Source organism: Passer domesticus, chromosome 3, assembly GCF_036417665.1.
Source record: "Passer domesticus isolate bPasDom1 chromosome 3, bPasDom1.hap1, whole genome shotgun sequence".
In the NCBI taxonomy this organism is placed as follows: Eukaryota; Metazoa; Chordata; class Aves; order Passeriformes; family Passeridae; genus Passer; species Passer domesticus.
Genome location: NC_087476.1, coordinates 113,595,605 through 113,732,435, shown reverse-complemented (window position 1 = coordinate 113,732,435; position 136,831 = coordinate 113,595,605). Strand labels below are relative to the sequence as shown.

Genomic DNA, 136,831 nt, shown 5'->3' with positions numbered 1-136,831 from the left:
CTCATATTAGGGACAAGGGGTAACAGGTCTGTAGGTGTGTTTAGGAGTGCTCTTTTTTGTTATCTCTGAAATATGCCAGTGTTTTGGGGTTTTTTTAGCTGGATAGGTTTCTGTGGAGAAAAAGCCATACTGGTTATTATGCAAAAACACAGCTGGAGGTAGGTTTTTATAGATGTGAACTTTTCCTTACGTTTCTATTTCCTTCAGTTAAGCCACTCATTCCTATACTGGAAAAAAAATTCCTTAGTTTTCTTAGCTCATTTATTGTTGGAGCTGCAAAGTCAACTTGCTTGGGAAAGTAAAGTCCTCTTGGTTTTTTTTTTAGCTCCAAGTTATTTTAATTTTTTTTCAGTTCTCCATTGTGGCTCATCATGCAACACTTGAAGGAATTCTGCCAGTTTTCAACCACAAATGCTTTCAGAGAGAAGGGAGGCACTTCCCCAGAGGGAAATCTCAATTAAACTCTGTTCTTTGTGTACAAGAGTAGAGCCCAACCACTCCATTTCTTCCTTGTAAGTTATCTGCACAGAAGTGCCACTTTAGTGATTTATTGAAGAACACATAATTCTTTATTCAGCAGGGCACGAGGGTTCCTTATTTCTTAGCAACCCTAGAACCTCTTTCCTTTTGTAAAACAGGACAGCAGCTGGCAAACTCTTCCTTTCCTGGTGGTTCTGTTCAGACACTGCACAAACATTTCCACTGGAAATTCCACAGGTATATTCCCCAGCACAACAAAGGCTGTTAAATCAAAATTCCTGCTAGTCACTGAAGCACTGTGTTGCACTAAATTTAACTCTGGAGCTCGTAATATTCCATATCTCAATAGCTCCGTGATTCAAAACACTGATTGCTGTAAATTTATTCCTTGGAAGGTGTTGAGGGGGCAGCTTATTACAAGTGAATTTATGCTGAATCGGGCATCCCCTTGCTACCTCCAGTGGCACAAAGCCAGAATAAACTTTTCCTTTTGTGCTGTGGCTTTATGTGACAGAGCCACAGCCACTGGCCCAGCATTTGCTCTGTTCTGATTAGTGCAGGTCCACAGTGACCATTAATGAGCCTGTTAATTATCCTCAAACAGCAGCCTGGCAATACACGAGCTTGGATGCTGCCACACAGGAATATGCTTTTCCTCTTTTATTTGAAATCCCAGCTCTGGCACCTCTAGTCAGAGGTGAGCCCCAGGAGGGAAGGGATCAATTTTCCTGCTCTGCTGAAGGACAGTATTTATGGATCCCCAGCCCAAGGTCTCAGCCTGCTGCTGCCAGGTGCCTTGTTCTAATCAGCTGCCCCGTTTTTGGAAACTCTTGTGTGACAGATGATCAGTTTATATTTTACACTGGACTTTAAAAAAATTTCTTTAAATCTGAAAACACTTGCAGTGCATCTGGTTTCTCTTTGCCTTTTCTAGCTTCAAGTCTCACAATTGTATATACTGCTGCTGTCTGTTTTCTCCTAGTGATACAAAAGAAAGTTGTGGGTTTATACCCTGTAAGGTACCCCACAATCCCCTTAAGTTGGTCATTCTCTATAAGCTTAAGAGTTTTAATACCTCAGAGCAGTGGATTGGCTTCAATGTCCTCTGTGTAGCTTTGATTTCCCGCTCCCCTCTTGGGGGTTGTTTGTGGCAGGTCTGGTTTTTGTGCCTCCTTCCATGGCAGTTCTGATACTGTTGCTGTAGGGATGTCCTGTGATGCAACTTGAGCTCCTTGCAACAAATCTTCAAGTGTTTCAGGTTTCAGATTTGGCAGGCTGTTCTTTTCAGGAGCATTTCCTCTTTTCCTTGTTCATTGTTTTTTTATCTGATTTATCTGAAGAATAAAGGTGATGCAGAGTAAATGAGGACACTTTGGTCATAGCAATTCTTTGCAAGAATAGGATGGTGGCAGAGCTTTATGACTCTGTAAATCACAAATTTCTTTTTCCACAGGAAGAAAAAGATATGGTAACCCACAGACTGTTGTTGACAGAAGGAAGAAAACTCTAACTGCTCACAAACACTTCTTGTCAGGATGCAATTCCTACAGATCCTGTCCAGGAAGCCAGGGAGCCTGGAAGTGCTTTTTCAAATACCATTTTGCCAAAAGCAGTTCCCATACACGTGTCTGTCTACCTCTGCATGTGTTTATAGCAAAAGGAAAAAAGGAAACAGTTATGACCAAGTTGACCAAGAAAAATACAAGAACTTGGTCCACTCTGTTACATCTTACAAAACCAGCGCCCAAACACCAGAGACAATACTTGAGGAAGACAACTTGTTATATGGGCCACCAGCTAAACACACAGCTCCAGTAAAAGCTGGGGCAAGAGCTCCCAAGAACTGGGTTCCTTTAATGAACCCCAGCAAGAGAATTCTTCCTGTCAGCAGTGATCCAAACGTGCCCATGAAAATCGGGTTGCAGAGAACGAAGATGCCCAGTGTCACCCGCATCCTTCAACAAACCCTCTCTCCTCAGCAAGTCTTCTATCTGGAAAGATGGAAGCAGAAAATGATAGAGGAGCTTGGAAAAGAGGGATTTGAAGAGTACACCAAAAGTAAGTCTAGGCACGGTGTGATTGCAGAGTAGAAGCAGTAGTTTGGATTGCTGGCAGGTACAGTGGGCCAAGTGGTTTGGAAATCCATGGAGTTGTTTCCATTTCATGGGAGTGTGTTGTGAGTGTACCTGTTACCAACGAGCCTGAGCTCTGGTCTTTGTTCTGGGACCACAAAAATGGATTTAGAAATTTGTGGGAAATGAGAGACAGACTGTAGGCTTACTTTGCTTAATCCTGTCTGACTTTCCTTTAGTTCTCAATTTGCCAGTATCTAATTAGAAATAGGTATTTTCCAGATGATGTTACTGAGCCTCTTTGCAGTTACAAAGCTACTTTGTAACAAGATGGAAATAGGCATTTTGAACTCACAGTCCTGAGTGTTTAAAAACCAATGTGTCCTGCTGGTTATGGTGAGGTTTTTCAGTAGCTGTTTGGTTTATCCAGTGTATGTATGAGTAATCAGTGAGATTAAAAAAAGTAAAGGAAGCATTAATATAATAAGGGATACCAATTTCACTATTGATTATTTATTTCTGTTTCTTTCCCTTCTCTCCACACCCTCAGACTTTAAGTACAAAAACTGGGACTGGTTTAAGAGTTACATTGTGGAATATGTAGGATACAAATCTAAAGTAGTGTCTAAAATGTGAGGGGGTTTTCCCATTTTTCTTAGATCTTTTTCTCCAAGGAGAGCTCTTCCATTCAGCTTTGGAATCGATACTCCTGTCTGAGGAGACAGCAGCTAGGGACCAGGGTGAAGATGATGTCGTGGCTGGCTACTTATCCAGTGTGGAACATGTCTTGGAAGACATCCATGAGGTGAAGGCTCTGGAGAGTGGAGTTCACCACGAGACCCTGCAGTACCTGGGCCTGGTCGACTGCGTGGCCAAGTATCGGTGAGGTGCCCTTCCCTAAAACTCCAGTCAGGGGATGCTGTGGGGGCCAGGGTGTGGTTGAGTGGCTGGGGGAAGCTGGGCAGAGCTCTAGGCTGGAGGAACTTTCCTGGATGATCCTCATGGCAGAAGTGCTGTTTTTCCTGGTGGGGAGCTCCCTGCTGCAGAAGGGACGGGTTTAAGCAATCGTCAGCATTTCCAGGAACAGTGGCAGGTTTGCCACTAGAACTAGTAAACTAGTTCTAGTTTGGTTTTTGGGATCTAAACTGCCAGTGTGAAAGAGACTTGTTTAGTCGTAATAATGAGCAATGTGACATCAGGGGGAAACAGGCTGAGAGTGAAAAGTCTTTATGTGCTGTCTCCCTTATTTCTTACTTGAGACTAAACTTAAGTTTAAACCATTGTCCTGTCTTGTTCTCCTGTGCAGGGGCCAGCTGTGTGTGATCGACTGGAAAACTTCCGAGAAGCCAAAGCCATCTCTGCAGAATACTTATGACAACCCATTACAGGTTGCAGCATATATTGGAGCCATAAATCATGATGCCAATTATGACTTCCAGGTCAGTAAGCCTGCTGCATGCCAAGACAAGCAGCAATGCCTGTGTGATCTTCATTTCTTCCTGCCTTTAGAACCTGCTGCCCATCGTGGAAGTGTTGGTAGGATTTGTAACAAAGGAGCCCAGTCTGAGATCAGGTTAAGATGCCATACTGTGAAATAATTCCACTACTCCTGCTAATCCTGCTGCCCTTGGCTGCCAGTAGGGAATTTTCAGTGGTTTAAGGAAGTGCTCAGTGGGACCAAGGGATGCTCAGATGAACTCCCAGGTACTTGGCATGTGGGCAATCCCTTGTGCTCAGTCCTGTGTGGTTTTTGCCTGTGTCAAGAGTAGGAAGGGGCAGGAGAGGAAATAAAGCAAAAGAACCTGCAAACAAGAAAGTGGTGTGGGAGGGTCTTGCCTGCATCCTGTCTTGCTGTGTCCCACTGGCAAATGAGGGACTAGGGATGCACTTGGTGTCTGGAAGCTGTACTTCCTCAGGAAAAAGCAATGTGTTGGGAATCACTTTATCAGAAGACTGTGGAATAATGTTTTTGAAGACTCCAAAAGCAATTCTAGCCTGCCTGCTTGGCCTGAAGGATTTTTACCTGAGTACAGATATTGAAGGGGGAAAATAAGCAGAAGAGAGCAGAGTAATTTGTATGCTGTGCATAGGACTTTCTAGGATACTGTAGAGGTCAGGGAGCACAAGCAGTCCACAGACATGATCCTGACAGAGTGAAATATGGGCTGGAATTCTGCTAGTAGCTTCCTGCTGCCCCCACTGCCAGTGGCTGTTTGGGATTTGGGATTTGTCAGGTATGAAAGATGTCAGAACATACCTAAGTAACCATTTCTATCCAGACTGAAGCTGGAGGGTGGCATCAGTCTGGTTGTATGGCCCCAGCCAAAAACTCCTCAGTCTCTGACAATTTTCCTGGCATCTGCAGGGTTTAAATATCACTCATCCTCAGAGTTCATGTCCCCTGGTTTTCACTGGAGTTACCCAGCTTTGGGCTCGGGGATTTTGGAGCATTTGAATGTTAGGTCTCCAAGTATTTTATGGTAAACTATTGTCCCTTTTTATTCCCCGTTTCTTGTGAGATGTGTATGTTAGGAGGACGTTTTGCAGTGGGGTTTAGCCCTTGGGCTTGCACAGCTCTAGGGTTTGTGACAGCCCCGTTTGTGCTGCAGGTTCGCTGTGGGCTCATTGTGGTCGCCTACAAGGACGGCTCTCCGGCACACCCGCATTTCATGGACCCTGACCTGTGCTCTCAGTACTGGAATAAGTGGCTCTTGCGCCTGGAGGAGTACAAGGACAAAAACTGACCCACACTAAGCACAAGCAAGTGGCCAGAGACAAAGGAAGAATCTTTTGTTTAAATGTACCACTTTCATGTTCTTATTTGAGTGACTTTGGCTAATATTTTACTACCAGGGCTCCCCTGTCTCCCCGCCCAAAAAGGTGTGTAACATTCAAATAGGGAATATCTATTTCCTTATATTGTAGGTGACATCAGTGGTCCAGGCAGAAAAAACCCCAACTTATTTGGCCTCTCTTTTTTATCCCACACAGTTTATACAGCCTGGGGTTGGTAGAAGTTTCTACTATCAAGTAAAACTGCTTGATCATCTTTCTTTTGTGATTTTTGAGGAAAAAAAAAGTTGCAGAACTATGTCTTTAAAAATTAAGTTGGTGAACTAAAGCAAAACAATATCTCAGATGTATGAGCTGAGAGAAATGCAAATGTTAAGAAGTGGATATAGTAGACTGGGTTTCAGTCAGTTCTTGCTCATGCCATCATCAGGCTTGTTCTTATTTGTGGTTTTTCTTACAGCTACAACTGGAAAACCTGTGCTGAGAGTTACAATGAAAGTCCTCATTAGTTCTTATTTAGAATAGTACAGCAAAGTGGCCACTTAGGAGAAGTGGCTCAGCAAGAGAGGAGCAGAATTGGAGCCAGCACTCCCAGAAATTTCCAGCAAGTGTTCTGAGAGGTGGGAATGTTGGCTGCTGCTACTGGCTCCTCCTGGAGGCTTTTTAACACCCAGCCCACAGAAGAGGTCTGTGGGATGGGCTGTGTGCCTTGCCTTGGGAGCTCTGTGCTGCCACTGCCTTGGGCTCTCCTGACTCTGCTGTGGGCCTGAGCCAACAAGGAGCCCATCACAGTGTCGAGCAGAGCCTTCTGAGGGATGAAGAGCTGCTGGTTGGGTTTTGGGGTCTGTTTCTTATGGGTTTCTCTTTGTTTTTTATTGTTTTGTTTGGTTGTTTTTTCCAAACAAGTTTGTGAATAAACATTTTGAAACAGAATTTTTACTTTTGAAGCATATAAAATCAAGTCTGTAAAGCAGAGAATAAGCCTTGATCGTGTCAGGCAGTATTGTTCTAGAATTATTTTTTCTTCATTCTCTTTGTCTTCCATGAATTGTATGTGTGAGTTTTCACAATAACACTGCAGCTTACAAATAAAATTATGACCAATGTGTAAGCTTCAAGAAAATCAGCCAGAACCCCGTGCCTGAGGAAGGCTGCCAGTAAATCCAGTTTGTAAACCTAAGTCCCAGCTGAGTCTGTACCTCAGAGAGCCAGGAGGAGGCAGCCAGCCTCCAAAAGACAGCAGTGGTGGGAGTCACTCGGGTCTGGCACTTCTGAAGCCTGGCTGCTGCATCCCTGGCTGAGCTGTGGAGCTCTGCTGGAGCAGCACAAGCTGGTTTGTCCTGTACCAGGACTGGCAGGTGCCTGTCACCAGTGTCACACCAACCCAAAGACACTTTGTCACCAGTTTCAGTTAAGGTGCCAGACTGTTAAAGTGATGCACCCCGGGCACTGCTGCAGGCACTGTCTGTCCTCTGCAGAAAAACTTGCTGGGCAGCCAGGGCAGTTACTTCAGCTCTGACATCCAGCTTCCCAGGGCTTTGCTCTCCATCCAGGATGGCTTTTTCCCTGCTACCTGCTCCCTTTCTTTTTGTTGTGAATCCTTTCTGTGCCCAGCTCACTGTGCCTGTGGTTCTGGCAGCAGGGATGTGCTGTGGCAGTGACACTGGAGGGAGAGCAAAAGCAACACGTGGTGCAGGAGGGATAAAAACCCAACCCGTGCACACAGGTACACACACAAAACTTGTCTCTGGCTGGAGAGGAAGGGCTTCAGCCCCAGCCCTGCTGAGCCAGGGGAAGGGCTGAGGTTTCAGCAAAGCTGAGCACACATCCCATGCAGTCAGGTGAACATTAATCCCATTGCAGAGAGAGCAACCTTCCCTTCACACTGCTCAGTTATAAGACATGGGGGTCAGTGTACAAGCTTTAGCTTTCTGCAAAGTCAGGATCTTCTCATTTACCTCAGATGTTTTTTTTTCTCCCCAGCAACTTCCCATGTATTGAAGTATTCTACAAACTTTCCTGCTAGATAGGATAAGTTTGTTCTTAACACAGTAGCATCACTTTATTATCCTCATTTTCAAGGTCTTGAGCACCAACAGTTGTGCTGAATAAAGCATTAACATCCTTAGGAATCCTTTAAGACCCCTAGAACCTTTTCCCCACAAAAAACCCAAGCAGGTGCCTGTACAAAACTGAAGCAAGTTGAAAAGGTTTTTTTTACATTTCTTGCAAAGTTGCTCAAAATGTCTCATTTTAGCAGCAATGACTGTGAAAATGCTGGCTAAGCCTGACTTGGTGTTTTAGGTGGGAGGAGCCTTCTACACTTGGCATGGTCACAGAGGAGCAGCCAGATTGGTGCCTGCAGTTTTGCACTGATCTCCTGAAGCAGACACAGGCTCAGTCCCCCTTTGCACTGCATTGTTGTATTAATGAACAGGCACTTGAATATAAAAGACAAAAAAAAAAAAAAAACAAACCCAAACATACACACCATAAAATATGCACAAAATTGCATTTCATCATGACAGAAAATACTTAATTTCAAGTAATTACAGTACTTTCTTTGGGTTTCTGGGTTGCGATTGGTGTATGTTAAAAAGATGTAATAATCCTCCAAGTGAGCACAGCAAGTCCAGGAACATCAGAGCTAAGATTTCACTTGTATATCAACATAATAACAGTAACTTCATGGCTTCAAGTACTTAAGACACAACCAAAGTCTGCCCTAGAATAATGCCATTTGCTAGTAGAGAAACTTTGAAAAGAAAATGTTCTGCATCTTTGGGAAGATTTTCTACTCACCTTGGGTCACACTTCCAGAAATTGTTAGCAGACTGCAAAGGGGCAGAGCTGAGGGTATTTGCACTTTGTAACTCATTAGATGATAAAATGCACTCCTGTTATTAAGGCACTTCAATTAATGTTGCATAGAGCCGTGTACCAGCAGCGCTCTTACCCAACACTTTTCACCCAGACCTCTCATAGGTAATTGGCATGGGAGGTAGCAGTTATTAACTTTACAAAACACAAATACACCTGGGGAAAGGTGAACTCATTTGTCAGGTGTGTTCAGACCTGTGGCAGAGCTGAAACAGAAAACAGGCTGCCCAAATGTCAGCTCAGTAAACACTCCATCCGAGAGGTGACAGCCTTTGCAAGCATTCCGTTTTTATTGGCCAGATTAAAAAAAAAAGTCTGATGTTTCCATCACAAATGGGAATATTTCTGTCAAGCTGAGGTTTTACCAAAATCAAGAAAGTCCAGTTAACAGAAAGCATCCCTTTAATTTCAAAGGCGTTTCTTTCAAAATTGTTCTTAAAAAAATAAGATACGTAGTCCTACATGTAAACTTCATTCCCGCTGAGCGCCACCCGAGCGCCGCCCGTGTCACTCGTCCTTGCCGTCCTCTTTGGAGTTCCTCTGCAGGACGGGGCTGAGTTTGGTTTGCAGAACAGCTGCGAGTTTTTTGGAGGTTTTCTTCAGGAAGGCGCTGCCGGGGTGCACGCCGCTGACGTGCAGGTACAGGTCCTCCTGCGTGGGGCCCGTGTAGCCGCAGTCCTCGCACACGTAGAGCTTGTCCCTCCTCTGCTTGTAGGCGTACTGCTGCTGCACGCCGTGGATCTTCTTCAGGTGCGACTCCAGCGAGCAGCGCTGCGTGAAGGCCTTGTTGCACACCTCGCACTTGTAGGGACGGATGCCTGCAGCGGGGAAAGGCAGGGTTACTGTGGCACTGGCACTCTCTGAAAAACCCCTTCGCCCAGGATTTTAATCCTAAGGAGCTAAGAAGCCTCAGAGAAAAAGGAAAACAATGATTATTTAGTTTGATTTTCTTGTGTTTTGCTCACGTGTGGAACGTGTTTGGAGATTTTTTTACCCACAGGTGATTGTTTTGCTGGGTTCTGGTGTGAGTTGTTTTCACTCCTTGGCCAATCAGTGCCAAGCTGTGTCGCGACTCTGGAGTCACAAGTTTTCATTATTAGCTTTTGAACATTCAGTAAACACCCTGTCTGTATTCTTTAGTATAGTTTAATATAGTATTCTTTAATATGATATAGTCTCATAAAGTAATGAATAGCCATTTGAGAACTTGGAGTCGGATGCATCATTCCTCCCTGCCACGAGGGTCCCTGCAAATACAATATGTTACCTGTTGTGTCACCTGTTGTGTCACCTGTGTCTTGTTTCCCACAGCCAACCAAGAGCAAGGCTCTGACACATCAGCTGCTGACATGGTATCCAGCAGCCCAAGGAGCTGCCTCTCTAAACAAAACATCCTCCTTTCAGGCTATGGGTTTATATATTTAGGCATAGAAAACCTAGGAGTGTTATCCTCAGCAGATGCTGAGGATAACAGATGCCCATCAGTGGTTTGGTCCTAAGGCAGACATTAACAACTTCTGCAAAACTTATTTTAGACCCCTGACAATTTGAAATCATCTGATTAGGTAAAACTATCCGTTTCAGCTTTTATAATGAATGAAAACTTCTGTCTTGGTAAGACTTCAATTATTCTCTTTTGGTTTAACGAGGCTTCAGTGAACAGCTGTGAATGTCCAGAGCTCCCAAGTGCTTTCATATCATACAGTTTTGAGGACTGAGACTACAAATTCTAGAGAAACGCAGGAAGATGAAAGAAATAACTCTGTGTGTTTTCAGAGGAGGGAGAAGAAACTGGCTTTTGATTTGAAAGCCCAGACAACCAACACCACAAAAATCAATTTTACCACCAATCAACACTGATTTAACAACAACTCCCCCAGTGCTTAAAGAGCTGAGAATTTAGCAACACTTGAAAGAACCCAAACCAGCAGGAATTCTGCTTACTAGACTAGATCAGTTAGTTTCCAAGCAAAGACCACCCTTAAAACTGATATAAGGAGTCACATAATCCCCTCTTTTCCCCAGGGAAGGTGGAATGCCAGGGTCTGGAAGATCCTATGATGAGCCAGGCAGAAATGTGTAAACCAGATTGGTCTGCTCAGACAGTTGTAATTTTGTGATTGCATTAAGTTACCAGTCAGGACCTGATCCACCTACCAGAAACCCAAGCTAATCAGAAGTTCCAATAAGCAGCATCTCAACTGCATTTTTGTTTAGTTAAAAGAGGTCATCCCAGTGCACCAGATTAAACTATCAAGAAAAAAGTTTCCCAATGCCTGCTGCTGTGAAATTGCTCCATTTCCATTAAACTGCAGTTGGAGAGAAAGCCCAAACCTTCATTAGAATTCACACACAAAAAGCAGTTTCATGCTCATTTGAAGGAAATTTAAACCCCCACCATCCTTGGTGCCTGCTCCAGCACTCCACAGACAGGAACATAAGCACAGAAAGGGCAGTGCCAGGATGGCACAGCCCATTAGGGCTGTGGGAACCTCTTCATCACCTAGGAATCATTTAAAATCATTTAGGAATCATTTTAATTCATTCTGACCAGAGACCCTCTTGGACTTATTTTCTGACTCTCTGATGAGGAGACAACTTGAAAAATCGCTTCTTTTGGAAGCACTGACTCCACACTCCAGCCATACCCCAGTGGCAGCCCTCCTTCCCACACGAAAGCTTTGCAAACAAACCCAGGCAGCCCAAAACATTGGCTCCAGGCAGTGCCTTCCCACCCAAACAGGTGTCATTGCTTTTGGGGGCTTCAATACTAAGATACAGCTCCTACCAACATCCTTGTGTCACTTCTAGCAGTTCACCTGGTTAATGGGGCTCTGCAGAGCAAGCCCAAATAATCTCCAGCTCCCATTGAGTGACCACACATCTGGAAAGATGGGACGTGCCTGTGAGATGTGGTGGATGCACCTTCTGGATGCCCAACAGTGCAAAGCGAAAGCTGCTGAGCCCACCAGGAAGCATTGCCCTTGGAGAGGGTGGGGCTGATGTATATTTAAGGCATTGCTTCCACCAAGGGAAAAAAAAGCCAATCAAACTGGCAGCCTTCTCCCTGCTCCAGGCTGGGGTAAGAACTGGGAAAAGTGAGCTGGATTTGAGGCAACAGAAACACAACCACTGTGATTTGGGATGGACTCAGCAGAGTGGCCATGGACAGCACATCCTGCAGCCTGGGGGAGGCACAGCATGAACCACACTCTCCTTCCTCCAGACATTTCCAAGACCAAGCCAGAATCCCGTCCTGCACAGCAGTCAGCTGGGAAGGCTCTCAACAGCAAAATTCCCAGGAAATTGCTGCTCGTTGCCTCTAGAGGGCAAAGCGTTTTCACGGAGCTCCTGCCTCCACTCCCCGCTGAGCAGGACAACTGCAGGGATTCACTGGTTATCCCAGGCAGGTTATCCGGGGGGTCCCCACTATTTTTGGCACCCCCACTATTTTTGGCAAATGTTCTTAACCAGGGCTTCGTGTTATGATCTCGCCAGGCTGCCCTCACCCTCTCCTCGTCCTTGTTCCATCCCACCCCTTCTCCCTGGAGGTCCCCAGGGAACACATTCTCACCAGTATGGGTCCGGACATGCCTCTTCAGATCAAAGGTGTCGTTGAAGCCTTTTCCACAGAAGGTGCACAAGTGTCTCTTCACCTGGCTGTGGCACTTGATGTGGCGGTTGAGCATCCTCTGCAGGCGAAAGCCTTTGCCACACAGCTCGCAGCTATGCAGGGCAGCGTCGCTGCAGGTGCCAGTGGTGAACTGGGGAGTGGGAGAGCACTGCGTGAGCGTTGGGATGGGCCAACAGAAGGAATAAAGCAAACCAAGCAGGGCTCATTGTGGCATTAAAGATTAAAAAATAAGGGGGGGGAGATATTAGAAATGAAAAGTGAAAGTATCCAAGATTTTCCTGCTGGGTGAAACCTCCACGCTTTCCTTGTAATCAGGTAGGGGAACTTCATGTGCACAGTTTGGGACTGAGGCATCTCTGGCCAGCTTGGATTCAGGGCTTAAAACAAATTCTGTGTAGTGGTTTCCTTCCAGGGGTAGCAACCCTTATCCAGCTACATCCTTGAACACAAGGGCTTAGGCTGTGAGCACCTTGCCTGCTCCTGCACTCAGCTGATAGCCTGGATGGAGAAGGGAAGTAGGGAAGTCCTCTCTGGCGCCGGGGAATTGTTTTATGTGCTGCCCTCACTAGTCACGCCTCCAACTGCTCCGGGTCCCTCAAAAACCAGTCAGCAGTGATAAAAAAGGTGGTTTTGGAGAGATAAACCCAAGGCACGTTGTGCTGACTCAGCAGAGACTGAAACAATGGCCCTAATCTTGCCCCGTAAGTGTCCCAGTCTCGTTAATTAACAGCCTAAATTAACCTCCTAAAGTGACATTAGGGGGTAATCTCATTCCCACTCCTAGCACCAAAAGCAATGTGCCAACACCATGACATAATTTGACTAAAGAAGACACTGATGATTCAGCTCCTGGGAAGATCATTCCTCAGAGGCAAGGCTTAATGTCTGGAAAATGTAAATACTGGGCTGCTGGTTTAATTATTCCTGGTGGAACACAGGGACATGCCCCCTGTTAGATGCCAGGGATGAGGGAAAGCCAGCAGAGCAGACAGGACCACGTGCACACATCCATCGGCTGAAAAACCCAGCTCTGCTGAAAGGTTTTGCTGTGACAGTCACAAACAGCCCAGGTTAAATTATACAAAATAGGTTAAAGTCAAACAGCAGCAGGGCGGGCTTTTCACAAAGACAGGAATACCTCTGGGGTCTCTTTTTCCTGAAGAGCCAGTTATTTTTCCCTGTCCTCCTCCTGTGCTTACTACTGAAGCAACGCTACTCGAAATTGTAAAGAAAGATTAAAAAAACCCGGCAGCTGTGAAACCACGAGGTGTGAAACTGGAGGGGGAGCCATCTGGGAAGAATCTGTTGGGCAACAGGGCTGTGACTCCACCTCAAGCAGCTGCATATAATCGGGGTGAAACCTAATCATGAGACTTCAGAACACGGTGACTGAAAAGCTGTCAGCCCGGCACAGACAATGGTGATTTTTACAGCTCCATCCAGCAAAGCAGCAGCCAGGGTTTAACGAGGTGTTAACTACCAGCGGTAAACACATCTCCTTCTGCCTAGCGCTGGGGTGGCCTGGCTCTGCCTCTGCCGAGGGGACCCTGGATGCTCAGAGGGACGTGGCACTGTCCGGCACTCGCTCGGTGTTGAATTCTCAGGTACCACGAGGCACCGTGAGCAATTCGGCTTCTCAGCCTCGGGAGGGGAATCACTGCGCTGCTCTGCTGGCTGTGCCCAGGGAGCAGCCAGAGCTCCTGCCCTCGCAGCAGAGGCTCCTCAGCAAAGGCGGTGAGCAGGTGATTGCTTCATTTCACCCAAGCCCGCGGCTCCACCTCAAGGTGGCAATGCTCTTTCACAGCTGTGGAGGAGAACCTTTGGCTGCTTTCTTGATGGGTCATGGTGGGAGGGGGACAGCGTGAAGGGTCACCCAGCCCTTCTTGGTGAAGGCTTGAGGACAACCTAGAAGGCAGCTTTTAAGGAGGCCCCACGCTGAGGAACAAGATCCACCCACGCACCGTGGGGCATGACTCCTAGCTGCCAGGGCTGGTCCTTCCTGGCTGGGTGCAGAGCTCCTGCGGGCCCCGAGCCAAGCAGGTCAGGGGCAGCACATCCCAGGCAAGGATAAGAGAAGGCAAAGGGCACTGGAAGATTGTGGCACATCGCTTACGAGGCTTTCCCTGCCGCTGCCATCCTACATGTGGCTGCTCTCGCAGGCTGTCACCACTAGCACAGAGAGCCCAAGGGACTGTTGTCACCCGGCGTCCCCAGGAAGCAGCCAGGCCTTGACCTTGAACAGGGGTCACCCCATTGCCAGAGAAGGATGGTTGGGGTGCGGGCGGTTACCTTGATTTTGGACCTGACCATGGGCCGCTTGACGGCCAGGTCCAGCAGCATCCCCCCGCCCGTGCCCAGCTCGCCGGGGGCAGGCTGGGGCGTCGGGGGGTCGCTGGGCTCGGCGTCCCGGGTCCCGCTGCTGCCGCTGCTCTCCAGGCTGCAGCTGTCCTCGTAGCCCAGCAGCACGCAGCCGATCCCGCCTGCAAGGGGCATGCTTTGATGAAGCGGGGGGACCCCGGAGCCGCGGGCAGGGCCGGGCAGGGGGCGGCGGGCGGCCCCGGTGTTTAACCTGCGGGCGGGCCGCTGGGGCGGGGGAGGATCCCCGGCTCACGCTGCAATCGGAAACTCAAACACGAACGGTCCCAAAGTTCAAACAAGCCAGCTCCGCCGCCTTCCCGTTATACCCCGGGCAAGGGCAGGAGGAGCGGGAGGCGGAGAGGGGGAGGCCAGGAGTACATCACCCCCCTCCCACCCCGCCCTGGGTCCTTCCTTCTCCTCCCCCAGCCACCTTTCTCATGCAAACGAGGTTTCCCACCTTCCCGGAGGGACACACACACACACATTCCCCCCCGGTCCGCTCCCCGCCCCGCCATTCCCGGGGGCTCCCCGGGGTGGGAGACGCTGCCGGGCACGGCGGGGCTGGCACCCCTGCCGCTGCCCGGGCAGGGTTGTCCCTGTCCCCTCCGCCGCGTTTCGCACAGCTCTCTCTAAGCCGCCCGCCCCCTCGGGGCTCCCCCGGCCCCTCCGCGGCCCGCGGGGACCCCGCTCCCTCCGTCCCCGCCGGCGCGGGGCCGTACCTGGGATGTAGGTGTCGGCTCTCTCCTCGTCGGGCAGCCCATCCCAGCTGCGCACCGCCGGCTGCGGGCTGCGGCGCTTCACCAGGAAGGCTCTGGGCATGGCGAGGGCGGGGGGCACGGCTGGGCTCGGGGCGCAGCGGCCGCTTCGCCCGCCCGCAGCCCGACGGGGCGCGGGCGCTGCGCTGCCGTCCGCGGAGCGGGACCGCACGCACCGGGCAGAGCCGCTGAGCAGCGGGGAGGGGAAGGGGAGGGGAGGAGAGGGGAGAGGGTGGGGGGGGGGAGGAAAGTTTCATAAGGTGGAATAGAAAAATGCACCAGGAAACTTGGGAAGGAGCATGCGTGCTGCAAACATAACGGTGTCAACAAGTCTGCTTACCTGTCCGACCGGTTGGAGCAGCTGAGCTTTGTTCCAGCCCTTCCTAAGGCATGAATGTTTGCAAAAGAATTTAACGTCTGAAAATTAAAAAAAAAAAAAAAGAAAACACAAAAAAACACACCAAAAAAAAAAAAAAAAACACAACCAAGAACCAAACCAATCCAAAAACCCAGCCGGGGAGGGAGCCCCGCAGCCCCCGCCGGGCCGGAGCCGCTGCCCCTCTCCGCCGCACCGGGATGCCCTGCCGGGAATGGGGGCCGGGGTTACTCCCTATTTGTGAGTGCGGGTCCCGCCGCCCACGGGGACCGAGCAGAGACCACCCCCCGGGACTGCCCGTCGAGGGGAGGACTTGCCGGGAAAGAGGCCGAGCTGTCCTCGGGGCAGCAGCAGGAAGAGAAAGTTCTTATTACTTTTCTTAATGACTAGCTTTTCTTCTGTTCAGAAAGAAAAAAATAAATTTATTCTTTTTCAGTCATTGATTTAAAATTCAAGACGTGTCACAGCCTTTTCTCTCCCCCCCTCCTTTTTTTTTTTTTTTCTTTTATTTGCCTCTTGTCGTCTTCCCCCTCTTCCCAAAGTGGAAATGAAACAAAGACAAGAGGTTAGGGTATTGGGGAAGGAAGCAAAAGAAACAGAAGAAAACCCACAAGAAGTCTGCGAGCAGAGCAGAGCCTGCGCCTGGCGTGGCCTTGGGTGTTTGACAACAGTCAGGGATTCCTTCTCCCGTCCCCCGTTCAATCTGCTTTTTTATTCAAAGCAGTGGAAACGCACTTGGTGCCTCCGTCCCCAGGCTCATCCCTGCGGCAGAGAATGAGCACCGGGAGCTGCTTCCCCGCTCCTTCCAAGGGGAGCCACTCCTCCCTGGGGGAGCCGCTTTGCTCCGCAGGGCAGAGCACGCCCCGGGGGAATTGATGGGAGTCTCATTGTCGGTTTCACGGAGACCAAGATTTAACTGCAGGGGCTGGAGCCTCTGGAAGGAGCTCGCCTTCAGACATCAGGGCCAGATGAAAGAGCTGCGCTGGCTGCAATGCCCCCGTTAGTCCTGTGCAGCCCCAGGGGCAAAGCTCCAGCCCCACATCAGGCGATGCTCTGCCCGAGAGCTCTTCCAGCAGCCTGCATTTCCACCAGGGTATCCCAGCACACACTCGCTCCCCCTGCTCCTGTGGGGAATTTACAGTTTCCACAGGTACCAGGTGGGAAGCCACCTCAGCATGGCTCCGGGCAATACCTCAGCGAGACCGCACAAAAAACCTTCCCTTTCTCTCTTTCAGGCTATGTAATTTCTCTGTTGTGTCTGAGATTTTGCTCCAGGACAAAATACAGCTATGTGGGGCTTAATTGATTTTTTTTTTCAGTGCTTTCAACTTGAGGTTTCTTTTATTTTAAGGACTCCTTGTCTTTTAAGCCGAAAGAGGTACCAAATGACATTAATCAGAGCGCTCCCAAGCCAAGAGCTCGCTGAGACGACTTCACTGTCATCTGGGCTTTCTCAAACCCTGCTTTGAGGTTCTCATTTAATGAGGTCCTGGAGCACACACTCCACTTCCACTGGGTGCTCTAAGTCAGACGTGCAGTTACAAGCATGGCTGAATCAGGAATAATAACAGTAACAACAACAACAATAATAAAAATAATAATAATATTATTATTATTATTATAATCATGAGCTCTGGAGCCTTGACACGAGTGGTCAGGGCTGAGGTGTGCCCAGCACCACAGAGACACAGAGTGAAGAGAAAGTCCTGCAGCCTCTGGCAAGGCAAGAGGAGCTGCGTGGAGAGGCAGCAGCTCCATGAAGGAGCATTCCAGTGGCAGTGGGCTGCCTACGTGCTGAGCCACCAGGTGGAAATGCAGACTGCTGATGGCTGGCGTTGCTTGGCCAGAGCCCATAGGAAAACCATACTGCCTTTGCTACAAATACCATTCCTTGGTATTTCCTAACCTGGAGGAGCCTGAGGAGCGTGCTCACAGCACGACCCCACCAACAGCACTGCAGGGAGGCACATGCAGCACCAGGAAATGGGGTCTTTGGGGGTCCTTGTTGCCTGCAAGGCAGCCCACAGACACATCACTGGGTGGCCATGTCCTTCTCCATGCTCCCAATGCTGCATCTACTGCTTCAGCACTGTAATTAAACTCGATAAATAATGATGCTAACGAGGTAATGGCACAAACATTTCTGTAGGATCTTGTATAATTTTCAGCATTACTTGGGTGTGGGAGAACATCTAGCACATTAAATTAATATTTCGCGTGTAAATCAAATTAAATGTACAAAATGCCCTGTAGGGTCAAAGCACAGTGGGACCCACCCTTATGGATTTGACTACTAAAATGTGTTTAATTTCACTCAGATCACTTGGGAGTGAGGAGGCAGAGATGGGATCAAAGAAAGAACCAGCCCTGTGTCGCTGTCTCAACCACATCCCGCCCCTTGCCAAAAAAACCCTGGGTGGGGTTGGATTGGTGGCCATGTGAGAGGGGCAGGGGGACTCCGTGTCACTGCCAGCATCACCCTGTGGATGGAGTGGGGACAGCCTGGGGGCAAGCACCTGGCTGTAGGGAGCCAGGGAAGGAGCTGGGCTTGAGAAGAGCCCAGGAAAGGAGGTGTAAGGCAGGCACTGCTCAGGGGACAATGGCTCAGTGTGATCTGTGAACAGGGAATATTTCAGCTGTGATCCCAGGGAGCCCTGGCCGTTCTTCTTCTTGCCTGGGCTACTTTTCACCACGATCAGCACAATGAGGTGCAAAGAGACCTGGCCTGGGCAGGGGTGAGGGTTTGATTGCACAGCCCATCAGAGCTGAGCCTTGTTGAAAGGCACAGTCCCTCAGCAGTGCCAGGGCAATGCCTTCAGCATGGAATCCAGCAAAGGGACCTTCCTGCTCAACCCCCAGCGGCATCCTGTCCCCAGCCATCGCTCCTCTGGCATGGGAATGGAGGGAGTCCAGCAGGTCCACCTGCAGGGGCTGGGGGTGCTCTGCCCTGCAGTCACTTAGAACCTATTTCTGGACATTTCTTATTATTTTGAGCCCAACCAGGCTCAAAATACAGAGATGAGAATGTGTCTGGTACAGCAGCTTGGCCATTCAACCTTTGGTTTCTATCTCCCAGCAGAACTCGGGTGAGGAGATTTATACAAGTTTACTGACCATGCAGGAGGGGCCATAGCTTCATACCTTTGGGAAAATGAACCTTCATCTTCAGGGTCCTTAGTGTTCTTGGCATACCAGGGCTGGGACACCTGGGCTGCTGCAAGTCACCCAAAAACCCAGCTGACACCCCCTTGGCTGGTGAGCCCTCACACTGCTCTCGAGACACATTTTGGGAGAGATGGGGAAGAGTCTGGGTGTGGAAGCACTGCCCAGAGCTCTGCAGGACACCCTGGCGTGACATCAATGCTGAAATGCTGAAATGCATCAATGCTGAAATGCTGAAATGCTCCGAGGCAGGATGGTGAGCACCAAGCCCAGTGCAGCACCCAGGAGTGGGCACTGCCAGCCCACCAGGAGCCCTGGGGTCACAGAGAGAGCTTCACTGAACATTCAGCCGAGAAAAGACTAGAGCAAGGCAGAGAGTATCTCCTGTGCAGCCTTTTCCAACCTCCTGCCTTCCTGGATTACCCAGTGGAGGTCAAGCATGCCATAGGGTCTCTCAGGCAGGACTGTGAGGACCTCTGAGGACTGAAAGCGCACAGAAAAGCACAAATCCCTCTCCTCGGACACGCGTTCCTTCCAGCCCAGGCTCTCCTTCCACCTGGCTGTCTCTGTCTGCGAGGCGCTGCCGGGGATGCTCGGCTGACTCAGCCGGGTTTCGGCAGCGCCTCGCCTCGCCCCAGGGGCTGCTCCTGCCTCCCAGGGCAGCTTCCCGGGCAAAGCTCGGCCTTTGGGTGGACACCGGCCCGCGGAGGGCAGGGGGGTGTGAGCACTGCTGGCACAGCACAGCTACTGCCGCCGTCACCCCGTGCGCTGCCAGCTCCGGGGCACGGCCACTGGAAAGCCCTGCTTCCAAGCCAGGCTTTGGCGGCTCTCCTGCTTGGATGAGGAAACGCTTCACGGCAGCGGCAGGAGCCAGAGTGGCTCGGCGCCAGCATTATCTCGGCAGGAGGGAGCAGCGGCTCTGCAGGCTGCCCCAGTTTGGAGGGCGATCTGCTTCCCTTGACTGAGCAGGGAGGGATGCAGAAGGTGCCAGCTGGGGGGAGATGCCTCCCCAGGCTGCGGCAGAACCTGCCCTGCCTGTGCTTCCCTGCCGCGTTTCAAAGCACCCCACCAGGCTGACTCACCGGGCTCCTGTCTCCCTGCCTCCCACGGCCCCTGCCACTCCCGGCGTCTCCCTGTCTTTCTCGACCTATGGCTCCACTTCCTTCCCACTCTCCCCAGCGGCTCAGCACTGTCTCTCTGGCCGCCCATTCGCTGTGGCTCTGCTTCCTCGGGGCACCCAGCACCACCACAGGCTCCTGCTGAGCCTGCAGGTCCCACTCCCTGTGGAAAAGGCCCCCCTGTGAGGTCTGTGGTGGGTGTTGGACTGCAGCATCCCCTGAGCATCCTCCCCGCTGGTATCCATGGCCCTGTGCCAGGGGGAAGGGGCTGCTGGAGGATCTTGTGTGCCTCACATCCCCTACACATGGTCCAGCACCACTCTGGGAGGACAGTGACGCTCCTGGAGAGATGTCCCCTCTCACAAGGTGATCAGCAGAGCCCTGAGCTCTCAGACTGACATGGAAAGGTGATTGTGTGAGCATCTGTCTCTGGAGCTCTCTGAAGCCCCTTGCCAGCTTTGCCTGCATTGTCTAGCTTGGGCTTTTTTGTTGCTTGGTTTCCTGCAATCCTACTGCCCAGTGTTTCCTCCCTGGGAACTTGAGTGTGTTCCTACCAGCCTGATCCTGCAGCAAGGGTTCCAAAGGCAGTGAAATCCCAGGATTTCACTTGTATCCTGCAAAACAGAGGACAGAAAGCTACTTCCTCTGAATGCTTCTGCGGTGCTTCAAAATACATCACCTTTTTTTAGACACCAGCAAATCCACGTGGGCTCTAACTTCCAAAAACTTCCACTCAAGTCAGAGCCCCTCCACCCTCTTCCAGTAACCAGTCACTGCTGCTGGTGGCCCTCGATGCCCCGTGTTTCTCTGGTGTTTTCACAGGAGACCAAACCCAACAGCTGTGTGAGCAGTGAAGAGATGTGGCAGCAGCCTCTCACCCTTCTTGCCCAGATGTCTGGATGTTGGATTCTCCCTGGCAGGTCACAGCAAGCCTTAGTCAGGTGGGTTTGGCCACTTGAGCAGCTTCCCAGCTTAGTCTCTGGAGGGGGCTGCTGGAATGCAGTGGAAAGGATACCACAGGTGAGAGGCATTTTTCCTCCTTGCATTATGCTCGACTCATCATCACCACATCTCCCTGTTCCCATTTTGCTGCCTAGCCTGAGTCTGCTTCCCATGCAGATGGGAGGTATTGCCCTGGAAAAGACCCGTTTTCCCTGGCACTGGGATGCACAGCACATCGGGATGCACTGCCACCAGGATGCACTGTTGTTGGGATGCACTGCACGCCAGGATGAGCTCAAGGAGGCTGAGAGCTCAAGAAAGGAATGCGAAGCCCATTGGCTGACTGGGATGACAAGCATTTGTCGGGGTTTGGGAAGACAAGGGGAAAGCTCTGGGTGAAAACCTGGTGGAAAAACGCTGGATGAGCCACAACTGGGGGCTGACTCAGTCAGTCTGTTTCCAGGTTCCTGAAAATAATGTGTGCCTTTGAACCCCGTGCTTCCCGCAGCTGGCACGGCGTGATAAGCTGTGCTTCCCCCCTCCCACAAGCCCTGCCATCTCTGCCATGCCCCGCCAAGCTCAAACCTCGGTGGTAGAAAATCCCCTGTCCCCTCCCCAAGGACAAATGGCACCTCTGGGGCCCCCCAAGGCTTCCTCATTCCTGCCGGATGACGGCTGCCATAAATCCCATTGTATGCGGAGGGAGTTCAAGCATTTCTTTACCATTTCAAAAATCTCCAGGAGGGGCTAGGCGCTGTCCCTGCCATCGCTCTCCTTTTTGCAGGATTATAGAGTGAGAAGGAAGTGATAAGGGCAGAGAGGGTCAGCTGGAGCAAGGAATAACTGTCCCCAGCTGGGTGCTCTGGGACAGTCCCATTGCTGCCACCCCGGGCCGAGCACCCTGGCAGTGCAGCTCCCTGGGGTTTGGCAGCAGCAGAAAGAAAAGATGGTTCTGCTGCTCTCCTCCCAGCTCCTCCCCGACAAGGAAGACCACCAGGACAGCCTTGGCCACTGGTAGTGGTGATGCCAGCCCGGGCACAAAATAGCTCCAGGCAGGGCCAGGGGACAGGACAGAACACCCCGAGCCCTGTGTCGGGCACTGCCTTGTTAGGGATGCACCTTTCCTGCTCCTTGTGCTGGCACCACGCATGCAGGGGCAGGGCTGATTCCATTGGGGATCCAGCACTGCTGCTGGAGAGTCCCTGCCTGTCCCGCCTGTGCTACAGCACAGCATGTGCTCCAACACGCCCAGGACGAGCCAAACGCCGGCACACACACACCCTGCTGCTGGGAATGGCCACGGGAGCGCAGGGGTGCTGCTCCCAGCTGGGCCCCTTCCTTCCACCTCTGGTTTGACCTCTGAGGGGGCTCAGAGCTGGCTGCAGCACCCATGGGTGCCTCTGGCCCCTCCACACACACCCAGATGAGCCCTTCTCTCCTGCTGCCCTCATGGCCGCAGCCCAAGAATCTCTCCCCTCCCTGGGAGGGTGTGAGCTGGGGGTGCAGCTCAGCCTGCTTTGGGGGCCAGAATTACCCTGCCAACACTTTGGGGATCCGTGCACAGCGGTTTTTGTCTTCCAGTGCCTTTGACAATGATTTCCAGGAGAGAAGGAGCCCAGCCCTAAGCCAGCAAGCACCCCTGCCCTCAGTTCCCAGCAGCGCCGCCGCCGTTCCCGCCGGCCGCGGGCAAGGGTCTGTGCAATTGCCACCAATATAATTATTACTGCTGGGATTGCATCCTCTCCCTGCCGCTGAGCGGGCAGACTTTGGCCTCTGCCCGCATTTCATCCCCCTCTCAGGGGAAGCACTTGCAGGAGGGAGCCAGGCTGCACTCCCTGGCTCTGGTACCCTCTGCAGCACCCCAAAATGAGGGGATGCCGTGGGGAAGGCGGGGAGGGATTTGATGGGGAAGGGCATCCAGACCCCCCTCCTCACTCCCTCATGCTGGCGATGCCAGGGAAGGAGCGTGGGGTGTCTGGGGGCCCCTTTTCCCCCTCTGGCCAGGGCAATATGAGGTGTTGGCGCCGGGTGGCAGCCCCACACCTTAGCTGATTTATCTGGAGGTGACCCACCCGTGTCCCCAGGGCTGGCTGCCCGACGTGCAGTCGCACCAGCCCGGCTGTAAAAGCAGCAGGGCTCCAGCAGGGCTCCAGCAGCGGCTGCCCGGAGCTCCTGCCCTCCTGGCTGGAAGGAGGAAGTGCACGGGGAATTTAAAATCCCAAGTAACTGTTTCACAGGCTGCCCTGCCAATGGAAGGAAAGTTTCAGTGCTCCTTGCTGGTAAAGGATTCTGTCATCTTCCCCCCTAATTTATCTTTACTCCATCATTCAGATCTCAGGACAATCAGATTTGCTTCCCTCCAGCTCCCTGGGAAGAACTATCAGAGGGCCCTGGGGCTTGTCTGAATGGGAGGAGCAACAAAATTAATCCAAATTCCTGGTGAGAACAGGTTCACAGAGCTTCTTTCTGTACCAGTGCTGAGGGGATGAGTTCCAAGGGCTTTCACTTCATTTATGCCCATCAAAAATAAAACTCACCCAAGCCAGGCACACCTCCACCTGCCTGGAAAGGAGGCTGACCTGGTCAAAATAAAGCATTTTTAATGCATACATTTCATGAATTAAAACTAGTTTTGTGGTTCCTGGGCACAGAGAAGCCCTCAGTCATCCCTCTGAATTACAGAGGAGGGACACAAAAAGTTACACATTACAATTTTTTCCTCTGCGTAATGCACTTTTGATTACAAACAACACGACCCTGCCAGCAAATCCTTCAGGAACATTTCCTGCAGGGCCAGGGTGGCTGCACCTGGACCATCAGTGCCCACACCACCACAGGCAGGTCCATCCCTGTTGCGGAGGGACGGGAATAATTCCGTTTCTCGGAGAGGGAAAAGGTATCACGGTGAGATAAAAGTGCCTACAACACAGCAATTAGACTTTTTGCTGCTATAATTAGCACTGCCATAAGGAGGAAATCAATGCTAACAGCAGCAGGCACAGCCTGCTCCCCTCCTCAGCTCTGCCTCTACCCCGAGCCCTTGGCAAAGCCGTGCAGGCACCCACACCCACACTCGCCAGCCACGCTCGGCTTCACGGGGCAAATGGAAGCTGCGTTAGGCTGAATTCAGGTTTTGGGGTTTTTGTCTTTGTCATTGAGGCAGGTGAGGCCCTGTGTCCCAGTGGAGAGCTCTGGGTGTGTGCAAAGTCCCCCGTGTGAGAACAAACACACACACCGGGAGGGAGGGAGAGCTGCCTCTGCAGGCAGGGAAGGACAGCCAGCAGCCCACCAGAACACGGGGGGCAAACCGAGAAAGCTTTGTGAAAACATGCCTTTAGGACGGTTTCTGAAATTGCTATTATTATTTTTTGTTAGTTTGCAGTTTGATGACCGAGGTTGTTAACTTGATAACTTGAGGTTGGCTCCGCACATGACACAGGACAGACGGAGCAGGAGGGGGCTGTGGTTCAGGACCAAACCTGGAAATGGGCTGTGCTTTTCTCCCTCCCCTTCCACATCTTACAGGATATCTTCCTTAGGCTTCAGTCCTTTTTCTTTTACAGGCTTGAGCTGACACTGCCACCCCTTCTCTCCACAGGAAGCTCCCCAGAGTGACCCAAAGCCTAGCCAGAACTCCTCCTCATCCATCAGAGCGCCTGGAACAGGGAAATAAACATGGGAGTCTTAGTGAGACAGGGTCTACAATGCAGCCTTATCAAAGAGGGTGCCAAATGCCTGTGAAAGAGCGTGGAGGGTGGATGAGGCACACAGGGGTTGCACAAGCTGAATTTTCTTTGAAATCCAGGATAAAAATGCCCCCTAAGGATGGACTGAAGATGTTATCCGAGATCATTACCCAGATCTGAGCTGTTTGCCCAGGGGAAAAATGGCCTTGAGCTTTCCAGTCTCCTTCAGGTGTGACCCAGCCCTTTTCCTCCTGGCGCTTGGCCCCACCTCCATGAGCGGCTGTGCCGCTATTCCCGGGCCAGCAAGGGAGGAACCAGGCACAGGAAAGAGGGCACGGCACGGCTTTCACCAGCAGAGAAACCCTCCTGATCCCTCAGCGTGAGCCCATGCTCTGCCTCTCTCTTTGGGAGTCTCATGGACACAGCCACCAGGCTCGTGTTCGCTGGGCTGAGTTCTTCTCTCGTGTCCTTCTGCCCAGCGGCAGCTGGGGAGGTTTTCCCCAGCAGGAAAACATCCCCCATTCGTGCAGATCCCCTCTGGGCACCCCTGCCCTGCCCACCTCCATCACACCCCTTCCCTGCCCCTGCAGCCGGGCTCCGAGAAAGGAAAACGGGATTTAAACCAGGCCAGCTGCTAAAGTGGGTTTGGGAAAGGTCCCTCTCAGCCCAGGGCACGGAAAGGGGGCAGAGCAGAGGGCAGGGGAGCTGAGCCCTCGAGCAGCCCTTGGGAGAACGGGAGGAGCAGGAGCACCTGAAGCACAGGGCACTGTGCAAGCGCAGCCTGAGCGCTCCCTGCTCCCGGGGATTTCAGCCCCTCCAGGAGCTGCCCCCCTCCCCAGTGCTGTGGTGCTGGGCTGGCTCCCACCAGGCTCCCGGCTCGACCCCGTTCTTGGCACTCCAGGGGCTTTGGATCCCTCACAAGCATTTATGTACAAACCCCAATGAGAATAAACACACCAAGGTGAGCACTGCCACCAGACTCGACTGGAACATCATCATCCCCACTGATTTCATTTTAATCGCGTTCATTCAGCAGAGAGATGAAAAAGATTATCATGAGGAGGGATCAGTGTGTTTGATTTCCCTCTCCCACCGCAGACAGGGCTGGGGATGGAATAATTCTGTCTCCCGAGCACGAAAAACTGGCAAACGCCAGGCCTGAAGGCCACACACTGAACAATGAGAAGAAACCAAACAATTGAAGGGCAGCTTTCTCCAGCTGCTTCTCCCATGCAGCTCGGGATTTCTGGGCGAGGAGAGCGCAGAACTGGAGGTCTCCACTCGACAGAACCAGGAATGTTTCCTGCGCGCCGCACAAACCTCCTTTTGTTCGCCACCTCCGGCAGGAAGCTCCAGGGAACAGCCCCAGGAGACGCGGGCACAGCTGGGCACCCAATCCCCAGGGGCGCTGCGGGAACAAAGGCCGGGTTTTAGCGCCCCGAGGCAGAATTCCCGGCCGGCACCCGGCGAGCTCCCGCTCCCGGGGCGGCCTCTCCGGGAGCCGCTCCCGCCCCGCCCCGCATCGGCGCTCGGCTGCGCGGGCCTGGCTCGCTGCGCTCGGCGCTCGGCCGGGGGCGGGGCGCGCCGCCTCACGCCCTCCCGCGCCCCCGCCGCTTCCCCCGCCGCGGCCCCGCCGGCCATGTCGCGGGGCTCCCGCCTGGCGCTGGCCGTCTCCGCGCTGCTCTCCGCCGCCGTCGTGGCGGCCGTGCACATCCAGCAGCGCCGGGAGCTGGAGGTGAGTGCGCGCCGCGGGCCGCGGGGGGGAGGCGGCGAGCGGGGCCCTGCCCCGGCCCTCAGTGCAGGCCCCGCCCCCCGCGCTCAGGCCACGCCCCCTCACCTGGCGGCCCGGCAGGCCCCGCCCACACCTGCGGGCTCAGCGCGGAGCCCCGCCCACCGCTAAGCCCCGCCCACCGCTAAGCCCCGCCCACCGCTAAGCCCCGCCCCGCGCGCTGTGCGGACCCGCACCTGAGCCCAGGTGTCCGTCCATCCATCCATCCATCCATCCATCCATCCATCCATCCATCCATCCATCCATCCATCCATCCATCCATCCATCCATCCATCCATCCACCCGTCCATCCACCCGTCCATCCATCCATCCATCCATCCATCCACCCACCCATCCACCCACCCATCCATCCACCCATCCATCCATCCATCCATCCATCCATCCATCCATCCATCCATCCATCCATCCATCCATCCATCCATCCATCCATCCATCCATCCATCCATCCATCCATCCATCCATCCATCCATCCATCCACCCATCCATCCCTGCAGCTCCTTGTCCCTGCCCACACCTACTCCGTGCCCCAGCACTGTGTGTGCCCAGCCCAGCTCCCAGAGCCGCTGCCCGCTGCCCCCGATGGTGCTCTCTCCACAGGCCACCCCTTCCCCGCGTTTTCCTGCCTTGGCCCCTGTGCTGTCCACGCTCTTTTAGGTGCACCAGCTCCCTGATGCTGTCCTGTGCGTTTCCCTGGGGAGCTCCAGGTGAGGCTCGGGGGAGGTGTTTCCTCCCTCTCCAGCCTGCAGAGGGGATGTGATCCTGCAGCCCCTAGCCAAGGCCACCCCCCTGGCAGTGTTCCCAGGGCTCTGGCTGTGCTGTCCCACTGGTGTGCCCTGTTTTTCCTCAGCCCCTGGAGATCAGACAGCCCTGTGCCGTGCCATGCCCCTGTCCCTGCTCCCCTCTCGTTCTGCAGGCTGTCAGAAGCACCGTGTGGTAATTGAACGGGGAGGTTCTCTGTGCTATATTTACCAAAAATCAGGGAGTTCCTGGCAGGCAGCCTGCGTGCCAGGGAGCCCACAGCCAAAAGGTGTCAGGTGTGAGCATGGTGAGGCCTGGAGCAGGGCAGTCCTGCCTGGGACTAAAAGCTGTGTCAGGGTTGTGTGAAGCTGTGCTGTGTGGGCAGGGAGTGTGCTGGTTTGGACCCTGCTGATCAGCCCAGGGTTATATGAGGGCACACATCTGATCCTTCTCCACTTACATACAAAAAAATCTGGAAACTGCACACAGAAACAGCCTGTGTTAACTGGCACTGGGGCAGTCAGAAGTTACAGAACACCAGAGCTCAACTTCCCAGTCCACAGCCCAGCTCAGCTGGCTGTTGCTTGGGCTCTGTGATACATTCTGTGATTAGAGGATTACATTTTCTTCCCCTCAAGAGATTGTCAGTGCTTGAGAGGGATGGAATTTGGAGGATGAGACTGGTCTGGGTGAGGAAGGAGGGGGGTTTGTGTGAGCAGGAGTTGGGGAACATTGAATGGCACAGGCAGGGATCGTTGGGGTCCTGGAGTGGCAGAGTAAACATCACCCTTGGGTGTTTCACTGGGACACCTAAACTGCATGGAACTTTTTGACCCAAATCCTGTTACAGGCTAATACCTACTCAGAAGGTCCAAGGCTCAAAGCTTATATTTTGTAAATTAAATCTGAGATTTTATAATTCTTTATGGCCAAGTCAGGCAGTAGTGGCTTCATGTTCAACAGATCCAGTTTTTTAGATAACATAATGGAAATAAATAATTGGATATTTTACAGTCCTGGTGTAGAGATTATTTCAAGTTTATCTTTATGCAGATTAATAAACATTTGACTTTTATAAATTGATGTGCCAGGCCCAGAGTGCTTTGAGCTTGCACATGCTTTTCATGCCTGCAGAAGACAAGCAGGGCTAACTTCCAAGAATAGAGGAAGATGAGAAGGTTAACTTTTTCATTTCAGGTCTTTGTCACTTGTGACACTCAAATTCTAAAGGCAACTTTTGCAAAATGTACATTTTCACAGTAAGTACATCCACCGTCTGAAAGATTGCAGGGTTTTGTGAAGGAAAAAGGGTTACATTCTTGGTGCAATTGATCAGTTACCTTGTATCTCCTCACATCTTTATTTTTATTAACTAATAGTAATGTAATAATAACTGTATGAACTCTGTGTTCAGTTTCAAATTACTGATTTTTAGTAATCAGTAATTACAGTAATTCATAGCCTGAGTTCAGTTGATGGAAGCTGGTGGGAAGGAACTGGTTTTATTAGATTAATTTCTGGAGAGTTTTGATTATTGGCAGATGCATGCGGCTGTGCATTTTCTTAACAAGATAAAATTATTTCTTAAACAGAACCTTTCTGTTTAGACAGAAGAAATCTTCTTGACAGGAGAAATGAGTGCATTTGAAGTGTGCAGTCATTGGCTTGCTAGGTGAGCAATTAAACCCCGTGATAACTTGTTGAATAATAGTCACAGACATCCTCTCAAGTGACTTCAGGGTGAGCTTTCAAATAATTTGCAGGTGCATTTTGGCATCATTCAAACAGGTCAGAAATTATTGGTCTTTCACCTAATTGAGTAGAAATGTCTAGGTAAGAGAGAGAGAAGCATATGGAAGAAGCAGCTGGGATTTTCTTAGGACTTTTTACACCCCTTGAGGGGTGGCACCCCAGGTTGAAAGCTGCTGGTGTTGTGTTGCACGTTATATATTTATTTATATATGTGTTATATGTTTACATGATTTATAACGAACAGTTTAGGTAAAGGGGATATTTGTGAAGCAAGTGCCTTGCTTTTTCAAGAGTTTGGCATAAGCAGGCTGTGGGTGTTTTTTAAGATTAAGACATGAGCAGAAAGAAGCAAGTGAAGACACATGCCAATTTCTCTTAAAATAGTTTCCAATTTGTGACAAAATTGCCTCCAAGTAGAGAAGTTTTGAGGAGCTCATTGTGATTTGGTGAAGATTTAGGTGTGAGATGACAGGATTTTTCATGTCACATCCATCCTGCATGGCATGGGAATTACAGGCTCCGAGCATTTATTTGCTCAATAGCTTTGTCACTTAGCAAACCCAACCTCTGAAGTGAGCGCAAATAAAGCACTTTTTTGGTGTAGTGATTCTGCAGATTGGCTCCTGAAGATTCCAACTACTAAGTTGCTGTGGGAAGACCCCGCAGGAGCAGCAGAGGGAACAGCCTTGCGGGAGGGGTGGAGCCTGGGTGGGGCTGGTGCGGATCAGCATCCCCGGGCTGTGATAAACCCTGTCCTTTGTGTTTGCAGAGGCTGCGAAGTGGCGTTGTCAGAGATCTTGAGCGGCAGAGGCAGAAAAAGGAGAACGTTCGCCTGTTAGAAGAGCAGATTGCTCTGACAAAGCAGCTCACTGAAGAGAGAGACAAGGCGCTGATGGAAAAACGCTCCCAGCAGTCCTAGGCTCGGCCTGCCTCCTCAGAGGTTTGATTAAAGACGTTTGAAGGTCGTTTGCATCTCGCTTCTTGCAGGTGTTTTAACAACGAGAGGTAATCTGTGAAAGACTGGTTATTGTGTATAAGTTATAATCCAGCCTCTGCAGCTTTAGGGCAGACCAAAACCCATTTTGTCTGTGATTGGTACTTGGAGTGCGGAGGCTTGGGCCGCGTGTGAGGCTGGGCAGGAGCAGCTCGTTGTTGGGCAGGCTCCCTGTCCCTCTGGGATGGCCAACAACGTTCACATGAGCGGGCTGCTCAGCCGCCACGACGATGAAGCCACCAGGACCTCCACCTCCGAGGGCCTGGAGGAGGGCGAGGTGGAAGGGGAGACTCTGCTGATCGTGGAGTCCGAGGACCAGGCTTCCGTGGATCTATCGCACGACCAGAGCGGGGACTCCCTGAACAGCGACGAGGGCGAAGCGTCCTGGATGGAGGAGATGTCCTATTACTGTGAGAAGTGCCAGAAGTGGATCCCAGCAAGTAAGGCTGTGTTGTGCTGGCTGTGGTGGCTGTTTGCAAGGTGTTGGTGCTGTCCTGCCTTCCTCTTTGACGGCTTGTTGGGCTGCTGCCTGTCCTGCCTTGGTGGGTGATGCCTGCTGGCAGGGGCTGTGTTAGACACTTCAGTCCAGGAGCTCTGTGTGCCCGGAGCTGGTGCTCTCCTGAGCAAGTCAAACTCTTCTTCAATTATTAGAGAACATCAAAGTTCAGAAACGTGCCCACCCTGACGGTTCTTGCAGCTGTTTAGAGGCTTGGGCCTCTAAACAGACCTGACCTCTCTGCTCACTCAGATAATGACCCTTGCTGTAAAGCTCTGGGGAGAAAAAGGACTTTGTGTGTTGCCATTTTCCCCTCCCTGTTGATTTTGTCACATCTGTGGAGCATATGGCTAAATCTCAACCTTAATGTTTTCCCAATGTGAATTTAAGTTGGCTTAGAAACATGCCCAGCCTTCAGCAGCCAGCTCTGGGGGGTGTTAGGAGCAAGCTGCAGAATTTGGTGCTTCTCCTCTGGCACTTGACATAAGATATATGCTGTTAGCAGTGTAACAGACAGCTTTACATTCTAAATTCTGGATTATCTGATCTGTTACTGCATTCAAGAGCCAGATACTGCTGAACACCTTGGCTTTGGTTTTGGTGGAGGTTTTTTTTTTTTTTTTGCTTGTTTGATTTGATTTGGGGGTTTTGTGGGGTTTGTTTATGGTTAGAAATCAGGATATGTTTAGGTGGCACCTGCCTTGCAGATATGTCAGAGCTGCCCTTTTTACCTTCCTAGGATTTGCCAAAATTTATAGTGTAAAAATCTCTCAAGGCGTGTTAGTGAATGTTTAGGTGTTAATGTAATGAAACCAGCACCAGACTATTTAACTACTATGAAGTAAAGGGAAATATTAACTTGAAATGTGTTAATAAAAAAAATGAAGCAGTTAAAGGTAGCTTGAGCTATCTCATGTGGAGCACTTGATTTAACACTCAACTTGTTTTATTTTACAAGTATGTTCCTCTCTGCAGTTGCTGTGGAACAAATCCAAGGAGCAGAAAAGGCCAGTTGCAAAGCAACGGTAGATACATACAAATGTGCAGAGTAAACGAGCTGCCAAACGGAGATACTGTGCTTTTTCCTGATCATTCAGTTCTAGGGGGTTCAGTTGTCTCATGTGAAAATGGCCAACGTGCTCAGGCAAATAATCACTTTTTTACATTGAGTTGCAGAAATTCTCTCGGTTTACCAAGTGCGAGGGGGTTTCTCCCCATCAGATGCAGTTGCAACTTGAATTCTGCAATTCAGTATGGAAGCAGGGTACCCATATGCTAAAAATTATAAAATGCACAGTAAAAGAGATGACATCCTTGTAGACAAACATCTTTTGAGTGTGACTTCCCAGAAACACTCTTGTCTTAACATTGTTTCCCTGTCCTCCGATGCTATTTTTCAGTTGTGCATGTTTGTGTAAATTAACTCCTGATGAGTTTAGAAGCCCTGATTCATATGATTTTTTTTCCTCTGCTGTAGAAACACGGAATTAGAGCCTGTAACTTTGGGTGCATGGGGGTTTACAGGTGGTTCTGTGGTTTTTGGTCAGACAAACCTGATCTTGGAAGAAATCCAAATTTCCTATGTGGCACTGTTTCCTCTAAAAAGGCAAAAAGATTGATTTTTACCTTTTTATTTTAGGTCAACTGAGAGAACAGCTCAGCTACCTCAAAGGAGATAACTTTTTCAGATTTACTTGCTCTGATTGCTCAGAAGATGGGAAGGAGCAATTTGAACGTCTGAGATTAACATGGCAACAAGTAAGTGAAATGTTTGTGACAGCAGAACAGCTGTGGGACTTTGTGAAATTGTTGGTTGTTGTGTACATGCTACCTGGGAAAGGAGGATCAGGTATTGGTAACAAAGGAGCATTTGCATGAACTTCAGAAATTAATTAGCTGAGGATTGCCTGCACATGAGAACTTCAGCATTTGGCAGGGAAATTGAAAGATAATCATACAAACCACATTCCTTTTTTTTTTCCTTCCCTTCATATTGCTCATGAATTCATGGCTTCAAGCAAGTTTGGAAAAGCAAAATAAATGCAATTTGGCTTCTAGGCACGAACAGTTTTTTGTGTCTAAGAAATGTAAAACTGGTGAGGTGGCAGAATAGAAACAGGAAGCTTGCCAGCTCCTGGGTACAGAGCTCCAACCTGGCCACTTGTGCACTAGCATCAGTCCTTGCTGGATTTCACTGTTCCAGTCATTTGCATACCTGAGCAATCAAAATAACATCTGTTGCATCCTTTGGGCCTGTAATGGTGTGTAGTTTCATGGAATATCACAGGATGAGCTGGGATGGAAAAGACCTTTGAGATCATCAAATCCAGCCCATGACCTAACACCACCATGGCACTGAGTGCACCATTCAGGGTTTCCTTAAACACCTCCAGGGATGGTGACTCCAACCTCAATGCCCAGTCCCTCCTTCTGTGAAGAAATTCTTCCTAATGTCCAGCCTAAACCTACCCTGGTGCAGCTTAAGATGTGTCCTCTCATCCTGTCTCTTGTTGCCTGGGGGAAGAGGCTGAGTCCCCACCTGGCTGCACCCTCCTGTCAGGGAGTTGTAGAGGGTGATAAGGTCTCTTCTGAGACTCCTCCTCTCCAGCCTGAACACCCCCAACTCCCTCAGTGTCTGTTCCTCATAGGATCTGCATTCCAGGTCCTTCACCAGCCTTGTTGCCCTTCTTGGATGTGCCACAGCTCATAAAAGGAGGTCAGGCAGGACCTGCCCCTCCTGAATCCATGCTGTAGGTGCTGATGGCACTCAAGGTGATCTGTTCCATAACCTTGCCAGGCGTTGAGGTCAGGCTGACAGGCCTGGAGCTCCCTGGATCCTCCTTCCAGCCCTTCTTGTGGATGGCTGTCACACTGGCCAACCTTCTGCCATCAGGTACCCTGCTGGTGAGCCAGGACTGGTGGTAAATGGTGGAGAGCAGCTTGGTGAGCTCCTCTGCCAGCTCCCTCAGCACCCTAGGATGGATCCCATCTAGTCCCATAGACTTGTGAGCATCTAAGGAGCTCAGCAGGTCCCCAACTGCTGCCTCCTGAATAACAAGATTATTATTCTGCTCCCTGTCCCCATCTTCCAGCTCAGGAGGCCACTTGTCCTGAGGACAAGCTGTCAGACTGTTGAAAACACCAGCCTTGTTGGCTTTCCCTTGTTTATTACCCATGGCCACTCAGCCTTATCATCATGTAAGGTAATTTGAAACACTGATTGTAACTCCTGCACTGCTTTCTCGTGGTGGCCAGTGCAGGGAAAAGATTGGTTTAGGCAGAGGTCTGTGCTGGCAGACTGGCAGAGTTTCACCAGGTTCCAGACTGGGAAAGCAAAGGCTGCTGGCATTGCCCAGGTCTCTTCAGAGTGCCATGGGAAAGGGACAGACGAAATGAAAATGTGACCACCTCCCTGGGCTTCCAGCAGCCAGAGCTGCTGCTGCTTCTGGGTGGGTGGAATTGAGAGAAAAGGCCAAACTAACTTAACTGAAGCAGGAAGAATGGGGACAGTGATTTCAGGATTTTTTTTTTTCAGAGTATGTAGCCTCAACAGATCTGTATCTTTAACTAGTTGAAAAGACAATTATTTTTGACATCCTGAGACATTGTTCCACGTGACTTTAAAACCCCCAAAATCCTGGTTATCAAACTGAGAGGGGTTGTGGGTAGAAATAGGGTGAAGGGCACATTAAAGCTGTTCATGTTTCCTCATTTTGACATCTTTGACAATACATCCCAGAAAGCCAAGATCCACTGTGAGGAGACCCATCTCCCTGAGAAAAGCAGATTTCAGATTTCTCTGGGGGTGAAATGCAAGTTGTCATTGGAAGTAGTGCCAAACCAAGACTGTGTGATTGTTGAAAGATGATCCCAGCCTAGCTGACTTTAGTTCTATTCTAATAAATTAATTGAAATTAATTAAGTAAATTACAATTAAGTAAGTAATTAACAAGTGGTCACCTAGGATTTACTTAAAGGGGGTGAGATATTTTTCAAAGGTGCCCTTTAGTTTGGGTATGTAACAAGGTAGAGTGAATTTGGTTGTGAAGTGTGTGAAAGACCATTGTCACAGTGTTTATGATGTATTGGGTAGCAGGATTATTTGTGATCCTTTTTTTTATTTATTTGAAAGACTATTTCCCTACCTCCACATTACATTCAGACCTCAGCTGTACTGTAATTCATTTATACAACAGCTGCACAGTTCTTTTTCTCAGCACAAACCTGCATAACTAGGCAGCTTGTTATTCCCCTGGGATGGAGAAATGTCTGGAAGAGTGTGCATCTAACAATAGAAAGACAAGAACAGGCAGCACAAAACCAGGAAGAAGATGGATTGCAGAAGTTGCCTATGAGATGTTGCAAAAATAAGATATTTATGAGGGAGCAAGGATCTGTGTGTGTGTGGCAGCTGTGGGGGTCTGTTCAGCAGAGAAAGCAGAAGGGATTCACTTGTGTCCAACACTTTCTGTTCCAGGTTGTCATGTTGGCAATGTACAACTTGTCTCTGGAAGGAACGGGCCGTCAGGGCTACTTCAGATGGAAAGAAGACATTTGTGCTTTTATTGAAAAACACTGGACTTTCTTATTAGGGAACAGGTAAAGACATGATATTTCCCTGAGGGTCTGGTTGGTGTGCCAAAGGAATTAAAACCTGTTATACAGATGGACAGTTTGGTTAATTTGGTGACATCTCTGTTGAGCCTTACAAGTGATAAAAAACGAGGATTTAATATTGAGAATCTGAATGCAGGCATGGAGGGTACACTTGAGAAAGAATAAGTATTTCTTACTGGGGAAAAACAACCCCAGCAATGTCACAGAAAAGCAATACAAATGCTTCTATTTTGGATTATTTCTTATCTTCCTTTAGGCAGCATGTGGACCTGCAAAGAATTGAGTTTTTCTAAACAGTCACAATGGTCTGATCCTGGTATTGCCAAACTTTAGGGACAGAAATATGATCCAGCTAAGTTCCTTGGCTATAAAGCTTGCCAAAGGACTGAGTTCTTCAAGAAGAACTGAGCCTCACCTTTTAGATCTTAATGTTTCAGATCTTAATGAAAGGGCTCTTACACAGTAGGTGTTAAACAACTGAAACGTTTTTCTCACACTGTCAGAGTGGGAGCCCCTCTCATAGAGGGCAGCCTTTATTTTCCAGGTGAACAGCACATTTCTTCTGAGCATGCTGAAGGTCTCACACCCAAGCATCACTGTTAATGCTCGTGCTGTGGAGGCAGTGAAGGAACTGAGCAATCCTTGGAAGTTGTAGGTTTGATTGACTTCACAGCTTCTTTTCTTCCCCAGGGATTTCCTCTGTCGTAAGATCTGGCCTTTCTTCCTAACCAGATTTGGTCTCTGGCTTTGCTTTCAGTGCTTGTGTGTGCCTCCTTGCTCTGTTCTCAGAAATGTTCGCATTTATCCTCTCTGGAAGCCACAGGGACCCTGACAGGAGGGCAGCTGGTGGCCCATTGTCCCTCATTCAGGGAACCAATGCCTCCCAGGGTTTGCTGCTGCCTTTTGAGACTTGCCCTGGGAACTGGGCACTCCTTGCTCTGATTAAAATTCAGAGAGTGATTCCTGGCCTCAGACTTCCCGCTTGCCTGGACAAGCCACTGAAGGAACAGAGACAGCTGAACCGTGTGTGTAGCAGTACAAACTGTGCAGAGATCTTCTTTGGCGTACTGAAGTGCAGCTTACCCAGATTTACTGTAACACCCCAGACTTTGAGCTGCAGCAGCTGGGTTTGATTTCCCATCTTTGAGGTTCAGTACCTCAAGGTGTGTAAGCCTGGGCAGCAGTGAACACCAACTCAGCCAAGCCTTGGTGAGTACAGAAGTTTCTGCATGTGAGGGTGTGCAAAGGCAAGAAGAAATCCTGAAATTCTGGGCAACTGAGGTTAAACTCTGTTCCATGAACCTGACTCTCCAGAGTCCTAGGGAGTACCTCAGTTATTGGTTACAAGGGCAGTTCTTCAGTATTTCTTCTCACCTCTTCCCTAAGTGACATCTTAGTTAGCCCTGTCCCCAGCTCCTAAAGGAACAAAAAATGCTCAGATGCCCAGTAAGTGTACACTGCCCAGCAGAGGAAAAGGCTTAAATTCAGCTCCCTGCCTCCAAGGGGCCAAAAAAGCGCTTCAGGAGTAGTTCAGTGATTGTGTGTCAGTGACTGGCAGAAACACAGTGTCCAGGATGGAAGCACAGCTGCTGAGTAGGCACCTGACCCTTGTTTTCTTCTCTCCCACCACAGGAAAAAGACCTCAACATGGTGGAGCACAGTTGCTGGCTGTCTGTCTGTGGGGAGCCCCTTGTTTTTCCGCTCGGGGGCACAGGAGTTTGGAGAACCAGGATGGTGGAAGCTGGTTCACAACAAACCTCCAACACTGAAACCTGAAGGAGAGAAGCTGTCAGCATCTGCACTGAAGGCAAAAGGTAACTCTGTCCCCAGCAGTGTGTAGATTCCTCTCTGGAACACGTGAGAAAAGTTCAGTTAAAACCAATTTTAAAACCAGTTAAACCACTGTGCATGGACCGTCCCTTAGTTTTGTTCTGCTGTAATGGTTGACTGATGAGCACTATGGTGCATATACTGTAGTGTGAGAAGCCTGTTATATTTTATTACCTTTTTCCATTGTGCTGACTTTCAGGGTTTTGAGGCTTGTGCAGAGTGGTTTTTGCTGGGGTTTTTTTTAGCTGAAATCCACAATTTTCCCACTTCTCTTTACCCTGGGAACATCTTTTATCTTTTGTCACTAGATGCAAATTCTCCTCTGTGTGGAGGAACAAAATTTGGGCTTTAACGAGGCTTTAGTCATACCCTGGCTTAATGCTGCATGTCCCAGAATGAATTTCTTGGTCACATTGAAAACCCCATCTTTTAAGCTCTGTAGTCAGTGTGGTTTTGACTGCACAGTGTGAACCCAGTGACTGCAGGAGCTCAGAACAAGCAAACTCCTTCTTTAGCAGCTTCCAAGCCCCCGCTGGATCCCATCATTACCGTGGAAGGCCTTCGGAAGCGGGTGAGCCGCAATCCAGTGGAGTCAGCCATGGAGCTGAAGGAGAAGAGGTCCCGCACTCAGGAAGCCAAGGACATTCGGAGAGCCCAGAAGGAGGCGGCCGGGTTCCTGGACCGCAGCACTTCCTCCACGCCCGTGAAGTTCAGCAGCCGCTGCCGCCGGCCCGACATCGTCCTGGAGAAAGGAGAGGTCATCGACTTCTCCTCCCTGAGCTCGTCCGACCGCACGCCTCTGACCAGCCCCTCTCCGTCCCCGTCCCTGGACTTCTCTGCTCCCGGCACTCCCGCCTCGCACTCGGCCACTCCCAGCCTGCTCTCGGAGGCGGATCTCATCCCGGACGTCATGCCGCCACAGGCACTCTTCCATGGTGAGAGCCACCATGGGTTTCCGTTGGGGATGAACTGTGTGCAGTTTTCCAGGAATATATTTTAAAATATAAGCTCCCAGTGAGGTGCAGGATCCTTTCAGGATGAGATGGAAAGTAACTGTCAATATTCTATTGTCTCAGTTGATTGTGAGAATTGACTGGTTTTCCATAGTTTTGTCACCAGCTTCTAAGGCCAGACGAAACCCCCATTGTTGTTTTCTGAGAGATCCTGAATAAACAGTGGGTAGGCTTCACACAGCAACTGCTGGACCACTCATCATAAGCATTTCACTGCAATACAGATAACACTGTTATGTAGCAAGACTAGTTTTGTCTCAAATGTTTTTCATGGGAGAAATTTCATTCCCATGGTAATATCCCAGTATTTTTTAAGTTTGATTGTGCTGATTAATGGATGCTAAATTTCAGTGAGATTACAGAGCAGTGATGCAGGCTGAATTCTCTTAGTTCCTTAAGGAGCCAGTCTTCTGGGTGACAGGAAGAATAGTGAGGGTATGCTAGCTGAAGGTACAGCTCACCAGCTTGTCTTTTTGATTTCCCAGCATTTGGGAATTTTCAGCAGCTTAATGTTCCTCAAAGAACATGTGCTTGCAGCTCAGGAGGGGCGCTGTTTCCAGATGCCAAACTACAAGACACTTTAGGAGCAAGATTGATTCTGTGTCCTGAAATTAGACTCATTTCAGCATCTCCCATCCAAAATCAGGAAAACTGGGAGTACATAGAAAATGAAGTGTGTTGGGTAAACCCACATTGTTGTTCCTTAGCAGGAAAATTCTGTGACAGCCATTTTTGAAACGGGACTTTGATGTTTAAATTATTTTTTCTTTCCCCTGAATTATTTTGATCTGTTCCACAGATGATGAGGAGATGGAAGGAGATGGAGTCATAGACCCAGGAATAGAGTATGTGCCCCCTCCCAGTGGGACAGCTGGTGCTGGCACCATGCTAGCAAGCAGGAAAAAAGTGAAGACAGCCGAGCAGATCAAGCAAGAGGTGGAGAGTGAAGAAGAAAAAACAGAACGGATGGAAGGTGACAGTGAAGATCCTGAAGAGTCAAACACACCTCTGCAGGTGAGAGGACGAGACAAGGGGAAGTCACAGCTGGAGAAGGATGCTAAACCCAGAGTTCCCAAGCACACCTCAGTTAGCATCTATGAGGAAAAGCTGCTGCTGAAGAGGCTGGAAGCCTGTCCCAACGCTTTGAGCATGACGCCAGAGGCCCGGAGGCTGAGGCGCAAGCTGCTGGTCAGGCAGGCCAAGAGGGAGAGAGGACTGCCACTCTTTGACTTGGACCAGGTTGTGAATGCTGCTCTGCTCCTGGTTGATGGGATCTATGGAGCCAAAGAAGGTGGTGTCTCTAGGTCCCCAGTAGGGCAAGCGACATACAGAACTACTAGCCAGGACTTCAGGATCTTGGACAGATACCAGGTGGGTGTTCCCAAATCTAAGTTAGGTTTTGGCACTGGTTATTTTAAAGCTTTTGCTGCAGCCAGCAGTGTCACATTGAGGTTATCTTACCCCTGAAGTGAAAAGAATCATGTGAACAAGTCTCATTTTTGGCTTGGGGCTGTGTCCCCACCAGTGCTCTCCTTAGTCCCTTTCTTCTTGGGACATGCTGGTTCAGCACTGCTATCTGTCAGTGTCAGCACCACAAATGTCACTGTGTTTGTACTCCAGCCCTGCCCAAATGCTGATGGTGGAGGCCTGGAAGCACCCAGACAGGTAGATGCTCTTTCATGTGTGTAGGAGGGAGATGACTTGCAACACTTTTAGATTTGGGCACCAAATTTGGGAGTGCTCAGCAGAGTCCAGAGGTGGGAACGCCGTGGTCCAGTCCACCCTGTCACACTGAGAGGCCCTTCCTCTCCCTCCGTACAATTCCCTTGTTAAATTTCTGCCTGACCTTCCAGCAATTGTTTTGCATTTTTCTGTGCCTGCAGACGATGCTGCCCACCACGAAGGGATACCGCCAGCAGACAACCAAGTTTCTGTACCGCCTGGTAGGCTCGGAAGACCTGCTGACAGACCACAGTATTGTCAGCCCTTACACCTCCCGAGTCCTTAAACCTTACATCAGGTACAGAGGGCCTGAGCTTGCTCTTGGCTTGTGCACCGCCAGCCCACGGAGAGGACACCTTTCTTGGGCAGTGCTCCTCACTCCTCCTCAAAGTACAACCCAGTGCACCATGGTAACCCTGGAGGGATAGCATTTGATTTAGCTGAGTAGTGAAACGGATTGCATTGGGAAGGGGAATCTCCAAGAGGGGGCAAGGGCAGAGAGGGCATTGCTGTAGCCATTCAATGCGAGTTGCACCTGCTCTTGGGTCAGAGCTGTGATTTCCTTGCTCCTGCTCTAAGGAAAGACTGGCTGGACATGCTGTGGGTCTGGAAAGTGTCCTGGCCTCTGGCACAAGGGTATTTTTGCTGAGCTGGGGGCTGTTTCCCCTTGTGAATGCAAGACTGTTCTTTATTTTCCTAAAGTTGAGCATGTCAGAAGATATTTCATGGGCAGTACCCATGTAGCTGCAGCGGCAGTTCTTGTTGCTCACTTGCTTTTTGTGTTTCCTTTTCACATTCCTGGCAGACGTGATTATGAGACAAAGCCTCCAAAACTCAGGCTGCTGGCAGAAATCCGGGCGAATCCACACAGGAATGATCTCAACTGGAAGGCTGAGCCAGAAGCACCCATTGATTACTGCTATGTTCGCCCTAATCACATCCCCACTATAAACTCCATGTGCCACGAATTCTTCTGGCCTGGTAAGATTCCTCCTGTGCTTGGGTTTCCAAGAAAGAAGTGGTATTGTTCAGAAAAAAAAAAACAACGTTCTTGGGCCAAATTTTACTTCAGTTGGTGTTTGGCTGGTTCTTAGAAACCCATTATCTGATGTTACAGGAATGTATTTGAGGTGGAGGCATGGGTTTGGTGTCTTTGTCTTTTGAGATTGCATAAAACTGGGCAATTAGGCTCTAATTAGTGCAGCACTTACAAAAATAGGTGCTAATAGGAGTAGTAGGTAGCTTAGTAGTTAACTAAATTTAAGCATCTCGTGAACTGTTTTGCAAGAATCAGGGGCTGAAATAAACAGTTTTATACCAGAGATTAGTGTTCATTACCTTTGTGAGAAGGTTTCTTCCTAGCAGCCATAAGCTGCCTATGTCAGAGTGAAAGTTGGGAAGTCTATGAGGAGTGGCTGAGGTCACTCGGTCTGTTTGGCCTGGAGAGGAGGAGACCGAGGGGAGACTCCATCATGGGCTGCAGCTCCCTCAGGAGGGGAGGCAGAGGGGCAGGCACACATCTCTTCTCTGGTGACAGCACCCAATAGAATGGCTCTGAAGCTGTGTTAGGAGTGGTAATTTAGGTTGGGGATTAGGAAAAGGTTCTTCACCCACAGGATGGCTGGGCACTGGAACAGGATTCCCAGGGCAGTGGTCACAGCTCCAAGCCTGCCCCAGAGGAGTCTGGACAACACTCTCAGGCACATGGTGTGATTCTTGCAGTTGTCCTGTGCAGGGCCAGGAGCTGGACTCAATGATCATTGAGGGTCCCTTCCAACTCAGCTGATTCTGTGATTCAGTGAATTGCTTTTACAACTGTAGGCTCTGCTGTGATGTCCTTTATTTCTTCAAGCCTCAGTATTTACAAGGTATGGGAAAGATTAGGTTTGTATTTTTAGGTTTGTCCTTTCTGGAACTGCAGGTTCTTTGGGGACAATGGCCACGCTTTCTGGGTGTGGTTATGAGGCTGCACTCTTTAGTTCTTCTGAAATAATAATAGAGATGTTCATCTGCTGCATGCATCAGCTTCTGATCAGCAAACAACACAGCAGACTAATTTAGAAAAGGCTAGTGCAAACAGTACACACCTTTATTCCAGGTAACTGTTGGCTTTGTGTTTTGATTTGCTGGTGGTGATTCAGCAGGGCTGTAGTTCAGCAGTGCCCGCATGCTGCAGTCAGGATGGGAGCTCTTTTTGCTGCTCATTATGCAAATTGCACGGTGTGGGGGGAAATAACCTGGCACGCCTTTCCTTTCACAAGCTGTTTGAGAGCTTGTGAGAGACGCTTGCAATCCCAGCAGAGGCTGAACCACTTTGTCATAGTCTCTCCTCTCCTGATAATGCATTTGAAGTTCTGGCCAAGTTGGGTTGCACGTTCATTAAGTTCTGCAGGACTCACCCTGTTTTATTTAACATAGGGAGCATGGGTGTGTTCCACCCAACTGTGAGCTGACACCCCCATCAATCTTCAAACAGGAATCCAAGTTTTTTTCATGGTGAAAAAATTCTGGTGCTGGGATATGATTCTTGCACCTTGGTTCTGTGTAGCAGGAGGGGGAAGTGAGGAATTGATGCGGGATGTAAAGCCTGGGCTGGAGAGGGTTTAGCTGGTACAGCTTGGGGGTGGGAGGCAGGGATATGCAGCTGGGTGAGCATCATTAAGCCAGCACTTAGTTCTTCTATGCCTCCAAATCCTTCCTTTCAGAGCTGTTCTTGCCTCTCCCAAGGCAGAACTAGATTTCCAGGTAGAGAGATTCCCGGGTGTTGTTTCTCACAGTGCCTCGGTGCCCTAACGGGAAACCTCTCCCTGTCGGGGAGTGTCTCCAGTGGTGAACCATCCTGAGCTAAGCATCTTCCTACAGGAAAAACTGCACCCCTGCAGAGACACCAGTGCCCGGGGCAGTGAGTGTTCTGTCCAGACACGCTGCAAGGCACTCCACAGGCAGCAGCAGCCTTGCCTTAATTAACACAGCTCCAATTTCCAATCGATCCCTCCCACGTCTTGCTCCACCCAGCTTACTCTCCAGCAAGAAAATAACTCACCCACTTCTCGCTGCCTGGTGCCTTCTGAAGTCTTGCATCTCATCAAGAGTGATTACTGGAAAACACACTCTGCTATTTTGTTACCCCGTGTTCCAAATACATTGTAATTGCCAGCTTGAGGCTGAAGCAAACGTTTCTGGCACATTTCCTCTGTGTCTTGCATCTCATTTAGGGTCTGTCCACACAAATTATCAAGCAGTCAGTCTTCAGTGCCTCGAGCTGCACTGCTGGGTGCTGACAGGCTGTGTGGATGCTCTAGGACTGCAGCAGCAGGGTGATTAGGCAAGGTAGCAAACTCCCAGTCTGTTTCTGTGTTCGGCCTCTGACTCACAGAAGCACCACTGCCTGAGAGGCTACTTCATCTCCCAGATCAGAGAATTTGCATGCCAAAAGCAAGTGTTTTGATAGCGTTGGAAGCTGTGGTCAGGCTCACAGTGCAGCTCCACAACCAGCTGAGTGCACAAGAGACGGCAGTAAGGAAGGTGGAGGAAAAAGACAGAAACCACAGCAGGCCATGCTACCAAAGCTGAAGCCTGGTTTTATGTGTGCTGCTTCTGAGGAGAGTTAAGTTTCAGTTTCATCCTTGAGTCATTTGAAAGGAAATCATCTTTGTTAGTATTTCCATGCAAGCTTCCCTGCTGAGCAGGTCTTGTTTGGTCTGTTTGTTGTATCATCTTTTCCCTTGCATACTTACCTGGCAGGGGAGGCACCACGATCAGGCACATCCCCTGCACTCTGGGTGTCCTGACCCCTGGGATTTCCCAAAATGTGGGGAATTTGGCCACATAATGTGTAGTAACAGAGGACTGCTCTAGCAGGGGCCTTGCACTATTCTATGATGCTGTGATCTCTTGCTGTCACAAATTTGAAATAAAGATAAAAAGAAGGAATAAAGATAAAAAGAAGGAATTGGTTTCTAAAATGCCCTGGATTTGAACAACACTTTTCTTTTGGTTTGCAGTGCTTCCAACTGCTGTTTCTCTCTTTCTCCCTAGGAATTGATTTATCAGAGTGCCTGCAGTACCCAGACTTCAGTGTTGTTGTCCTTTACAAGAAAGTTATCATTGCCTTTGGCTTTATGGTGCCAGATGTGAAGTACAACGAAGCTTACATCTCTTTTCTCTTGGTGCACCCTGAGTGGAGAAGAGCTGGGATTGCAACCTTCATGATTTACCATCTTATCCAGGTAATGAAATGAAATCATCCCGTGAATCTGCCAAAGAACCAGCTCTCACTTCTTCCTTGTGTGCACACCTGCAGATATTGGAGAGTAAGAACCCTTTTTGTGAATGTTTATGGGAGGGAATAGCTCCTGCTTTGGAAGTCAAAATGCGTTTAGGAAAACAACCATCCTGGTCATGTCCTCAGAATTAGAGGGATGCTGCACACTTCAGCTGTCTTGGGGTTAACTCTGTTCTTCAGGGGTCAGTAGTTTGTGTACAAGGGATGCTATAAATGGGGTGTTTAAGGAGGAAATGAGGTAAGAGTGGGCAGGGTCACTTAGAATGATTGCAGCTTTCTTGACTACACCTGGAGCTTTGTTCCGTGCAGTAAATCACTTACTGATCTCAATCACTCACTTTCATTTTATCCTCTGGTTCAAATACAGCTGAGTTAATGTTGAAGTGTTTGCAACCTCATTGTTTAAATTGGCTTGTGCTGGGCCTTGTTCCACAGGAATACTGGGGAAAATTAATCTAGCCAACTAAATGGGTGATACTAAAGGAGTTAAACTTCATTAAATCTCTGAATGAATACTGTTATTCAAGTGGCCTTAATTCCACTGACTTTATTGAATTCAATTGCAGGAAAGGCAGCTTAATTGTGAGTAAAGATGAGTAAGATGTATGTCCTTTACAAGAGCCCAGCTCCACAGTTTTACCACTCCCTGAACTCTCTTGGCCGAGCTGCCAGTGGGGAACGTTGTAGTCGAGATGAGCTTCACTAACAAAAACTCACCATTGAAACTGTTTTATCCTCTTTCTTTCTTGGCTAAAGCAAAGTAGGGAGTGCTGGCAGAGCCTTGGGGAAAGTGATCCCTGCTTTGGAAAAGCACTTTGTGCTCCTGGGCTGCCCGAGGGTAACTCTGCTACCTGCACAGCTCTCTGCAGTGCTGACACAGGCCTCTAATCAATATTCTTAAACTCAGCCCTTGCATCTCCCAGGCAGCTCTGTGTCAGGTGTTGAAGGAAATTGCCCTCAGCTCAGTGTGTTGATGTGAGATGTCAACACCTAGTGGGAACAGGCGCCAAGGTTTGCAGGGATCCAGCAGGTGGACTCTCAGACTTCCCTCTCCAGCAGAGCTGGGATGCTGGAGTTGGCAAGTCAGCCACAGAAAATCCTCACACCTTTTTGTAGGATGTATCACATCAATTAACCTAATCCTGCTTGCATGAAATTCCCTGTTGAGAAAAGCCAAGCAGATTTGAGAGATTTGAGTCTGATTAGGCACGCTAGCAATGAGAGATTAGCACTGTATGTTTGGCTCACATGAGGTTTATTTTGCTGTTGCTGACTTTCTGACAGTGGTTTAGTCCTGTGGAATAATGGTGGTTGTGACCTTCTGTTCCTCAGTCTCCATGTTGTAGGTGCTGCTTTGCAGCCTGCTTGGGCTTGGGGTCTCCTCTCAGTAGCTTGAGATACTTTGATGCCCTGCTTGGATTAAGAGTAGGTCGCTGACTTTGGGATCAGTGTGCTGAGTTTGGGGCTGAATTCTTGGGAACAGCATAACTTAATAGGAAAATGGTTTGATGCAAATAGTGATGGCTGGTTTTGCTTCAAAATTTATCCTCTCATGCATCTGTCCCAGAGGAATAAACTGCATTTTCTTAATGATCTCATTCAAATTTTCTTTTCCCCAAAACAGCTTCCAATTATTTCTTTTTCTTTCCTTCCCTCCTTAAATTCGTGAGAGTTTTCCCCTTGAATGTACTATCTTGGAGATTCCTAGAGGGTATTACTGTTCCCACTTTAGAGTTACAATACACTCAATATACATGGAATGCTATTAAATCACTTGATGAAAGCAGAAAATAAATTATTTCAGCATCTTAATCAGACTGTTGCTGGTTAGAATAATTTAGGATCTTCAAGGTAACTTCAGCCATGCTATTATTTGCTGTCTGAACTGAATTTCCTGCCTTCTGAGGAGGCGAGTGCTGTGCCCTGAAGGATGGGAGAGGAGCTGGGTGGGATAGGCAGGAATTCCAGTGTGACAGCACAGAGGTGCTCAGGCAGTCCCACAGAGCTCAGCTCTGTTTGCTGACAGGGAGGAGTGCAGAGCCTGATCCTCTGGCATGTTTTGTCTTTTCTTCAGGCCATTGTATTTAAGATCAGGGCTGTACACCAAGATTATTTTTAATTAACAATTACTTTAGTAATTTACAATGGGCAGATGACAAATTATAATCCCAAACCTTTCATTGTCAGAGAATCCACGTTTCCCAGAAACAAAGGCTTGGAGGAGCAGCAGCAGCGCTCCCTTTGCTGTTGCTATGTGTGGTAACTCCTGTGACTTCTCTCACATTTCCTCAGTACCTTGGATCTCTGAGCTGATGAATCTCCTCACCTCCGCATTCCCCCAGAGGCTGTCTCGTTCTCTTGCAGTGATATCTCCTTTTTTTTTTCCTCTCCCCCTCCCTTTGGCAGACCTGCATGGGCAAGGACGTCACCCTTCACGTCTCTGCAAGCAACCCTGCTATGCTGCTCTACCAGAAGTTTGGATTTAAGACTGAGGAGTACATTTTGGATTTTTATGACAAGTACTACCCCTTGGACAGCAAGGAGTGCAAGCACGCCTTCTTCCTCAGGCTGCGGCGCTGAGCTGCGGGAGGGCTCTGGGGAAAAGCCCAATCCATCCAAAAAACTCCCCAGCTTTTGGTGGAGGATGTTGGCTGCCACAGGAGAGCTGGAACACGCTGGTGTGTTTATCCCTAGGACTTTGGATGTCAACGGTGAGATGATGTGTGTGGAAAACGCAATCCAAAAGGATTGATTCCTGTGCTCCAAGGGGAGAGGCCTGGAAATGCCAACTAGGATACACTGAAACCACTGGAAAATTGAAATTCCTTATGGGGAATTTTCCTGCCACTACTTTGGAGAGCCTCATTAGCAAACAAAAATACCAAACAAAAAAGTGTTTCTCATTTCAGAGGGGCCCCATGGATTTCAAGTTTTGAAACCTGTCCAAAAAAATGTTGCAGGTTTTTTGTCTCTGTTTTTGTTTATTAGCAAAAATGAACACCTAAACTTAAACCATTCAGTGTTTCTGTGGTTTGATTGCTTTGTTAGGAACTGTCTAGAGTCTGTGAAGGGAAGTAAGGTATTGGTGCCTGTAGCTGGATGTTAATGTTAGGAGAGTTCTGCACATGCCAGAATCGTAGTCCTGGAACCATGTTTCGGGACTACTGAAGAGCGTGTGGATTCCCATTATCCCAAGTACAAGGCGCAGAGGAGACACCTTTGTTTGCTCCTTCCCTGCTGCCTTCCCTTCCCTTCCCTTCCCCTGCTTGCCCCGTGCTCAGTGTGACGTTCTCGTGGCGCGCAGTGTTTTGTGTTCAGGAGCGGTGTCAGGTGCGTTTGTGTCTAGGCAAGGTAGGGCACCACAGCTGCCAGATCAGCTCTTTGGAGTCTTTCCACCTCTCTGTGGTTGTTGGTCTGCACATCAGCCCTCTGGGCACTCCTCTAGCCACAGAGCAGCCTCACAGGCTCCAGCACCCACCTCCTCCTGCTGCAGGCGCTCTGGCTGGAAGAAACCCAGAGCAAAAGTCAGCGGGGATGTTTGAAATGCCGGCTCTGATTTGTAGAAGCAGTCTGCTGGCAGCTTGGAGGGAGGAGAGGGCAGAGGTGGCCCGGATCTAGTTCTTGGAAGCATCTAGGCTCACCTGGCAAAGAATAAATAGAAATACCCAAGAATTAAAAAACACAACCCCAAACACTTTCTCTGGTAGTGGCTCGTGTCCTTTTCCACAATGTAGCAGCTTCTCTCTCTGCCTGACCTTCAGTGTGGATGAACAGAAAGCTGCACTGACCAAAGGTCAGGCTGTGCAGTTTAACTATGGATCACATCCATTGGGATGCTCCTTTTACATCAAGCCCACAGGGAGCTACACACCAAATGTGACTTCTCTCCTTAATCTACTGTGTGTATCTGCTGACTATAGCAGTGATTGCCTTAGTGGAGTCTTCATTTTGGTAACAGAAGAGAAAGGGACACAAAGTATGTTTTTGTGTAGCCAGTGTCCATCATCACCAACACAAAACCAGGGGTAGTGGAAAGGAAAACCAGCCCAGCTGAGGGTTGTGCCCCGACATCCATGCACATTTCTGCCTGTTTCATGACTGTGAAAATTTTCAGTGTTCTTAATGTTATGAGTCAGCTGGACTTTGAAAGAAAAGAAATATATGTCTTTATGAATGGAATTAAAGCCCTTCCCTTGGAAAAGCTTGTCTGTAGTCATACTGTTTGTTAAGATGCCTCTCCATCATCTTATTTCATTGGAATCTGGCAAAGTCCAGCATGGCCCTAAGAGGATATGTGTGGGCAGCTGACCAAGGCAAGAAACTCATTTCCCTACGGCCACCCCCACATGCAGGCCTTAGCAAGCTCCTCCTTTCCAGACAGAATTAGGAAATACAAAGTAGTCTGAAGAAGATAGCTGGTTGTGTGCATTGTGTTCTCAAAGGTGACCATGAAGGTCTTGAGGACCATCTTGCTCTGTGGCTTTGTCCCTCAGGGACTGCCAAGTGCCGATTGTGTTATAACAGCCCTGTGTCACCGCTGAGCTGCAGCCAGCTTGTTCTATCCAGGTCCCTCGTTAACCCCCGATCCTCAAAGGCAGTGAAGTGATCCTCGGGGTGGGAGCCATGGCTTTGTAAGGAGTGAGGTTCTTCTAAGGCACGTAGTGAAACAAGCAGCCGAACGGTGTTGCCAGCCCTCTGCTTCCCTCTGGTGCCTCGGGAGCCGGCTGCTGGCTCGCCCGAGCTGTGCTTGAGGAGCCAACACCGCCCTGCTCCCCGGCTCGGCTCCTCCGCGCTTCCCGCCGCCGGGCAGCGGCCGTAGCGCTGAGGAGGAGCCGAGCACAGCCTGACAAAGCACGGCTTATCCCGGAGAATAAAGGCGGAGCCTCAGCCTTTGCTAATAGGGCGGCAAAGCCCAAGCGTTTCCCTGAGCCCAAGCGTTTCCCTGAGCTCCGATTCGCTGCCACAAGGAAAGGCTTCCTTTCGGCTGGCTGCGCGGGCTCCCTGCGGGCTCCGTGAGGGCGGCGGGCCCGCCCCGCTCCCGCCCTGCCCCGCGCGCGCAGCCGTTTGAACGCGGCCATGGCGGGCCGGGAGGGGCTGCCCGAGGTGTGGCGGCTCTACTTCGACTCCGTCCGCGCCGCCACCTTCCACAACTGGCCCTTCACCGAGGGCTGCGCCTGCACGCCCGAGCGGGTGAGCGCGGGGCCGGGGGCGGCGGGGCCGGGGCGGCGGGGCCGGGGCCGGGCGGGCGCTGACGGCCTCCGCTGTGCCCACAGATGGCGGCGGCGGGCTTCGTGCACAGCCCCAGCGAGAACAGCCCCGACGTGGCGCAGTGCTTCTACTGCCTCAAGGAGCTGGAGGGCTGGGAGCCCGACGACGACCCGCTGTGAGTACCGGGGGGATCCCTCGGCCTCCGCCCCGGCCCGGGGGAGCCGCTGGTGGCAGCCGAGGGGCTCGGCAGGGGAGAGCGGCTGCCTCCTCTTTTATTTTCTCTTTCGTTTCGCCTCTTTTCAGGGAGGAGCACAAAAAACACACCGCCGCCTGTGGCTTTCTTTCTCTTCAGAAAGAACCTCCTAAGCTGACGGTGCAGGAGTTCCTGAAGCTGGAAAAAATACGAACGAGAAAGGCACTTGTACGTACACGGCTTCCTGTCTTTGAATTGTTGAGCTGGCCTCGTTCCTTTCCACAAGGCTTTGTGCACAGTGCCTGTTGCATCCAGGCTCGGGCTGGATCAGCCGGTGTCCCCTTTCCCGGTTCTCATCCATGCAGGATGTATCCTGCTTTCTCCTCGAAGCTGAACATACTCCACTTAGTAACATCGTATTGCTTTTACTCTTTGCAGAAAAAAGAGGTTTCTCAGAAGATGACCAAGGTTGAAGATAAAGCCAAGATCCAGCGCTGTAGTATAAAGAATCTGGCCTAGACTGCTGCAGCTTCACAGTTGCCAGTGACATCTGTCTTGTCCACATGCTGTGGCACTGCCCCTGTGACTGAATGGCCGTGTTTCCTGAGGCTGCTTCCAGACTGGCTGTCCCTGAGGAGCAGAGGGAATTCTGCTTCACTCCTCCCATTCTGTCTGGGAAGTACCTGGGGTTTGATGCATTGCGTACAAAATCTTTTTCTACAAAGAGTCTCCTAATTTTCGTGCTGTTTTTTAAAGGATTATTATTTGTGGGTTTACTTGTGTTTTTTCGTTTTGTTTTGTTATGTTTTGTTGTAAATTCACCTGTTTAGAGGTATTGCTGTCTCATAAATATACTGGTAGCTCTGGTGCTAAAACTTAAGTTTCTCATAGGAGTTGACATGCATTTCCATGTTTGTACTGAGTATACCGATGCTTTTAGATACTTTGGGACTTAGAGAGGAGAAGGAGTTTTAAAAATACTTCAGGGATTTAGGATTGTGGCTAATAACACTGAGTTATACCACACCTTAGTGTGCCTGGTATTCTTGTAAACTTCTGTTTGTAGTTGGCTGCTGCCTCGTGTTGATGCATAAATAAAAGTTGAAGGCAGAACAACAAAGCAGTTTTACTCGATTTTCTGGAGGACAAGACTCTGACCTTTACTGCAATGGGCTGCACTGACTGCAGTTTTAACATCAAAAAGGAAATGAAGCTCATGAGTTACAGCTTGCAGTGCTGTTGCTCAAGTGTCAAACTCTCATAAGCAGTGTCCATCAGGCATTACAGACACTTCAGAGACACTGAAATGTATTTGTGCCTGGGAAGGTTTGGTTTGTCCCTCTGTTTGGAAAGGAAATTTGCAGAGTAGAGTGCAGTCAGAGGGGAATTGTGCTCTGAACTGCTGGAAAGGAATGGGGCAGTCTTGGAGAAATATCTGACTGTTACAGGGCCCAAGCTGATCACACAGGGTCAAGGATTCTGCAGACAGAGCTGGACACATGTGATCAGGTGCTCCCAAAGTTAAACAACCTTCAGCTTTATTTGGGGAAAAGGTTTCTTGTAATAACACATTGATGAGAACAATGTTCCTGTGTCACATGAGTTTGCTCAGTGTTCTCTATCCACACTTGCTTGGAACAGTGAAATAGCCTTATTATCTCCAGCTGCAGCAGCCAAATGCAGCACTGAGTGCCCTGCTGCATTCTTCTTTTGCATGCTTGCATTGCAGCTGTAAGTACAGAACACTGGTTTAAACTGCTTAAATTCAGTGCACTCAGTGATGAAGTGGCTTGCAGTGAATGTTGATGTGGAGTAACTTTGGAATTTCTGGATGCTCCTTCCCACAGGGACACGGGGCAGGCTGTGGCCCTCCAGTGGTGGTGCCAGGCTGGGGACAGCCTGCAGCTGGGCTTACCTACCATAGCAGGGCTCGGATGCTCTCCTCTCCCTCCAGTCCCAGCAGAACTGCCTCATGGAGAGCTGTGTTGTTGTGCCTGCACAGGAGGAATGAGCAGTGCACTCAGTACCTAAGGAAACTTAGCAAATAAAACGTAGGAAGTTGAATAGGAGGACACAGAACACACGAGAAGTGTGGTAGGTTTTGGTGATGTTTATCATAATAAGTTGAAGCGGGTGGGGGAAGGAACTGAATAGAACAGCAGCTTTTATAACAGAAGTTATGAGAAATCTTCAGAGCTGGCAACTGGAAGAGGGAGTGTGGATACTGTCCTTGAAAAGACATTTGTGGAGGAGAGATGGGGTTTAGTTCTCTCCGAAACTGGAGCATGTTGATTTCTTTTGGTAAGACCTGGGAAGAGCCGAGGCAGAGGATCGGAACTCACTTACGGCCCTGACTGCTGGTCAATGTCAGCCCCTTTCTGCACCAGAGGGGAGACGGCTCCTGTGTGCTTGTTCAGGACAGCAGCTGAGAGGGCAGGGTGCTCCTCCTCGCTCAGGGAGTTGGGGTCAGCTCCCTGGGACAGAGCAGAGGCAAAGGGGCTGGTAAAACTACAGATTCTTCAGCTGCCACCTCGCTTTTGTGTTATGCCCGTTCAGGTTGGCAAATGGGCTTCGTGCTCAAGACAGAGAGAAGGTCAAAGTGTGTTGTTTTGCTTTCTTCTGAGAATGTTTGTCATCTCCTAGCTCAAAGCCAGAGTTAATGTGTGTAACCGTAGCCAAATGAGATACCAGAGCAGAAACACAGAGATAATGCTTGCTTTTGCTATATAGAGGACTTGATCCTAAATGATAAAACTAATACTTTTTTTTTTTTTTTGTTTGGCTTTGACAAACCCAGAGAAGACTGCCTTATGCATTGATCAAATAGAAATTTGGGGAGATCATCTGTAAATGTAAAATAGGCCTTATCTTCTCTAAAATGCTCTTTCAATCTGAAGACTGGTATTGCAAGGCTGTTGCCTTCTAATTGTCAAGGTGAAGTTGCATTCCAGGCTAATATTCATGCAGTAGACAGCCAAAGAGTTGAAAAAGGAAACTTCAGCAAGTGTTACTTACATCACTGAGCAATTGTTCTATGAAGGTGATTCTTCCTTTCCCAGACTGACCCAGCTCATCCAGCAGCTGTCTGGACTCTGGCTGTGGAGACACACAACAGCCAGGAACATTTCACACAGGGAAAATACAAGTAGGTGGGCCAGATTCTGCATGGAATGAAAGTGCAAAATGCCCACAGTGGCATGAATTTGAGCCTTATTGTTACTAATCCCTGACTTCTTTGGGAATGAGCCTCATTGTTACTAATCCCTGACTTCTTTGGGAATGTCTTTCTGAACCTGACCAAGTGTTGGGTAACCTTGGCTAATATCTCACTACTGAGGTCTCCGTTCAGCAATGTGTCTGCAAATTATTCACTTTATGTCAGTGCAGCTCTCCAGGGCTGTACAAAGATCTGCTCAGCACAGTAAAATTAAACATGACTACATTTTTAGGAGTAAAGTTTGAAGCTTCCAGAACTTGGGGAAGTATTTTGTTTTAAAAATGTGTATGTTTTGCCTCAGTGAAATTAGTTTACTAAATCTTAACAAACAAACAAACCCTAAAACCTTTTCCTTTTATTTCTTCCCAGCTTTCAACCTTTTCTCATTTTTAAAGCTCAGTCACTTGACCAAGCATTTTTATCTCTGGATTCATATCACAGAGCTCTGTATCTTCTCCCACCTGTTGAGTTGTCTGACTGATCCAAGCTTAGATTAATGTACATTCCCCTTTTGAAATTTTCCATGTCATTACTGACAATCCCTTTAGTAGACAGTTCTTTCAGGAAATTTGGTCTCCAGTGAAAGTAAATTCTTGCTTCTTGAATTAAACTAGGCCTCTATGGAGTCAAATGTAAAGTCAAGGAAAGATGACAACACCTCCATATGATGTTGCTTCTGAAAAAAATCTGTAAGAGAATCACTGCAACAGTCCTTAGGCCTAATGCAGTGTCAAAATTGAACGGGTTCAAAATGAGAGAAAAAATCTAATTAAACTCTTTTAGAAAAACAAATTAGTTATTTTCAGTTCTGAACTAAATGTCAGTTACCAATGTCTAGGTTTTGTATTAAGTTGGACTTTTATCTCCTGCCCCCAGTCAGAGTTAAAACCTTTCTACTTTAATGCCTGGATGCCCTCCTTTATGTTAGTGCTGCTCTATAAATCTTTTTTCCTGTCTTTGCAGAGGATACTTACAGAGAGCTTATATTCCTGTCCCATGAGTGTTTTTGACTTGGTTCTCTTTATTTTGCTTCTTGAATGGAGAAGATTGGGATCATCTCTGCCTACCAGAAAGGAAAACAAGTGTTAATTCAAAGCAAAGTCAGTATCCTAACTAGAACTTGGAGCAGAGATCTGGAAATAGTTTATCTAAAATCAAAGCAATATTTATCAGTTTTCCACATGAGAAAGTGATGAAATACTTGTTGCAGTTCAAACTGGTTTTAACAAAAGGTTTGCACAGCTCCCAGTGCAGTGACTGCCTCTTGCCAAGCCTCAGACTGGAAGCACAAAGTAGATGAAACTTACATGTGAATTAAGTATGTCAAATGATGCTATAGGAATTCCTGAATTGCAATGCTGACTTTACAACTGGTTGATTTAATGAGAACCTAAGTCCAAAATGAGATGCCCAAAATGCTCTTACTGACACCAGTGGGAGATTGCAGTTAAACAACATCTCCACATGAATGTATTTCATAATTTCTCATCTCTGCAAAATAGGCCAGAGCTGGCAGTCCATGCAGAGCTCAGGAGTAGAGATAATATTGATATTTATGGTTCCTACTGAAAAGAGTATGTGAAACATCTAAAGTTTGAGTGCTATAATAAAAGCACTGCTGTGACCTGTGGCTGCAGTTCACTGGTCTCCTCAGCTCTCCAGGGATGAAGTTCCCAGGAGTTTTTGAGAGCATCTGTACATTGCTTAAATCTCAACTTGGACACGTTTTGAGACTTAAAAGATCAACTTTAATAGGCACAGAATGTTTGCCTGCCTTGATCTCTAGGCTTCCAAGCTCCACTTCTGTCTTCCTGACTGCTCCATTTATGGTCTACTGTAAAGACAGGGAGGAAAAAATCTCACCAAAATTAGTCTGACTGCCATCCTGTCCATCTGTGAGTTCTGTTCCAGCACTCTGGTAATCATTGCTGAACTTCACTGCTCTGTTAGGATGAATATCCTGTAAAATCATCAAATGCAGGCAGTTACTAAGATTATCATGTAATGCTGCTGTAATCTTAGTGGCACAACACTTGCCTATGAGAAGATACACAGGCTTTGAATATCACTGTCAAGTTACCAGAAGACATTATCATATGTAATTGAACTCTGTTTTGAGGCAAAATTATGTAGCATTTTTTTCTGAACCTTGTGTTAGGTATTTCTTTTGATTTAGAAAAAAAAAAGTGATACAACCTCAATTAATGAAATTAAGATTCTCATCCAAATGAAAATGTTTCTACCACTTGAGAAATTTCACTTCTGAAATGATGTGATACAGTTTTTCAGGCCTCAATAGCAAGGTAAGCTTTCCAAAATTCCACACAAGAGACACAGTCTGAATTTTTGATTTTTGAAATAAGAGATTTTCATCTAGAAAAGCTGGAATTGTGTATGTTGTGATTTTTGGAACATGGTAATTCCTGAGACAGAGATTCCAGATTTTGAATAGAGCTAACAGGAGCTCTGACAAAAGTTATCTCCAAACTATTGAAAATTACTAAGATTAGTTTTTAAGAGCACACTTCACAGGCTGAAGAAAAGCAGGTTCTGAGATCAAAAGCTAAGGGGTGCTAGAATCATCAGACAACATCAGCTGAAAGAACAAATTTAATACTAAGAGCAAACTAACAAAATGTGAGATGATAGCAACATAACCATGAAGCCTGGCTTAATCAGATAAAGATAACTGTTCATCCAGCTCCAACAGAGAAAGAAAAATATTATTTTCTCTGAAGAGGTCAGTTAACAACCTCTGAACAAAAGCATTTCTTGTTTAGACCTGAATTTAAAATACATCAGCATTACACTGCTCTAGTGACAGCTTTAGACCAGCTGCCTCTCAATAGGCCCCATCCCATGAACTGACCTTGTTAACAGCAGCAAAATTCAACGTAATAGTGACTGCACAGTCATCTTCAGAGACAGTGGCATAATTGATCTAAAAGGAAAGAGCAGCCATGAGTTTATCTTAGCAAAAAAACCCAAAAAAACCCAAACAAACAAACAAAAAAAACCCACAGAAGTACTTTAAAGAATAATTCTTGCTGATGGTGTTTCTTGTGCAGCCAATGCACAAAATCACACGTGTGGCCTTTGCCTCCTTGTGATATTGTACCAACACTTCCCATGTCAATGAGAAAGGGGCACGTGTGTTTTGTTTAACTGGAAATTTCACAACAACTGAAACCAAATGGATCTACCAGCCAAATTAATCCAAAACTGTAATGAGGCTGCATTTCATGGAAGTTCAGTCATTCTTCACTGAGATGTTGCAGCTGCACAAAAGGCTGTGTTGTTCCTGGGATTCCCAGATCCAGGAGGCTGCTTTAGTGACACCAGTCTGGAGAAGCACAGTCTGTATTGAAAATTTGGTACTTTTGTGTATCAATTCCTTGAGGCAGTACTGCTGGCAACAAGTCCATGGAAGGCATACAAAAATGAGTGCACAGGTATTTATAAAGAAGTGGAATGAAGATTATATTGCAGTTGGTTGAGAATTTTGAGGTAAGGTTGATTATATTTCTAATCCACGTGAAAAACTGAAAAAGCAGCATTAAACCCAGATAGTTGGCATCTGCTTTGAACCATTTGTTACTTCTGGGGGCACTGCTTTTAAGACAATAAACTGACAAAAGACCAAGAAGCAGCAGGAATAGCCTTCTCTGTGCAATTTTATATTCTTCAGGGTATCCTTTTGAATCCTCTAGCAGAGGAAACAAGTTGCAATGGACTGTACCTCAACTCTGTTAAGCAGATATTCTCTTACAGTTGCACTGCAGCTTCTGAACATCCTGGTGGACAATAGGTCTCAGTGAATATAGAAATCAGGGGTCAAGTATCTACTGGAGGAATCCTAGGTTTCCACTTTCTTACTATATAAAAGCAGCTGAGCAAGGCTTTCTCACTCCCCTTACAGCTCTTAGGTGAGAGAATAGGAATTGCCATTGGAAAAAAAGCAGAAAAAAGTCTTCAGGAGAAGAATGACCAAAAAATGGAACAACCTAACAAGACAAATGACACACACAAGCAGATCAACATCTAAAGAAAAGGGAGACATTTATTTTTCCAGTGTTTATGTAGCAGCCACAATAATCTTTTCATGACTCTTCATAGGAAGATATTACTCACAAGCTCCTTCCTACCTTTCCCATTTGAGGTTCTCCAATCAGTGTTCTGAATTCAAGGTTGTTCTGGGCATAGCTTCGTACATGAGCACAAACATGATCCAGCTGTTTTCTCCAGTAACCTGCCAACAAGGAGTTAAGCAGGAGAAAAGTCCTTAAAATGTGATTAACATTCCTTCTCGTCAAGTGATGGAAGATTTAAAAGATAGCACAGTTTCACTGAGATAAAAAAAAAAATCTGTAGAAAATTCATCTAATCAAGAAAATGAGAAGGAAGTTATAGCCTAAAAAGCCAGGTGAAACACTGTTTCATCTGTAGTGACAATTCATTCTTAGGGCCCTCTATTCATAACAAAGCCATGTCTTAGAATGATCCTTAGTAGTCAAAACTGATTCTGTGTGAAGGGAAAAATCTCAGACCATTCAAGATCATAAGAAAAGAAAAAAGTAAAATACTACAATTAAGCAATTATGTTATTGAACTGATTTTTAGTTGATTTGGGATAACTGACAGGGAAAAATAAGCCAAATCTGAAAACTGCAAACACAGAAACGCAGGATACACAACACTTTGGTCTGTGTAAATTATCCTCCAAATAAATTCCTTTTAATTATATATGTGAGACCATATTAAAAGCTTAAGCATTCCTGCTCTTTTGCCTGTCAGGATTTCTTTGAGAGAGTCAGCATTCCTTTATGCTGATAGAGGGCACAAAACATAAGGGGCTTAATGTGCCTGGATTAAAAACTCATCTTAAGCCATTTAGAGCTTTTGCACCTCCTGTCCAGGCAATTCCAGAGCTACATTTTGTTTTCATCAGAGAAAAAACACAAATGGACTTGTTCTCATTTTTAACTGATTGTTTTCAGGATCTGGCTGATTTTCCTTTTTAGCATCCTCATGGTAAATACAGAGCATGATTCATTTTATTGTAAATAAACTGTGTAGGCTTGGTAACCTCATTTAACTGACACAATGCAGCTGCTCTGACCTTATCCTTTCCTTCATGTTAAGTGAAGCTTAAAACAGTGAAAAGAGACCAAGCCAGAAGGAAAGTGCTGCTCTGGCTTTTACAAGACAAAACAAGGGCACAAGGAGTTTGGGCTTGGAAGACTGAAGGTTGACAAATGATGCTATGGCAAACTAAACCAACCAATCTTACTTGTTAATCAGCTTTAAATGAATAGAAAAAGAAGGATCCACAGAACAACATAAATTGTTCCCTGCTGTAGTCTCATATGAAAAAACTAATACAAACTGAAAGCAGTGTTTAAAACATCTTAAATAAACTACTTGGTGAGTGATCTCTCCATAGAACTCAGTATTATTTGCAATAAAGTGGTTCATAACTAGCCCAGATCCCCAGATTTTATTTGAAAAAATCCAGATGGTCAGGAACATATTCTTGCACGGTTGATGTTCTATTAGATCTTGAAGGATTTTTGGCAGCATTGATGGAATACTTGAATCCATGCTGCCAATAGCAGATTATACCTATATCACACTGATTTAACCTTTGTTACAGTAGAAAAAGGAAGTTCTTTGTGAAGTTTACCTGGTAAATGTCTTGCTTCCTGTTCAAAACAGACTGAAAGTACAGCAAAAAAAGAAATACAGTATACACCAGAGGATTAGTGCTTTGGTACTGCTGTTGTTTGCCCCTTTTTTAACTGTTTAATATTTTTTTTAATCTTCACATATGAAAAGAAGGTTAGTTAACAGTTGATACGGTCAAGAAATAATAACCTCCACCATTTTATTTAATCACTTCTATTAAAAAACTTGAATATCAAATGTCTGATCCTATTCTGAATAAAGAAATAATGGTCATATTTGGCAAACATAAACAAGATTTTCCTGGGTGATATGGCATGGTTTTGTTGATACTGATAGTTTCAAGCCATGTATACAACTCAGCACGAACTGACTGTAAGAGACATTTATTGATTTATGGAATGAAATAAGTTCCTCAGTCCTTGGCAGGATCTAAAGGAGAATACATTACACAGTGCAACTTAACAAAGTTACCTCTGCCAAGTGGACAAAAGTGAAAACAACTCAAAAGCAGCTCAGAATTTCTGCCCAACCTTTCCCAGTGATAGCAGTTCTCACTCACAAGTCAAGAGCTGTACTTCTGACAGAGATATACAAATATTCAGTGTGACTTTGCTTTTTTCTTGGCACTATTAGGGGCCAATCCTTTTTTATCTCTGACTAAATTAAGCTCCCTGACATGTTGAGTCAAGTTCTGTATTTCCTACAGTGATGCCTAAGAGAACATGCCACATTTCAGAGGAAGGGAGAAGAAAAACAGATTTCCCCAGTGATTATTTTAGGAATCAGAGTCCATCTGAATACAGACACACAGAGTTGAAAGAGAAATTTCTAACATTCATTAGCAACTTTTACTACCCAATAGAAAATTAATTCTGGTAACAGCCTGAGGGGTTGATCATCTGATTGCTGAAGAGAGCTAGATGAGAAAGTGGATGCAAAAGAGTAACTGCTCCTCTAAACCCGGTTTTGGTGCTGTAATGATTTAAAATTAACTCATTCTATGGTTTGCCCAGTTGGACTGCCCTGTGAGATTAAAGACAATTTTGCCCACTGAGTCATTTATTAGAACCCTAATTAATACCAATGGACTATCTTCAAGGGTTTGGGATCCAGAAAGCTGAAGATTTCTCAGGATCGTAAAACTAAAACCTCTAAAAATGGCAAGCATTTAATGACAGCAAACAGCCAAGTGATTCCACAAAGAACAAAGTGACCACAAAACTCCCTGTGAAGGAAAGTTTTCTGCACTACTGATACTGCTCCTACTGTAGTCTGTGAGAGGAAAGACTCTTCAATGAGTGATGTTTTCATAATCCTATTAAGAATCCCTTCCTCTAGTTTAGTTTTCTTTGCTTCTGAAGCTTCTATAATTTATTCCACAACAAGTTCCTCATGTAGACAAGCTTCATCATATTTTCAAGATCTCTGATCCCCTGTGTCTCAGAGTTTTGTTTATCAATATCCCTGCAGGTGCCATCACAGCTCCACAAAAGTTCACATGGCAAGGACTGGGGAGGGTGCTGGGAACTGGGAGCTGTTCAGTGGTTTCCAATTCCAGTTCAGGACACCTGCCTCCAGTCTTGTGGGATCTGAAGAAATCAAACTGCTAACAATTTAGTAAGGCTGTACAGGGCTCAGTAACCCAAATTTTGGTATCACTGATAGCTTTATTTTAGCTATTGGTGGAGATTTAAGGCAGTGCTTTTACAAGTGACTGGTGGAAACAGACTTGTAAAGATGTAAATGAGTGTCCTACTGATGCCACATTCCATACACTATAATACTTTCAAGAAAAAGAGTAAGGTCATGAATTGTTTAGAAATCATAAAATCAGAGCTTCTAACCTTTGCCAGGACTAATGGCTGTCAGGAGAGGCTTATGATCACTCATCTTTTCCAACTTTTCTTTTTGTGAAATCAGCTCAAGCTCCTTCTTTTCCAACAGTTTGCTGGATGGGTAAAAAAGTCCAATGGTTTGGGTTCCTTTATCTTCTCTTTCTGTTAGTTCTGCCCTTGATTTGGGCAAGGAAACAGGACAAGTTTGCCAGCCAGCCTGTAATAGTTTTGCCTGTCGGGGGTGGAGGAGAAGGGAAAATGTAAGTAATATAGATATAATTCAATGGCTTACAAGCATAACTACCCAGAACACCAAACTGTAAGAGAATTAAAAAGCTGGCAGGAAGAATAATTACCAATTTTAAAATTTTAATTACCAGTCTGTAACAACAATGCAACTTATCACAAATATTCAAGCAAAATCCAAATTCTTCACGATTGCCAGGGGATGGGTATGCTTTTGTAGGGCAAAAGCTGGCCTTGTTAAGTGTTGGGCTCTTTCTTAAACAGTTTAAAAACAACTACTACTTTTGTGTGAAAGAATACCTTGTATCAGCAGACCACAAATAATTCACAGCCAGTAAGATAAAACTACTTGAAGGGCTAAGACTTTTGAAAGGGTGATTGTTTCTCATTTTGCCATTTACAAAGAGGCTGGATTGAGGCCTTGGGCTGAGGCTGCTTTGCAGCAGAAAGCAAAACAAACATTTTTGTCCTCCTTGTGCTCCCAGCCCACAGCATTGTCCCAAGGAAATGAATGGAGCTGTGCTGATCCATACCCCCAGTGCAGCAGCCTCTCAGCTGAGCTCAAACCTGGCTTTGTAACACTGGGTGTCCTACCTGAGAGGATGCCAGGGAGTCCCCACGGTCCATGGGACTGCCAGGAGAGCTCTGCCTGGATGGGGGCTCTATGTAGACACCACAGAACACGCAGAAGCGAGCATAGGGCTGGTTGCTGGTACCACACTTGGAACAAGTAAAGTAGGATGGAGGAGGTCCAGGCTGGAAAGTTCAATGCAATATTTGTCACTGGAGAAACATAGGATGAATGATTCAGAAATTAAAACAGCAGAGGAATGAATTAAAAGGAAGTAAAGTATCATACTGAGTGCCCTAGTACAGTACAGGACTAATGGTTATTTATGCATATAGGGGAGTGTTTCAAATTTTATGTGCATTCAGTTCACAGAGAATAAATTCTCCTTGAGTGTGATCTTAGATAGAAGCACTGTACAAGGGGAAATTGTTTACATTGATTGTAACTCTACTGAGCAGCAGTTAAGTACTTGTCCTTACTGAAGTTAAGGAGGCCTTCAGTCAAAACAATTGCATGCATCATCTCATATCTGGTAATTGCCTGTGTAGGTGATTATAGCCCAGAGCTGTTATGGGAAAACTTGCATTGGGTCAGCCTGTACTTTAACCTTTGATGGTTAAGCTACTTTGCCTGAGCACAGGGCTGTTACATCTCAGCTGATGCAATGACCTGGTGCTTGTTGACCCATGATAATTTGTTTGCAGCTCTAAACCCTGGGGTCACTGACTGATGTGGGGTCAGGATGTCTCCTAAGCCATTCATTTTTCCACACACAATCCTCTATGCTCTAAGCAAGTATCTCGATGATAACAGTGTTGACTGACTGGCAGGAGCTTTGCAGAGAGCAGTGTGACACTGCTGCAGCCCCGGGTTTGTCCCCACAGCAGCAGGAGCACGTGCCTTGGCCCCACACCAGGCGCAGAAGCGGGCGTCGCTCTGGTTCACACCGCTGCACTTGGAGCACTGAGCTGTCTTCCTTGGCTGGCCCTGCACAGGTGGGCAGGAGTCTCCTCCAAACACGGGCTGATCAAACAAAACAAGCATTAGGGAGGAAATCAGGAAGGAAAGTCCAAAGGCCTAATGAGGGGAAAGAGGAAAGCAAGCTGCTCTGGCAACATAAAGTAATATTCGGCCTAAAGGAATTCTTGCAGCTTACAATGAGCCACAGAGTGACTTGGATCTAACCTATAATTTTCATTACAAAATTCATTACAAATGTAGCATTAATTAATTTGAAAATATTTTTAGCAGAGCTAGCACTAAAAATAACCTTATCAATGGTGTGCTTTTAATCTGAGTATTTATTAGTAGGGCCCTATGTATAAGTACAGATGGAATTAAGATGGAGGTTTCTCTACTGACTTGCATTTTCAAATCCAACACACCATTTTCCTTGTACCTTTCTTTATAGTAGTATGGCAGGGAGAATGTGTTTAGGCAAAGAGTTTCCTCACAGTTTGGAATTTGCCGCATAAATATTTTTTGCACTCTTGTGCAAATTATATATTACTCAACTTTTCTACAATTAACTTATATGAGTAAGCAAAACAGGTTTTTCATCTGAAACTTCTAGAGCTTAAGTACAGATCCCAGTTAGGACAAACAGGACTTAAAAATGTTTTGTTAGGTTTTGCCTTAAGGCTTTTGCAATTTATTTTCTCTACAAGTCAGGAATATGGATAGGGGACAGAACCCATGGAAAATTATTTTGATTACACCATAACAGCAAGTAGGCAAACACAAAATAGCCCTGTTTTAATCTGTGGCCTGCATTGCAATTTGAACAATGTAATTTGGGGGTTCAGTTGGAAAATAAAATTTGGAAAAGCACAAGTCTAAGTATGTTCTAAATATAAATTACTTAATAGCCATTAATAATGAGATCATCATGATTACTATTATTAAAAGTACTCTTGTTATCACTAATTCATCACTATTATTAGCAAATTTTCTGATTACTATTAATAATTCTTGGCATTTAACTTATTCAGCTAATACAGGTCTCACATTCAAGTCACATGCCTAACTACATATGCAGCTACATATTATCTACACACATATCTGCATTCAGTGAAGCAGCCAAACATACATTTATCTTATGTAAGTGCAGAATCCTACTGAAATTCACTTTGAAATGACACTTATGTAGCTATACAAGAGACTTTCGCCTCTAGCTATGGACAGTTTTAGACCTCAGGATGTTAATCATTATAATCTGAAGATTTTAACTTACAAACCATTATTGTTCTATCATTATTATGTTTATGACAACATGGAGAAGTGAAATGTACTAGACATTTTTCATACAAGATTTTTTCAGTACTGAAAATAAAATTCTTCTAAGGAACCAAGCTAAACGGGGAGTTGAAACAGAGCAATTTTAAGGGGTAATATTTCAGTGCTTTTCTCACCTCTGTGCAGTCACAGCCCAATACAAGCATGCTAGCTGTATGCATGTAGGAGAAGCAGCAAGTGGAGATAAGAAAAATAATGTAAAAGTGGAGATATGAAAAATAATGCAAAAGTGTATTCTATTTTCAGAAAATTGAAATCAGTGTGATTGATGTTCCTGATGTATATACTCAACTTTTCTATTGCAATTGAGAGTAATCTGGACACAAACAAGACTCCTTGGAGTCAAGGCTACCCATTTTCTAAGAGCCTTCTGAGCTTTCTCAATGGCATTCACAATCCTGACTTCCATGTGAGAAACTTGAAGATACATGAGACACTTATGTTTAGCTGGACATTTGTGGTGGAGCTCCTGTGGGAGGACTGGGCTTAAATATGACATTGGGGAGAGAATCTCTGCTTTGGTAACACAGGGACACGGGGACACGACTTCAGTTTTCCAGAGATAAAGGATGTTGTGCTGTGGTTTGATTCCCCCAGTGTGATTGAAGTCTTACCAACTGTACTTCAGGCAGCTTGCTCTCACAAGTTGCACAGTGTTTATGGTGCAGAGGATTTCCTGTGCCACACACCTGACAAATGACTTTGCCCTTTTAAACAGAGAGAAAATATATTTTACATAGTATTTCAAAACTGTCAACAAAAAGACAAAGAAGAAGACAATCTTACGAAATGCTGTAGTTATTCAGCCCTGCAGATTAGGATATCCTTCAAGTCTGGGCTGTTTCACACTTTGGTTAGGCCATGTTGCCTCTCATCACATGGGGACTATTCTATTTTAAATTATGGTATAGTTTCCTTAGGACATGCAGTATCAGTATCTCCAGGTCTTTGTATACTCTGGTTTCAGTTTGTTTAGTCACTATACTCACAAAAACCAGACAGCCCAGTATCTGCACAGACAATTATGAGTAATAATATAATACCATAATACTATGAGGTGCCTTAAAAGACTTCTGGTGGTGAGATAACCCTGGCTGAAGACCAGGTGCCCAACAAAGTCATTCTATTACTCCCCTCCTCAGCTGGACAGAGACGAGAAAATATGATGAAAAGCTCATGAGTTTAAGGGCAGGGAGAGATCACTCACTGATTACTGTCAGGGGAAAAACAGACTCATCTTGGGCAAAGTTACTGAATTTATTACCAACCAAATCAGAGTAGAAAAATGAGGAATCAAACCAAATCTCAAAAAACACCTTCCCCTCCTTCTTCCTTCCTTCTTGGACTTAACTTTCCTCCTGATTCTCTGTCTCCTGCCCTCCTCAGGAGCACAGGGAAATGGGGGTTAAGGTCAGCTAATCACACATTGCCTCTGCTGCCCCTTCCTTCTCAAGGGAGGTAGGTCCATGTCTTTCTTGTACTGGGAAATCTTTAATCCCTTTTTCCATTCAAGCTGTTTTAAATCCCACTAACCCTTAAAGCTGTCCATAATATAATTATACAAGGCCAGGTTGGATCAAAATATTTGTAATGAAGTCATCTGTTAGAAAAATGCATGCCACATTTAAATGAGTTAAATGACTATTTTGTTTTACTTATTCTCAATTACCTTTATGCAGATGTTGTTTTGGGGCTGCAGCTGTGGAGCTATTGGTGCCTCACAGATAATGCAAGTGGGTGTATTCATTGGCACAAGATGTCTGCACTCAAGGCACGGTGCCATCTGAAGGAGAAGCCACATCACAGTTATGTTAAGGACCACAATGAGATCATTAAGGTTGTAATGAGATTTCAGTATTTTCCTAGCTGGAGTCTACATCAGCAGCAAGGTCACTGTAAACACAGCAACTGACAGCAACTGGTGCTGATACTGATCCTTAAAGATCAAAGGATCATATTGAGAAAATATTAAGACATCTGGAAAGAGAATGCTAGAAAAGTATTAAGGTAATTTTCAATACAATGAAAATGATAAAGTAGGACTAGCAAGGTGCTGTGGTCCTTGAGGGGACCTGTGACAAGGCTTTCTTTCTCTTTCCAAGACTAAAATTACAATCCTGTTATTCCACTGTCACACAGGTAATTGAAATTCTCCTAATTATGAACCTAATCTAAGGAGGTGGTGAATCTCAGTCATTACTTAAAACTACAGCATTGCCCAGACCAGACAACCCTCTGATGATATAGGAAGGGAAACAACCACTGACTTGTTAGATCAGGTCATGATCTCTTGGGAAGAGCTTAGACAAGACAGTTACACACACCACTCCAAAAACTTGGTGCATTTGCCCACACATGCCACCATTTAAAGTTTCAGGTCTGGTAGTGCTTCCTGACATAGGCAAATAATTTACTTTTTCTTTGTTTTCCTTATTAGAATACATGGCCCTTGAAGAAATCTATGGTCAGTTTCACCCATTGCTGGAGAATTTCATTGGGTCCAGTGCTAAAGGTATTGAGCAGAACAAAGCAATTAGAGCAGAACTTTGAAATGAAAGTGTGAGTAGGTAACAGGTTTGCCAGCATTGACTGTGTAAGTTGCAGAGGCTGCTGTTCTTTGCAAGGATGGTGTGTGGATTGCTGTGATGTTTTGCTGACCTGTGTTCCCTCGGGGACTGGGAAGCGCTGGACTGGCACAGGGGGGACAGGAGATCCACATTTCTGGCAGAAGTGAGCCAAGGGCTCAGACAGGCGAGGGGCAGAGCAATGTGCACATCTGAAAGTAAGAGCAAACTGGCTGAGCTGGGTTTAATATTGCACTGCTGCATAATAATGAATAATCTGGAATTGGTTGTGACAGGACGTAGCCCACTGATTTCTCAGTTGTGGTGGAACACCACACCATGCCCCAACATCCACGATATGGAGTTCTGAACTCTAAACAGCTTTGCAAGGTAGAAAGCTCTCTGGCTACTATGGAGTTTCATACTTTCCTCCTCATCATGGGACATAAACAGGTCTCCAGACAGGCAGTCTGTGTCAGGCCTCACTGCTGCACCATGGGGAGCCACCGATGTAGATCACAGAACTTTTTCAATACTGATAAGCATTAATGCTCTGTGAGACTGCTCCCGTGAGAAGTGTTCCCCTACAGCACTGAGGGTGTACTATAATGTGAAAAGACAGTTTATCCTCTGATCCTATGGGTCTTAGGAGTTTTTTTTAAGGAATGATAAGACAGCTGATAACTGACAGTTGAAAACTACATTTAAGAAACTGAATTTTCAAAGTCCTATCTAGATTATACTCTGCAGCTATGAGCCAGGGTCTGGTCTGTCTTTGCCTTCCTATTTTTTATAGAGGCCCACAATATTATCAGCTTGGTTGCAAAAGGATCAGATATTTTCCAAAGGACAAATATGTCAAAAGGAGAAGCCACTTACTTAAAGAAATCTGTTTCACTCTGGATCCTTGACACCTGTGTGCTTGCTAAGCTTTTCTGGCTAGTCACTGCAGAGGAACTTGCAAACTGAAATAGAGGTAATTCTTTATGTTTTAGTAAGGAAATATTTGCAAAATATATAGAAAGATAGAAAAAGCAATTTGAAATAAACTGCACTGAAATGCACTGCTTTGAGGAGCCTTCCTTCCCCTATTAGCTGCATTAAGGACACATGGCTTCTTGTAACAAAAAAAATAAAATCTATGCCTTGCTACATACTTCCACCACAGTATTACTGAATATTGAGTTTTAAATATTAACTTGCCAACAAACAGCAGTAAGTATTTGCTAACTGCAGACTCAGAAATGTATTAGAAAAGAATTAGTAGGAATGTAGTCAGTATTGATTTCCTTTGCCTGGTTTTATCCACACTGACAACTCTGTCCTGCTTTGGGCATTCCTATTCTCGTGCATCATTACTATTACATTTAAATCAGGACTGTAGAATCCAGGGAAAGGCATTAATAGCTGAGAGATCACAAATCTTCACCTCCTCCTTTTTTAGACCTCTGTCCTGATGACAGCCTTGCAGAGTTTTCTTCAGCCTACCCCTTGGCTCACCTGCAATGACTCCACTGGCTGTGCTGAGGTGGATTCCTCTCTGTGCTCTGTGGCTCCCAAACCACTGGCAAGGAGCTGAGGTCCTTGAGGGGATCTCTGAGTAGCCTTTCTGTCTGTTTCAAAGATTAAAATTACAACCCTGTTATTCCACTGTCACCCACTTCATGCTTTAGTTAATATGTATCTGAACAGGAATGTTACATACTAGTTAAGCATAATTAAAAACAAATTTGGCATCCACATTTTGGGTTCAAATAAACTGCATGGAATTACAGGAAATGAAACTAGAAGAAGCCCCACACCTCTCTGACAGAGCTTACTTTTGTGTTTTAATTTATTTACAGTTTTCTTCCTTCCTGCATGCTAAAAAACCCCAGCTCCTAAGAGTAAATTAATGAGTAAACATTAATATAATTACCTGCTCTAAAACAGTCCCATTGCTGTTGCCATGGAATAAGAGATTTTATCTACAGAGAAAATCTGGGTGAAGCTTTCATTTCTGCTCAGTGTATTTATTTTGGAATCTTGCTGCAAGCAAACATCAGTAAAGAGACTCTGTAAAGGATTTGCAATCCCATCAATTTAGGAGTATCTTCTGGCACAAAGGGAAATACAGACAGGGCATTGTTGTGCTGCTGAATGATGTTTTAATGTGCTTTTAAGAAGTCATGTGAAATGTATGGAAGGTAAATTTTGTTCTCTATTTGCAGTGTTGAGCAATCCAAACTGGAATTTCCAGAGGATGTTCTGTCCTCTGAGAGGGTTTTAAAATTACCCACGTTTTACAAGTGATACAAGAGGGAAACTCTATGCTATTTTCTGCTAGAACAGAAGAGTATCTCAGTTTTATGAAGTGGTGCTTACCTTGAAGGTCTTGGGATGTTTCACCCCAGGCAGGCTTGATTTCCACATTCAGTCTATTCTTCTTAGGTTTTGTAGTAAATGTTCCACCTTCCTTATTCTAAAATGTAATTCCATTTGAATTCCAAATAAAATTTTTGCTTTTGCTCTAATCCTCTCTTGCTATAGTTATTAGTTAAAATTTTAAGAGTACATGCTTAAGGTATTTATTTTCAATGCAAGCATGTGAAAAGCTTAATTTTAACATTACAAAAAGGACTAAGGCAGCAAAGATGGGCAAACAGAGCAAATAAGATATGTGAATAAAACTGGCAGTCAAAGCTTAATCTCTAAATAATATATATATAACATATATCATAATATCACATATCATAAAAATTTTATACTCACACAAGGGGTTACAATTTCCAAAAATTACCTGTGTGGCCATATCTTTCAGGAAATTCTTGTCATCATCTTCAACAGGGAAAACAGAGTTTGGTTGCTGGTACTCTACCACAAACACCTTTGTCACAATTGAACTCTCCCTGTAGTCCCTGAAAATCAATATTCACAAACTAAGAACCTGCCACAGACCTGTGTGCTGCAAAAGAAAATCACTGATGGATGTGGCTTATTAGATGGAACATCCTTTCCAAGCTTGCAGTCATTATTGCAGTAGAATCCTGAGCAATACTTATTTGCTAAAACAACTGTCATTCTCTAATACTTATTAAAATGTAATAGTGGATTGAAATTGCTGTAAATGTCCAAACCACTCTTCCATGATTTATTGTCATTATAGTGAATCTCTGAAAATGTCTTAGTAAAAACAGATTGAAAACAAGTGTTTATCTAGGCAGTGACAGCAAGAAAATAAACATAGGCCTGGGTTTTGTGTGTTATATAATGTTGTATTGCAGTGCAGACACAAGCACAGGCTGGCTGCAGGTAATGCCAACAGGGAACAGCAAACACCAATCTCCAAGTGGAGTGGAAATTCCTGCTCCCTTGGAAATAAAAGATAATAAAGTACAGACAAAGAATCGATGTGTCCTCTCTCTGTTCCTAAGCATGAAGTTAGTTTGGACAAAGTCAGTGGCTGTGCAGCAAAATCCAGTTTTCTTTCAATGTACTGTATTTTTGCTTCACCCAATGTTGTATTTAAGCTGTGAGGTTCAGCATTCTGTGATCCTTTGGGAGAAATGAAGCAAATTCCTGGGAAGACCAGCTTCTATAAACCCACAGAACCACTGGGTGACCCCAGAAACACCAGCCTGGTTTCTCTGGTGTTTCTGATGGTCACACTCCAAAGGATGAGCTCTCAAGACAGTACATCAGCTTCTCACCCACAGTTGGGATCACTGGACACCCAGAGACCAGGGGATAACACCCAAGAGGTTATCCAACCACACAAACACTTGATGGATAAAAATTATCCTGAGAAAGCCAAGTCAGTGCTATTCATGAGGATCAAACTGGCTGGGGAAAGGCTCATCTCTCACCTGCAGGGTTTGGAGTGCTTTAAACAACACAGGCTATGGCAGGGACGTCTGTCCCTTGCCAAAACAGGGCTAAAATAAACCAAAACAGGATACTCACTTTGTAACTGCCAGGGCCTTGACCATTATTTTCCCCTCTGGCAATATGATAGGGCCCTTATACTCCAAAGTGTTGTATGGCCCATGGCCAGGTTTCCTAGTGAGTTCTGGTTTACTTCCATCTAAAGTGTAATAAATAGAGGCCCCAGGTGTATCTGAAAGAAACAGAAAAATTAATTCCTCACACTGTAGGCAACCTTGGGAAAACAAAGTACTCACTACCCTGCTTGATTTTTCTCACATGAAGAAAATAAAGCAGGTCCATAAGTGACTGAATGTTTGGGATCAAAACTGTTTCTCCCATGAAGTATCAGTTACTCAACAAAAGCAGTTTCACTGTAAGCAATATTTCTGACAGCAAAATATGATTTTGCATGCAAACCTTGCAGCAGCTTGTCCATTCCAATGACAGAAAGGGTATTTTCTGTGACAATTCAAAAATTGTAATGACAACACTGGGAGTGAGCCTGGCATATGATTCTTTCAAGCACTGTTTTTGCAGTCAAAGCCAAATGCAACAGCTTAAAAGCTTGGCCTTGGAAGCAATTAAGACTGCTAACACATAATTTTTATGTCAGTAATATTGTTTGGATGCATAAAATTACATGCAAGTATATTTGGTGCATCAATCCTACTGGTTAATTTTATAAATTCCTTAAATGCACACTCCAAAAATCATGATTAAATGTGGAAAAAGTATAAAGGCCAAATATTTCCAATGGACACATAAGTACAGGTTAGAGGTGGAGTTAAAGCTCTTGTTCATACCTGATTTTATTTCTATGAGAGTATTTGTGTCTATTTCCCGTTGAGCTTTCCCTGGAGGTGGGATTCGAAGTGGGATGATCTGGGGAGCTGAGACAGAGCCAGCTGTCATTTTTTCAGCAGTGATCTTTAAAACAGAAAAGTAAAAAGGCAGACAATCATTTTCCTAAAAAGAAGAATGCACTGAGGAATACAGTCTTTTAGCATGACTCTTGTCTTTGTTTCTCTAAAGAGAGAAGACTGGATTCTTTAAACCATCCTGTGACTGTGGTTCTGTGTGGTTGAGATTAACAGCATTAGCACCTCATGTCAGTGATACATGGAAGGAGGAAGGGACAGGAATCTCCACCCTAACCATGGCAGATGTGAAACCATCCTCGTCCCACTATGGCCACCTGCGTAAGTACAAGATGCCCTGGAGAGGACTAAAGAAAACCAGGTATTTCTTAAGCTTATGCCAGTTATCATGTGAATGCAGAATATATCCATGGAACAGGTGCCAAACCTGATGTACATAGCCATTGTCATGTCATGTGATTCAAGAATGGAAAATTTCATTTAGGTATGATGACATTTTACAAAACAAAGAGAATGTACTCCAGATCGTGGGAATTGGTGCTCAGGGCCAGGAAACACGGATTTGGTTCTGCCACCAACCCTGCAGTGCTCCAGAACAGCTCTGATGCTACTCATCACTGCAGGCAGCGGGGGACACTCCCCATCCTCTGTGGCCAAGCTGTCCCAGTGCTCCTTCACAGGATGCTGAACCTTTCCCGTGGAAGCGGGGCACTTCCCATGTCCCACATTCTCTGTCCCATTTCTGGGCACCACCGCGCCGAGCCCGCTCCATCCTCTGACACACACCCACGAACCACGGGCGGATCGGCTCCTTCCCCGACCCGAGGGGCAGGCGTCCATCCCTCCCCGACCCGAGGGGCAGGCGTCCATCCCTCCCGACCCGAGGGGCAGGCGTTCATCCCTCCCCGACCCGAGGGGCAGGCGTTCATCCCTCCCCGACCCGAGGGGCAGGCGTTCATCCCTCCCCTCACGCTCCCCCCGCTCCGGGCACCCCCAAGCTACGCGGGCCCCGCTCCAGCTTTTGGGATCGCATCCCTGGCGGCCCCCCACACCTCGCCCCGCTCCGTGGCTGCTGCCCAGCCGCTGCTCACCCGCCGGATCCCGCTGGATCCCGCCCGGTGCCGCTGGATCCCGCCGGATCCCGCCCCTCCCGCTCCGTTTCCAGGGACGCCGCTCCCGCCGCTCCCGCCGCCCATTGGCCGTTGCGGCGCGCCTCTCTGACGTCATCCGGCCGCGCCGCAGCCCCCCGCTATGGCGGAGGTGAAGGTGAAGCCGGAGGTGCCCGATCCCATGGACATCGAGAGCAGGTGCTGCGGGCGCCGCAGGCGGCCGTGGAGTGGCGGTGTGGAGGCCACGAAGGACGGGTTTTGGGGCGGGGGCAGCGGGCGTGGCGGGGCGTTGCCGTTCAAGGGCTGAGGGGGGTGGTTCGACGGCCGAGTGTTAATGAGGAGATGGGTGCTGAAGGAGAGGGTTGTGGGGACACTGAGGGTTTCGTGCTGGGAGTGGCTTAGCGGGTAGTGAGGGTTGGGTCAGGTCACTTTCGGCTGTCCCGGAGTTTTTGTGGTCTTGGGAAGGGAAATGGGGCACAGGGAGTTGGTGCCGAGCTCCCTGAAGAAGCAATTGATGGATACTTTTCCCCTGGGTTGCTCTTGTCACTCTCGTCCATCCCGACTCCAGTGCTGTTTGGATTTGGGTTTGGATGCAGCAGAACAGGACTTTTAAGGTTGCTTGTCTCCTCCCGCAGGATCCTAGAGCTGTGCCACCAGTTCCCCCATGGCATCACGGACCAGGTGATCCAGAATGACATGCCTCACATGGAAGCCCAGCAGAGAGCTGTGGCCATCAACAGGCTGCTCTCCATGGTAGGGACAGCCCGCCTTCCTCTTCTTCCTCAGCACGTACATGACCACAAGGCCCATTAGGGATGGGAGTTAATTAGCTGTAGAGAAAAGGAGGATGTGAGCCCATGCTTTTCCTTCTCTGAACCCCCCACAAAACCCCAAGCTTGTGGGTTGCTCTGAAGGCACACAGGAACCTGCCAGATCTGTGAGAACCAAGGCTGTAGGAAAGGATCAGCTGGCAGTGAGAGAGTGAATGTTGATTAATGCTGTTTTACACACTTACACCCTTAGGCTTGTCCAACTGCTTTCCTCTTCAGAAGAGGAAAGAAGGACTTTGCCTGGCCACAAGCATGCACAATCTCCTGGTGTGTGTGAGACATGGCAGTAATTTGCTTCTAAGGGTCGCTGCCCATCAAAGTTGGCAGCTTTCCAGTGGTGACCACTTAGTAAAAAGCAGAACTTTGCTGCTGGAACTTGGAATTGTTCCAGAGCTCCGCCGTGATTTCTGGGTTGCCGTGCAAACGAGTGCTTTGGTGGGAGCTGAGAGCAAAGTGTGCAAGAACTGGATGTCCCCTGTAGCCTGTGAAAGTCAGGGGAAATAATAGGAATTGTGTAGATGTTGTGGGAAGGGTCAGGAACTGTTTGTTATTTCTGATAGCTGATGATAAGTGGAAATTTGTCAGGGGAAAAAAATATCCTCAAGGCTGTTATTGTTTCCAGTGGTTAGAAATGTTAGTTTTCATTTTTCTTTATTTAGTTCACATTAAACAAGGTTTTTATTTTAGAATTTCAGAGTGTTCTTCTAAAACACCTTCTGAAACAAGCTGTTTGAAGGAAAGTAAATGCATTGTGCCCATCTCTCCTAGGGGCAGCTGGACCTTCTGAGGAGCAGTGCAGGTCTCCTGTACAGAATCAAAGATTCCCAAAATGCCAGGTAAGCCTGTGTCTGCTGGGTAAGTATGCTGGGAACACAATTCTTGTTTAATCAAACTTCAGTTCTTGTTTAAAACAAATTAAACTTCTTTCAAAGTTTGGACCTTTAAAAAATCCTGATGTCTGTCTTGGTTTACAGTAAAATGAAAGGTTCTGACAATCAGGAGAAGCTGGTTTACCAAATCATAGAGGATGCAGGCAACAAAGGTACTTTAAATTATGATTGTGAATGGTACTAACTCTGCTTATGGGAGCATTCCTGTCCAAAGTCACAAATGCTTGCCCAGAAAATACAAATATAAAATCTAATGCCTCATACCTGCTTGTTTTTTCCCCAATCCTTTCTGTCCATTCCTTCCCTTTTGCTGGGAGTGGCAGGCAGGCAACCCAAGCAGTGTTCTGATGTGACTTTTGGTTGGTATGTATGGAAACAAATGGTGTCTTCTATTTATTTCTGTTCATTTCTCTGTTTTTTAACAGGTATTTGGAGCAGGGACATTAGGTACAAAAGCAATCTGCCTTTAACAGAGATCAACAAGATCCTGAAAAACTTGGAAAGCAAGAAATTAATTAAAGCAGTTAAATCTGTGGCAGTGAGTATTTTGTGACCTTTTTTAAATAATTTCAAACATCTGCTGCATGCTTTGTATGCCTTTAACAGGGGCCTGTGGGCAGAGAAACCTCATTTTGCCTCCAGCTTTCTCTGACTGTGCACCAGTGTTTGACTCTCTGCCTTTAGTGTGCAGGTTTGAGGTGCAGCAGATGCTGGGTCCCCAGGTCAGCTTCTCTGCTGTCTGCTTCCAGTTGTCTGGTTCTCACTGGGTCTGGTAGAGCAGGTGGGGTAGAGAAGTTGGACACAGCAAAGCAGTAGCTCGTTTGTGTTCATGTGAAAGATCTGGTCTTCCAACACCATGCTATAAAATGATCAGGAATCAAAATGGGTTGCTGTGCCTTAGGTGTAGGAGTAATAAACCTCTCTTGCAGATGATCTGCTCACATGTTCCTTCCTGCTGAAGGCTTTCAGCTGTTGAGAGCTGTACGTTTCCCTCCCCAGGCATCCAAGAAGAAGGTCTACATGCTGTACAACCTGCAGCCCGACCGCTCTGTCACTGGAGGGGCCTGGTACAGTGACCAGGACTTCGAGTCCGAGTTTGTGGAGGTGTTAAATCAGCAGTGTTTTAAGTTCCTGCAGAGCAAGGTGAGTGCCAAAGTCACCTGCCATTTGTTGTGTAAACAGGTGCCAGGCTTAGGTTTAAATTCCATAAGTGTTGGCCATTGTTGCAGCTAGATTGGCAAATCCATACTGGACTGTTATTTCTGTCACAGTAGGTGTGATGGTGTTGTATTTAATCATGGATATTTTTACACCCTGGACAAGGAGGGAAGCCTTTTGTCCCCAAGGTCCAATGACTAACTGTCCTAGGTGACCCAAAATTGTGTATTCCTTATCTTCTGTGTCCCAGCCTGCCCAAGAGTATTACCATCCCTAAGAGCCAGCAACCCAGGAAAGAGGAACTTGTGTGTTTTATCCTGGAAGGGGAGGGTGCAGGATCCCCTTACAAACAGAAATGGACATGAGGGGAACACCCTTGTTCTCCCTGGGTGCCTGAGGGGATTGCCTGGGGCGGGTCTTCAAGTCATACCCAATGTGAAAAACGCCAGTCACTTGTTTTTAAAATTTTAAGAGTTTAATAGTAATAAAATGGTTATGAAAAGAGTAATATAATTAGAGAAATAAAAATTTGGACAATTAGGATTTAGGACAATATGAGCTAATAAAGACAAGGAGTTATGGACAGTCCGAGTACCTCTTTCTGGGCAAAATAAGCCTGAAAAAGGACCCGTGTTAACAGAGGATTAACCCTTAAAAGCAATAGCCTGTTGCATATTCATACAATTCATACATGATGTATAAATTCCATTCAAACAAAGGATTCTGTCTGGTCAGTGTCAACTTCTTCCTCTGAGTCCTGACAGCTCTTCAGGGCTGAATGAGGCGGGAAGAAATTAGTTTATTCTGATAAAGGAGCAATAAATTCTCTGAAAGATTTAGGTGTCCTGTGGCTGCTATCTCAGTCAAGTCCTCTCTTTAAAAAAAGTATCTTACATAGCATAGTTTCTATTTTAACACTATGTTGTAACCTAAAACTACATTTAACACACTACTTAAGAAAATTAATACAGCGTAACTTTCTAACATAACACATATAATATTTATTTTAATATTTGTGAAAAGCCAATCATAAAATACGCATTTTTCACACCCGAGAAGCTGCATTTTGCAGTCCAGACCTGCTCCAGAGGGAATTTTGCAATACCTTTTCCAGCCAAGGAGCAGTCAGACACTCTCTCTGCGATTTTCCAGCTGCCTGCCGTTTGTTTGTTGAGGAGGGGGTGGACCTGCAACTTGCTGGGAAGATTTTTCCAGCATTTTTGGCAGCATTGGAGCCTTTTGACCTAAAATTGTTTGTCCAGATTTTGTTTTGTCCCTGTGCCCCTCTGATTGTTGTTTGTGGAAGTTCTGGAACCACCGAGGCTGTTGTCTTTTATTTGACTTTTTTTCCCCTTCTGCCTTGTCCCATTTTGTTTATTTATTGGTGGAAGGAGATTGGTTAAAACTAAAGGGGGGATAACTCATTTTGGAGTCTCCACCCCATATAATTGTCTTAAAATAAGACAAAAACCAGGCAGCAAAGACCACAGGACCAAAAAAATCTAGGAAAAGTCACTGTGGTTTCTGCAGAGCACCTCATTTCTGAGAGGGTGTAAGGCAGCAGTCAGTTGGGTAGCTCTGCCTAGAACACAATTGCCTCTAGGCTAAATTGACCCTGGTTCATTAAATATTTCTGCAGATTCTAGCATTTGTCTGTTGCTTTACAATATATTTTTAATTGGCTCTAGGTACAGCAGAAACTTTTTTTTTCCAACAAAATGTCAAATGCTGGTATTCCTTCATATTAATCTGAATTACAGTGTAAATTCTATCTCATTTATTGTTAAATGATATTTGATTGTGCACTGCATTGTCTCGCATACACCAGTTTTAAGAATGTGGCTTTAAATGCAAAACATGTCCCAGAAATGGAAAACAAGTTTTGTTTTTGAGTCTGCCTGAAACTGAACCACGAAGGAGGCTCTTGGCAGTGAGTGCTGACTCTAACTAACCTTTGCTTTTTCTCAGGCAGAGGCAGCTCGAGACAGCAAACAGAACCCCATGATACAGAGGAACAGCTCGTTTGCCTCATCCCACGAGGTGTGGAAATACATCTGTGAACTGGGCATCAGTAAGGTCAGAACAGATTGATCTCACTGCTGTTCACATTGTCAGGGCGTGATTAGCTCTAGGAGCTGGGTACTGCAAACTTGCTGAAGGTCTCATAAGTGTCTTAGTGCCACACAGCTTGTGTACTGGAGGTGAGCTTTGTGGCTTCATTGCTTTTTGGGGAGGTTATTGATACTGCCTGGCATACCAGGATAGCTTGTGCACGTGGGTTTTCAACAATGTCTAAAAGAATTAGCGTTCACATCCTTGTTAACTATCTCAGCTGGTTTAGATTTCATCATTTCTCTTTAAGTTTACAGATGCACTTCAAGGAATTTTAGGGGAGGGAAAAAAAGAAGGGGAAAAATACCCCACCATTACTGGGTATATCAAAAAGTATATCTTTAGTAGTCTTGTCTTTGTCTTCTTTCATAACTGTTTTCCTGTATTGTGCTAGGCTGATGGAGACATCTCAGGTGCATAGGGAAGTTCTTTTTGGTGAGACCAAGGCTAGTGCAAATCAGAAATGCTCAGGAGGTAGGAAGTATTAGTATTTGCTTTTCTTTTTGCATCTGCACAATTCCATCAAGTTCCCAGTGAGACTGGTGTCTTTTTCTGGACTAGGTTAGAACTCTATGGATTTGTTACCCATGGTGTTTGCTCCTTTCCTCCTTGCAGGACTCACTGGCACACATCTTTCCTAACATCTATTTCACAAATTGTTTCTTAGGTAGAGTTGTCAATGGAAGACATTGAGACCATTTTGAATACTCTGATCTATGATGGCAAAGTGGAGATGACCATTATTGCTGCCAAGGAGGGCACAGTGGGCAGCGTGGATGGGCAGATGAGGCTGTACAGAGCCGTCAGTCCTCTCATCCAGCCCACTGGATTGGTCAGGACACCCTGTGGACTCTGCCCTGTGAGTAACTAATTCTGTGTATCATTAGTGGTGCATGCAGCTCTTGAGCACAGGCCTGCAGTGGCCAGATGGCACATGGCAAGTTCTGCCCATGAGTCAGCATCAGGGCTAAGCCAGCTGTGCTTAAGAGCTGCCTTAGCTGTGGTGTAACAGGTTCTGTATTTGGTCTGAACACCTGCTCTGCCAGGTGTTTCCCACTTCCAGCCTGTCTCTTCACTAGACTCTATGTGAAAGGATGCTGTCAAGTGTAGCCTGTTCCAAATTATGTTATTTCTGACCCCAGGTTTGCCTGTGTTTTTACGAAGCTAAATTATTTCTCTCTAGCTTTTAGTCTCTCCTCTCTGGGCTGTGAATTGGTTTGTAGGTAAAACTTGCCAGCATGTCCCTTTGTGGTGGGATCTGTTTTTCTCTTCTCCCTCAGAGCTGCCATAAATCTTCCTAGGTTTTGGCCTCTGTTAGACTTAATGCTTATCTACTGGGAAAGCAGCAGAAAACATGGGAGCATGTTACACACAGCAAGCACCATCCAACTGGAAGTAATTACTCTGCTGACACAGGGCTTTCTTTTGCAGGTTTTTGATGATTGTCATGAAGGTGGTGAGATTTCTCCATCAAACTGTATTTATATGACAGAATGGTTGGAGTTTTAAAGTGAAAGGAAACTGTAAACTGGATTCATCCTTCACAGCCAAAGTGACAAAGCAGAATGCTTTTTTTTAAAAGCGGACTTCTAAATTTGTAAGCAACTTCAGGACATGGAGTGACAAAGCAGGCATGTATCAGTTGTGTGAACTATCCTGGGAGTGGACTGGAAGTAGAGTCAGTGCTGAAGATCAATGCTGAAGTGGAAATGTAGATCCATTCTTCAATCAAAATTGGAGATGGTAACTAAGGTGGTTAATAAAATAGATTTCTAAGCAACAGTTCAAAATAAAATTCAAACACGGTTGAGACATTTTAGTCTTAACATTTATCAGTCTCTCACAGCTGGTCAGAAAAACTTATAACAAGTGGTACTACCAAGAATGAGATCCCAAATTTTGCTTTCAGATTAATGCTACTGATGGATGCTTAAGTTCTAAAGCTCACACTTTTCTCCCACGATAGATTCCATCTAATTGAAGACTATTAATCTCATGTGGGAAAGATTCTGAATATGTCAAACAGACACTGAATATGTCAAACACTTACTGGTTCTTTGTTATCTTTCTTACCTGCTTATTTATCATTAAACCTCTGATTTTTCTTATGTACATCTGTGCTTCATTTCCTGTATTGCTGCCTGCTGTATTTATTCCTTCATCATCAAATTTCTGGTGGTGTTTTCTGCAGCTGTGTCACATACACAGATGTCTCCACTGAAATTTTGAGTAGAGGTGTTCTGGGAAGAAGGGTTGCTCTGGCCTGATGCTACAGAGAAAAATTTTATAGATTCCAGCATCCAGAGTGGCAGAGGGCTGGAATGACACTAGGAGGCAGGGTGTGGTGCACAGGACCTGTGCACAGACATGCTGGCCCCTGTTCCACTTGCTGCCTGTGGCTTCAGCTGCCTCTGGCCAGGCTGGATCTCTCCACAATTACTCAGTATCTTCACAGTGGTCTTCCAGCACTGGGGGGCAATCAGGGGGTCAAGCACAACACAGGGCTTGTTACATCTGGCTGTTTTCAAGTGTGCCTGGCTCAAAATAAGCCCTCTGGACACTGTGTTGGGAGGGTGATGGGAGAGCACCTCTGTGGCTGTTAGCAGCATCCTGGGTAACCTGACAGAGGGTTAACGTAGGTTTTGGAAGAGTTTACCTCATAAGGGTAAGAGACTTCACATCAGTATTTTCAATACTGTCCAGGAGTTTGCACTTTCTAAAAGCAGTCTGGATCACATAGGAAAGTGTTCAAATCTTGCTTGATTTCCATTTCTCTTCTTAGAGGACAGAGGCTAATGAGGGTGCTGTACAAAGAATAAAGAAACCTCCCATGGTTCCTGTCCCATGCAGGGAGGGTATGGATGCAGAGAGAAAGGCTCCTTGTGTGGGAGCAGTTAGGTGTGTACTGGAGCAAACAATGAGCACTGATAAGCTGGCAAGTCCCTGGAAGGGCTCTGATTGTCCCAGCAAGGTGAGCACTGCCAGCAGGCTCTCCTTTTGCTGCACTGTTGTCTCCAGGGAAAAGGGATGCATATCTCTGCAGAGGCAGAAGGGCTCTTAGGAAAGAGACCTGGGGGTGAAATGATTGGAGCTTTGTTCTTCCTCTGCCCCCTTTAACCACTCAGCACAGAGAAGCCAAGGGTAAAATGCTGCTCTGTTCCCTGGAAGGAGCCTTGAATCAGACATCCTTTATTCCACCCAAGGTAATTTCATTGAGATGTGGGGCTGGGGTTGCCTTTGTCTTCCTGTCTTCAAAGGGGACCTGACACAATGGGGTCCTGAGCCTGCTGCTGCAGAGATAACACAATGTTTATGCTCCACTGCAGCTAGAAGATAACTTCCAGGGAAACAACAAGGCTTTATCATGCAGGTATGTCACTTTATGCTCTATAATCACATTCATTGGCAATAAGAAAAAGGAGAGAAAGCTTCTCCTCAGTGAACAGCTTTAGGAAGTAGATATATGGTTTATTAAGCTCTTTAAATTTCGGGTTTGGGTTTATCTGGCTTAGATGACCTTTGTGGTATCTGAAACTTCTTAACATTGAAGCTGTAACAAGACTTCTCAGATTTGGGGAAAAGTGCCTATAAGGGAAAAGTAATTTCAATTCAGTTTCCTACAGATAGGAATCTGTCTGATCTATTTCTATATGAACCAGAGAAATGATCTTTCTGTCACTCTGGTTCTTCATGAACCTGGCTGATCTATCAGTCTGACATTCTTATCTGAAAAGTGAGTAAATGCTAAAAGGTAGATTAATAGTGTCCTGAGTTTTGTCAATCTCCTTGGCGAAGCTGTCCCTATTCCAAACTGGTATGAAATGTAATGTTTTGAGGAAGATCCTACAGTAGCTCCAGTACTCAATATGAAAACACTTAGGTATAGAAAGCTGAATTATCCCTTAAAACATGCATGACAAATAGGAAGCAGGATCTGCTCATTTATTTTCGTAGGCTTCATGCAAGAGGTGAGTTCATCTGCTGCAGGACCATGAGATCCCTCCTGAGCTGGAGAGAGCTCATCCTTGTTTTCATGAGCCCTGATCCTGCTGTCAACCCATGAGCCTCTTTTGAGTGGTTCAAAGTGTGGTTCAAGAGTGGCTACTACTACACTAGTAGTAGCCAACTGTCCAAAGGCAAGTTGGAGGGTGGGCACACCAGATGCCACAGGGGATCGAGTGAAAAATTGTGTTTTAATTCCAAGATAAACACTGACTACAGTAACTGGCTGCATTGAGAACTGACAGTGTACAGCTGGCAGGTATTGCCTGGCATGTGTAGCCTTTACACTCCAAAGTTTAAAACATGAAGCTCTGGTAGTGAAACCATTTTCCCTGTGGCTGAGTGGCTGTTCAGTTTTTTCCTAGGTTTGGTTGTTTGGCTGCGGGTTTTGTATTTTTACTTTGATGGTAACTGACCCGTTGGAGGTGGGATGGGTAATCGTTGTTCCTCTGGTGCTGTTAGAGCACCATCTCCTGTCTCTTCCTGGGATCGCTCCCCCAGGGCTCCAACATGGAAAAAGCTCTGTCTTAAGCCATACTGGTTTCTTTTTTGCCTCCACATGCAGAGCAGATTTTGGGAAGAAACTGTAGTGAGTGGAGACAACTGGGTCTCCTATTGCTGCTAAACACTTGATGCTTTGAAACAGGGTACAGACACCTCAAACAGAGCTGTCCTCTGCCACACACAGACCACCTTTCCCTCCTCTTGCTCTGCTTGGCTGGGGCTTTCTGTCATTTCACCTGTGAGAAATGCATGGCTAGGCTCTCCTCAGCCACACTGAGCCCATCTCAGCTTGCAGCCTGGAGGAGACTAAAAGGTGTGACAAGCTCCACAGGTGGTGTCCAGGTTCTTGTCAAAAATATTCACTTCCACCATGAGAAAGCTGGTCATTGCATTTTGCTCACTCTTCAGGAAGTCTTCTGGGGAATGGGGAGGACAGGAAGCAGAGCTCAAAGCTCTCTTCTCTTTCAGCTGTTAAATAAAACACAAGTTGGGGTTTGTACAGGCAGCCTGTGGTGTTTTCCTTTCTCCCACTTTCTGAGCAAGCTTGTGCTTCTTTCAGGAAATACTTTTGGGAAAGCTTTTACTTGGGTTATTTGTTCCACGGACACAGGGCTTTAAGATTGTGCTCTTCTTCCAAACTGCCTTGGTTTAACCCAGCAGACAGGTAAACACCACACAGGTGTTCCCTTACTTCCTCCCAGTGGGATGGGAGAGACGATAGTAGAAAAAAACAAAACATGTAGATTCAGATGAAGACAGTTTAACAGGGCAGAAAAGGAAGGGAAAATAATGGTAAGAGATTATAGAAATCATGTGATGAACAATACAGTTGCTCCTCCTCTGCTGACCATTGCCCAAGGAGTGCCAGAGCAGCGGGCTGGAAACCAGCAGCCAGCTCTCCCCAGTTTCATCGTTCAGCATGACACCATATGATAAGGAATGAGGAATATCTCTTGAGCCACTGGGGATCAGTTGTTTTGCCTTTGTCCCCTTCCAAATGATTTTGAAGCCCCAGTTTCCTGGCTGGCCAGAAGAACCTGAAAAATCCTTGATTAAACATAAGAATTGCTCAGCAAGAACTAAATTATCAGGGTGTTATCAACATCTTCCTCATCCTAAATCAAAAAATGCAGCACTAAACCAGCTCTGAGGCAGGAAAATTAACTCTGAAAGTTGAAAGCAAGACACAGACTTACAATAGTTGCTCAATATTTTAGTTAATCTAATGTTTGCAGCGGGGTGCACTGTGGCCTTGAAGCCCTGAGTCTTGGTAAGGCTCTTTGTGTTGAGATGTGGCAGTGGGAGGAAGATGTAAACTGTAAACAGGCAACTTCAGAAGAGCAGATTTGCTTTGCCTCCTACTTGGAGAGCCAGTCCTGGGCTGAGAATGTTAGTTCTACACCTGACAATGATAGCAATACTAGTAATTTGAATTTTACACATTTTATCATACACACATCAGTAGTATGCTTCTACTTTTTTATTCCCACTGTGTTTGGGATGTCAGGAAGCTGGGATGGCAAAAGCAACGTTCACCTCAGACAGCATTTCAATTTGCTTTGTTTTGGACTTGGATTGTACTCTGCACATTCCAAACACAGATTTCTGTTGCATTTAAAATAAAGAAAACAGGAAAAAAAAAGAAACAAAAACAAACTCCAAGGCTGGGCATGGGTGAGTAGAGATGATCACAGGGCAATAATTTCCTTTAAGCAATAGTGGAGCAGTGCCCACACAGAAGCCTGGGGGATATTTGTAAGCTGACCACTGCAAGAATGTAAGGCAAACACTCAAACTATACGAAGCAGATTGAGGTATTTCACTGCAAAGCCTTTGCACCTCGAATATGTGTGAAAGCCTGCAGGATTCAGGAATGGATTTGCATCCATGCATTCAGATGGGACAAATACTACTTGCACGGCATCACACAAAGCTGCAGGGCAGGATTCCTGTCTTGGGCTCACTAGGAAAAGGCTTTACCTCCCTGCCTTGGGAAGAGAGTCTGGGAAGCAACACAAGATGGAAGCAATGAAAGAGGGACACATATTTGCCTAATTTCAAGGCAGAGACAAGTTCCTGGGGCAAGTCAGATGTGCCAAACCTCCACCCACATCCTCAGGCTCCCTGAAAATTGTGTCCATGCCTGGACCTCTCCTCTCCGAGGGTCTGGGCGCTGCAGGGGTCTCCCCAGTTGGTTGGGGTACGGATTTCCTGGCAGAATGGTGAACCACTGTGGCCTCGAGCAGATGTGGGGTAAAGCTTGGTCAGGGAACAGAAGAGGAAGAAAATCTGATGGATTGTCCCTGCCTTGCTGCTGGGATGGAATGGCCTCAGAACCCTCGGCCCGAGAGAGGAGCCGGGAACTGAGACAAAGGTGAGACTGTGTGGGGCTCGCAGTTTATTTATTTAAAAAGTGTCTCGGCGTTATTAGTGGAGTGCTACTTGTAACACCTTCCCAGGAAGTTCTGTGCTCCCTGCTGAGCACGACAGCGCGCTCACAAGCAGCCGAGCCCCTTGAGGGCAGAGCTGCTTCCCTCACGCCGTGCCGGGGTAGGAACGCGGCTCCGCATCCCACACTTAGCAGGGACACACCGTCCGCCGCCATGGCAAGGCGGAACCAAGACGAGCACCCTGCGGCCGCCGCCCCGCCACGTTCGGCCGGGTCACGCCTCTCCCCTCCTTCTGAGGGGCGGCGCGGCGTGCCCTCAGCCAAGATGGCGGCGGGCCCTCAGCGGGCGCGGGGCGGGCGTGCCGCCGCCGCCGCCATCTTGGCCGCGGGCAGCGCGTTCCGCTGAGCTGGCCTTGCCGGGCGCGCGGGGCGTGCCGGGAGGGAGCGGCGCGAGCCGGCGGCGCGGGCAGGTGGGAGCGGCGGGGCTCCGAGGGGATGGGAATGGGAATGGGAATGGGAATGGGGGGGGGTCTGTGTTCCCTGAGGGGACGCGGTGTGAGGCGGTCGGTGATGGCCCCCCTGAGGGGGAAGGGGGCGGTCGGCGGTGTCCCCCGGGGGGTGCTGAGGGTGGCCCGCGGTGTTCCCGGCGCGGTGCTCCCATGGGAGATCCGCGGTGCCGCACGGAGCAGCGCGGGCTCGGCGCTGCTCGCCTCGGCCGGGCTGGCGCTCGGCAGTGTCCCCCAGGGCAGGGCTGGGCTCCGGCGTGTCCCCTGTGGAGGGTCGGCAGCGCTTTGCCCTGTGGCCGCGCCGGGGGTCACTGCTCTGCGGGGCCGAGCTGGCATCTGTGGTGTCCCCTGTAGCAGCAGCTGGAGGATTACACCTGTCCTGACCCCAAAGCAGGGCCACAGACCACGGCAGTCAGGGCTCTGCCTGGGGCAGGGAAGTGATGCTGGTCTACAGCTGGAAAAAACATGGAATAAATTTGCCCTGCGGCTGTGCTGCATGCCTGAGATGTCAGATGTTTGTGTTGTTGTTCTGCTGTGCGGGATCTTTTACAGGCTCTGACTTTCTCATTGACAGACCTGTTTGTGGTGGGGATGTGTTGTGAGCCCTTCTGTTTGTCCATCCAGTGAGGGAGGTGGAAACGTGGGGCAATTCTCCCCTTAAGCTTGATTTACATCATTAATAGCAAGGAAGAGGAAAATGTCAGTGAATTTGGAGTTCTGTAAGAAAGTGTTACACCAAAACTTCCCCTCATTCGAGGGGAGGTGTTGCTTCTGATTTTTCATGTGTGTGGCCCTCCTGAACATCCCACCTGCAGTGAGGACCAGGAGTAAGGTAATCCTGGAGCAGCTGTAGGTGAACCTCTGAGTTTCCTTGTCTGGAGCAGGTTGTGAGCTGCTGCTTCTGGCTCTGTGAGTTGCTGCCAGTGCTGTGTGGTGTTTTTGTGCTCTGGATTTGACAAGTAAGTTTTTTTGGTAAGCTTGTTCTTGCCTTTGTCAGAGAAATCAAAAGTAGTGATAGCCTGGAGGCTCTTTTTTATGCCTTATTTTGGAGAGTTTAGTGAGACAACAGAGATAATGATTTCTCTGTTGTGTTGGGGATATTCCTCCTTGATGTTTTCTGAAGTCTTCTGGACTCTCAGTTCCTTTCTTACTGGCAGTGGGACAATTATGCCGTGCAGAGTGGGTGTCCAAAAGACCTTTTTTGATATTTTGTCATGTGGTCCCTTCCCTTTGTAAGCAGGTCAGGCTGGCAGCTTGGTGACATTTGTGATTGGTTTGGTGTCAGACTTGGCCTCCTTTTCTCCCTGCAGCATTTCAGCTGAAGGCTCCAGGACATGTTGCAAATCTGGCTTGTCTTCCCTTACTGACCCAGTCAGGCAGGATTGCCTTGAGGCCAGCATGAGGCTGATTGGATTTTGAGATGTTAAATGTGAATCATAAGGAAAAAAAAACCCCAACCTCTTGCATTCTGACTTTGAGTGCCGGCTTTCTTGTTTCTTTGTTGGATTTGGTGGTGTTTTAATTGGCTGTAATGCTGATGGGAGCACTGGACAGAAGGGATTAATGGAGTCACATGGTTTGTTTGATAATGGGATTAATTCATTGCACTGTGTTGGCTTTGTGCTGCAGTGTCCTGTGCCCCCACCTGTGGTTGATCTGCTGAGCCCCTTTGCAGCCCTGTTGCCCACACAGGTGCTGCTGCCCGAAGGTGCCTTCTTGTGTCCTTCAGGAGCTTCTGCGGCGCCATGGCGACGTACCTGGAGTTCATCCAGCAGAACGAGGAGCGTGACGGGGTGCGCTTCAGCTGGAACGTGTGGCCCTCCAGCAGGCTGGAGGCCACCAGGATGGTTGTGCCCCTGGCCTGTCTCCTGACGCCGCTGAAGGAGCGTCTGGACCTGCCCCCCGTGCAGTATGAGCCGGTGCTCTGCAGCAGGCCCACCTGCAAAGCTGTGCTCAACCCACTCTGGTAGGAACTGCTGGGCTGGGGATGTTGGAAAGGGCTGGATAGTGCCTAATTGTCATCTGAGCTTCACTGCTTCCTTATTCTCTGCCCTGTGCCTGGCAGCCTCTTTCGTTTTAGATGTGGTGGGATTGTTAAAATCCATACATCAACATGCCTGGTGCTAGAGCTGGCAAGAGCAGAGGACACAGGAGGATCTTTGGGGAGGCTGTTAAGGCAGAGAGTCCTCTCAGCATCCCAGAGAATTTCATGGTGAATGAGGAAACTCGTAATAGACAAAGATGCCCATTATACTGATAATGTGCTCTGGACTCTGATGTTCACTTGTTTTCCTGCTTCCTACACGTCCTGCTGCTTGTAGGTCAGCTCCAGTATGAGCATAATGAAGTAATTTTAGAGGAATATCTCGGTCCCAAAATCATGTGATGATCATGCATACTCAGGGCATGGTGTTGGGCTGAGAAAAAGCAGGGAATGCCAGTAAGAGGAAGTGAAATGAGATCAAAGCCATGGAATGAGAACGTGGCGAGGCATCCTGCACTAGCAGGATGTTGTACTGGGCTGAGGAGAGTAAACTCTGCAGGACAGGGAACAGCCTGTTTGTTCTGTGTTTGCACAAGATCTGGGTGGATGGCTCCTGCTGCTCTGAGACTGGAGCACTTGGTGCTAGAGCTGCACAAACAGTAAGACAATGAGATGAGCCTGAGTGTAGTGAAATTGTTATTAGACCCAAGTCTGCGTCTGCCAAGGGCTGAGCTTCAGAGAGCTGTCAGTGGTTCCTCGTGCTGACAAGCCTGGAAATGGCAGGGCTGGATTAGCTAATGAACTTCCTGGTAATAGAACCAGAGTCTGAGTCCCTAAAACACTTGCTGTTCAAGCTGGAGTGTCTTTTTCTTCCTCAGTGCTGTGAACCAGCATGGATTAATGAATTAATTGTGAAGCTTTGCTGTAAAATTGTTCCTGAAGTCACACCAATGCCTCATCTTTCCCTTGCAGCCAAGTTGACTTTCGGGCCAAGCTTTGGGCTTGTAACTTCTGTTTTCAGAGAAACCAGGTATGTTGGAAAAAGCACTTCCACCTTTTCAGTGAACACTTTATTGATGGCCTTCCCTGGACATTAAACATAAATTCTGCTTCTCTAGATCCCTTCCCTTGGCTTTCTTCTCTTGCTGAGCCCAGGCTAGAGTACAGTCTACTTTATCTGACATATTGTCAGTGATTTTACTGGCATGCAGAGCATGTAAGGAGATAACAATGCTATTTTATTCCATGTGTCCCAGTCTGTTTTTTGTATCTGATATTTAATACTCCTGCAGATTATGGAATTCATTAGATTTGAGTAGACTTTTGCAATCAGAAACTATGGCTAAAAGAATTTAAACTACTACATTGTTGCTGCTGTAGCCTTACTTATTATTTACACTGGATTGAGCAGGTGTCCCTCCTGCTGTCCACTTCTTGTCAGTGCTTAGGAAAAGCACTGTGGGTTTCTTGTAATGAATTAATCAGGTTGGTGCAGTGGCAGTAAATAAAAAGTTGAATAACCACATCATCTACAGGGCAGGCTCTGTGCTGCAGAAGAGAGCCCTACATTTTTGTCCTGCAACTTCCTTGTCCTAATTTTTTGTTCTCTTTTTCAGTTTCCCCCAGCATATGCTGGCATTTCTGAAGTCAATCAGCCAGCAGAGCTTATGCCTCAGTTTTCAACAATTGAATACATAGTGCAGGTAAATGAACCACAGGCAAGGTTGAAGCTCCCAGAATTGTCTTGTTTGTGACAAATGATATATGTGTAAAATTTTCTTAGGATAATGCAAATAAATACCATGTCTGCAAGGTGCTTAAGAAGGGGCTCATTTTATTCCTTGTCTGGAGGCTTTATAAAATGTAATTTCTTCCCACGTCAGCGAGGTCCGCAGACACCGTTGATCTTCCTGTATGTTGTGGACACGTGTTTGGAAGAGGAGGATTTGCAGGCCCTGAAGGAGTCCCTGCAGATGTCCCTGAGCCTGCTGCCTCCCGATGCCCTGGTGGGGCTCATCACTTTTGGCCGCATGGTCCAGGTTCACGAGCTGAGCTGTGAAGGGATTTCCAAGAGCTACGTCTTCCGGGGCACCAAGGACCTGACAGCAAAGCAAATCCAGGTGTGCTCTGCCATCCCTCAGGCCAGGGGCTTGTACCTCTCAGCTCTGCTGGGCTCTCAAGCACAGGGCTCTCTGGGAGAAAGGAGGGCTTGGTGCTCTCAACTGTGAGCCTGTTGCTCTCCCAGTACCTGTCCTGTCTTTTTGCTTTTGTAAATGTCTTGGAAGCTTGTTCAGGACTGAGTTTTTATATCTCACATAATGAACCCATGATCCATTCCTAATGGCAGTGCAAAGATAATAATTTTACAGATTAAAGTGTATTTAGTGCTGCAGTATTGCAGGCATCAGGGTATATTAAGCAGTAATACAAGTAATATGGTTAGTGTTTGAATAGTGCATCTCTGCCTCCTCTTTCCTGTTCTTAGGATATGCTTGGGCTTTCGAGGCCAGCTGTCCCCATGCAACAGGGAAGACCTCTTCAAACTCCAGAGCAGCCTGTTATTTCCAGCAGGTAAGCTTCACCAACACAGCACACAGATGTTTTATGCTCCTTTGTACCCATAGATCACACTTCTAACCCTGGGTTTCCCAGGAGGGGAAAGGAGATTTAAATGGTATTGTCTTGTCACAGTTATTTACCTCCATTGAGCACAGTTTTCTCTTTCTCAGCTTCTCTTTTTCAGTGGTAGCTCTCATGCCTTTCAACAAACTCACTTTTGAACTTCTTTCCTGTTCTTTATGTGACTTTGCCTTCTTGTCAGTTCCTGATGTTTTCCTTTGGTCAAATTTTTTATTTTGCACAGGCTTGTTATCTTGGAAAGTTTGCATGTAAGAAGACAGCCTGCTGCATGTCTCTACTTCTGATTATTGTCTCAGTGAATTTTATGTGTGCCAGAAACAAAGAGGCAGCTTCTTTCTTCTCCAAACTTAGAAGCAGGAAAACACTATTTTGAATTTTTGCAGGTTCCTCCAGCCTGTGCATAAGATTGACATGAATTTAACAGATCTGCTTGGAGAGCTGCAGAGGGACCCGTGGCCAGTGACCCAGGGAAAGAGACCCTTGCGATCTACTGGAGTGGCTCTTTCAATTGCAGTTGGCTTATTGGAGGTACTTCCAATGCTGTGCTTTGAGATGAGAGGCCAAAGTAAGCACATGGCCATACCTGCTGAGATGAGTGCAGCTGGGTTACAGTGGGGTGCAGAGGGGCAATTTGTCTGCTGACATTTGAGCTGTGCTAGCACTGGCTGATGTAGGTGGGCTGGAAGGTTCCATCTAATGGTGTTTAAAGGTCTCTGATTCTTGTGTGTGTTGCCACACAAGAGGTGATACTATGCACTGGATTTATCTAAGTATTATCTAAGATATAAGTAAAGAGAACAGAAACCGCCTGCTTCCTGTTTTGAAGACATGAAGCTTGATATGGTTTGAGTTTAAACTTTATGTGAGTGCTGTGACTGTCAGGAAGTGCATCACTATTTATCAAGGTGGCCTCTAGCAGGGACAGGTCCCCACTGACACTGCAGGATCATGTGCAGACCCTTCTCTAAAGAAAGAATTGTTACTATTTAATCAGTTTCCCTTTTTTCCCCCCTCCTCCCCCTCTCTGATACAAGTCTTTGTTTTTATTTTAGGGCACATTTCCAAACACAGGGGCCAGAATAATGTTGTTCACAGGCGGGCCACCAACGCAAGGGCCAGGCATGGTGGTGGGAGATGAGCTGAAAACACCCATCCGTTCCTGGCATGACATAGAGAAGGATAATGCAAGGTTCATGAAGAAGGCCACCAAAGTAGGTACTAGGGCTTGATGGGTGTGTTTAAAAACTGAAACTGAATGTTTTGTCGGAGCACTACATGGGTTGCATGGTTGTCCTTGAAATAATCTGAGTCTTTGTGTATGCTAAATTATGAGGATGCTTAAGGGGAGAGTAAAAAAGCTTCCTCCTAGTTAGTTCTCCATCATGGCCTTGTGCCTTCTCAGAGAAGAAAGTATTTCAGTGTTTTTTAGTAGCTTATGGTGGGTGGAGAATTTGTTCATCTGCATTATTGTATCTCCTCCTGGAGAGGAACAAATCTCCCAAAAACTGGTTATTTCCAGAAAGCCTCCTTTGTCTTCTTGACATAAAACAACCATTAAAATAGAAAAAATGTCAGATATGAAATGTGCCTGTCAGCTTAGAGAAAGCAGGATGACACTTGTTCTCCTAACTATCTTTGGGTTCCCAGCAAGTCATCACAGACTAGATGATCCCTTGTCATTTATGCACTGTTTATATTTGGGACAATAAACTCAGGCTCATCCAAATGCATCCCTCATCCTAGAAGGGAGCTGTAGCCAACATCTCTTCAGCTACCACAGCACTGGTGGTTTCCCCATCTGTACCTTGTGTTGGCCTGAGGTGGGGAGCAGCAGAAATTGCAGAACTTGCAGCAATTGCAGCCTCCTAACCCCTGTGTGTGTGTTCCCAGCACTACGAGACTCTGGCCAACCGCTCTGCGGCCAACGGGCACTGCATCGACATCTACGCCTGTGCCCTGGACCAGACAGGGCTGCTGGAGATGAAGTGCTGTGCAAACCTCACTGGGTATGTTCACAGCAGGGCAGCACACAGCTGGCACCTGCTTTTTGGGGTGTTTTTGGAGGGGGAGAAGTTCAGGAAGCAATTAGGTGTGCTGTCAAGGCAGAAGGTTTTTTATCGTTCTGTTCTAAACTGTGGTTTGAATTTGCCAGGAATTATATGGCAAGCCTCACCTGATCCCAGTCTACATTTCTGGAGTCTCAAAGCAGCATGTGAATTAGCACTGCTGTTAGAAAACTCAATGGTGGGTAGAAGTTTTCCTTGTGTGGGCCAGATTTTCTCTGCTTAACAGCTCGCTTATGCTTTCTCCAGGGATTCTTGACTTCCCTGGGCTCAGTTTTAAGTGACATGTCTTAAGGGGTAAGGGTTTCTGTCCCATACTGCTAGAACTGGTCTCTGTGAGGAAGGCTGTGTGCTAACCCAGGCCTTTTGAGGACTTGGCATGTCTTACTGCAAGTGCAAGGTGTTTGTAAATAACCCCTCAGTGCTCAGCAAGGAGAAGAGAGACTGGTTGACCCTGTGGATGTGTTACTGAGCTGCATCTGGCAGACCTGGGTTTGCCAGGACACTTAGGGGAGGCCCAGCACCTTCCCTGTGCTGCAGTGGTGCAGCCACCTCTGGTGTGGTGTGGGTGGTTCCAGCCCTGCTCAGGGAAAGCAGGATGAGCAGGGTTGAAACACAAACGTTTTGAAGGCAGCTGAAGCAATGGCAAGAAACAGAGCTGAGAAAGGAAATGACAAAGGTGGAGCACTAACCTGTGTGGCTTTGTAGGAGACACCCATACTCCCTGGTATGAATCCTGCCTATGCAAAGGCATGCTCTAAAGCAGTAACTGCATGTGTTTGCACGTGTCAGAGGCTCAGGGATGTATCCTTTGTACTTCTAGTTCCCAGCTGCTTCAGTTGCCTTGTTTTTTCTTTCCCAGAGGACACATGGTGATGGGAGACTCCTTCAACACTTCTCTCTTCAAGCAGACCTTCCAGAGGGTGTTTAGCAAAGGCTACAATGGGGAATTTAGGATGGCTTTTGGTGCAAATCTGGATGTGAAGGTGAGAGATGAGTTTGACTGCAGTAATGGGGAAATACAAGTGCTGTTGATTAATAAGTCATTTTAAGTCTCTGGGATGTTTGGGGTGCAGGAATGTCTACATATCTGAGGTCAGATGTAGTGCTTCTTTGGGAGAAGTACTGTACTGCAGGGATATTTATTTGGAAGCATAGTAATTTTGTTGTTGTTGTGTGGGTTTTATTGTTTTGTTTGTTTGGTTTGGTTATGTTTTATTTAAAGCAGCCTCTTCTCACTCAACAAGGAACGTTTCATATTGTTTAATACCTGTAAATATGTCTTCATTATTAAAATGTGGTTCTGTAGATTCTCTTATCTTCACTAATTGTAGCAGTGGATGGTCTGGGAAAATACTGTCTCATTAAAGCTGAGCAACTAATTTAGACTGTGTGTATTCTATTTGACTGACTTCATAAAAAAAAAACCAAACTCTTTTTTTTTTTTTTTTACCTTGTTCAAGACCTCCAGGGAGCTGAAAATTGCAGGAGCCATTGGACCATGCATATCTCTGAATGCTAAAGGGCCGTGTGTGTCTGAAAATGTAAGTTTGTGACATGGAAAAATCTTTAACAAAGAAGTAAATATACAATGCAAAGTTTCTGTCTAGACCTACAGTTGAACCAGAATGCCAGTTTTCCAGGAAACATCCCTAGGAAATAACAGTCTTTCTTAGACTAAATTCTTGCTTCCTAAGGGTTTCTTTTAACTGTATGGCCTTCAGTAACTTCATTCACACCCAAAATATGCAGAATCTAGAAGGCCTGCCATTTATTGTACCTCTGATCAGAATTTAACATAAGCTTTCCTTTCCTGCTGCTAGAGGAAAATTGCTGCTTTCTTTTTGATTCTGTGCAGGAACTTGGAATTGGAGGGACATCTCAATGGAAAATCTGTAGTTTGGATCCCAGTACAACTCTGGCTATTTACTTTGAAGTGGTAAATCAGGTCAGTCTTGGCTTTTTTTTTTAATCATCTTTTTTACTCATCAGACTAGTTGTTACAGGTCTAGAAAATGCAATGGCACCCCCTGTGTTGCAGGTGGATGGCTGCAAAGCAGCCAAGTGTTTTGTGATGAGAAAATAATTTCAGATTTTTTTTTTTGCATGTGTCTCTTTCTTTTGTGTGCTGTGGGGGAAGAGTTCTGGAAAAGGCATCGTGTTTTGAAGTCTGCCCTTGTTTCATTTGCAGCACAATGCACCCATCCCTCAGGGGGGCAGAGGGGCAGTGCAGTTTGTCACCCAGTACCAACACTCCAGCACCCAGAAGCGCATCCGTGTCACCACCGTAGCCAGAAAGTGAGTACCCCGTGCCAGTGCTCTGGCACAGTGGCAGCAGCTTCAGCTCCCACCTGTGCTGGGATTCCTGGCTTTTTGCTGGGTGCATTGGCACACGTGGGTGCACGTGGCATTAAACCTTTGCTCGCCCTGCAGCTGGGCAGATGCACAGACTCAGCTGCAGCACATCGAGGCCGCGTTCGACCAGGAGGCAGCTGCCGTGCTCATGGCACGGCTGGGAGTGTACAGGGCTGAGTCTGAGGAGGGCCCTGATGTTCTGCGGTGGCTGGACAGGCAGCTCATCAGGCTGGTAAGACCAACACTGAGCTTGGGGGCATTCTTGATTTCAGTGAAAATGGGAGAGACAACAGCAGTCTTTGTTCAGATTGACTTGCTTTGTTTGTGCTTGGATCATGGTCACAGAGGTGTAGCGTGGAATAACTCAGAACCCAGTGTGATCAGCAAATTTAGGATGGGATAGGTGAGCATCCCATCATGCTGAAAGGGATTGAATAAGGGATAGGGAAACAGAGTAATGCAGGTGGGATGGTCACTGGCTCAATTCTCCTGCTTAAAGTAGGACCAGCTCTGAAGTTAGAGCAGCTTGCTCCAAGTCTTGTTCTGAAGATCTCCAAAGGTGGGATTTCTTATGTTTCTCTTGACAGCCTGTTCCAATGTCTGGTCACAGTCACTGGTTTGTTTTTTTTTTTTTTTTTCTCTTCCCTGCCCCTATCTCTCAATCAGAATTTCCATTTCCCCAGTTACCAGTCAGGTAGACAGCAAGCTTGACTCCCTGATCTCACTCTTCACTAGGCTGAACAAACCCATCTTCTTCAGCTTCATTTTCTTCATAAGACACTCCAACCCCTGACTAACTTGCTGGTCTCTGCTATACCAGTGTGTCCATGTTTGTCTTGCACTGGAGAGCCCAAAGCTGGGCACAGCATTCAGATGTGGGCAAGTTCAGGACAGTAATCTGAAATAATTCTGCAACCTCCTACTGTCTCTTGGTTTCAGTTTCACAAGCCCAAATTGTCTGAATCAGTGCTGGTTGTCCAAACACCCATGTGGGGTTGGTACTAACACAATATGGCACATCAGACTCTAAAAAACCAGGGCCAGTCAAATAGAGATTGGAGCACAAGCACAAACAGGAGCAAACTGTTTGCTGCAGTGACTGTGGGATCATTTACAGTTTAATTTCTAAAACCACTGATACTTAGTTTCAGTGAAAGAGTGAAATACTGATCTGCTATTCTGTAAGAAGTGTTCTATAGGGTACAGAACAGTTTAGGTGTAATAGCCCTGAATGAAAGGAAAAAAAAAGGGTAGTGCTGTAGAGGCACCATTTCTTTCATTCTTTGATAATTTCAAATCTAGACTTTATGGAAAAAAAAATATTAAATCTTCATTCTCATTCCAGAAAAACACTGATTTAAAGAAAAATAACCTGTAAATGCTGTAGTATTTGTTCTTGTTAGGTTCATGCCTTGATTGTTTAAAAATTAGCAGAAGAACACTCTGTAGAAAAAGAGATGTAAATTCTATTAAAAAAGGAAAAAATAGAAAAAAGAGATAATTAAAGTACCCATTTTACTTCCAACAGTGTCAGAAATTTGGACAATACAACAAAGATGATCCCAACTCCTTTAGGCTGTCAGAATCATTTTCTTTGTATCCTCAGGTAAGAATGTCACTTCCCACAGCCATGGGAAAAGTGTGCAGGGGTGAGTGGGAATGATGATAAAACATCTTGCACTATTTATCAGATTCAGGAGGGGAGGAACAGGTGCTTTTTTAATGTAATGGACTGGTCCTGTAGTTCAGCACTGCAAGAGACCAAAAAGAGAAGAAATCTGGGGAGTTATTAAGGGGCACACTTTTCCCAAAGAATTTGCTGTTCAAAAATACTGGAATTGGTTCCAGATGCCTTGGCAACTTTGGCTGACATTTCTTGTGTCACTCCTCTTTGTGGTGCAGTTCATCTTCCACCTACGCCGCTCGCCATTCCTGCAGGTCTTCAACAACAGCCCAGATGAGTCTTCCTATTACCGGCACCACTTTGCCAGGCAGGATCTGACCCAGTCCCTCATTATGATCCAGCCCATCCTTTATGCTTATTCTTTCCATGGGCCTCCTGAGGTGAGTCTGTGTTTTCTAGGAAGAGCTCAATCAACTCAAAATGAGTGTTCAGTTGAAGTAACACTATTTTAGCCAAAAGGCCCATGTAGATTTTAAAAAATTATTAAAAGACAATATACTTTTATTCAAGATTATATCAAATTACACTTTGATGGGCATAGAAGTTGCTCTCTGGCATCCTGAGATCTGAGGGTATAGGGGTGCCTGACTTTGTTCTTTATTTTCCCCAGCCAGTGCTTTTGGACAGCAGCAGTATTCTTCCTGACAGAATCCTGCTGATGGATACTTTCTTCCAGATAGTTATCTACCTTGGTGAGGTATGGTGAAACACATTCTCTTTCTCTCTTTGTGCCCCTTCCCTCCTGCCATGCATGCAGACAGCTTTGCTGCTAGTAGGAAATATGAACAAACTTCTTGCAAAGCTCACACAGCAAAATGATCCTGTCATGTACATGCTGCTTGTTGTAATACAATTCCCACCACTGTCAGAGTAAAAATAATACTGGAACCACTAAGGATATGTTCTGCACTGAGTAGCAGCAGTTGTGGTAGCTTGGCCATGAAAGTTGTCCCTTACCATCCCTGGAAAAGGCCAGAGAAACTGTAAATTAAGCAGGGCAGAGTTGACAAGAGGATACATATTTTGACAGAGTTGCAAGTATTTTCAGAGGAGTGACAGAATTTTGGTTGCAGGGTTTTCATACTTAAGTACTGCGGCTCTTCAAGAAATCAGTTAGGCAGTTTCCCAGTTTTTGCTTTTAAATACTGGATGGGTTTGGAAGCTGATGCTATATTCCTCTCATGACTGAGAGAAGTGCTTAGATACTTTCTAAAAATCTTCAGGAGTTACCTTAAGGAGTTTCTGTCTTCTGTTGCAGAGCAGGACACTCAGTAACTGGGTAAAAACCAGACAAGGGAAGAGCTGAGTGTCTGGCCTGTGTACTTATAGAGGAATTGCTGCAGACATATGGTGCATGCAATGGATACCTTGAAAATACTGTAAGGCCAAGTCAGATTCAAAATGTCAGTGATTTATAAATGCTTCTGTGTTGGCACAGGCTGAAGCATATTGAAGATTTTCAACAAACTGCTCTGGCACTGCACAAATTGCTGCTAGCTTTTGTGTTGGGTTCTTGTGCTTAAATTTGGGGACAGAAAGTAATGTTGTAGGCACAGTGGTGAAGGTGTGTGTTTGCCCCTAAGTGGAAGCACATGCAGCATTCTGCTGCTTTGAGACATGCAGGGTAAAAAGGGGAGGCTTGTAGATATCCCTGCTCCATTTTAATTTTTTTTCCTGTCCCATCAACAGACTATTGCCCAGTGGCAGAAAGCTGGATACCAGGACATGCCTGAATATGAAAACTTTAAGCACCTCCTGCAAGCCCCACTGGATGATGCCCAGGAAATCTTGCAGACCAGATTCCCAATGCCACGTTACATCCACACTGAGCACGGGGGCAGTCAGGTAAGGAAGTTTCTGGAGGAATTCTTTCTGTTGTTACCTAGAGCAAATGGCTCATTCTGCTTTTTTGAAAGGTTCTGGTAGTCAAACACAGTTTAGCTCTTCAAAGTACAGAGCTTGCATATTTTCTTATAAATTTTTACTACAACTCTGTCTTTAATAGATACTGATCACTTGCTGGATATGGTTATAAAATTTGAGGGTGGAAAAAAAAATGGAAAAGCCAACTTAAGTATGTTTTTATTCCCTAGTAAAAAGGTGGGAAATAAATGATTTGGCTTTGTACCTATAGTTAGCTTGCTAGGACAGCAATGCTGAGTGATTGACCATGTGTATCTTCATTCTCAAACGCTGAATGAGGATATAAAATTGTTCTTATTTTCACTCTTCCTGGAATTGCAATGTGCTGCAGTTGTTTGTAGCAGTGAAGAGGCAGGAACTGATGCTCCAAACTAAATATTTGGTGTTGATTTTTGCTGTGACCCTGTTACACTGGTCTGGCACTGAGCCCTTTTTGGAGGAGCAGATGTGGCATAGGGAGAAGAACAGTGCTGGTGTTTCCTGTGCCATGGGTTCCTGTCCCGTGGAATCAGAGCTGCCCTGCCAGGCGAGCACATCCTGCTGTAGCAGGATACTCAGTGCCCCTGGGGACAAGCTGTCTGTGGAGCAGGGATTTCTGGACTTGAAACCTGCTTAAGTTAACTCAGTACCTTGCAAAAGCAGAGGAACATTGCTGGCCATGCATCTCAGGTGAGATGAAGCCTGAGGGAGCAGACAGGTCTCTCATTTTACCAAACTCCTCCTCTTTTTGTCTTTATAGGCCCGGTTCCTCCTGTCTAAAGTGAATCCTTCTCAGACCCACAACAACCTCTATGCCTGGGGCCAGGTAAGCAACGGAGGAGCTGCTCATCTTTGGGAGTGCTGTAAAATACACATGGACACGTTTGTGTGTGCAGTGGCCATCCTGTCTCACCAAGTGGCCACAAACAGTGCTACATTTGTCTTTGGCTCCTTATCATGGCAGCACTGGATGATCAGAATGGAGTTTTCAAGCCTGCATGTCATGCTTTTTCAGTATTCTGGAAAAAGCAACTAGCATATGGATAGATATGGATCTAATTTAGCTGAGAATACTAGACTTTTTATCCTCTTTGCTTACCTTGTTTGTGTAGAGCTTTGGGCAGCAAAATTCCCAGCGCTTTAGGAAGAAGAGACTTCCCTGCAACAGTTCAGATTGTAGGAGAGGATAATGCTGGTGCTGTTGCCAAAGGGCAGCATCTGTCTGCTGCGGGAGAAAAAGGTTTTAGCAGGCAATTAGGTCAGAGTGCTGACATCTGATTTACTTTCAGTTCTTCCCCTGTGTTAGCAACAGTGTTTTAGGCTCGTTGTTTCTTTGTTTCTTCTGCAGGAATCCGGAGCCCCGATCCTGACAGATGATGTGAGTCTCCAGGTGTTCATGGACCACCTCAAAAAGCTGGCGGTTTCAAGTGCATCGTGACTGGTCGGACTGAGCAGCAGGAGCAGAGGATTTACATGGATCTTTACATGGATCGTGTTGATGACAGACGTGGACCAATTTATTTACATTTCCTTTCCTCTCTTTTAAACTAGGGATTTTAACTGTTACACGAAATAAACATTCAGGGAGAGTTTTTTACTTCTCCCTTCTAATTTATTTGTATTGCTGTTGGTCTGTGTTCTGTTCACTCTGCGTTTTCTAATTAGAGTTGAAAGGTGTTTTAGCCAACAGAGATTTCGACAGCCTTTACCTTAACATTTAATGTCCTTAAGAGGTCTCCCAGCAAGCAGGGGGCTGTAATAATGACAAGTAAAGCCGGCTAGGAGCACAGCTCCTCAGTGTTCCCAAATCCCGCTGCCGGTGCCACGGGCGGCTCTTGGCTCCTTTGGCCCCGCCCCCCCGCGCGTGCCCCCTCTGGGGGCGGGGCCTCTCTCGCGTCCGCGCGGGCGGCCATGAAGCCGGCGCGCGCCGCCGTGTGGAACGCCCGGGCCGCGCTGCTCTACTCGCTGGGCGCCTGGACCACGCTGGGCGGCCTCATCTACTACAGCCGCCTGGAGAAAGGCAGCACCGGCACCGGCTCCGGTACCGGCAGCGGGGCCTGCGGTCACCGCCGGGGGGTGGGGAGGTTTCGCTGAGGGACAGCCCGCTCGGCGCGCGTCGCGTCCGGGGCGGGGCTTGCCCGGGGGGCGGGGCTTGCGTGAGGGGGAGCTGGGCCGGGGGCGGTGCCGGGCTCTCCTCGCTGCCCGGGCGGGCACCGGGATCGTCCCGTCCCGCTCCCAGCGCTTCCCGGCCGGGGAAGGTAACGCTGGGTGCTGCCCGCCCGCCCCTAGGGGCACCTGGGGCTGTGCGGCTGCCGGAGCGCTTCGGGCTCCGCTCGGGCTGCGTGAGGCGGGTGTCCGCCCGGGCCGCCCCCGGCAGGCCCTCCTGAAGGGAGGTGAATCCCGTGTCCATGGGAGAAGCTCGTGCTCTGTCTCGAGTCACAGGAGCGGGCACTAGGCTCTTCCCAACCTGTTGCTTTTATCTGCGCTGTGGGAATGGTTCGAAGCTGTGCTGCGGGAGGGTTAGGCTGGACATTAGGAAGGATTTCTTTACCGAGTGCGGTCAGATAATGGAATTAATGGGTGTTTGCACTGGGCTGCTTGGGCTAGCTTTGATGTGGATAGCTTGGGAAACCTGCTGTTACTGCTATTATAGTACTGATAATTGTCCAGTAACCAGTGCAGGTATCTGATTTACCCCATTAAATCCGTTTTTCTGGCTATGGTTAACAGATCTTTCCTATCTGATCCTCAGAATGGAAGAAAAAGCAAAAAGAATACTGAATGCCCATGTGGCTGCAGTGATAAAGGGATAAAACATTTTATTGATGTGCTCTTTTTTGTCTTCCCCCCCTGCCCCCCACTTACCATCCTTTCTATTCCTTAGAGAATGAAAATGATCCTGAGGCAAACCAAGGGCCCCGCAAGGAAGTACACACTAAGGAATATCCTTTTGGATTGACAGTGACAACAGAAATAACATACAAAGAGGTTCAGCCTCCTCTTACTCGGCTGCTCAGGCGTGTGGTATCATTCTTTGTTCCTAATGGTGACCCTCCTTCTGAAAAGTGAGCTGTGCAGAAGCTCGGAACGCTGTGCTGGACCTCTGAGAACATCATCCCAGAGCACTGCTGGAACACTGTCCCTTGCATTGCTGGAGCTGCTTTCCCAGCAGGACAAACCCAGGCCATCCAGGCTGTACCTGGGATGGCTCCTCAGCTCTGAAATGGATACTTCAGGAATGATGAGTAAATGGCGAGGAATGTAGTTTAATGTTTTGGAGCTCTTAATGGTCCTTCAAATAAAAGCTCGAGAGATGAGTTACAAGTGTGGAAATGTTTCTGTAAGCTAAAGTCTTACTGAATGTTCTACTCTAGGCTCTTGTTCTTTAGGGATCTTGTTCTTCAGGGTACTGTCCCTCAGCTCTGTGGCCAGAAACAATGTTCGTTCTGTGGGGTTTTCCCTAGTCCTTATGGACATCCCTTCCCTGTTTCTCTTGGGGCTCTCCCTACAGCCCTTTTAGGACACATCCTGCCCTGCCCCACAAGGGGATCTAAGGTTTCCCGTCTTGCTGTATGGAAAGCTGTCTCCATTTCCTCTGCCCACACACCTCAGCTTCCAGATCCTTCCAGTTGCTGAAGGGGCCCAGCAGGGATGCTGCTGGGAGAGGGACTCTTCATCAGGAACTGTGCTGATACCACAAGGGGGAGTTGGTACAAATAAGGAGAGGGGAAATTTAGTTAGATATTAGGAGAGATTCTCGACAGTGGGAGTGGTGAGGCACTGGAACAGGCTGCCTGGGGAGGTTTGGATGCCCCAGCTGTGGAAGCGTTCAAGGCCAGATTTTGGATAAGACCTAGAGCAACCTGGCCTGGTGCAAAGTGTCCCTGCCCTTCCAGCCCACACCTTTTATTCCATAGGAGCTTTTACAACCCAAACCACACCCCGCCCATGCACCTACAGACCCACCTTTCCTCAGGTCCTTACAGCCACCGCCTCCTTTTCCCGAGCGCTCCCCCAGCCACTCATTTTTATGGACACCCCTCTGTCTCCCTATAGCTGTTCCTATAGCGGATGCCAATCTGCTTACGCTTTTTGGAAGGCACTCCCAAATCCCTACGGGCAATAAGAGGAAGGCCGAGCACCTGCACACACATCCCGTGCGTGTCCAGGTGCTGGGAATGGCACGGAACCCCCGGCGCGGCGGTGCCGGGGCTGCGGCGGCACCTCCGGTGCGCCGGGGGCGCTGTGCGGGGCCTCTGCTGCCGCTGCTGCCGCTGCTGCCGGGCGCCGCCGCTGTCCCCGCTCGGCGCCGGCCGCGCTGCGCTGCGCTGCGCCATGAAGGCCATCGTGCAGCGGGTGGCCCAGGCCAGCGTCACAGGTCAGTGCGTCCCCGCCGCGGAGCTGCTCTGTGGCTGTCTGGGTGCGGGTGCGGGTGCGTGCGGGCGCTCCCCTCCCCTTGTCCCCCCGCCGGGGTTCGCTCCTTCGCGGCTCCCCCGCGGCCCGGCCCCCGCGGGTGCGTGTGTGTGTGTGGAGCTCTGTGTGCAGCCTTGCCTGGCGGACCTGGGCTGGCAGACACGCTGCCATCGCCTCCTCGAGCGCCTTTGTGTTGGCAGCACAGTCGCAGTGGTCTCGCTTCGCTCGTGTTCGCGGAATCACACGGTGTTCCGAGTTGGAAGGGACCCACAGGGATTGTGGAGCCCTGCGCAGGACAGCCCAGGAGTCACACCGTGTGCCGGGCAGCATTGTCCAGGCGCTTGCTGGGCTCCGGCCGGCTCGGTGCCGTGACAGCGCCTGCAGCTGTGCTGGCGGGGCTGCCCTGCACGGCCGTGCATTGCCGTGCGTGTGCTGGCAGTGCCATCCCGGTGTCCCTCTCCCCTTTGCATGAGCCGGCCCTGCAGTCACAGCCACCCCCGTGCATGGCAGGCGTGCTGGCAGTGCAGCCTGGCTCGTCTTTTTGCACTGCCTGTGCGTGTCAGTGCTGCTGTCCCAGCTACCGCCGGGCACTGCTCTGCTGGGTCTAGCCCCGGTTCCGACAGGGACGGTGTGTCCTGGTGGAATGTCCCTGCTATTGCACTGCTTTGGACCCTCTGTGCTCGGGGTGCTTCAAATCGCCCAGAAGTTTGCCCGTGAGGCAGTGAGTGCCTGCTGTGGGAAGTTATTGAAGAGCTTCTGCCTGTTTGTCTGCACGGGCAGGGCGTGTCTGTGAGGGCACAGCTTGTGTGCACAGCTGGCACCGTGGCCACAGCTGGCACACCCTGTCAGCATGGGGGTTCTTGCTGCCTTAGTTCCACTTTTCTGGGGAGAATGTCAGCTGTTGTTCCTGGCTGTTGAAGAGTTTGGTGGACGGTGCTGTACTGAGCAGGAGGACGGTGCTGTACTGAGCAGGAGGACGGTGCTGTACTTAGCAGGACAGATTTATAGACTGGAGGACTCATACCCTGATCCAGCCACCAGTGCACAGGCACTTTCAGCTTTCACTGGAGGCCTGATCTCCTTTCATTTTGTTAGATGTTTGGAGCTTTTTGTCCCAGTCATGAGCCTGGATGCAATTTTATCAGCTGGGCAACTGGTGCTTATCTCAGCAGCAGGCATTTATTCTTACTACAGTCATCTCAGGGTAAACCACGTTAAGATAATTTATTTAAATTAAAATAGTTTAAGACATTTCTTAGGAAAACACCACAGATCTGCTGTAGTTTGTGTTTTATTGTAAATGTCATTAAAGGGGTTGTTTTCCCAATTAGGAGGGTCTAATTTGCAGGTTGTTGAAAGTCATGTTTCAAAAAATCCATGAGGACTCAGGTAGAAATCACCTGTTCAAAAAAAATGGCAAAGATTGAAGGGAATGGTGGAGTAGAGAAATTGAGTGCACTTCGTGGCATCAACCAGGTGGATAATTTTTCGAGGATTGGGGAGAGTTTTACCGCCTTTCTGTTTAGGACAATTGTAGTATAAAAATCTTCATACAGTGTTTTTAAATGCTGGAATAAGTAACCTAATCTGATGAAGTGGTGGCTTGGAAAGCTTTTGAAAGAATGCTTCAGCGTGATCTTTCAAATTTACAAATTTAGGACAGAGGAAACAGGGTTTAGAATGCTGTTTTCTTTAGTGATTGGACTGCTGAAACCAGTCCTAACTTGTGCCATAAAACAAGACAGTGCATTTAGCGTTATTTTTCTTTTCCCTCTCTGCTTTCTCCAGTGGGTGGTGAACAAATCAGTTCAATAGGACGAGGCCTCTGTGTGCTGCTGGGCATTTCTTTGGAGGATACACAAAGAGAGCTGGAGCACATGTAAGTCACTCCCTTCCTTTTGCCTTGTTCCTTTTCCTATTTGTACATTGCTGATACCTGTGCAGTAGCCAAACAAATCAGCTATTCCTATTGGGAAATATAGGTTTGCTTGTTAGTTTCTCTTCAGATTTTACCTTGAATACAGATTTCTTAGAGTTTTCTCTTCATGTTCCATTGAGAAAAATCTGGTCCCAATTTCCTCGATGTGTTTTTTATTGAGAGCAGACTCTTTTAAATCCTTTCTGAGTTCAAAAGAAATCCATCCTTCAATGATGGGATTTATGAGCATCCTCAGACTCTCCTTTTAGCTTGCACATAAGTTCTGTTCTTCCTAAAGGCAGGATAGTCTTGTCAGTTGTTTGTCTGCAAACAGGAATCAGTTTTGGCAGCCTGGAGGACTGGCTCTGGCCATCTGCTCCATGGCCACAGAATATTGGGATTCAGCCAGCAAACACATGCAAGAGAGAGCTCTCCAGGCGCTTCTTCTGTCTCTTTTGGACTGGTTATTGCTCTAGGGCTGACCTTAGTCCTTGCAAAGGCAAAAAAAGAAACAGGTAATGGAGCTGACTGATGTCAAGAAGAAGGGGTTTTTATTCTCACAGGCTCCATTGGTTTACCTTCCTGTTTGCCTCCCCCAGTGTGTAGCATCTGCTCTGCCATCCCTTCCCATCCCTGCCTTGGTGGATGTGGAAGCTGCTTTTGAATTTTTCAGGCAGGAGATCTGTAGCTACCGTGCTCTCAGCACCAGGTTGTTGGGATGGCTGACACAGGAAGGGCAGGAAGCCAGCACCTGGGCAAAAGGAGTGAGAGAAAGCAGCTTAACCAGGCTTTTCAGGTCCTATTAAAGGAAACTTTAGTAATCCTGTAAATGAAACAACGGACACCTCTATGAAGAAAACAGAGCAGTGGTGATGATTTAAGCCTTTTGCTGGGGCCTTCCAGTGGATGCTTTCAACAGTCCACTTCATTCAGGAGTTAATTCTCTTGACACACACAAATTGGCAAGGATGTTCTTGTAAGTGTGCCTTAGTGATGGCAAAACCCTGAAGCTAGACCATAACAAAGTCTCACTCTGTCTTGCACTGCCTGCCTCACCTCTGGTGCAGTGCAAAATGCCTGGCTGATGGCTGCAGTTGAAACCCTTTGTACTTGATAGGCTCCCTTGATATGCTGCAGGGTGGAGAAGCCAGAAGAAGAAACCAAAGATAGGAGAGTGGCTTGGATGCAGTCCTGTTATCAAAGTCCTGACATGGACTGGGTTGCAGGATCCATTGTGATAAGTCCCCTTGTTGTGTTGAGCCAGTCAGTTCTGTCCCCTGTCTCTAGAAAATCGGCCCAAATTCAAACCACTTTGCTGCCAGCTGCAGTTCTGCCCTGTTCCTTGGATTCCTCTTCTCATCCTGATGAAAAAGTGTTGTCATCATCTGGTTTATGGGGCCTGGTCTGGAAATAGTGCTAGGAAGTGACAAAGCAGGAGGAGTGTATGTGAATCATGACTGGAAACAAAAACCCACAGTTTTAAACACAGTTTAGGATGATCTCATTTCCTACTGAATGTGATTTCCTGTGTGGTGGGAGGATTCAAATTCCCAAAGCTGTTCACACATTAAATAATGTTGTGACACATAGAAGCCGATAGTAAAGAGTGAGCTTTCTTACTTCCTGTGCCATCTTTACGTTGCTGTGTAACATGCATTTATTCTGCCCTGGTGCCACACTGTAAAATGATGGTGTGGATTAATGCCATGACACTGTTGTGTAGCTTTGTGAGGGCTCTTTTGGTAAAGGCTCTGCCTAATGTGGTGAGATTCCCATGGCTGGGAGTCAAGGGGCAGAGGGATATCTTGTTATGTGGAGGCAGACTGAGTATGCATCTGTTATCTCATTCTGTATGGTACCTGTTGATCCTACAGGGGACAATTTAGGAATTATCTTCTCCTCCTCCCAGGGTTCGAAAGATCTTGAACTTGCGAGTCTTCGAAGATGAAAGTGGGAAGCACTGGTCCAAAAGTGTGATGGACAAACAGTATGAAGTGTTGTGTGTGAGCCAGTTTACTCTCCAGTGCATCCTGAAGGGAAACAAGCCTGACTATCACATGGCAATGCCCACGGAGCAGGCGGAGTCTTTTTATAACAACTTCCTAGAGCAGCTAAGAAAAGCCTACAAACCAGAGCTTATTAAAGGTAAGGACAGAAGGTTGGTAAGGTCCTTGCTGTGACCAGGGGACACTCCTTGTGTGTGTCCTTTCTGGATTGTTGCTTTCTTTATTCTGTGATTTTTTGTAGCTGAAGGGATGTTAACAATACTTTCACTAGAGCCTGTCAGGGTGATTGCTCCAGTCTTCCTCTAGCCAAGCCATTTCCTGGCCTTCCTCTGGATGACATGTAGATGTTGTTTTCCTTTTGGCTGCACAACATGAGCAGCCCAGAGAGGCTGCAGCCTTGAGAACAAGCTCTGTGCTCAGGCTCCCTCAAAGGCTGCTGGATGTTTTGTGCTGTATAAATAGATTAACCCAAGAGAAGCATTTTTTTCTGAGGAGTGTGTTTAGTGAGGCTCTCAGGTGTCACCAGTGTGTGATGGACAGCACAGTTCCATCTGTCACTTCTACATCCTGTTAAATGGAATTGTGACAGTGGGAGGTGTAATGTGCTACTTGAGAACAGGTTTTGATTTAGAATCTCTTTCCTCAACTCTGTGTCATGTGTGGAGCAGTTTTCTCTTTATCAGAAAATACCTGGCTTTCCTGTTCATTTGTGCTCTGTCCACACTCAATCTTTTCTGTTTGGTTGTCTGACTACTTTCTGTCCATTTTCGTATTCAGATTTGACTTTTTGCTACACTTGACAGGAGACAAGTTTTTTAGACTATTTTTTAAATGGTGTCTGCTAGTAGATAGTGGTTGGCCTTAATTTCCTGATGAGGAAAAAAGTAAAAAAAGCTGAGGAAAGATTTAGAGGCTAATTTTCATATTGACTCTAGTTTAGGATAGTTATTCCAGTGCTTTCCAAGGAGGCACAGTGAAATGCTCACATGTCCAAAAATGTCAATTTTTCAAGCTTTTCTAGCTTGATATGTTCTTCCAACATTTGTTCCTGATAAGGAATGCATTTCTGATACCCCTTCAGTCACTTTGTATTTTGAAAGCAGCTTTTTGAATTCATTCTCTCAGTGAATAGCAGTTGTGTATCTGAATTGAATATTAAGTGCCCTTATTTTGGCACTTTTTTTTTGCCAGTGCTTTCTGCAAAACGAGCTTTCACTTCTGCATTTTTCTTTCTGTGTTAAAAGCACAGATTGGGAAACCCAAGAGTGCTATTGTGTCAGATAACACATGAATTTAAAAACTGCTGGCAGCACTGGAACTACCTGTCAGTTTATGATTTTGCTTTCTTATTAAGCTGTGCCAGTTATGGTGTGTTGCGCCCAAGTCTGTTAAGATTCTCTTAGGTTGAAGTTTCTGCTGTGCCAATTGCTTTGTCAGTGGGTTGGTTTTTTTTTTGTTTTTTTTTTTTTTTTTTTTTTTTTTTGCTTCTTTGCTGTCTGGAAAATCTGTACTCACATTGCCCCTACATACACACAGGCACAAACACAACAGTTGTAGCTGTTGGGAGATTAGAGTTTGATTTTGTGGATTGTTGTAGGTGCCCTTCCCTTTTGATCCTACAAACTGCTTAATGCATTTTAGAGGAGCAATTTAATCACTGAAAGTGGAATTTGTGTAGCTGAGGCAAAGACAGATCAATAAAGGTCTTGTCCTATCTCCTAAGAGCCTTGTGTTTTCTGGTTCCTGGTTCCAGTAGAGAATTTGGCTGTTGGAAGTTGTAGGTGCTGGACAGGCAGCTCCTCTCTGCTCTCTGGTCTAGCTGGAGCTTGCCAGTCAGGAGCTCAGGGTGGGAAGTGTTCCCCAAACAGAGGCACAACCCATTCTTTCACACCAAGAGCAGTGACAAATGAAATCTTGGAGAAGGTTCCTTCAGTTCAGAGCCATGGCTCCTAGGTCAGCACAGTTTAACACATGGGCACCCATATCTAGAAAATAAAAGGATGCATCAGAAGTCCCTGCTTGTTGTGCTTCAGTGCTTTCTTGTGTTCTTAAACATCCCACTCCCCTCTGGGGAGCAGAGCTGGTGTCTGAGGCCTCAGCACTCTTGTTGTGCAAGCTAATATCCAAATATCAGACCTACCAAGGCTCCTCCTTATGTTTCAGGGCCCTTGCTCTCTGTCTTGAATGTGGATTCTTCTGAGGTAGTAAAGGTTAACATGGCAAGGAGTGTGAAATGTCTTACTCCCTTAGTAGTAATATCTAAGTAAATATGAGAAGGTTGTTCCACAAGGAAGAGTTTAACTCAGATTAAGGTTTGGTACAAGTTGAAAGCACAATTATTCTCCCTGATTAATTCCCTTTGTGAGTGTTGTCACTTCAGAATAAGTGCTCTTATCTGGAGCAACAGTATTCACATGAGGTTAATTAAGAATAACTTTCCAAGTAGACAAGCTTAGAAGTATAAAACCAGTGTGAAATTTCTAGGTCATAAGTCTTGAAATACATACAAAAATATTCTGGAAGTAAATGATGCCTCTTTTTCAAGTGTTTATGGCTCAGATGTGGCTTCTCTGACTCATGTCAGGTGCAGGTATTCCATCTGAGGAAGGCATGCCTGCTGGGCTTTTAGAGGCAAGGAATTTGGAGAGGTGGGTGTCCAGTGGAATGAACTTGTCATTTTAATAATACTTCTGTTTAGAAGTATTAAATTAAATTGAAGAAGTATAATACTTCTAGGATCCTATTTTATTGCAGAAGATGTTGCAAGATGAATTGATCAGTCCAGAAGTCTTATAGTGGGGAAAGATGAAGAGCAGTAACTAGAAATTTAAATGTGTGAGGAGAATGGGAGGGAACTGTTACAAGGAGATGTTCCTTGACACTAGTTCTGCTCCCAAAACAAGATAGAAAGTGCTTATGACATGGGAGTACTTTGAGTGTTCTGGTAAAGTTGGATGTTTATTTGACCACTTTATCAGCCTCTGGAAAAAAAGGGCTTGTAGAGTTTACTTTTTTCTAGGTCCATACATATGAATAGGAAATGGAAAAGACCAACCCTTTTTGTAAGTGAAGTACAGCAGAGGGATGTAGAGAGCAATTTGGAAAGTTGTGCTCCCACTAATAAAGTTTAAGATAATAATCATTGTTTATTATTTTGTTAAAGAAAGATGCATTAGTTTTGACTGGGTTTTGTGGTCACAGGGTGTAGGTTACATCTGTGTAACTCTGAAGGACCAGCCTAAGTTACCAGCAGGAATGTAGAAATGGCTGTAGCAGATTGGGACTGAGCTGCACCCCAGTGTCCCTGCTCTACAGTATTCAATTGTCAAATGCTTCAGAGTAGGCTTCAGGTCTTCTTACCTTTTGCCTAGCTATAAAGTTTCTTCAAAATATCAGGTGGTCAGTTGGACTGGATCCCTAGGCTGAGCTGTTACAGCCTTTGAAATGTCATCTCCTGGCAGTGAGAACCATCCTGCCTGTCCTGACTGTGGACACCCTGATTACCTGCAGACTTGGTTTGCTTTGTGCATGTTTCTCTACTTAGCTGTGTATTTATCCTCTCTGAATGTCAAGCTACATACCTGGGTGCACATACACTGGTTTTTTTCTTAGTAGCTTTCTGCAGTTAGCTGCCCTTTTATGTATTTTTTATTTCTTTTTTGTATCACTTTTGGTAAAAACTTTGGTGTGTGTTATCCTCCCAAGGGCTCTGAGCACTTGTCTCTTCCCTTTCCAGATGGCAAGTTTGGTGCCTACATGCAGGTCCACATCCAGAATGATGGTCCTGTAACAATAGAACTGGAGTCCCCAGCAGCCACTGTTGATCCTAAACAAGTAAGTGACTCAAAAGGCTGGAAAGGATGATGTATCCTCTGCAAATCTGTAGCATTCCTGTTGTGAAGCAGTACAGCTTCCATCAGGTACAAGGACCTTGTCCTTCCTGTGCAGCCTCTGAACAGTCAAATAATTGCATTGTTTTCTTCAGTTCCCTGGCCTGTTGGTGACTGCCTGCTGTCCTGGGAAAGGTTGTGTGTGTGTAATGCAGAACAGCTTTTCACAGTTTATTCATCCTCATTAAAGCTGTTGTTTAATCATGACTCATTAACAATGTTTTTAATAAATCTGGACCACCCCCCTGCCTTTAGTGAAGTTTCTTGCCATGTGGGAGCTTTGGCATGTGGGTGACACATGGAAGTGAAGAGGTGCCTCTCTGTCAGAAACAAGGGAATAGTGAATTTCAATCCTGAATTTAAGTCTGGAGTGGACAGGAGAGTGAGCTAGCTCTGCTGAGGAACAGCCCAAGCTGTGCTGAAAGCCAAATGCAGTGCTGAGGCTTCCTCATCCCCTAAACACAACAGGGGCCAGCTTTTCCAGGCTGAGAGAAAAGGGGCAAAGGGGATTGTTGTGCTTCAGCAAGGCCACACCAACCTTATTTGTATAATGCTTCACTTAACCTTGGTGAAATTGTTACTGCAGTTTATAAAAAGGGCATGAGGGAAGAATCAGGAAACTACAGGCCTGTTAACCTCACCTCAGTGCCTGGAAAAATTGTGGAGAAGATCATGCTGGGTGCTACTGAAAGGCATTTAAAGGACACTGCACAGTCAGCATGGATTCTAAAGGGAAAGTCCTGTCTAACTGATTTCATGCTCTTCTACAATAAGGTCACCTGCCAAGTGAAGGAGGGGAAGGTGGTAGATTCAGTTTTTCTAGGTTTTAGTAAAGCTTTTGTCACTGTCCCTCACATCAACAAGTCCTCCAACTGTGAAACGAGCAGACACAAGTGCCCTGGGTTGCCTTAAACAGCTTGGTTTGAAGTCGGTTTCATTTTTACCTTCAAATTCTGTTCTAGATTCTTGTGTCATGTTTTAGCCCCTGAAAAAATCTACTTCTGTCTCTAGTCTTTTCTTCTGTACCCTCAGAGTTTTAGAGTTCTCAGGCCAAACCGTGCATAATTAGCAGCAGCAGCTGTTTTTGGAGTGAGAACTGCTGCCCAGTGTGTAGGTGTAAAATAACCAAGGTGTGCAGGATTCTGCAAGGTTTCATTTCTTTCTTGGGGAATATTGGCTTGTTTAAAGGTTTTGCTTTCCCAGTTCAAGGCTGCTTGCTTTATCCATCTGACAGCACCTTCCTGGTGGTCACAGCTTGGGCTGAAGACAGGGTTTTTAAACTTTCTCTGGCAGTGTAAGGCTGAAAACTCCCTTGACAAGCCTCTTAAAAGGGCTTAGGGTTTTTTCATGTGCCCTGAGTTAGACACAAGGGAGAAATTCCAACAGGAATTTCAAGGGGTCAAAACAACAAAAGCTTCACTAGTAAACTTCAGAAAATCAGACAGCTTTGGCAAAAATTTAGAGCAACATCCAGTTAACACAAAACATTTCACAAAGCATTGGCTTAACCTATTCAGCTTCACAAACTCAAAACCTGTTCAATTTTAACTTGTTGAAAACTCAGAGGAGAGGGAATTAGAAGAAAGAAACAGAAAAGATACAGAAAAAACTGAATATAACTTCCATTCCTGGTGCCAGCAATGTTCAGCTGATAGAAATTCCAAGAGGAAGTGGGGTCAAGACATCCATCATGCATAGTGTGATGAGGGAGAACCAATTTAAATTGTTGTTCTCTTTCCTCTTCCCTGGCAATTGCATTCTTTTTTTGCTGACAAAAATCTGTTGATTTGTTTGTAGCATGGGAAGTAAGGCTTAGGGATGGTGTGGTTTTTATATTTGAGCTTTCAGCTTTAGCAGGAAGAGATAACTGAACCATCCTGCAGTGTTTAATGTGATGTTAACAGGAAGAGATTAGACAAATAATTGCTGATGAGTAGCTCTTTTATGTCATTGGATGTGACAGTGAAATATCTTATTTTGTCTGAGCAATTGTCTGTGTTTGTAATTGGTAATCAGAACTTTGTAAGTCATTTGCAATGTAATTAGTAAAAATACATTTGGATTAGTCAATCCAAATGTATTTTTTGTATTACTTGTGCTGAGGGATATAAATAAATCGCTTCTCTTTTATACTTGGGGTGATCATGTTATCTTGTGGTGGTAATTCACTGTTTTTTTAAAATTTTTGAAAATCTCAGCCTTCAGGGTTTTTTTTTCTTTCTTTTTTGTTTTGTTGATACATGTATTGGTGTTGTGAATCTAAGTTTCAAGTTTTATACAAATGCTCACTTTTACAATTTTTTAGAAATAGACTTCTGAAATAATTTTATTACATGATGTATTTTTTCCTTCCTGTGTGAATAGCTGACAAAACTTGAAAAACAGCAACAAAGAAAAGAGAAGACCAGAACCAAGGTGCCCTCTGAGTCAAGCAGAGAAAGAAATGCCCCCCGAAACAAGGATGACCCCAGTGCCAGCAGCGGAGCAGAAGGAGATGTGTCCTCGGAAAGAGAGCCTTAGCTCATCCAAGGCAGGCCTCAGGTTTGGCTGCTCCTCTCCTCTGGAATGCTTGGCTCCCTGCCTGTTTTATTGAAGCAGCACATGTAGAGAGTGGCATTAGAAGTGCTGGAAGGTGAAATTTTATAATCTTGTTGGTTTTATAAATTTTGCAACCTCTGCTCCCGTCTGCAGTCGCACACCAGAATGTTGGGGTGGGTGTTGACCTCTTCCCAGCTTGGCTGGAGTTGTGGGTCTGGCCCAGTTGTGACTGCTTCCATGTTGACTCAGGAAATCTGAAAGTTTGATCTGATAATACAGCAGTGACTTAACTCAGAATCCTGCTTTGTGTTCTTCAGATAGACAGAGACACAGGGTTGTGTTTCTGTCTGTCCTCACCTAGCAGGGAGCTCGCTCTGGAACAGCCCAAATACAACACAGTCCTCAGCAATGGAGGTGGAAAACAGCTGAGGCTGGAGACAGGGCAGAACTGCAGCTTCCTTTCATGGTTCTTACCTGCCCCTCCTCAGTTTTGTTCTTTTCCCAGGATGAATTAGTCACAGGCTGTTTTATAGACCTCCACGATTTAATAAGGACATTGGGGCAGGCATTGAGAGCCAAACTTGCCTGAGCAGCAGGAGATGTTCTCTGCCTTCAGGCACTCGACCTGCAGGACATGCCTAGACATCAGTGAATGGAATTAGGCTGAATACAGACCTGAATCCTTTGTCATGGATTATCTGCCTATGTAGATATGTGTTTATCATACTCTTCCAGTCAGCTTTAAGCCTTCAGGACACAGCTTTCATTACCTTCCCTACCCATTCCTGCCCCCAAAAAGCTACATTGCTGATTTTGACTTTTCAAATGTGTTGAAGCTCTAAAGAAAGTGTTATTATCCTCATCTGCACACTGAAGCTCTGAGCTGGCTGTGCAGTTTAATTATTAACAGCTTTGCAAAGTTAAGGTTTAACTTTTCTCTCATTTTCCTGTCCCCAGAGTTTAGTCTGGCTGTGATTTATACAATCCAGCATCATTCATTGCTCACAAAGTTCCTTACTTTTTTTTTTCTTTTTAAATCCATAATTTCCCAGGTGGTCAGACATTAGGTGATGATTTCTGTTCTGTACAGGGTTCCCCCCCACTGTTTCTGGGTTGTGTGTTGAAATAAGAACATTTTAGAGGGTGTGCAATGTTATTGGAAAGATTGGGTCAGTCCAATCTTTCCAATAACATTTGGATTTCTAAGGAGCTGAAGGTCTCTCAAATGTGGCATACAGATAACCTAGCATTAGTTTTCATGCTGTGACAATAAGTAAAGATTCTTTCCTCCATGGGATTTGAAGGACTCCTTCAGTATTTCTGCTCTACCTACAGTAATGTTCCTGTTTGTTTGCCTTCCACAGTTTCTTACACAAATGCTACACTGAATTCTTGAAGAAAGACCCAACACTGGCCTCAGCAACACTCTTCAGCGACTTTGGAGAAGGATGGAAAATGGGAAAGCAGAGCTGAGACATTAGAAACCTTTCATTCTGTATTGAACCAACCAAAGCAATGCTATCAGATTCAGTTGTTAATGTGTAGTGTCAGTAGTGAAAAGGACTTGTGACATTTCTGTGTATGCGTTCTCACACGACTGCTGAGTAAAGGGTGACTGTAGGCAGATTGTAGCAGAGCATTTCACTCTCAGTACATGAGCTCCATTTAAAGAATAAATCAGGGTTTTTCCTTAAACTTACACTTGAATTCTGAAAATTCTCTGAGCAGGCTTGTGTATTGATTCTCACTCCGTGGTGTCGTGTGCTATCTGTTTCCATTGCAGTGTGCAGATCTGTGCATATTTTGGTAAATTGTTAGCTGCTGCCTAGCATCAGGTTAGGCAGTCCAGTCTTTCTGCATGGATTAAGTTATTACAAGAGAAGATCGGCCTCTAGTTGTTTATCATGTGGAACACATGTGTCTTGTAAACTTTTTTAAAACCAGAAAAAACTTTATTAAACAAATGATGCCAGCTGAGTGCCTGTTGGTTTTTGTGTATTGCACTCCCTGAGTCACTCCTGGGTGTCACAAAGCAGGGGACACCGAGCTAAAGTAGTAGGCCAAGAAACAAATATTACTTCAGCTCACCCACCTTTCTGTGGAAGGTTAGAAATCAGGCTGGTGACCTGAAATCTTTGCTGTTTCTAACACATCTTAGTAATTTATTTTGTGGTGGCTATCAAAATGCCACACAGGTGCTCCACCTACTGCATCCAGGGCTGCTGACAGACACTTCTGTCACATCAGGGGAGGCAGATGAGCATTTGGAAACTGCCAGCAAACAACAAGAGCTGAGAAGAAGCTGCAAAATTGCCAGGAAAGCTTCGGGGGAAATGAAAGACTGCAGGTTGTTGCACTTTGACTTTTTTCAGAGATGATGGCACCTTTTGTATTTGCTGTTCCCCAGGTCTGCCTTGCCCTTCCAGTCTGCCCTGGGCCCCTGCTGTGACTGCCCGGATGCACAGCTCTCTCCATGATTGTTGGGATAACTTTTACTCCAAATGCACAGCACAGTTACAGTGCTGCACGCCGTGTAACCACTGCGGTTTTTATTATTTAACTTGTAGGCTGCTTGTATTGTAAAATATCAGTCAACCAAGACAGGAGATTTAGAGCTGCACCCTGACATGGTTATTTAAACACCATGAAGCTTAAGTAAAGATTTGGCAAGCTACACAGCTGGCATTTGAAAAGGAATGGTGAGAGGGCAGGAAGTGTTACACATGGTCTTGCCTTTAAGAATTAATTTCCAATGTGACCATTTATTGAATCCGGGGTACTCCTGATGCAGGGAAATGATTGGCATCTGACTCCATTGATTCAGATTGTTGAATAATTGCTTTATTAAGACTATATTATATTACATTATACTATATTAAAGAGATACTATACTAAGCTAAAGAATACTAAAAGGATACTAAAGAAAAACCCGTGACTGTCTGAGACAGCCAGGACACAGCTTTGACCCAATTGGCCAAGGAAACAAAACAATCTTCAGCAGAATCCAATTGACAAATCACTTCAGGTAAACAATCTTCCTAACACATTCCACATGTGCAAAAACAACAAGAGCAGAAGGTAGAGAAAAGAATTGTTTTCTTCTCTCTGTGCTTCTCCAGGAAAAATCCTGTGGGAGAGAATTACGTCTCTCTGTTCAGAGAATTTTAATGCCACATCCATTATATGCAATATAAGGAAAAGCTGTGTGTTTGGGACAGATATTTCCTGTTGTCCTGTGCCCAGAGTATTTTTAAGCATCACAATTAGTTTCAAAAAAACCACCAACCAGCCAAGCCTACTTCATTTAAAAGTACTGTTTACTTTTACAAAAGTTATTACCTTACTCTACTGCCAGCCAAACTTTGGCAAGGCCACTTTTCCAAGTGCAGTCACATGGCTTTGAAATTGGAAATTTATCCCATGGATATTTCTGCTTGTACAGAGCTGCAAGCAAAACCCAGGATGCATGAATTCCTATGTTTTGTTCCTCTGCTTGATATTTCTTAGGAAAAAATGTTTTCTCAACCGAAGACACCTCCAATGGAAATTGACAATGCTGCTAATTGTCATGAACTGCCTAAAACCAGAAAATACAATTATTATAACACTAAAAAACTTTTGCAGGTGTTTTTCCAACATCTCCATTGAGATACTGGCCCTAGGGGCTATGATAGTTTGGAAAATAGGATTTTAAGAATGGAACAGTCAGAATAAGTGATGTTTCTGCAAAGCTGTTTGGAAAAATGATCAGAGTATTTTATTTTGGGATGTAAATACAGTAATCAAAGTCAAAATAACATGACTATTGATGTTAGTACCTAGTGGCTAAGCTCATAGTTTAGAAGCTAGTGTGGACAATAAATTAAAAATGTTCTCATTTGCAATATGCTCATTCATGGAGCACCCCCACTGACTAGTGGAGTCTCCTCCTTTCAGTACCTGCCCAGCAAAGGGCAGACAGATCTCCCCAAGCAGGTTTTCAACTGGTGTGAAGTGTCTGCTCTTGTCTGGCTGCTAGTCCATCCTGAGCAGCCCCAAAATGTTCTCAGAAATGCCCAATTTTAGTCAATTTTTCTTGTAAGTGTTTAGAAGTGGTCCTCTGTCAGCTCAACTGCATGTCGCTATGGATTATGCAGACAGCAAAGGTTTGGTGAAAATTTAAGAAGAGATTTCTAAACTCTTTGCATGTGTTTGATTCTCAGTGGAAGTGACATGGCAGGGCCTGGCCGGAATCAGAGCAGATGCTGTGAAAATACAATGGAGCCAGGTCACCTTTCCATATTCTGGAGTACACACTCATTCTCACACCAACCTCAATTTTATTGTAAGTTGTTCTACTCCCAATGCCTTAGGAGGAGAGCACCCTGTCTTCTCCCCAGTCCATGGACAAAGTCATTTGCCAGGCCAAATCCCAGTCCTTCCTATGAAAAGTGACTTCCTGCTCACCCTGGCATAAATGGCTCAAAGCTGAGCTCTGTCAAAGGGATGAGGAGCCAGGATGAAGTTTCAGGGGTTTTTGACAATGGTCTTTGAAAATAAACCATGGAAACCTGAGCTATGGCTGGTCTTGGAGTTTCTCCTTTCTGAGAGCTCCTCTGACTTAATAAACAGTTTAGTATTTGCAGCCAGCAGTATCTGAATGTGTTTTTGTTCTTTGTGAGTTTAACCTAATAGCCACAATATTTTAGGGCCGCTCCTTGTTTTTCCAGGCCCAAAAATGATTAATTAATTGATTTAATAAATACATTGTCAACATATAGATGTGTGGGGAATGTGCCTCAGTTGTGACTTGGGAAGAAGAGATTTAACTTTGTGTAAGACAGTACCTTGCTATGGTGTGCACTTCATGCACAAGTGTTTTTCCTCTTGTGTTTAGCTTATCTGGCTGATGTTGACCAGTGCCAGATGAGGTATGATAGTAATTTTTTTTCCTTTGAGAACTAGGACTCATTTATAAGGGTTGTTGAAAAGCCTCTGGCTGTATAGAGCATATATATGTCTTTTTACTAATCCTTCTGCACTAACACAGCTGTATGTATGCAAAAGGTTGGAGCACTTGGGGGTGAACAGTTCATATGGCAGATGTTATTAACCTGTAAAAGCCTTCCATGGCATCCCTTACAAAACTTTGAGTGTATTGGTTTTGTGGTAATGGAAATGGCAAATCTTGACTCAGAGAGGGTGAGGTGTGACCGGCTGCTGAAGCAGGACCAGGGATGTTTATTGCTTTGAGACTATTTCCCTTTGTGCCACCTGGTGTCAGCAGAACCTAAGAAATTGAAAACCATTACAGTGGATTAAGGTGGTTTTCATTAACGACTCCTTCCCTAAAGAAAAATTACCATTCCAGTGATAATTGACGCTGCTGTTTCTTCAGAGTGCATTTGGTCTAAGTATTTGCACTCTCCACTGTGCAAATACATTAATTTTTCTGCACATTAACCCAGTGATCAGCATGACATTTGTGCAAAGCCCTCAGCCCTGCAGAGGAGCTGCGAGGGGAAGCAGCAGCTCTTTGTTACCACAGCTCACACAGCCTGTGCTGCCATCAGCGCTGTCTGGGCTGCCCTTTGGAAGCCTCAGCCTCTCAGCTCCTCGGGCCAGAGCACTTCTGTCAAGCTACAGGACTGCAGCTTTGGCAGCACCAATAGATGTGTTCTGGGTGTCAAGGCAGGAGGTGGATTTCCTGAGAGGGGTCCAGTGCTTACAGTCACTCCAAGGACTGACAAATAGGTGGGTGCCTTTTGAATGAAGCTAGGGTATGATGCTACTCACATTCGTGTCTACAAGATCCCTTTTAGGGGAGGTGGTTGCTTTTGCTGGTGCAGTTTGAATCAGAAAATGAATATTTCTTTCATTCTGGCATGATTTTGTTTCTTTGAGGTGCTCTCGCTCCTCAGAACACACACACTGTTTGTTTTACTATGGATTTTTATTTCTACCTCGTGATAGCTCCAAAGAAGTTCTCTCTAATTGCTTTTCTTTGTTTGTTTGGGGTTAGGGGGACACAAGACAGGAATGTAAAGAGCAAACACAGTGGTTGTCAATCCTAGAATACATTCACATTGGAAAAGCAATAGTTTCAGGGGGATGCTTCCACGGGGCAGCCAGCTGGAATATTTCTCCCTATGGAGAGTTGATTATTGTGTCATGGCCTCACAGTGCTGAGGTTTGCTGTGTCTGAAGCAGGCACAAACAGCAATCAGCCAGGCAGCATTCCCTGGTGTGCTTTAGGAAGAGGAACAGTGTGAGCAACAAGATTGTGGTGCCCAGCTGAGGAACTCCTGGCCAGCGTGGAAAATTTCCAAGAGGTTGATAAACATCCTTAGAAAAGAAACCTGAGCAAATCCTCCCGAACCTGCTAGAATAGTTTATGGTGTGCTAATACATAGTGAGCACTTGATGAAATGGGAGGGAGAGTGGAGCAATGCAGATGTTTCTTATGGATTAAAAGGAGTACCAATGAAAATGTTAAGTTTTAGGAAATTTATTGGAATATAGCCAATGGGCTTCATAAGTAGAAATACTTACTGCAACCACGAAGTTGTTGTGTGCCTGTTGCAAAACTGCCTCTGTGTTTCAGGGGAGAAGAGGGAGGTGAGCAACTCTTTTATTCCAATTAGTTTAACATCCACATATTTTTAACACATCTAACAAAACATTTTATGAATAAATTTCCATTTCCCCACCTGTGTTTTGGGGAAATCCATGTTGTTCTTCTATAAAACTGATTAAAAATATTTCTGATGGTAGGACAAATTGTATTTTTTCCATTACGCTCCAGTGGTGAAAATATACTGAGCTAGCCAGAATGTTCCTGCAAATAATTACAGTGAAATATAATGTATTATGGATTAAAATCCATAAAGAAAATTGATCAGAGTATTTAGATTCAGACTAATGTAATTTTCTAAGAGGAGCTATTGTTGAGAAGTCCATGGAGTCATATGCAGCCACATGCTGAGAAGAAAACCATTTTGAAGAGCAGCATTCTTGAAAGGATAAAAGTGCTGACATTAAAACTGAAACAGTTTCATTTGTATTCAACATATTTTAGGAAAAATTCAACATGTTTTAGGAAAAAGGATTTCAAATTAGCCCAGAAGTTTTAGCTACAACCCCCTAACTCCAAATCTTGTTTGCTGTTGTTTGCTTTGGTGTTGGAACTGTGCTGTGTTGATGTTTTCACTTGTTTTTCACCTGTGCCAGCTCCTGGAATCTCTCAGGGTGAGCAGGATCTCGGGCTGGGACGAGCTGTGCTGCTCCTGATGTGGGTGCTGGTGTTGGTGATCCTCCAATCTGCACCAGACAAGGCAGAAAGATTTTTGCAAATCAGTGCCAGGTCAGTCACCATTTTCCCCTGTTGTCTCCTACCTGAAATACACGTGTTTGTAAAGATAAACACAGAATACATTTAATTCCTGTTTCTGACTTGTGCCTCCTAAGGGAGGTGCCAGATGCACTGCTTTTGAGCACATTTTATCTTGCCTTCCAGCATCCCTTCTTTCCCCATCACCAAGCTGATCAGCTCCTGCTCCTCTGTCCACTGTAACCCCATGCTGAAAAATGGACCCGTCCCCCTGGGGGTCCTGCATAAGCCCAGTTTCCAGCTCAGCTTGCAAAGTTGTCTTTGTTTTGGTTTTGGAAATATTTAGAAGGATGTAAAAATAAAGTAAAAGATGATGAGAAGGAAAAAAACCTGTTTTTTTCCTTCTCAGGCATAAATCCCTTTGAGGTCCCAGTGGGGAAATGGTGAGTAAGAGAGAAGGGGAACAGCTGGAAGCTGGAGTGGAATCTGTGAGGTTTTTCCCTTGGAGCAAACCAAGTGGAGTAAAAGATGCTTTAGGTGTGAACTGGATGTTTCTACACTGATGGCAGCATGCCCAGCATTACCAAGTGCAGATGCCATAGGAGATTAATTAAATGCAGAATGGTGTTGCCATGCTGTTGTAAATAAAATATAAAATACATTGACCTGTAATCTGAGGAGCTCTGAAGTGGAGCCTGAAGGCTGGTCATCTGTTCATCTCTAAATGTGCATGAGGCAGGAATTTGGGCCATCACTTGTTTGCATCTTTCTGGCCTGCTGCATTGGTGTAAGACAATATTTCCCAGCCATCTCCAGGAGCTGTACATCTCTGAAGTGTGAGCAGTGAGCTCTGAGGTCCATCCACTGTCCCCTCTCTGCTGCTCCTGTTGAGTCTGTTTTACACCAAACCACAGCTTTACTTTGGACCTGCTGCAGGATGCTTCCTACAGAGGCCAAAAATCCGGGGGCTGGTCACTCCTGGAAGTAGGAGCAATGAGGAGGAACACAGACACCCTGACCTTGTGCTACACAGACACTCTGAACTTTGTGCCATACGGTCCCAGACAGATTCTGCTACTGGTCCCCCATCCAGAATGTGCAGAAGACGCTGAGGAATAACTTTTTGGGCCATGGCATGATTTGTCTGATGATGGTTTTCACCTCCAGCTAGCCAGTGTGGTCATCAGATTCACTTCATTCAGTTTTCTTACATCAACAGCATCTGGGTGAAGTGAGGTATAGTTCATGAGTGGGTGGACAGAGGATTTACTTAAATAAGCTGAAAATTATGTTTCTGATGGGAAAATCCAGAGATGCTGGCGAAACTGCAGCAGCTCTTTGTATTCAGGATATTTGTCAAACCAGCTTGGATTCCTGAATGTAGGTATTTTTATTTTCTGTCCTCAAAGCAACAGGGTTTCATACAGCATTTTTCTTTCTGATTGGTTGGAGATTTGCCAGCTTTTCTCCTTCAAGATGGATCTTGCTGGAAAATGCATATATATATATATATATGTATGTATGTATATATGTATATAACTAAATGAAATTTATGAAGTGGCACTATAAAAGTGCCACTTTAAAATTTACATATATGCATGTCATCTATATAAATATATATAATATATAACATATATATGAATATACATATGCATCTGTGTTTTGCAGGGTCTTAAAGAGACAATAACAATTTTGGACACAAAGAATTATGGAATACAGTAACATTTTGGGTTATCCTCAAAAATCTGTCACATCCAACCAGGGATTCTTAATATTTTCTTATTAAGATCAACCTTGAAGTTACCTTAAACTTTAGACATAAGCAGGCCCAGCAGGTTTTTGCTTCACAGAGTGTGCTAAATTCTGTGTGCTTCTGTTTTTCCAAACTGATTTGATTGTCAAAATCCTCACTCAGAGACAATTTACTTCTGCCCTTGCTGGAGTCTCCTGTGTTGTGTTGCTTAGCATGGGTATTTTCCTGAAGTGGTACTGCTCATTTCTTGGAACAACTGGCTCAGTTCACCTCATCTTATCCAATTCTCAAAAAGAATAAAAATATTTAGTGTATAATAAAACATAGTGTAATAATACTTCAAGAGATTTTTGTCTAGACCTATGTTCTCACCCATAAAAACCCTGTTCACAGAAATCTTGAACAGCCTTTTCAGTAACAAAGTGGAATATCTGGAGTATATTCAGGCCCTTTAGGTGTTGCTGTACAAGCTTCACAATAAGTGAAGAGAGAGAGAGAGAGAGCCTGTAGGAGCAGTTTTACTTCTTCCTTCACCCCAAATTTGTCTCCTTGAGGGCTGCAGGGCACATTGAAGTTTGCAGCATCTCATTTCATGATGTTGCCATGTGATAACTCTTTATTGGTCTCTCTGGGAAAGCCTGCAGTGTCTATCAGATGAGAATGATCCCTTGCCTCAGCTGCAAGACTTTGCCTTTTTAATCTCTCCTAGTAGGTCCAAGAGAGCTTAAATGGATGTGGGAAGTGGGGAATCTGTCAACCATCCTCAGCTGATAATGCTCCTTGTGTTATACAATGCACATGTTTGGACAAACCACTGGGGAAAATTATTCTTATTATTTTCATTTCCCCCCCCACCCTTTTATTTGGCCCTTGAATTTAGAAGTGTTTGACAAGAGCCTGTGATGCCAGAACCCCTGCAGCAGCTCCAGCTGTCACAGGAGATGCTTCTGGAAGCAAAACTGAAGCAGGAGAAATGCTGCATCAGGAGTACTTCACTTCAGCTGATTTTTGGACAGTTCTGCATACACTTGTATTTTCTTTTAATTCTTCATTGATCTTGCAGTGAAACCTAAGCCTTCTTTGGTACCTTAGAGACTCCTTGCAGTTACAAGAGTTCTTCCAAGCAGATGGTTCTTAACTTCCCTCACAGACTATTTCTGGTGAATTCCTTGCTTCTTGCTTTGGCTGCCAGTACTTTGAATTTTACTTTTTTCTAATATAAACACCTCTAGCAGTAATGGGGTTTTTTTTAATTTGTTTTTTTTCCCCAGACATGTGCTTATATAAACTCCAGAAATGCAGCCCACCAAACAAAACTGTAGCTAGATTTCTACTATTTTAACAGGATTTTGAGGCACTGGAGCATGTCCAGAGAAGGACAGCAAAGCTGGTGAAGGATCTAGAGAGTAAATACTATGAGGAGAGGCTGAGGGAGCTGTGGGTGTTCAGTCTGGAGAAAAGGAGGCTCAAATCCCTGGAAGGGGAGTGTAGCCAGATGTGGGCTGACCTCTTCTTCCAAACAAGCAGGACAAGAGGACACAGCCTCAAGATACACCAGGGGAGGCTCAGGTTAAACATCAGGGAATGTTTCCTCATGGAAAGGATTGCTGAGCATTGGAATGGGCTGCCCAGGGAGGTGGTGGAGTCACCATTCCTGGAAGTGTTCAGTGAATGACTGGATGTGACATCCAGTGCTGTGGTTTAATTGGCAGGGTGGTGTTTGGTCAAAGGTTGGGCTTGGTCATCTTGGAGATTTCCTCCAACCTTAATGATTCTGTGATTCTAAGGGTTTCTCCTTCTTTTCAGTGATTGCTTTTTGGGGACCTGACAATTTGCTGGTGTTTTTTATATATTGATTTATATCTTGATTTGTATCAGCAAGAATGTTTTACACATCCTCTTTAAGGTGAAGGTAAATAAGGAATCTTTTCTATGATTCTGTGCTCTCCACCTATGGTGTAAATCAGAACTAAAACCCCTTGTTAACCTGGAGTTTTACAGGCAAGGTCTGTGTGACCTAAATTGTTATTCCCCATATACTCAGACCATTACATCCCATGCCTAGGCCTAAAAAGTTCCTACAGCTTCAAATTATCATTTATACCCATCGAATGAAGTTCTAATTAATAAGAAAACCAGCATTTTCTCATGAACACACAGAGAGAATGATGTTCTAAGTGCTCTTTAAACATCATCAGATGGTAAATTTAACATTAATTCTGACTGCTTTGCACAAGTAATTGCCTCTTCTTATTTGCAGGAACTTCCACATTTCAGTGTGAGTGGGTGTAGTGAGTGTATTTAAAATAAAGTGCTTTAATTCTGGGGGTAAGAAATCAGCTACTGATAAGTTTAGCTGTGATTTCTACTGCTGTGCCTCCTGAAGGCAGTGGGATGTGCTTGTCTTTTGTCTAATTACTGGCTACACCTTTATTTTCATCTCTGAAATATTTTGTCCTGTCCCTGTGCAATGTTGTAAAGAATTTGTTTGACATGAAACCCAGCAGAAGTCAAGGGGGGGAGGTGTGTGTTTGATTTTTAGACCAGACCACAGAGTTGGAAACCAGCACTGTGTGATCCTTTAGGACAAATTCGTTTTGCCTTGGGGGGAAAAGAAGCAAAAGAATTATGATTATTGCAGTAAAAATGTAGTGGAAAAAAAATGAATTGTGCATTGAATCCTTTAATTATATTTTCTTTATGAGAATGATTTTTCTCCTGTTGGCCTTGAAGGTGCTGAAAATGGGCACACAGGCAATGCACACAGGCATTTGGCCTGTTCCAGTGTGGATGTTGGATGAAATTCCATGCCCCAAGCTTTGTTTCAGGTAACCTTGGAGTCTCCCACCCCATTTTCACGTAATGCCACATTCTGAATGACATTTTGTATAGTTTTTCCATTGTTAGGTGATTTTTTTCCTGCCCTATCCTGCCAGCTGTAAGGCAGTCTGAATAGAGTTGGAATGCACTAAAAGAATGCATTGAGACTACAACAGCAATAAGTCTTTAGGTATTATGAATATTGTGTCTATTTATGAGTTCATTTGTTATGTTTGGGAAGGGAACCTGTTAAGAGATTTTTTGAGAAAGGTTTCTATTTAACAACTCTTTGTAAGTAAGACATATGGCCTATTTCCAGAACAGAAATGTATTGGTTTAGTGGTTCTAATAAGCTAATTTGAGTTCCATTTCTGTTTATTGGCTAAATGAGCAAATGTGAAAAATGAAATTAAATTTGTCTAATTTGTTCCACCACCAATGTTTCAGGTTATATTTGCAGTACTGAATATACTGCATTTTTTCTGATTTCTGTTTGTAATGTGTGGGGGGAAAAATGGGCTATGTCAGCTCTCCAGCATTTTTTAAGGGAGAGAAACCAACTTATTTTAGGGATACACAAGTCCCTGAAATAAAATAAAAACAATCCAGGATAAAGGAGCAGCTCAGCAATGTGGGGATAATTTTGAATTACACATTTGTCTGCTCAGTGTGCAAAGCTGGGGAATTTAAGAAAGTTTCTACCCCTTGGTAATGGTCATCATTGCCTTAGTGTGGGATTTTAGACTTTCACTGATTTATCATCAGATACAGTTTTACAGGTTTAGCTATACTTTTGGACATTGCAGTGTCAAATTTCAGAGTTTTCAATCGATTTTTAGTTGCAAGCAGGTGTGCAAAACCATTTGGAGTAGGAGTGGAAAACCACATGTAGCACTTAAGTAGGACTGTAGATGGTAATGAGCCATGAATATGATTTACAGCTCCACTTCTCACATATTTTTTATTATTAGCAGGCAATATGCCACTAATAATATGTGTCTATATGAACCCAACAGTCTGTCAGCTGAGGAAGATTATTGGCATGTGAGTTAAACCATGGAGTTCTCTACGTGGAGGAGGTGATTCTCCTTTGCATTATGTTGTTTCAGTGCAGTTTTAATAGTGCAGCAGAAATAATTAATACCAAAGGATTACATTTTTAATATTTTATTATTAACTTCATAACAGGGTGAGGACATTGTTCTGGTCTGGAGAACTATGCAGCCCCAAATATTGAAAATGCTTTTCCTTGAAGATAGGGGAATTCTTCAATATTGAAAATGCTTTTCCTTGAAGATAGGGGAATTCTTCACTACACAGAAAAGGGTTGCCACATGTCACGGGGGTAGATTTCAGCAAGGTTGGTTGGGATGTTACTGCAGAGCTCACCCTGGAATCCCACGACTTGCACCTGACTGACAGCATTTAGGAGGAAAGATATTTAATACAGATGAAAAATGTGTACAACTGCAAAATAATGAGGAGATGCTTGATCTTAACTCTTAGAAAAAAAAGGGGACCTTTGTCTGAGCTGTCACTGAGCTGTGTGTCAGACTGAGGGCTCCTTCCAGGCTGATGAGGGTTTTCCTTAAACCCTTCAGGAATGAAAGATGGGCTGGCAAAGTTGTCAGTGACAGAGATGTTTGTGATTTCTTTAAATCAAAAACAGCCTTTGCAACTTTTGCAACAACATGAAGTTTGCAATCTCTGAGCAGCATCAATAAATGAGCAGCAGAGTGTTTCTCCCCCAGCCCTTGTTAGCTGGGGAGGATGCAGGTCAGAGGGGTTAGCCATGGAATAAGATTGTTTTTCTGCTTCAATATCTCAGTGTTCAGAAGGAGGAAATATTAATTTTAGCTGCAGCTCACATGCTCAATTCTAAACTCCAGGGAAGCCTGGATCTAAATGCATTCCACGGGCACCCAGTACCAGTGCAAAAGGGATTGCTGGTCACATCAAGTATGTGTTTCTGGTTGCAATTAAAACATACTTATTGCTTGGCTACTCAGAATAATGGAAAATAGGGTGTTAGAGGCACCTGAGCCTCTGTGTGCAGTGTAATTTACACAGCTAGTCACAGATGTAAATCAGTGCTGAAGCACACCTTGTCAGGAGAATATTACTGAATAAGAAATGCTCTTCAAAGCAATCTCAGTCATGAGAAAAAAAAAAAAATTAAAATATAGTTGTTCCATAATGTCTCCGAGATAATTAGTGGCTCACGATATTTGAAATTGTCTGGAGTTGCTAATACTGGTGACAGAGCTTCACCTTTAATACCTGGATGTTGTGTGGGGCTGGGGCCACCTGCAAGAGCCAAGCCCTCTTGCTGAGACCTCCCCTGGGAAACTCAGCTCTTTGAAGGGGAGCCTTGTAAAACATAATTGCAGTCTAGATTTTGTGCTTTCAAAAGGCCTTATCAGCCTCATCTCTGTCTTCTGGGAACTTGGCTTGCCGCTGTAATTGAATCAAATTGACTCTTAATTAGTTAGATTCTATTCAGGAAGGATGGGTTAGTGGAAAATCCTGACTGACTTTCTCTGTGTGCCATGCTGTGCACGAAGCCAAAGCTGCTCAGCTGGATGTAAGTCCTAAACCTGTTCCCAGTATTAGGACAGTCCCTGTATTTGAGATGCAGGGCTTTATGTGCCACAGCTTGAAGGTGAAATCTAAGCAGGTGGGCACGGTGTTGTCTGTCCCCAGGCTTAATGAAGATACTCCTGAAACATGCAACCCCCCTGCTCTGGAGTAATTTAGGATACTCCTTGTAACACCAGAAGTTTATTTGGATGATTCTTAACTAATGCAGTTGAAGCCCATGAGCAGCACGAGGATCAGCTGCTTGTCTGCTGTCAGGTGGCTTCAATTCAGTGAATTTACTGTGCAGGGCACCTGGGAAGCAGATAATGCTGTGGTGCTTATTTAAATAAGGGCTGCTAATCTCCAAACCTCTTGTCTGGCTAGTCCAACGTGTGCTTTCAAAGGATGGTATGTGGTAATTAATTACTGTGATCAGGTTTAGTGAAGGTTGTAGAAAATCTGAAATAAAGAAGTGAGTGTGCGAAGGCTAAATTCAGTAAAATTCAGTTTCAAAAAATTCATTTGCCATATAGAAAAATTACTTATTACCACCCTGGAGAAAGACATCTTTTCTCTATTCCTATATCAAACATATTGTATGAGACCCCAGATTTGGCTGAGCAACAAGAATAACTTCAAATGCACAGAAAGAGGTCTGAAGATGCAGGAGATGAAAGTAAAGGTCAGGAGAGAAGGAAATGGGTTCAGGTAGAGATTGTGTGGGACAAAACAACAGGGTAAAAATACCACTCTGATATTGGCATTTTATCTCATAGAAGTAATTGGGTGGTAATGTGTAGCTCTTAGCTAGGCCCTATAGAATTAAGCTTGTATTTAAACGTATGGCTTATTTGTATTTTCTTCTGGTCTTTATTATCCATGAAAAGATGCTTAGACTTCCATATTTATAAGCTTTTACCAAAATCATTTAAGCTTTATAATGTCATTAAAATTATCACTCAGTTCCATGAAAAATGCAGGATTTTAAGATTTACTTAGTTTTAAATATTGATTTATATTTCAGATACCATTGAGATATCAAATGTATTTTAGTAAAAATTTTTTTGGCTAAGTGTAACTTTTAAAAGTATTTATGAGAGTTTGATGTTGTGTTCTTTGCAGTTTACCCATTGCCAGTGGCAAAGCAAAATCACCATTTTCTTAAAGAGAGCTGGGCTTTTGGGATTCTCCCCTGTATATTTTTTAGTCATTGCTTAAAAATTATAATAAAATATTATTTTCTTCTGGTTGAAGTCAAACATGAAGTCCCATAATGTGGAAAGAGGAAACTATAAAAAAAATACACTAGAGTGTGTACAGGAGAACCTTTGACACAAATCTCTTTGAAAATAGCAAATTATTAAAGATTCTTGGTTTGATTTTTAATTTTTTTTTCCACTTAGCACATTTAATTTCCCATTCAGGAAGAAATTCAGGAATGTTTGTAGATCTAGGCAGGAATGACATGGCTTTTTATCCTACATAACACCATAACAGTTGTTCATCCCCACAGTGTTCCCCACTTACCCAATGAAGCCATCATTAAAAGTTCTTCACACGCTCTAAAGATCTGAAATGTAAGTTAGACCAATTCCTGAATATGCACTAATGCAGTCTCTGGTGGAAGGAGACTTTGAAATGCTTGTTAATTCTGTATTTAAACAAAAACAAAAACCCCAAAAGCTAAATATGCTTCATCTGAGTGTTTTTTATTCTCTCCTCCAAAAGTGCCTCCCTGGTAGCAGGAGAGTTTGGAATTAGAAGTGGAACAGCAAAATTCTGCAGAGGAAGGTGCTGCCTGAGGCTGAGGCATTCCCCTTGGAAAGCAGGTACACTTTCTTCCAGCCTAACTTCCTTTCAAAAAGAAACAGAGGGATATCTGATTGCATTAGCAAGGGTGATACTGTCAAATTGACTTTAGAATTGCTTTTGATGTTTTACTGTCCTCAGGATATAAATCGGGTAAGGATTTGTTAAAAAATAGCACAGCTGTCTGTGCATTGTTTCCTTTATTATTTTAGTGCTATTGTGTGCAAAATTTTGTGTCAAAATTTCAGAGGAGTGTTTGGCTATGTGGGATTTACCCTGTGGATAAGGATGCCCTTAATTTCATTTTGGAGGTAATGAGCTGGGAGGGACTCTCAGCTGTGGAGTAAAACCTTTCAGGCTCTGCAGAGGATGCTGCCTGGGTTGCCAGCAGTCCCTTTGGTGAGTGGTACAGTTGGCAAAATCCCCTCTGCATGCCCCAATTTCCAGAACCTAAGTGGGAAACAGCTCTTTGTGCTCCTACCCAACAGCAACAGAACATCAAATTATCAACAGGCATTATCCAGAACCTGGGGAGGGGCAGAAACAGTTACCTTTGCAGAAAAAAAATGGTATCTGAATGCATTTTGCTGATTGTGGTGTTTATTTCAGGTTAAAGGAGGCATTTTTGATATGTGTCCCCTTCCAAGTGATGTGTGTGCCTCATGCTGAATGCTCTAGAAAGTCCCTGAGATGCTGTCACATGAGCCCCAACACGTGTGACAAGGTGATGCTGAGAGCACACACATCAACCTGTGCTCCCAGTACAGCTCCAAGCTTAAATGAGGGGAAAAAAAAATGGGAAATGGTGACAGGCTCTTGCTTTTTAGAGACTACCTTTGTTCCCCAGAAGGAGCTGGGACTCACTCTGGGAACTGGGAGATGAGTTCACATGGGAAAACCCAGGTATGGGCAGGGAATGTCAATGAGAACTGCACCTTCCTAACATGATTTGTTCAGCCTCTTAGAAAATTTGGGAGATGATAATGAGTATTATTTGATTACATTTTCTAGACAATATCCCACTGACTTTGTTTATTAGTTTTGGAATTTGATTTGTATTTATAGCAAAGTGTCTACCCTGCTATCTTAGCACTTGATAGCAACTAAAATGCAAACAGCAGAAATTATCATAATAAATATTTGCAGCTTATTGTCAATTCTATAATCAAAAGGAGGTCAGCCAAAAGGAAAAGATTCAATGGCTCTTTGTCTTCAAATGCCACCCTCCAGAAGAGCAGATTTAGTATATAGAATTTATGAAACAATATGTATATTGTTCGTGGAAACTTGTGCTCAAATGCCTTCAGTACTGACTCGCATCCAACAAAATTCTTCTTTGAAGGGTGATAAAACTGTGTTAATGTTATTAGAATTTCTTTGGAATATTATATTTAGCATTAATTGGCATAAGTTTTTTAATGACAAAAGGGGTTGCCTGGGGAAATTTAATTACAGTTCTTTCTTTGTTTCCACTTCCACTTGAAACTTTACATAGGAAAAGCGTGATTACCTTCTTTCATTGTTTTTGTGTGTATGTAAGTTGCCTACCTCTGCACAAAAGCTGTGTCAGTGAGCCTGTCACTAAGAGTTTTGAAGATGTTTTTGAGGAGAAGCAAGGATGTGATGGGCAGCTGAACTGCCCAGGCTTTTGGGGAGCATCCTTGGTAGTTTTGCTGAAATTACAGGAGGTGAGCAGCTCTGTCCTTGCACAGCAGGCTCAGTTTCCAGAGACCAAACACAAAGAGAGGGAGGGGAAGAAAAAGCCATAAGTTTTCCCTTTTTCATTTGCTCAACCAGCAGCAGGTAGGGAGGCAGCTGCTCTGCTGAGATACAGCCTTTCCCACCCCTACAGGACTCAGAGCTTGAGCTGAGCTCATCACATGGCTGAGCATGGGAAATTAAAAGTGGAATGTTCATGCTGGCAAGTTCAAGAACTGATGTTCACACTTCCAGCTGACATCTGCCCCTGGCACACTGAATTTACTGCCCATTGTGTCTCCTTTATAACAGAAATCAGATTTTTTTTCCACATATATGGGAGTAAAAGGTGATGTAATGAATTTTTTTTTTATTTTTTTTTTTTTTAGAAAAGCTTTTTCTTTGGAACCTTGCAATATTGTAAAATTAAATAGTTTTGCTTCAAGAAGATCCTGTCTTCTGGCAGCTGTTACTTTGCTCACCATTGTCCTTGTAAGAATGAATTCATTTTCTTCTCAGCTTGGAGCTTCTTTAGGAAGAGAAGGCTGTGTTTTTTACAGGAAAGACAACAGGGTCTCTCTTACCTTTGTATTTAGGATCACTTTTGAGCTGCACAACACTTAAAGTTTGATAACAAATCTAAAAGTTTCTGTGCAACCCCCAGCTTCTTTTGTGCCTTAAAAGAACTGTTTAGGGACTTGATGTATATGCAGTTGTCTTCAAAAACATATTTCATATTATGATAGGAAATAGCAAGTGTGCAATGGAAGCATTTGTTTCCCAAGAAGCTGAATTCTGCTGCAGTCCAAAGTACGACTTCCATTTTAGAACACCAAAGGTACTGTAAAACATCTGAGTATTAGGATTGAACTGAGTGAAGCAAACATAGATTTAAGAAGTTTTATTCATGTTTTTTTGGCTGCTGGTGTGACTGAATAATGTTTTGTAGAATCAATGGACAAAGCTGAATGCAGGTCATTAGGGGAGTAGGCTGGAGCCAAGATTTACGTTTGGGGAGCTGCTGCCTTTTTTTGTTTGAAAACAACATCAAAACTACAAAAGTGCAATAGGTTTTAGTGCTTTTTAGAGACTACCATAAGAAATCCCACTTTTATTGGTAAGAATGTGCTAAAACATTTGATCTCACTGCCTCTGTCATTAAGGAACATATTATAATTGAAGATTAGGATAATCTTGTCCTAATGTCTCCAGTGAATGACTCTAAATCTTCCCCTTATACTCTTTCCCAGTCCCTAATTGCTATTACAGCAATGATGACAGGAGCAGTTTTATTTCCAGTTTTGTTCATATTCTCTGGCCACGTGCTTTTGCTGGCTCACTTTAAGTAACATTCCCCTCAAGGTATTTAAATTCACCTTAAGACAAGGGCAAATTCTGCATTGTTCCACTGCACCTTGTGGATCTGTGTCTCCTGGATTGACCTTCTCAGGTTGTTTAGCTTTTAGAAGCTGAGTTTCCAACCAAATGCTCCCAGGCAGTAGCACTGCAGAAAAGAAGTGACATCAATAAGACACCCTACTACAGGCAACCAAAACTAACATGCATAACAGGAATTGGCAGGAGGTGTGAATAAAACTCCTAGCCCAGTGTCACAAAGGATGATATCAGCCTTATGGAGCCAACAAAAAGCAAAATCTGTTTCTACTGAAACCCCTTTGAGCACCTCCACCTCTCCACCTGAGTCTGTTTTTAATCCTTGTGAGCATCCTGAGGGGTTTTTTTTGAGTTTCCAGCCCTCTTCCTACAAAATGTGGTTTGTGTCAGTGAATTTGGGGCTGGACCATGTTTCTGGATTGAAGCAGAGTCTTCACTTTTTTCTTGTTTGCCGTCTCCAGCGTCTTCAAAGCTGAGTCCTGACAAGCGACAATATGATATTCTTCTAATTGAAAGGCTGGCAGGGCCCTCACTTGTGGTGTGAGGGCCAAAAAAAGTGAGATCTCCTGGAAGAAATCTGTGTAGAGAGGGAGGGACTGAAGCAAGGTGTGTTTCCAGCTCTGGGGAGGGCTCAGCTCAAGCCCCTGAATTCTGCGGAGGGTTTGGCATACAGAAGGGTCTTCCTCAAGAGCCTGAGTGAACTCAGCCCTGTTAAAATCCAGGGATTGCCACTCATGGGGGATCTCAGAGTTCATTCCAGGCCTCTCCACAGCAGGGCCCCCATCTATCCACAGGGGAAATACAACAAACGTGAACTCAGAACTCGAGTGACTTTCATCCTACCACAACCAGGGGTTCTGAAATAGATCAGAGGGGATTAAAACCCAGCAGCATTAACTCCAGGTGACTCCAATGAGCTCTGCTAATTCCGGAACCAGTGAGGAGCTCAGCATTGCTCACAGAATAACAGTGTTTGCAGAAAAAATTAGCAGCTGCTCAGAGGGGGGAGGGCAAAAGACTAAGGAGAATGGCTGTGCATCCCTTTCACTCTTCTTAGCCATTTTCTTCCTAAATGCCGGGTTATTAAAACAATTATTTATTTTTTTAATCTCTTTCTTGACTTTTCATATTTTTAGGGAGGGAAGGCTTTTCAGGGTCAGGGTGAAAAGAGTGCTCACCTGCAGCCCCACACTTGCACGAAGCTTTTGGAAAGCAGGGCAGCTGTGCTGTGCCTGAGTGGCAGGAGAGAGAACCTCAGAGCATTTGGCCCAGGGAACACATCTGCTGGGGAAATAACTTCTCCCTTTTCTTTGCTCAGGCAGCTCTGCTGTGAAGGATCACTCCCAGGAAGGTAATCTGTCTTCCAGGCTCTGAGCTGAACATAGGCAGGATCCTATTGATTTTTGTGGGAGCTGGATGGGCTCATAAAGGCACATTTCAGACATAATTTGCTACTCTCAGCTCTGGCCAGTGCTTTCAAATATGTGAATTTCATCAAATCAAGAGTGTTTCTGAAGAGGAGATAGTCTTTACTAGTTCTGGCTGCATGATCTTGAACAAATCATAGAGGTAGGAGCCTCTATTTTATATTTTTGGTTCCTTTTCAGGAGACATCAATAAACTGCTTGACTTTTCAAGGTGTCAAATGCTTCCCCAGGGTAACAATCCCATGCTTTAAAACCAGGAGAGGATTTCTTCAGGAAGCAAACACTGAGTTTGAAGGACTCTGCCCTGTGCTCCTTCTTGTACATATCTTGATGTTATAGTGGTAAGGACATGCAAAACCAGAGCATCCTCTGCTGGAAGGAACATGGCAGCTGCTCACAGAAGAAAACTACCCCTGCAAGGTGGCAAGAAATGTCTCTGTTTTAGCTTTTCTTAGCAGAAAAAGCTAACTGAAAGATCTCAGAGCTACTGCTCCTCCAGAACATGTAAGCAGCACCTAGGAGTGTCCCTGGTTTCTAAAGTCTTGTAGCTGGCTTTTAGACTTTCTTGTCATAGGGTGGTTAACAGACTTTATGCTCTTTGCCATCAAAATCTCAGAAAACTTGAGTGAAATTTTCATGTATTGTGTGTGTTATATGCACTGAAAAATAATACACCTTGGGATTTGAAATAAGGAAGGACTGGAAGTGAGACACCAGGCAAACGGAGAGTCTTTTTGAACAGATAAATTTGAAAATTCAAATTTTGCCATGTGTGTGGAAACCTAGGGCACAGTGAATATTTCTCTGTCTGCTCTGGGGTGTCCTGACCCCCAGGGGAGCACTGACTTTGACCCTCATTCATGGAGAAAGTTTCCTAGACTTCAAGATAGACTAGAATCCACAAAAGTGTGAAATAGATTATAGAGAGTAGTGTAGGTGTATAACTTGGGTGAGAAATTTAGGTTTTGGGATTTTTAGTATGTTGTGGATGGGAGGGCACAGAGTGTTGTCCTGGGTTTCTTCTTCACTCTTCTTCTTCCTTCTTCTTCATGGGTTTGGGTGGCATTTCGTAATTGGGCAGAAAAGTCCGCATTGTGGGCTTCCAGGGATCAGTTATTGGGTTAAAAGAGAAAATAATCTAGGTGTCCTTTCTTAATTGGATAGTTGAGCCTTAAAAGACCTTGCAACAAGAGATAGTTAGCCATTTTGTGCCTTGCTAATGAAAGCTGCTGAACTCATGGTTGTGAGACTGTTTTACTGATAAGAAATAATAAACACCTGAGTCCCAACAGGAACTACTGTCTCCTTCAATCCAGACCCAGAGAAACTGATAAATGTGGAAAAAAACTGATCTGCTTTTAGTAAGAAAAAAGCAAACCCCAAACCGGAGTGAAACTCTTGTTCTGCTGCATGTTCTACAATTTCTTTGCAGGTGCCTTTCTGATGTCAGCAGGGAAAAGCTGCAGCTCCCCACAGCTTGGGAGAGCCCTCCCTGCCCATGTCTGAACCTGTCTCAGTTCAGCCAGGCCTGTTATGGATTTAGCATCAAGCACGTGTTTAAAGTCCCATTGAGGCTTCATTTTGGCACAAATATAAGACCACTGGGATTTTAGCTTGTGCTAAATTTCTTGCTGCAGTACCTGGCTAAATGTGTGTTTGAGTTGTGGCCTCTGAAAAGAGCATGTTTGTATAATGCAATATCCTGATTTGTGAAAGGAGGGAACATAACATTTACTGGGATACTGCAGGAGTCAGGGTAATCTTTGTGCATTCTGAAATCCTCCTGTGAATCCCTGCAAGACTTTGGGCTCAAAGACCCCAGGGCTCAGAGAGCTGCTATGTGAAAAAAATGATCCATAATGTCTTTGTTCCCATAAGAAAATGATGCACTTGGAAAAGTAACAGAAAACCTAAATTTATGCAGCATAGCAGTTTTGAAGGAAGCAGGCAGTCTAGACACCTACAGTTGTTACATAAGGATGCATTGAGGACTCATTAATATTTCACTAACCAATAAAATGTTGTATATTAAAGTATTAAAATATAATGTTATCCATTTTGCTGCCTTGCAATGGGAAACAAACCACAAGAAGATACCTCATAGGAAAAAACCACCAGGGTAGACTTGAAAATTACTTTAGATGTAAAGCTTTGGGGGCTTAAAAAAGATACAGGGGAGCAATTTTTGGGATCTGTCCTGGTTTTGCAGCCACACACATTTAAACTATACATTGGAACCTGGGATAAACCCACAAGGGTGATTTTTCTGTGTTCTCATTGGTTGTGGCAGGTTCAGGGGGCTGCTGCTGGCTTTATGCAGAGGTTTGGGAAGCCTTATCCTTTACATGTCACCAAATGTTATGTTTGCTTCCCAGTCCAGTGAGCTTTTGCAAGTGCAGGTGTAAATTTGCACTAAGGCAGCTGCAGGCTTTGAAGAGGAGCTGCTTGAAGGAATTGGGTGCTGAGCTTGCTCTCCAGATCCTTTCAGTGTGCCTTGGAAAAGGCAAATATCCAGGGAGAGTTTCAGATTGTAGTGGGTTGACCCTGGCTGGATGCCAGACACGGCAGCCCTGTACCCACCCCACAACCAAAACCTGTCCACCCAAACCCAGCCCACAGACAAACGAGGTGTGCTGATTTCCATTTACAAAAACCAAAGCAAAACAAAGCAAAAAACCCAGGAAAATCAAACCACCAGGAGATACAAGTAAAAACCAACCTCTCTTTTTTGGCTTGGGAATGACACACTTTAAAAGGCAGCCTTTTAAATAGGGCTGTTCTCAGTAGGGCTTGAAACACTGTAGGAGAAGAAATATCTGTGTCATCAACTTTTAGGCAGAAAAAGTGAGGCAGTGCAAATTCTTCCCCTGCCAAGTCTCATCTCAGGCTGTGGGGGTGAGGGATAAGGTGAATGTGGCTGTATGTCCTCTGGCTGCCAAGGGAACCAGCCTGTGCATCAGGCCCTACAAACAAGAGTGCTTGCTGTCAGGAAATTTAGATTTGCATTAGCAGTCCCAAATAAATTAAACCTCCAAATTAAAGCTCTCAATACAGAGGAAATTGTGGGGTGGCTTAACTGGGATATAGTTCTAGTTTTACTGGGGAATGGCTCCACCAAAATTTTCTGGGTTACACATGTGTATGAATTGAGGTGCAGGGGTGTGTCAGTCCTTAGAATAAATTTTGGTGGGGTGAAAACCTTGATTATATCTTGGGTTTTGGCAATGAATTTCTTTGAAATGGTGGAAGCATTTATATTATTATTCTTATAGCTCTTGTAAGATGCTTTTTACCAGTGCTTCAGAGTAAAATTGTTCTGTAAAGTGCTTACACAGACAACTAATATCGATTACAATTAAAGTTCTCTTTTGAATTTGAATTTAAGGCATGCCAAATATGGCAAGAGGCTGTGACTTTGTTATTGATACATGCTTTTTGATGGCTGGTATCAGCCTATAGCTGTTGAAGAAACTGATCTCCTGTGCTATAAATATTGTATATGACTCACAGCAACATTCTTGATAATGTAGTATTAATTTATTGCTGGTTTAATTTTGTTGTGAGATAAAGTTGTGTTTGGTTTAATATACAAACAAGTAAACATGCCTATTGTTTTGTTGAATGAGGTATTGGTATTTTTTAAATTTAACTTCTTAACTAATTTTAATTTAACTTTTTAACTAATGCCATGGGTATGTGTGTTCATTTAAAGGCCAATGTTGTGTTTAAGGCTCCAACAAAGACAAACAAGGATTTCAATATTTAATTCTGTAGAAGATGTCCCTCAAATGTAATTAAATCTGATCTCACTTACTGGCAGACAAATGAATAATTCATGGAGTTTAGGCATAATCAGGTTATGAACTTTCTTAAAATTTCAGATGATGTGCAAAGGTTAATCTTTATATTAAAAGAAGAAAAGCTGGGATAGTTGTATTTCCAGTGTGATAATCCAGGTTGCCTAGGATACCATGTTAAAGAGACAGAAAGTTCAGGATATATATAGAGAGAGAGAGTCAAACACGAGCTGGTATTTATTTAATGCAGAAGATGTATAGATTTTTGTGTGTGCCTGAATAGCTCATTATTTTTTCTTGACAAACACAACAGGGAGAAAGGGCTGGGGGAGCTGAAGAGGGACGGGAGAGCGTTGGGGAGCCGCAAAGCAGGAATGGCAAACATCCAAGAAGGCAGAAGGAGAGAGGTGATCGTGAGCCTGGGAGGAGCAGCGGACGCCTGGCAGCTTGAAGGGAGCCTGATGTGGATGAAGAGAAATTAAAGTGATGGCATGGCTTCGGCCAGCAGTCGGCTCTCCCTTTCCCTGGGTGCTCCCAAGGCACTGGCACCGCCCGCAGCAGCCTGGGGGAGCTCTTCCCACGCTGGAAAATCCACAACCAGTGATGGGGGGATCAGCCAGCTCTCAGGAGAGAGGGATGGGGGGTTCCCAGTTCACAAGCAAAACCCTTCTACCCCCAGGGCATCGTGTGAAAAATGCATATTTTATGATTGGCTTTTTGCAAATATTAAAATGAATATTGTGTGCGTTATGTTAGAAAGTTATGCTGTATTAATTTTCTTAAGTAGTGTGTTAAATATAGTTTTAGGTTATAACATAATGTTAAAATAGAAACTACGCTATATAAGATACTTTTTTTAAAAAGAGGACTTGCACCAGATAGCAGCCACAGGACACCTAAATTTTTCAGAGAATAAAGAATTTATTGCTCTCTTAACGAGTTTTTCCCACCTTGCTCAGCCCTGAAGATGCAGTTAGGATTCAGAGGAAGAAGCTGACACTGACCAGACAGAATCCTTTGTTTGAATAGAATTTATGCATCATGTGTTAATTGTATGGATATGCAACAGGCTATTGCTTTTAAAGGTTAATCCTCTGTTAATGTGTGTCCTTTTTTGGGCTTATTTTGCCCAGAAAGAGATACCCAGACTGTCCGTAACTCTTTGTTTTTATTGTCTCATATTGTCCTAAATCCTAATTGTCCAAATTTTTTATTACTCTAATTATATTATTATTTTTATAACCATTTGGTTACTATTAA

General features: G+C 45.6%; 10 protein-coding genes and 2 long non-coding RNA genes across 30 annotated transcripts in view; 9 read left to right on the top strand and 3 right to left on the bottom strand.

Moving 5' to 3' along the window:
• Positions 1–6,525, top strand: part of MGME1 (mitochondrial genome maintenance exonuclease 1) — a 7,414-nt gene extending 889 nt beyond the window's left edge. For 3 of the 7 annotated variants that reach the window (XM_064415245.1, XM_064415241.1, XM_064415246.1), the window contains exons 2-5: positions 1,934–2,538; positions 3,212–3,434; positions 3,859–3,991; positions 5,162–6,525. In XM_064415245.1, coding sequence (XP_064271315.1) covers positions 2,016–2,538; positions 3,212–3,434; positions 3,859–3,991; positions 5,162–5,296 — 1,014 coding nt within the window. In that variant the 5' untranslated portion in view covers positions 1,934–2,015 and the 3' untranslated portion in view covers positions 5,297–6,525. Of the gene's footprint in view, positions 159–352; positions 513–1,933; positions 2,539–3,211; positions 3,435–3,858; positions 3,992–5,161 lie in introns of all 7 variants that reach the window. The other 4 variants (XM_064415243.1, XM_064415242.1, XM_064415244.1 and 1 more) reach the window with 3 other exon arrangements.
• A 197-nt stretch (positions 6,526–6,722) lies between these two features.
• On the bottom strand, positions 6,723–15,858 carry OVOL2 (ovo like zinc finger 2). Its single transcript, XM_064415249.1, has 4 exons — positions 14,937–15,858; positions 14,149–14,339; positions 11,800–11,989; positions 6,723–9,043 (listed from the first exon to the last, which is right to left on the bottom strand). The coding sequence occupies exons 1-4, from the start codon at positions 15,034–15,036 to the stop codon at positions 8,733–8,735; spliced, it is 792 nt and encodes a 263-aa protein (XP_064271319.1). The 5' UTR covers positions 15,037–15,858; the 3' UTR covers positions 6,723–8,732.
• Positions 15,859–25,813: 9,955 nt separating this feature from the next.
• LOC135297542 (protein PET117 homolog, mitochondrial) lies at positions 25,814–29,454 on the top strand. The gene is made up of 2 exons (XM_064415240.1): positions 25,814–25,991; positions 29,305–29,454. Exons 1-2 carry the CDS (start codon positions 25,896–25,898, stop codon positions 29,452–29,454), a joined length of 246 nt encoding a protein of 81 aa, XP_064271310.1. The 5' UTR covers positions 25,814–25,895.
• A 258-nt stretch (positions 29,455–29,712) lies between these two features.
• Positions 29,713–46,504, top strand: KAT14 (lysine acetyltransferase 14). Of its 3 annotated transcripts, none has more exons than XM_064415228.1 (10): positions 29,713–29,969; positions 31,665–31,783; positions 34,503–34,624; positions 36,275–36,456; positions 36,991–37,407; positions 38,285–38,856; positions 39,369–39,505; positions 40,013–40,188; positions 43,246–43,436; positions 45,899–46,504. In XM_064415228.1, the coding sequence occupies exons 1-10, from the start codon at positions 29,714–29,716 to the stop codon at positions 46,070–46,072; spliced, it is 2,346 nt and encodes a 781-aa protein (XP_064271298.1). In that variant the 5' UTR covers position 29,713; the 3' UTR covers positions 46,073–46,504. The 3 variants fall into 3 exon arrangements, with proteins under 3 accessions (XP_064271298.1, XP_064271297.1, XP_064271301.1); XM_064415227.1 differs by having other exon boundaries at positions 36,988–37,407; XM_064415231.1 differs by lacking the exons at positions 43,246–43,436; positions 45,899–46,504 and having other exon boundaries at positions 36,988–37,407; positions 39,369–39,617; positions 40,013–40,155.
• A 2,021-nt stretch (positions 46,505–48,525) lies between these two features.
• On the top strand, positions 48,526–50,013 carry BIRC5 (baculoviral IAP repeat containing 5). The gene is made up of 4 exons (XM_064415239.1): positions 48,526–48,682; positions 48,766–48,875; positions 49,004–49,121; positions 49,332–50,013. The coding sequence occupies exons 1-4, from the start codon at positions 48,569–48,571 to the stop codon at positions 49,410–49,412; spliced, it is 423 nt and encodes a 140-aa protein (XP_064271309.1). The 5' UTR covers positions 48,526–48,568; the 3' UTR covers positions 49,413–50,013.
• Positions 50,014–50,398: 385 nt separating this feature from the next.
• Positions 50,399–71,272, bottom strand: DZANK1 (double zinc ribbon and ankyrin repeat domains 1). 7 transcript variants are annotated; one of them, XM_064415233.1, is made up of 21 exons: positions 71,193–71,272; positions 70,016–70,140; positions 69,249–69,402; positions 68,086–68,203; positions 67,671–67,767; positions 66,807–66,919; positions 66,186–66,271; positions 65,401–65,518; positions 64,412–64,525; positions 63,357–63,449; positions 61,348–61,470; positions 60,471–60,632; positions 59,640–59,862; positions 56,256–56,359; positions 54,980–55,051; positions 53,974–54,070; positions 53,085–53,173; positions 51,909–51,989; positions 51,240–51,367; positions 50,813–50,887; positions 50,399–50,622 (listed from the first exon to the last, which is right to left on the bottom strand). In XM_064415233.1, the coding sequence occupies exons 2-21, from the start codon at positions 70,122–70,124 to the stop codon at positions 50,502–50,504; spliced, it is 2,277 nt and encodes a 758-aa protein (XP_064271303.1). In that variant the 5' UTR covers positions 70,125–70,140; positions 71,193–71,272; the 3' UTR covers positions 50,399–50,501. The 7 variants fall into 7 exon arrangements, with proteins under 7 accessions (XP_064271303.1, XP_064271302.1, XP_064271304.1 ...); XM_064415232.1 differs by having other exon boundaries at positions 70,016–70,139; positions 71,182–71,271; XM_064415234.1 differs by having other exon boundaries at positions 71,223–71,231.
• Positions 71,273–71,302: 30 nt separating this feature from the next.
• On the top strand, positions 71,303–78,301 carry POLR3F (RNA polymerase III subunit F). Its single transcript, XM_064415226.1, has 9 exons — positions 71,303–71,397; positions 71,835–71,952; positions 72,798–72,865; positions 73,004–73,071; positions 73,345–73,457; positions 73,919–74,062; positions 76,046–76,153; positions 76,857–77,048; positions 77,621–78,301. The coding sequence occupies exons 1-9, from the start codon at positions 71,342–71,344 to the stop codon at positions 77,696–77,698; spliced, it is 945 nt and encodes a 314-aa protein (XP_064271296.1). The 5' UTR covers positions 71,303–71,341; the 3' UTR covers positions 77,699–78,301.
• Positions 78,302–83,390: 5,089 nt separating this feature from the next.
• SEC23B (SEC23 homolog B, COPII coat complex component) lies at positions 83,391–97,833 on the top strand. The gene is made up of 20 exons (XM_064415224.1): positions 83,391–83,554; positions 85,320–85,556; positions 86,547–86,604; positions 87,191–87,277; positions 87,458–87,694; positions 88,060–88,145; positions 88,598–88,742; positions 89,267–89,425; positions 90,105–90,220; positions 91,140–91,263; positions 91,741–91,821; positions 92,136–92,225; positions 92,469–92,575; positions 92,711–92,864; positions 94,161–94,238; positions 94,535–94,696; positions 94,927–95,013; positions 96,006–96,161; positions 96,979–97,044; positions 97,567–97,833. The coding sequence occupies exons 2-20, from the start codon at positions 85,336–85,338 to the stop codon at positions 97,654–97,656; spliced, it is 2,304 nt and encodes a 767-aa protein (XP_064271294.1). The 5' UTR covers positions 83,391–83,554; positions 85,320–85,335; the 3' UTR covers positions 97,657–97,833.
• Positions 93,606–98,078, bottom strand: LOC135297536 (uncharacterized). The gene is made up of 2 exons (XR_010359502.1): positions 97,928–98,078; positions 93,606–97,443 (listed from the first exon to the last, which is right to left on the bottom strand). It is a non-coding gene; the product is annotated as an uncharacterized LOC135297536 (long non-coding RNA).
• A 3-nt stretch (positions 98,079–98,081) lies between these two features.
• SMIM26 (small integral membrane protein 26) lies at positions 98,082–99,535 on the top strand. The gene is made up of 2 exons (XM_064415225.1): positions 98,082–98,259; positions 99,103–99,535. The coding sequence occupies exons 1-2, from the start codon at positions 98,130–98,132 to the stop codon at positions 99,285–99,287; spliced, it is 315 nt and encodes a 104-aa protein (XP_064271295.1). The 5' UTR covers positions 98,082–98,129; the 3' UTR covers positions 99,288–99,535.
• A 916-nt stretch (positions 99,536–100,451) lies between these two features.
• DTD1 (D-aminoacyl-tRNA deacylase 1) lies at positions 100,452–112,960 on the top strand. Of its 2 annotated transcripts, none has more exons than XM_064415222.1 (6): positions 100,452–100,596; positions 102,420–102,510; positions 104,459–104,694; positions 108,292–108,389; positions 110,810–110,975; positions 112,348–112,960. In XM_064415222.1, the coding sequence occupies exons 1-5, from the start codon at positions 100,554–100,556 to the stop codon at positions 110,963–110,965; spliced, it is 624 nt and encodes a 207-aa protein (XP_064271292.1). In that variant the 5' UTR covers positions 100,452–100,553; the 3' UTR covers positions 110,966–110,975; positions 112,348–112,960. The 2 variants fall into 2 exon arrangements, with proteins under 2 accessions (XP_064271292.1, XP_064271291.1); XM_064415221.1 differs by having other exon boundaries at positions 110,810–110,986.
• Positions 112,961–125,389: 12,429 nt separating this feature from the next.
• On the top strand, positions 125,390–135,876 carry LOC135297533 (uncharacterized). 4 transcript variants are annotated; one of them, XR_010359500.1, is made up of 4 exons: positions 125,390–125,853; positions 126,959–127,022; positions 127,174–127,274; positions 131,955–133,176. It is a non-coding gene; the product is annotated as an uncharacterized LOC135297533 (long non-coding RNA). The 4 variants fall into 4 exon arrangements; XR_010359501.1 differs by lacking the exon at positions 131,955–133,176 and adding an exon at positions 129,699–129,783; XR_010359499.1 differs by lacking the exon at positions 131,955–133,176 and adding an exon at positions 127,864–128,755 and having other exon boundaries at positions 125,393–125,853.
• Positions 135,877–136,831: the final 955 nt, after the last annotated feature.

Coding starts and splice junctions, on each gene's coding strand:
- OVOL2 (XM_064415249.1), bottom strand. CDS start 15,036: ATGCCCAGAGCCTTCCTGGTGAAGCGCCGCAGCCCGCAGCCGGCGGTG. Junction 14,340..14,936: donor AGCCGACACCTACATCCCAG/GTACGGCCCCGC, acceptor TGCCCCTTGCAG/GCGGGATCGGCTGCGTGCTG. Junction 9,044..11,799: donor GCATGTCCGGACCCATACTG/GTGAGAATGTGT, acceptor TCCCCGCTGCAG/GCATCCGTCCCTACAAGTGC.
- LOC135297542 (XM_064415240.1), top strand. CDS start 25,896: ATGTCGCGGGGCTCCCGCCTGGCGCTGGCCGTCTCCGCGCTGCTCTCC. Junction 25,992..29,304: donor AGCAGCGCCGGGAGCTGGAG/GTGAGTGCGCGC, acceptor TTGTGTTTGCAG/AGGCTGCGAAGTGGCGTTGT.
- KAT14 (XM_064415227.1), top strand. CDS start 29,714: ATGGCCAACAACGTTCACATGAGCGGGCTGCTCAGCCGCCACGACGAT. Junction 37,408..38,284: donor GCCACAGGCACTCTTCCATG/GTGAGAGCCACC, acceptor TCTGTTCCACAG/ATGATGAGGAGATGGAAGGA. Junction 43,437..45,898: donor TGATTTACCATCTTATCCAG/GTAATGAAATGA, acceptor TCCCTTTGGCAG/ACCTGCATGGGCAAGGACGT.
- BIRC5 (XM_064415239.1), top strand. CDS start 48,569: ATGGCGGGCCGGGAGGGGCTGCCCGAGGTGTGGCGGCTCTACTTCGAC. Junction 48,683..48,765: donor GCGCCTGCACGCCCGAGCGG/GTGAGCGCGGGG, acceptor CTGTGCCCACAG/ATGGCGGCGGCGGGCTTCGT. Junction 48,876..49,003: donor GAGCCCGACGACGACCCGCT/GTGAGTACCGGG, acceptor GCCTCTTTTCAG/GGAGGAGCACAAAAAACACA.
- DZANK1 (XM_064415233.1), bottom strand. CDS start 70,124: ATGACAGCTGGCTCTGTCTCAGCTCCCCAGATCATCCCACTTCGAATC. Junction 67,768..68,085: donor TGAAAGATATGGCCACACAG/GTAATTTTTGGA, acceptor ATTACATTTTAG/AATAAGGAAGGTGGAACATT. Junction 55,052..56,255: donor GAGAACCTCAAATGGGAAAG/GTAGGAAGGAGC, acceptor CTTTCCTTTTAG/ATCAATTATGCCACTGTCTC.
- POLR3F (XM_064415226.1), top strand. CDS start 71,342: ATGGCGGAGGTGAAGGTGAAGCCGGAGGTGCCCGATCCCATGGACATC. Junction 73,072..73,344: donor AGAGGATGCAGGCAACAAAG/GTACTTTAAATT, acceptor GTTTTTTAACAG/GTATTTGGAGCAGGGACATT. Junction 74,063..76,045: donor TTAAGTTCCTGCAGAGCAAG/GTGAGTGCCAAA, acceptor GCTTTTTCTCAG/GCAGAGGCAGCTCGAGACAG.
- SEC23B (XM_064415224.1), top strand. CDS start 85,336: ATGGCGACGTACCTGGAGTTCATCCAGCAGAACGAGGAGCGTGACGGG. Junction 86,605..87,190: donor TCTGTTTTCAGAGAAACCAG/GTATGTTGGAAA, acceptor TCTCTTTTTCAG/TTTCCCCCAGCATATGCTGG. Junction 90,221..91,139: donor TGCTGTGCAAACCTCACTGG/GTATGTTCACAG, acceptor TTTCTTTCCCAG/AGGACACATGGTGATGGGAG.
- SMIM26 (XM_064415225.1), top strand. CDS start 98,130: ATGAAGCCGGCGCGCGCCGCCGTGTGGAACGCCCGGGCCGCGCTGCTC. Junction 98,260..99,102: donor CAGCACCGGCACCGGCTCCG/GTACCGGCAGCG, acceptor TCTATTCCTTAG/AGAATGAAAATGATCCTGAG.
- DTD1 (XM_064415222.1), top strand. CDS start 100,554: ATGAAGGCCATCGTGCAGCGGGTGGCCCAGGCCAGCGTCACAG. Junction 100,597..102,419: donor GGCCCAGGCCAGCGTCACAG/GTCAGTGCGTCC, acceptor TGCTTTCTCCAG/TGGGTGGTGAACAAATCAGT. Junction 102,511..104,458: donor CAAAGAGAGCTGGAGCACAT/GTAAGTCACTCC, acceptor TCCTCCTCCCAG/GGTTCGAAAGATCTTGAACT.